At 32.6% G+C, this 139,455-nt stretch overlaps 14 protein-coding genes, 1 long non-coding RNA gene and 1 pseudogene across 67 annotated transcripts; 11 read left to right on the forward strand and 5 right to left on the reverse strand.

The window, feature by feature from the left end:
- Positions 1-1,233: 1,233 nt before the first annotated feature.
- LOC111297309 (aspartic proteinase 36-like) lies at positions 1,234-6,219 on the reverse strand. Of its 8 annotated transcripts, none has more exons than XM_089741360.1 (12): positions 5,837-6,219; positions 5,394-5,523; positions 5,046-5,293; positions 4,470-4,507; positions 4,280-4,361; positions 3,213-3,375; positions 2,967-3,040; positions 2,708-2,804; positions 2,522-2,585; positions 2,170-2,241; positions 1,995-2,059; positions 1,234-1,822 (listed from the first exon to the last, which is right to left on the reverse strand). In XM_089741360.1, exons 1-12 carry the CDS (start codon positions 6,055-6,057, stop codon positions 1,802-1,804), a joined length of 1,275 nt encoding a protein of 424 aa, XP_089597486.1. In that variant the 5' UTR covers positions 6,058-6,219; the 3' UTR covers positions 1,234-1,801. The 8 variants fall into 8 exon arrangements, 7 of the variants coding, with proteins under 7 accessions (XP_089597486.1, XP_022747740.1, XP_022747739.1 ...); XM_022892005.2 differs by having other exon boundaries at positions 1,902-2,059; XR_016326169.1 differs by having other exon boundaries at positions 1,902-2,025; positions 4,280-4,507.
- A 3,171-nt stretch (positions 6,220-9,390) lies between these two features.
- LOC111296563 (DEAD-box ATP-dependent RNA helicase 38-like) lies at positions 9,391-13,304 on the forward strand. Its single transcript, XM_022890934.2, has 8 exons — positions 9,391-9,708; positions 9,806-10,099; positions 10,193-10,420; positions 11,273-11,338; positions 11,880-12,284; positions 12,362-12,473; positions 12,857-12,942; positions 13,039-13,304. Exons 1-8 carry the CDS (start codon positions 9,460-9,462, stop codon positions 13,099-13,101), a joined length of 1,503 nt encoding a protein of 500 aa, XP_022746669.2. The 5' UTR covers positions 9,391-9,459; the 3' UTR covers positions 13,102-13,304.
- Positions 13,305-15,371: 2,067 nt separating this feature from the next.
- Positions 15,372-18,804, forward strand: LOC111296961 (vacuolar protein-sorting-associated protein 37 homolog 1-like). Its single transcript, XM_022891465.2, has 7 exons — positions 15,372-15,531; positions 16,504-16,728; positions 16,992-17,079; positions 17,965-18,004; positions 18,107-18,153; positions 18,255-18,375; positions 18,456-18,804. Exons 1-7 carry the CDS (start codon positions 15,518-15,520, stop codon positions 18,617-18,619), a joined length of 699 nt encoding a protein of 232 aa, XP_022747200.1. The 5' UTR covers positions 15,372-15,517; the 3' UTR covers positions 18,620-18,804.
- A 4,529-nt stretch (positions 18,805-23,333) lies between these two features.
- LOC111297815 (protein RGF1 INDUCIBLE TRANSCRIPTION FACTOR 1-like) lies at positions 23,334-27,613 on the forward strand. Of its 2 annotated transcripts, none has more exons than XM_089741362.1 (4): positions 23,334-23,670; positions 23,777-23,956; positions 24,040-24,255; positions 27,107-27,613. In XM_089741362.1, the coding sequence occupies exons 1-4, from the start codon at positions 23,668-23,670 to the stop codon at positions 27,209-27,211; spliced, it is 504 nt and encodes a 167-aa protein (XP_089597488.1). In that variant the 5' UTR covers positions 23,334-23,667; the 3' UTR covers positions 27,212-27,613. The 2 variants fall into 2 exon arrangements, with proteins under 2 accessions (XP_089597488.1, XP_089597487.1); XM_089741361.1 differs by lacking the exon at positions 27,107-27,613 and adding an exon at positions 24,623-25,147 and having other exon boundaries at positions 23,382-23,670.
- A 1,533-nt stretch (positions 27,614-29,146) lies between these two features.
- LOC111297252 (2-oxoglutarate (2OG) and Fe(II)-dependent oxygenase superfamily protein) lies at positions 29,147-31,550 on the forward strand. Its single transcript, XM_022891916.2, has 4 exons — positions 29,147-30,246; positions 30,345-30,592; positions 30,720-31,071; positions 31,185-31,550. The coding sequence occupies exons 1-4, from the start codon at positions 29,968-29,970 to the stop codon at positions 31,428-31,430; spliced, it is 1,125 nt and encodes a 374-aa protein (XP_022747651.2). The 5' UTR covers positions 29,147-29,967; the 3' UTR covers positions 31,431-31,550.
- Positions 31,551-34,321: 2,771 nt separating this feature from the next.
- Positions 34,322-38,970, reverse strand: LUT1 (Cytochrome P450 superfamily protein). Its single transcript, XM_022890763.2, has 9 exons — positions 38,342-38,970; positions 37,483-37,779; positions 37,201-37,398; positions 36,418-36,519; positions 35,860-36,000; positions 35,605-35,712; positions 34,956-35,038; positions 34,659-34,821; positions 34,322-34,575 (listed from the first exon to the last, which is right to left on the reverse strand). Exons 1-9 carry the CDS (start codon positions 38,831-38,833, stop codon positions 34,510-34,512), a joined length of 1,650 nt encoding a protein of 549 aa, XP_022746498.1. The 5' UTR covers positions 38,834-38,970; the 3' UTR covers positions 34,322-34,509.
- Positions 38,971-46,793: 7,823 nt separating this feature from the next.
- Positions 46,794-55,561, forward strand: LOC111295904 (uncharacterized). 10 transcript variants are annotated; one of them, XM_022889729.2, is made up of 24 exons: positions 46,794-46,993; positions 47,100-48,107; positions 48,236-48,307; positions 48,412-48,616; positions 48,724-48,832; positions 49,372-49,464; positions 49,575-49,667; positions 49,822-49,914; positions 50,112-50,204; positions 50,362-50,454; positions 50,547-50,628; positions 50,706-50,765; positions 50,849-50,901; positions 50,994-51,160; positions 52,025-52,235; positions 52,413-52,470; positions 52,595-52,651; positions 52,772-53,017; positions 53,949-54,013; positions 54,132-54,188; positions 54,272-54,365; positions 54,735-54,875; positions 54,985-55,137; positions 55,250-55,561. In XM_022889729.2, exons 2-23 carry the CDS (start codon positions 47,136-47,138, stop codon positions 55,114-55,116), a joined length of 3,246 nt encoding a protein of 1,081 aa, XP_022745464.2. In that variant the 5' UTR covers positions 46,794-46,993; positions 47,100-47,135; the 3' UTR covers positions 55,117-55,137; positions 55,250-55,561. The 10 variants fall into 10 exon arrangements, 9 of the variants coding, with proteins under 9 accessions (XP_022745464.2, XP_089597493.1, XP_022745463.2 ...); XM_089741367.1 differs by having other exon boundaries at positions 47,100-47,213; XM_022889728.2 differs by having other exon boundaries at positions 54,985-55,561.
- Positions 55,562-56,048: 487 nt separating this feature from the next.
- On the reverse strand, positions 56,049-57,842 carry LOC111295905 (UDP-glycosyltransferase 73C3 pseudogene; annotated as a pseudogene). The gene has a single exon (XR_016326171.1). The product of XR_016326171.1 is annotated as a UDP-glycosyltransferase 73C3 pseudogene (transcript).
- A 5,125-nt stretch (positions 57,843-62,967) lies between these two features.
- Positions 62,968-65,372, reverse strand: LOC111297031 (UDP-glycosyltransferase 73C3-like). Its single transcript, XM_022891610.2, has 2 exons — positions 63,908-65,372; positions 62,968-63,213 (listed from the first exon to the last, which is right to left on the reverse strand). The coding sequence occupies exons 1-2, from the start codon at positions 65,370-65,372 to the stop codon at positions 63,161-63,163; spliced, it is 1,518 nt and encodes a 505-aa protein (XP_022747345.2). The 3' UTR covers positions 62,968-63,160.
- A 1,499-nt stretch (positions 65,373-66,871) lies between these two features.
- LOC111298034 (thaumatin-like protein 1) lies at positions 66,872-68,777 on the forward strand. Its single transcript, XM_089741369.1, has 2 exons — positions 66,872-67,160; positions 67,951-68,777. Exons 1-2 carry the CDS (start codon positions 67,136-67,138, stop codon positions 68,634-68,636), a joined length of 711 nt encoding a protein of 236 aa, XP_089597495.1. The 5' UTR covers positions 66,872-67,135; the 3' UTR covers positions 68,637-68,777.
- Positions 68,778-68,857: 80 nt separating this feature from the next.
- Positions 68,858-72,773, forward strand: LOC111296534 (uncharacterized). 2 transcript variants are annotated; one of them, XM_022890900.2, is made up of 9 exons: positions 68,858-69,161; positions 69,697-69,925; positions 70,020-70,143; positions 70,876-70,964; positions 71,074-71,116; positions 71,535-71,591; positions 71,679-71,775; positions 72,341-72,435; positions 72,527-72,773. In XM_022890900.2, the coding sequence occupies exons 1-9, from the start codon at positions 69,005-69,007 to the stop codon at positions 72,620-72,622; spliced, it is 987 nt and encodes a 328-aa protein (XP_022746635.2). In that variant the 5' UTR covers positions 68,858-69,004; the 3' UTR covers positions 72,623-72,773. The 2 variants fall into 2 exon arrangements, with proteins under 2 accessions (XP_022746635.2, XP_089597494.1); XM_089741368.1 differs by having other exon boundaries at positions 72,341-72,373.
- A 650-nt stretch (positions 72,774-73,423) lies between these two features.
- LOC111297355 (protein SHOOT GRAVITROPISM 6-like) lies at positions 73,424-98,574 on the forward strand. Of its 24 annotated transcripts, XM_022892087.2 has the most exons (52): positions 73,424-73,572; positions 73,655-73,765; positions 73,851-73,941; positions 74,034-74,088; positions 74,177-74,308; positions 75,058-75,129; positions 75,357-75,447; positions 75,562-75,657; positions 76,187-76,265; positions 76,366-76,429; positions 76,786-76,889; positions 77,110-77,215; positions 78,388-78,477; positions 78,611-78,688; positions 78,917-78,984; positions 79,057-79,156; positions 79,258-79,380; positions 79,760-79,849; positions 79,959-80,024; positions 80,235-80,333; positions 80,425-80,499; positions 80,982-81,041; positions 85,749-85,838; positions 86,104-86,225; positions 87,446-87,575; positions 87,654-87,733; positions 88,095-88,230; positions 88,592-88,673; positions 89,009-89,154; positions 89,274-89,354; positions 89,437-89,537; positions 90,483-90,721; positions 90,802-90,911; positions 91,063-91,191; positions 91,320-91,394; positions 91,481-91,638; positions 91,731-91,803; positions 91,953-92,084; positions 92,692-92,873; positions 92,953-93,075; positions 93,206-93,266; positions 93,371-93,466; positions 93,585-93,685; positions 93,846-93,951; positions 94,125-94,238; positions 94,391-94,465; positions 96,537-96,635; positions 97,123-97,194; positions 97,305-97,390; positions 97,477-97,570; positions 97,818-97,925; positions 98,014-98,573. In XM_022892087.2, the coding sequence occupies exons 2-52, from the start codon at positions 73,723-73,725 to the stop codon at positions 98,212-98,214; spliced, it is 5,184 nt and encodes a 1,727-aa protein (XP_022747822.2). In that variant the 5' UTR covers positions 73,424-73,572; positions 73,655-73,722; the 3' UTR covers positions 98,215-98,573. The 24 variants fall into 24 exon arrangements, 18 of the variants coding, with proteins under 18 accessions (XP_022747822.2, XP_089597496.1, XP_022747823.2 ...); XM_022892088.2 differs by lacking the exon at positions 73,424-73,572 and having other exon boundaries at positions 73,579-73,765; positions 93,849-93,951; positions 98,014-98,574; XM_022892086.2 differs by lacking the exon at positions 73,424-73,572 and having other exon boundaries at positions 73,579-73,765.
- A 10,070-nt stretch (positions 98,575-108,644) lies between these two features.
- On the forward strand, positions 108,645-116,604 carry LOC111296020 (phosphatidylinositol 4-phosphate 5-kinase 9-like). 9 transcript variants are annotated; one of them, XM_089741376.1, is made up of 12 exons: positions 108,657-108,816; positions 108,927-109,140; positions 109,357-109,448; positions 109,779-109,825; positions 109,900-111,188; positions 111,668-111,835; positions 112,586-112,751; positions 113,036-113,146; positions 113,377-113,564; positions 113,860-114,008; positions 114,666-114,825; positions 116,036-116,604. In XM_089741376.1, exons 5-12 carry the CDS (start codon positions 109,927-109,929, stop codon positions 116,307-116,309), a joined length of 2,478 nt encoding a protein of 825 aa, XP_089597502.1. In that variant the 5' UTR covers positions 108,657-108,816; positions 108,927-109,140; positions 109,357-109,448; positions 109,779-109,825; positions 109,900-109,926; the 3' UTR covers positions 116,310-116,604. The 9 variants fall into 9 exon arrangements, with proteins under 9 accessions (XP_022745753.2, XP_089597502.1, XP_022745752.2 ...); XM_022890017.2 differs by lacking the exon at positions 108,657-108,816 and adding an exon at positions 109,587-109,683 and having other exon boundaries at positions 108,891-109,140; XM_022890018.2 differs by lacking the exon at positions 109,357-109,448 and having other exon boundaries at positions 108,645-108,816.
- Positions 116,605-116,815: 211 nt separating this feature from the next.
- On the reverse strand, positions 116,816-118,321 carry LOC111297816 (uncharacterized). The gene is made up of 2 exons (XR_016326176.1): positions 117,650-118,321; positions 116,816-117,412 (listed from the first exon to the last, which is right to left on the reverse strand). It is a non-coding gene; the product is annotated as an uncharacterized LOC111297816 (long non-coding RNA).
- A 233-nt stretch (positions 118,322-118,554) lies between these two features.
- LOC111296807 (ras-related protein RABC2a-like) lies at positions 118,555-122,793 on the forward strand. 2 transcript variants are annotated; one of them, XM_089741378.1, is made up of 6 exons: positions 118,555-119,328; positions 119,430-119,498; positions 120,186-120,251; positions 121,011-121,132; positions 121,933-122,061; positions 122,388-122,793. In XM_089741378.1, exons 1-6 carry the CDS (start codon positions 119,187-119,189, stop codon positions 122,541-122,543), a joined length of 684 nt encoding a protein of 227 aa, XP_089597504.1. In that variant the 5' UTR covers positions 118,555-119,186; the 3' UTR covers positions 122,544-122,793. The 2 variants fall into 2 exon arrangements, with proteins under 2 accessions (XP_089597504.1, XP_089597505.1); XM_089741379.1 differs by lacking the exon at positions 120,186-120,251 and having other exon boundaries at positions 118,786-119,328.
- Positions 122,794-128,753: 5,960 nt separating this feature from the next.
- Positions 128,754-132,768, forward strand: LOC111297007 (ras-related protein RABC2a-like). Of its 2 annotated transcripts, XM_022891528.2 has the most exons (6): positions 128,754-129,344; positions 129,446-129,514; positions 130,201-130,266; positions 131,025-131,146; positions 131,947-132,075; positions 132,402-132,768. In XM_022891528.2, exons 1-6 carry the CDS (start codon positions 129,203-129,205, stop codon positions 132,516-132,518), a joined length of 645 nt encoding a protein of 214 aa, XP_022747263.1. In that variant the 5' UTR covers positions 128,754-129,202; the 3' UTR covers positions 132,519-132,768. The 2 variants fall into 2 exon arrangements, with proteins under 2 accessions (XP_022747263.1, XP_022747264.1); XM_022891529.2 differs by lacking the exon at positions 130,201-130,266.
- The last annotated feature ends 6,687 nt before the right edge of the window (positions 132,769-139,455 follow it).

A 139,455-nucleotide genomic window follows, 5' to 3' on the forward strand; every position in this document is an offset into this window, starting at 1 on the left:
TTCTGAATTTTTGAGACCTAGATTGCTCTTGGCATAATCTGTCATTACCTTTTACAATTTTATTCACTGTTGAAGTTAAATATTACAATTTTTTCTAGCATAAATAAATGCATGATTTATTTATTTATCTCTTAATCTTTAATTATTTAGTGATAATGTGTATTTTGATATCAAGATAAAAAAATATTTGTATAATTTTAAATTAAGATATATATGAGTTTAAATTGAGATAAGATATTTTTTATTTTAAATCATAAAAAAAATAAGAAAGTTGGTAAGCCATAATTCTCAATCATAAATTCTAATTAATTTAAATTTATAAGACTATTTTTATATTAAATTTATAAAACTATTGATTTAGACCGTGTATGATTTTGATAGTATATAAGTTATATAATTTCTAAGATTTAGTGTGAGATGAAATTTTTTTTGTTTTGCTTAAATTTAGGATAACATTTATATATATTGAAAGATTGGGATAAATTTAATTTTGAAAATTTAAAATTTAAAAAATTAAATAATTTATTAAAATTATTTGATAAATAATTAAAATTTAAAAAAAAATCTTTTTTATCATTCAGATAGAATGTACATGTAAATTTTAAAAAATTTTATTTAATTGTATATTTAAAATTATCCTATGTGTCATTAAAATAAGTTGTATATATAAGATTACATGTAAGCAAATTTTATCAGATTTTTATGTATATTGTAATATAATATATTGTTTTTATAATTTCTTAATTTACTTTTTACATAAAAAAACAATATCAAAATTAAAGATTTTTACATAAAAAATTTTAGATTTCATTTATACTTAAAAGGTTTATTTACAAAGTCTATTGAAACATTATCACTTGGAGAATGCGTTTTATAATTAAAATATTAAAAATTCAATCATAAAACGTATTTGTCAATATGATAAGAAATTTCCAATCAAATTTTAAAATAAATATTAGATTTCACAACGTTTCACCGCTACGTCCATGGCTAATAAGTTTTTTTTTAATTTTTTTTTGGACAAATAATTTCTTGGATTTTTTATTATTTTCTAAAATTTTCTTGATTGTTTAAAGAATTCCTTTTGAATAGTTCTTTGAGCAAACATTTTCTTTAAAATTTGAGGTGTCTTCTAATGGAATAATAAGTCAAAAAGGTGAGAAACTCACTTCCATCAACATGCGTTGCAGAACAAAAATGGTTATTTCATTTGGCTTAAACCACAAGGAAAAGGAAAGAATGAAAAAGTATGAACATTTTCATATTACCAAACAAACAATGATGCTTACAAAATTGAATTTAAACACCAAATGTTATTTCTACATCTCTACCTAAACCAAACCTAAGTAGTGACTTGATAAAAGAAAATTGAGTACCTTCTTCTGCTTCCAATGGCGACAAATTGCATACCCAAACAACACCTAGAATCTGGCAGGAAGAGAATATACAATTCTAGCAATGCTGGACAGGGAGGGAGGATCCTTTACAATGAGAAGGCCAACTTCCACAAGAAGAGAAGATGTCTTGTCCCATACACAAGTAATCCGAACCAGAGAAGAATCTAAAGAAAAATTGAGTACCTCTTCTGCTTCCAATGGCAAAATATTACACACCTAAACAACACCTCGAATCTGGCAGATAGATAATATACATTTCTAGCAATGTTGGACGGTGGACATGGAGGATTCTTTACAAGGAGAAGGACAAGTTCCATAAGAAGAAGAGAAGATGTCGCGCCCCATTCACAAGCAATCCGAACCAGAGAAGAATTTCACATTGTTGAGATCCCTTTGCTATCTTACTAAAAGGCACAAATGCCTTGCTGATCACCATAAATAAAGATCGGTCAATCTACTATATACAAAGAATAAATTTTCAGACTGAGGTTTAAATTACAAAACCTGGAACTCCACAAAATCTAAGAGTTGCATTAGTAGGGTTATCAAACTCAAAGGTATAAGCTTGAATAGCATCTCTGTCGTTGAGCTACTCACACTCAGCTGTCCTTCATTTATGAAGTCCTTACTGGAAGCAATAGAGACATTTACAGATAATGAGCCTAACAAGTAGAAATTCAGAGACATGTAAGAGACACTGGGTCAAGTTGCTAAATGAAGCAAAAAAATCGGAGGGGAAAAACCCTATAATTTTATTATCAATTGAACTTACAATCATAGTTAGCCCATCCAATTCGTTGACGAGCAAGATCATAAACAAATATCTTATCTTTTAGGACAAGATCTGCAAAATCAATAAACCACAAAATGGTTAAATTCATCTTTAAGAAAGCAACAAAGAGGAGCAAATATTATAAATGAAGGACAAGATCTGCAAAATGGATAAACCACAAAATGGTTAAATTCATCTTTAAGAAAGTAACAAAGTGGAGCAAATATTATCAATGGTGTAGTGCAAAACGGCAGATGCAATTTGCTCAAACCCTCCATTCAATAACTGGGAGTGGAATCAAATTGTTTATTGCTCCAAACTTATATTCAATTCAAAGAAAACCATATCTAACCTCCTAAAATTGTTATTCCACCCGGAACCTTTTGGAAACCAATGCACCACATTGTAGCTCCATCCTGCAAAAACAAAATGATCCATTACACTTCATGCAACAGAATTTCCATTATCAGCAATCATTTCTACTTCATAACTTTGAGAGATGTTGAATTTAACAGAATAATTAGGTAGGACAACTTACGTAGAAACCAGAGAGTATAAGATAGTCTTCTGGTTTTAGCACCATTGATGCATCAGCGGCAAAATTTAGACTAACCGTAGGAAATATCTCATTTACACTGACCATAAAACAGATATCCATCTCATTTAAATAAATTGTAATTAGGTGTGGGGAAATGATAGGTAGGTGGAGAACAGAAAAGCACAGGAAAACAAAAAATTTCTCTGAAGAAAAACACTAGCATGAAATTGCTACAAAAAGATAAAGCTAGAGAATTAACCTGGTGGGGACTAGATAACACTGGTTTTCTTTAGAAATGATGGGAGTCACAGATGATGAAACAATAGCGGTTATCTGCAAATTCAACATGCAAGTCAACATCAGAACACATTAGTAGCAAAGTACTACAATATAACTAAATATCTTATGCTTTCAGGGTGGCAATCTCAAGAAGAGATGTTTGTATTCTATGCCACCATTAACTTTGCTTTACATTAAAGAAAATTGAAAGAATATTCTTACTTACAGCACTAACAAATGGATCATATGCCTCTTGCACAAGGTATGCCAAAGTTGTTCCGGAGTCAACAATAGTACCACGATTACTCGATGTCACAAAAACAGCTGGATCAATTTGCAGCAACTGTCCATTGACAGCGATGCTCTGTAGCATTAAATTATAATGGGGCCTGAAAATTTTAAATAAGGAAATGGTCAAACTTGCTGGAACTATGCCATATATTCCAAGTGAAACAGAAAGATCATATGTTTGCAAAAGAAATGTTTACACGGTAAAGACTGAGATGGTTCATGAAAACATCCATTCACCAACCAAAGAATAAATAAATAATAAGCATGTTGACAAAATCTACTTCACCCCTTCATAGACCTAAATTCCTTCCACTCCCACTATCAAAAAGAGTGGGAAAAATGATGTGGGATAGTAGACAAACCCAGCTTTTGCAAGATTAAGAGCAGCCTTGAATCCTGGAAAGTGTGGTAAGATAAGGAACATGCACAACAGTATCAGATACTGCCTTCCCCATAATAACATAAATTACAATCAGAGCATACTTTCAGACGTTAAAAACAACATATTAGAGCAAGAGCGATACAGAATTTCTAGAGGCGTAGTCAATGTGAATTGTTAGCAACACCAATCTTGCCTTTATGTTATGCCAACAAAGTCCAACCAGCAAACCACTAACTGCTGGGAGAATGAAGCATTAGCTCCTGATAAGGTTTAAGGTTTAAATAACAAAGAAATTCTTGATAGGGTTTAAGGTTTAAACAACAAAGAAACTTGCAGCAAAAGGTGAAAAGGCCTGAATGGCCAGCAAGGCACCAGTAAACTCCCTAGGTACCCAGCACTTGTTCTAATATGGAATAAAATTCAAAATAACCAACAGCATGTGACTCATTTAGACTGAAGGAATAAGAAAGATAAGATTATCTAATTGCAGCATGAACATATCTGACTTGCTTTACCAGCATTATTTACAATTTTTCCACTTAAAGAGAATAGAACTAAACCATCAGAGTGAAAGCAGCACCGACAAAGACAACAAAAGTTATGCAAGAAAGAGGGCATACTGTGATGGGACAAGCGGACTATAAACAATGCTGGGCTCCATAATCTCACCAAGAACCATTATACCCCCTCCACTGCCATCTCCTTTCAAACAATGTGAGAAAACTCTAGGTGTTATACCCCGTGATGACAATTGTGATATAACAGACAGATCACCTTGGCCAAAGCCAAATATTCCATCCACAGCTTTACCTGTCGTAGTTAAGTCACCAGACTGATATGTGCTGCACCTGTTTCCACACCATGTCCATAGGGGAATAAGTAAATAACATAGTAAATTCAGATTAACATAAGACAAACAGCTATTTAGAATTTAAGATAATTAAGATACTTATTTGATTAAAGACATAGTCAAATGAGGAAAAAAATACGCAAAATTGATTTGTTGCAGATGGAAGGTACCATGTGCAACTTACATGACCAAGTTTACTTTCCTTCCTCCATGGTCAAATCAAGTGCACTAATAGAACTCCACATTAACCTCATTCTAGGTGCTCAATCACTTATAATTGCCTGGTATCCAATCCATTTTCATGGCATTTAAGCATTTTAATTTTATCGTCCATTGTTGTATTTAAGGATCACACCAGACTTACACTGATTGATGACATATAAACTTTATCTCAAAAGAAGAATTTCATAATAGACTAAGATGGTTGGGCCCTTATTTTTATCATTTTTCTTCCTCGTCTTTCATTTATCTTAATGGTTCTTTCCAATCTTATATCAGTCGCAAGAGCAAATCCCCAATGAGTCATGGAAGCTCACCCAAACACAATGAGAGCCGAAGAGTTGGCAATCAAAGACTGTCCGAAAACAGCGTCAAAATACAACATATCAGATACATAATAACCTGATGTTCCACTTTCATCTCCATACTTGAAGGAGTAACTGCACTGATTAGTCTGAGAGCACTGAGTTGCAGTAGTTTGAAATTCTGAAAAACACAATGGATCTGAACAAGAAACCAGCCTAGCAGATGATGAACTTGCAGTGTCAAATAAACTGAGTTGAATCTGTACAATGCATGACATAACAAGTTAGCAATTACATTTTCGATCGTCGTTTTCATTGTAAAACTTATCAAATTATTGAAGTAAAGGAAAGGGACTTTACTCCGAGTTCACTGGATTGGGGACAATCAATGCAAGAACTGCAGGTGACCCATAATATGTCGCTCCCAGTGTCGATCTGCACATTGAATTCTCTAGGAGGAGATCCAAGTTTCACCTTTGTAAAATAAAGCCTAAACAAAAACAAAAACAAAGGATTGAAGAACAAAACCAATGTCGCTATCTACATTTCTATACGTTACCAATTCCATTTCCATATTAAAGGGAGGAAAAGCAAAAACAACTCAAGAGAACAAAGACAAAATTCAAAGAAAATTTTAAGCAAAAGGAAGACAAGATTTCATCTTCAGCGGTCAAAAGAAGCGTAAAGATGAAGCTGGAAACAAAGTAAATGATTAAATTCATAAAAAAAAAAAACTCATTAATGCAAAACCTTAGAAACTGAGAGCAAGAAATAAAGAAACAAAAAGGGTGAGCCAAAATTACCCGACGAGGAAGGGATCGGAGGAGCCTTGAACAGAGAAGTCGACGACACCAACAAGGAGACCCTGCAAGATTCGAGAGTGTCTGAGTTGGTCTCGAGCTACGAGTTGACTCAACTCAACTCGCTTGTTCAAAGGAAAAGCCCTCTCCAGTGGAATAACAGCACAGTAAACCACCGACAAGAGTGCTAAAAATCCCAAGATCAGCTGACTCAAAGCCCGCATTTTCCAAAGGTTTGGAGAAAATCCAAAAGATGGGTTTTCTTTCTTTTTACAAAGAGAGATCGAAATAAAAAGATCGATCTTGTTTGATTCTCTGCATTGAGATAAAAAGAGAGAGAAAAGAAAAAACCAGACTGTGAAGGCTTAAGAGAAAGGAGTTAGACTGATCAATTACGAGCTAAATTGGAGGTTAAGAGGAATTATGCGGAAAGACGAAAATATCCTTCAATTTGTAGGGGCTGGTAAATTCAGATGGCAATGGTTTTTTTTGGTCTTTTTCTTTGCCAGTTATTCAGTTGGCAATGATTTGGTGGTAAATTTCTCGGTAGTTATGGTATGCATACATCGATTGGTGGATTTTCTTTTTTTCACTTCAATTTTAGATGAAATTATACGTAATTACACTTTAAATTTATATATTATCCGGTATATATATTAATTAATTAATTAATTTATATTTATATTAAAAATAATATTTTATTAATTTTACATCGAATTATATTAAAATAAATTTGTACAATATTAAATCAAATTTTGAAATGAACAAAAATCTTCTCTTAACTTAATCGATTATCATCTTTGATTGCACCTTAATGTTTATGTCAACAGTATTTTAATTATCAAGTCATCAATATTCACTCATAATTTTGATATTTAGACTAATTAAATTTAATAAAAATAAAATAAAAAAAGAAAAAAATTGTTAAGAGTTCAAAACATTACATATCTAATTTATTTATTTTTTAATTTCATAAATGATGATCTAATTTGAAAGTAAAACTTTTAATTCAACTTACAACAAACTTTATTCTCATCAAACCAAAAATTATATCAATAATATAAAATTAATTAAATTAAAGAATGTGATGGTTTGGATGAAAGGAAAATGCTAAGAACAGGAGACATGTTATAAAGTTGGCCTAAATTCTTTGATGGGTACAATGAGTATTCATTGATCTATGATTGAGTCTGAGGTGACTTATGTGTTTTACGAAAATACCCTTAGGACAATGGCCGAGGTCTCCCAGACATTAGTGCAAAAATTGTCAAATTTTTTATTTAATATTAATAAGGAATATAAAATTTATTTTTTTCTTACATAATAGATATAACATATTTGATAAATCGGTTGATAAGATATTAAATTTTAATTTTAATGATTAAAATTTATTTTTTTAATAATTTTAGTATAAAAAATATGTTTAAAAAAATATATGCATATAATTGTAATTTAAATATATGTTTCATATATTTACAGAAGCTGGATATCCGATTGAGACTTGACATGGATTTTCTGTCATTATTAAAGGGCAGCCATGAATAAGCAAATTACTAACATCAAGCAGCCCCGCTCGGAATTCTAAGCTCACTGCTTTTAAGTGAAACCTACTACAAAATATGTTTTAATTAAAAATAATATCGATTCAAATCAAGTTTAATTTAATCTTTTTAAATGTTATATAATATTATAAAAATTTAAAATTTAATTTGAATTGATTTATCATTTGTTAATTTTTATATATTATTTTAATATAAAATTTTAATATATTTAAGTATATTTAATATAAAATTATTATTTTTATTTTATAAAAATTTAAAATATATATGAAAAATATTTAATTTGGTTTGATTTGAGTTTTTTAAAGTTTTTACTTTTCAATTCAATATAATATATATAATTAATATTTAAATTTAATTAGAATAAAATAAAAAAAATTTGAATCAAATTAAATATTATAATTTTAAATCAATTTTTAGATTTTTCAATTTTTTTTCTTACCCCTATCTTTAATAAAGGTGAAGATCAACCACGTTTTCCTTATGAAAAATAGTTTTGCTTTTATGGTTGAAAACCCTTTACTAAGGGCAACAAACTATTCTTTAATCTGGATTTTGATGCTTATCTGTTTTTTTTTTTTTTAAAGGTAACTCTTTGTTTATATAAAAAAAACTATGGAACGATGAATGAATTATTAGTTCAATGATATTAGAATCGCTCAATATTAAAAATTTTAAATTTTAATTTTAATTATAATAATGAAACAACTTAAACTCGAATTTGAGAAACAAGCTTTTTTTATTTATTTTAGAAGGATACACATTGGTTAATGATGATAATCACATCTTACTTGGTGCTAGATATATAAAAAATCTATCAATGCAAATTATAAAAAAAAAAATTTGAAAACTTCGGGTTGTTTGGCAATCCGAAGTTGAGATATTGACTAAAGAAAAAGATAATATTTTTTATTTTTGATAAGTGAAAGTGTTACGAATTAAAATAAATTTTAAATTTATACGATTTTAAGTTTTGAAAATAAATTTATCTGATTTCTTTGTCAAGGATTGTGATTAAAAAGCTTTGATATTAGGTTAGATATAAAGCTTGTGGGAGTGAAAATAGTCAGAAACGAAAAGAAGGAACAAAGGAAACAATTGTACATGTTCAATGGAAATATGTCCTAAAAAGATACTCGAAGACTAATGTTTTGAAACTTTGTTAGCTTTTCATTTTCAGTCGGGATATTGGGCAAAGGGGAAAAAGATTGCCGCGTTTGACAAAATTAAGGGGCATTGCTCACCTCACAGCCTTGTGTGCCATAATTTAGAAGGTTTGTTGTCTACCACTTATTTTTCCATTGGAAAATGGTTATAAACTAATTATTGCTCTATTTTGGATGGCTATGAAAATATATTTTATTATATCATCACACCGTTGTATTATTAAATTTTTAATATTTTATGTAATAGTATGAAAAGAAAAATATAAAGATAAAAATTTTAAAAAATAAATTGATGAAAAACATTTTTTTCTTTTTATAAGTGTACTTATTAGAAAGATAAAAAAATTAAAAGAAAATATAATTTTCTTTCATTCATTATTTGATAAAATTAAAAATGAAAAAAATTTAAAAATTACTTGATTTTATCATTATAATTTTTTTAAATTAATATAAAAAATCTAAATATAATAAATAATTTTGTAAATATGTAATACATTTAACACCTCTCTCAATTTTTTTTTAATTTTGAGTGATTTATTTTTATTAATGAATGTAAAAAATATAAACTTTCTTATTTTTTATCCAAAAATTTCCAATCATTTATTTTTTTAACTACATCAAGCATAATCTAATACTTCAATTTCAAAACGACGTTAACGACGTTAACGCCAATGTTTCTTTCTCATAAAATAGAAACATTAACGGTAAATTTCCCGTTTGAATATGACAGCGTCACTATTAAGGTGAAAAGCAAAATTACTGCGTCATTCTTAAGCTAAATCCAAGTCGGTTAAACAGTCCCCCGTACCGCTGCCACCATATAACCTTGTCCCCTAATCACAGAAAAAGGAAAGGAAACGGATTTGTGATTTCCCTTATATTCCATCTTTTCTAGAACTTCATGGCTGACACCGCCGCAGACTCCGCCACCACCTCCGCCGAGGTTCCAACGCCACAAGAAACCAAAAAGGCCACCGAGACGCGAACAAGCTGGGCTGATTTAGAAGACGAAGCTCCGGAGGAACCGAGCGCTTCCTCAACATCGGAAGAAAAAGGCGCGCCGGAACTCGAAGTTGAAAACCTCACAATCAACGAGAACAAAAAGATCAACAAGTTCCTCGACGAACCCGAAGATTCCAACATCAAAGCCGTATAAATCACTGAACCAAAAATTTTCAGCTTTCGCTTCATAGTTTGACTGAGATTTAGGGTTTTAACTTTTGTAAGTTTTTGTTTAATTTGCTTAGGTTACATCAAGGGATACACCTTACACGTCTGCATTGACATTTGAGGAATTGAATTTGTCACCAGAATTATTGAAGGGGTTATATGTTGAGATGAAATTTGAAAAGCCTAGTAAAATTCAAGCTATTAGTTTACCAATGATTTTGACTCCCCCTTACCTGGATTTAATTGCTCAAGCTCATAATGGTTCTGGAAAAACCACTTGCTTTACGGTTGGAATGCTGTCTCGTGTCGATCCCAATATAAAAGCTCCTCAAGCACTTTGCATTTGTCCCACAAGAGAATTGGCTATTCAGGTTAAGTTGTTGGAATTTTGAATTTTCGAGGTTTTAATGAAATTTGGATTTTGGTTTTGGTTTTGATGATAAAATTTGGGCTCATTTTTGCAGAATTTGGAAGTGCTTAGGAAGATGGGGAAGCATACTGGGATAACTTCAGAATGTGCTATTCCAATGGACAGTACTAATTATATTCCAATTAATAAACGGCCACCTGTTACAGCTCAAGTGGTTATTGGTACTCCTGGCACTATTAAGAAGTGGATGTCGGCGAAGAAATTGGGTGTGAGTTATGTGAAGATTCTTGTGTTTGACGAGGCTGATCATATGCTGGCTGAGGTAACCTTTGTTTTGCTGGTTTATTTGCTTGAGGTTGTGATGGAATTTAGAATTATAATTATCTTGTTTTTAGTATTAGGAAAGAAAAAAACACTTTATTTCTATTTAAAAATATAAGTAATGCTATTCTTTTGGAACAATTTGGCACTTTGCTTGTCTATATATGAACTTATGAGTATCTTAAGGTCAGCTGTATGGGTAGATATATAATGTATTACTTGTGTTTATTAGTGAAGCTTTTTATGTATGTGAGAAGGCATCTTGGGACTTATCTTTCTAGTGGTATCTAGTATTTATAGCTGCCTTAACAATTTGTTTGCATCGTCCAGAACTAACTTTGCAACATCCAGTGTGTAACTTTTTGGATTTTAGGTGATGTGTTCAGAATTTTTACCATATTGCTTTGACTTTTATTCAGCTTATTGGAATATTTTGGCCTTTGAGTATGGTTGTGGGAGTTGCTTGGGTAAGTTTTGAGGAACAGTAATACAGGATCCTTAAAGCATGATGACAAGACAAGTAAGAACAGGAAGGGGTGATAAAACCATTTAAATTAGGTGAATGGTAGGATTAATGTGCCATTAATTAATTTCGTTTCCTCTTTGCTATCAAGCATTCCAAAAGATCTTTGTTTATCGTATTCATTGTATTCTCTGTTTTGGGAATGTGTGTTTGCAAGGGAGCTTTGAGGAGGATTGGAATGGCTTTGTTTTTAGACAATTGATTTTGAAAGGATGGACATTATTTTAATTATGTAGTTCAATCATATAATCGAACCGGTTGAGAAAATTTCATGCTTAGAGGAATGTGCTATTGATCATTGATTTGCTCATTTACATTTATTTGCTGCAGGATGGATTTAAAGATGATTCCTTGAGAATAATGAGGGATATTGAAAGGATGAGTTCTCACTGCCAGGTTTGTATTAAAGATGTGTTGTAAATGTTATTTGGATCTAGGATGTGATATGTCAACCTTTTTCTACATACAGTCTTAACATTTCTTGACCTAGAGATTGTCAGAAAGATACTTAATCAATATTTTCTATATAGTATCTTAAGATTTCTTTATCTCGAGATTGTTGGAAAGATGCTCCTTCTACTATTCTTTATCAATACAGATGAATCACATGCCGAATAACATTGGAAATGACATAAAATTGGTGGTCTAAGGTATGGCGACAAAAAGCCTATACTTGGATACTGTTCAGAATGAAGCATGACATGAATTATAAACTAATTACTCTGCTTGTTGGGTAGATATCCAATTTTTTTGACGAATGCCCATTCACTGAAATTGTTTACATCTTGACACTATTTGACTCGAATATGTATTTTGTTGTGTATAAAGGGCTAGCCTATGTGGGTAAGAAAGCAGGGTTATCATCATGACTTAGTTGCATTCTTAGTATTTGGATAGAAATGACTGACTGAATGCTTGGTTTTGAATCAATTTCAAGGTTCTCCTGTTTTCTGCCACATTTAATGAGACTGTCAAGAATTTTGTATCAAAGATAGTAAAGAGAGATCACAATCAACTATTTGTCAAGAAGGAAGAACTATCATTGGAGTCAGTGAAGCAGTACAAGGTGAATGTTCCAGATGAACTTTCCAAGGTTATGGTGATTAAAGAGAGAATTTTTGAATTTGGAGAGCGCCTAGGGCAGACAATAATATTTGTACGCACAAGGAATAGTGCAAGCATGTTACATAAGTCACTTGTGGACCTTGGTTATGATGTTACCACAATTCAAGGTGCTCTCAAGCAAGAAGACCGAGACAAGATAGTCAAAGAGTTTAAAGATGGTTTGACTCAAGTCCTCATTTCAACTGACCTTCTTGCACGGGGTTTTGACCAGCAACAGGTACCTCTTCCCCTGATTCCCCTCAGTTGCCTGGCTGTGTACAAGGTTTGTCATCCTGATATTGTATCTTTCTGCAGGTTAATTTGGTCATCAATTATGATCTTCCTGTGAAACATGACAATCGTACGGAGCCTGATTGTGAGGTTTACTTGCATAGAATTGGCAGAGCAGGGCGTTTTGGCCGCAAGGGTAGGTTTTTGAATCAAAATGTGATTTTACTTTAAAGGTTAATACTTGAGTTGAACCGTCTTCATCCCTCGTTAGGAGTGTTAATCATTGCTTCCTGATACCTGATAAACCTGACTGGAGCTAGGTATATGGTTCTATTATGTTAAGCTTTTTAAATGATGTCCCTATGTTTTGATTTTTGGTAGACAACATGTTCATTTTGATGCCTTTCTACAGTTGTTTATTTCTTTTAACTTTTGTGTGTGATATTTACCTAGTGAGAACTGGACTTGTTTTCGGTTCAAGCAACAACCACTTGTTTGGGATGGGTTTTCACTTTATACTATTTAATGGACATTCGAGGTAGAGCACATTATTCAGAGCTATTTCTATCTGATTTACAGGAGCTGTGTTTAACTTGCTCTGTGGCGATATGGACGAAATGATAATGTCCAAAATCGAAAATCATTTTGGCACCAAAATAGCAGAGGTAAGCCCTCCCGTCTATGCTGGTGCATATCTTGTCCTTTTTCTTTTATGCTTTTCATTTCATCTGATTGCTTTTCAAATGTTATCTGGGATGCAGGTTCCTGACTGGAAGAATGAGGAAGACTTTAAAGCTGCTCTAAGATCAGCTGGCTTATTGTAAACAAATCAAAAGAAGATAAGATGAATATGTAATTCTGCATCCTTTTGTTACTCTTTCAAAGCTGATGGTCTACTGAAATATACATATATATATATATATATATTTGTATATATATTGAAAAAGAGAAGTAGGTGTTTGGATTTAAATGTTAAATTTCTTAAACGTTATTTTTTTGAGGATGATAATATAAATCAATTGAATTAGATTTTGGTATCAAGTAAAAAGGTTTTCCGATTTATCATTGCAAGTGGACTAACAAGATTTCAATAATGACATTAAAGAAATGGTTAAAAATAGTGAAGGAACTCTTTAATTATTTATTTTTTTAATTAAGTCTTTATATTCGGATTGTATCTAAATAAGTTTTTATTTAACAAATTTTTTTTATATGAAGGTTTATTTGGCTATAAATTAAAGATTAAGTGTTTTATTAGGTAAATAAATTATTAAAGAGTTATTTGAGTGTAAATTAAAAATTAAGAGTTTATTTGAATATGATAAAAATGTAAGAATTTATTTAAACCAAATAGTAAAGTTTATGAATTCTTTTTTTTTTTTATATATAATTTTAGCATTGAATTTAGGAATTTATGACGAAGCTAACAAGGTCACAGATAATCAAGGTTAATCTCAAGAAAAAGAGTTCATAATTTAGCATTCACATATACAAATAATTTGATTGGGAGCAAGGTATTGCAATTAATTCAGGGTCAAATTGACAAAATTAGTTTTCTAATCTCAATGTTCCTTAATGAAATAAAATAAGAAAAATATAGTAAATTAATGTCTGATCAAAGCACAAGCTCATCAAGATCAGACAATGGAAACCTCAGAATCGCAGCCAATTTCTATCCTGAAACATGCATAGACGAGAAAACAAAGGCTTTCCCGCCTGCTATCTTCAATGGTTTCACTATCTCCATATATTTTTGCCTCAATGCAATCTCTTTACTCATAAATAAATCATCCGTAATCAATCGATTGCCATCATCTCCTGTGCTGTCTCTACATTCCTTGGCCCATAACATGCACGATCCGAATCAATCCCATCACAGCTTTCGTATTTTTAATCAATCCCATCACTTCGTTATCATGTAAAATCTCTTTCAAATTATTCTTGTTCCCTATATTCACCATTACAAACCGTGACTGCTTGTCTTTTACCGATTTCATCTTCAATCTTTGTGCTTCCTGTAACAAATAACCCCGAAGCTCTTCTTTCATAGAGCCATGGCTTAATAAACCCTTGATAAAACTTGTTTGGGGCGGTTTTATGGATGGTATTTTGAAGCCTCGAGCTGTGCAGAAAGGGTTGTGATCCTTTGTCCAACCAAAAACACTTGAGCCGACCCTTGTTTGCAAGAGTATCACGGCTAGGTCGGCTCCTGGTTTTTCAAACATGCAAAATTTCAAAGGCATTGGAGTTCCAAAGTTCCTTCGTAAATTCAAACTCTTTGAACTCTCATTCTCTACGGTGTGATACGAACCGGAGGCCATGAATTCATTGACGACTAGGTTCCTACCTTGCACACGCAACGAGTCTTTCACATAATCAGCATCTGTGATTTTGATTCAAAGTTTAATTTTGACCCGAGATTTTGATTTTGATTTCAACATTGGCAGAGCTTTTGTTGTGAATAACTTGCCTGCTCGTGTCACTGACGATTGTGTCGCCCTTGGCGATGTAGACAAGCCATAGATCGTCTTGTTCTTGCAGGATGATCTTGACTGATCAAGGTTGTTTAAGAGCAAGATTCTGTTGAACAATCTTCATTTTTTTTTTCTTTTAATGATTTTCGTGAACCTAAGGGGAGGTTTCATGTCAGGCAATTAGAACTTAGAAGCCTCGTCCAAGGGGAAACAAGGGGAAAACTTTAGATGAAATTTTTTGGTATAGTTTATGAAATTTTTTATTAAAAATTATGAAATAAAATTAAAAATTAAAAGATTTTAGTGTATAAATTAAGTAAAATTTTTTTTAAAAAATTGATTTTCTTTACATAAATATTTTTAATAAAAATATTATTAAATTTTAATCTTTAAATATATAAAAATTAAATTTAAATTATAAATAATACTTTTAATAATTTTTCATTGATCTACCGATTTATTGTTTTAAAATTTTTATTAAATATTTTTATAAAAAAATTTCACAATTTTCATCTAAAAATTTGTATGTTTTGCGCCGTTCAGGGACGCATGTCCAAACCCAATAAAAATCACCCACGTGTAAACAGAATGGTTAAAATAAAAAAGAAAACAAATAATATTTCCTATGAAAGAAACAATTTACTTTTTCTTTTTCTTCGTGGAAGACTCAAATCAATCAAAGGTGGTTTTTTTTTTTTTTTTTTTGGTTTCGATTGATTGGGTTGATTGATCATCCAACGACCTATACGCCGCCCTCTTCCGAGCTATGTTCAAGTTCTGGTACTTTTCTTTGTTAACTCTTTTATCTCTTTTGATTAATTTTCTTGTGATTTTTTTGGATAATCGGTTTCGATTTATTCGCTTCTGTTTTTAATGTTTTGAATTTCGATATCCAGGGCCTAATTTTGGGGTTTTCTTTTTTTTCTTTTCTGTGATGCTGGTATTTTTCAATTGCCTGCAAATTTTGACTAATTTCACTTAGATTTGTGATTTTATTTGAACTTCGTTTAGAGTTTCTGTGAAATTCATATAATTGCGGATTTGTTTGATTTTTAGGGTTTATTATGTCATTTAATCCGCATTTCCTTGGAATTTTAAGGTATATTGTATATTTAGAATCACCAGTTACCATTTTTTTGGGTGTTGGGAGGCTGTTTGATCATCAAAGACTAAAATTTATGCTAAAGAACAATTGGGTCATTGTAATTTATAGTATAAAACATGTTTTAGTTGGATGAGAAATTGTAACTAAACCAAAAGTGCTCAAACTACTTCTTACTTTTGTTTGTTATTTAAAATAGAATAAAAGAGAGGTGCTCTGTACACATGAAGGAGATGAAGGTATAAAAACTAACAGTAGCAGTTTTGAATAAGCATAATGTGGGAATCATTATCACTTATAACGATATTTGTTTTCATGAAGTTAGATTTAGGGATGAGCATCTCTGAATTGCTAAACATGCTAGGGCAATTCACAGATGTGGACTTGTTTTAAGTATTTTGGTGTTATTACCTAGTCAATTTGGTATGCACCTTATGTTGGATTTCAATGGGGTAATACTGTCAAATGCTTGAGAAATTCCATTAATAAAAGTTGTGTGGGTATATAAAAGTTTTACCGTAGTTGTACTTGTGCAATAATGGTCAAAAGTTAATCACGATTGTGATCTTTTTAACTTCATTTACAGTTTTCACTCAAATACAATTTATGACATGCATATTGGTTTCACTAAAATTTTGATCATGTTGCAGGGGTTCACAGGAGCAACAAGCTCAGCCACACCCACAAGAGGTTTCTTCGCATTCTTGGTATCCTCCTTCTGTAGTTGGCTCCCCCAATGCTTCTCAATCTATGACACCAAGTAGCAGTGCATCTAACAGCTTCAACTTACAGAGGCCTGCAGATCGTCCACATTCTCCCTCACCTGTTTCACCTGCTGAAGCTGCAGGAATCATTGCTCTTCTAAAGGACAAAAGGTAAGGCGTCTGGTTCTTGCACTCGATCTTGCTATTGGTAAAGCAATCTTCATGTCCTCTTCTAACAAAAATTTAAAATTCTAATTCCTTATTATTTTTGTGCATTACTACAAATGAATTATGCTCTTTTATTTATTTTGTCATTTTTCTGTTTTGATTATTTGCATTTGTGGCTTCAGAAATGTTGGGAACTTATTGAAGGAAAAATGCGTGTTTTTCTTTAGAGCGTATCTCAATTCCTAATCACTTTCTTATTTTCTTAGTGTTGATGAATTACGGAAGCTTTTGTCTGACAAGGATTCGTACAATCAGTTCTTACTATCAGTTGACCAGGTTAAAATTCAAAACAATGTAAGTAGCAAAATTGGCCTGTTTTATTTGATTTTACCTTTTCAAAGTAAGAATTTTGCATGTTGTCTGTCCTTTTGCACTATGTACCATGTTCTTCGTTTGTAGTCCTCTCCTCTGGTCTCAAAAATTCTGATGGTTTGTTAGGCCATAGCGTAAACAAGGGTTGTGGTTAACCAGTGGGTTTGGTGAGATCGGTTGTCTATTGCTGACCTCAATATCAAGAGTATAAATAATGGCTATTCAGATTGTTGACTCATATTGCTAGTTTTTGTATGCTGGTGTTGCCATGTCATATGCCCAAAAGCTGATACTTTAGGGGCTATGAAGACAAGCCATTATTAGCCTAAAAGTGCATAGCACTAAGGAGCTAGGGTCTCATAAAGTTTTGATTTTTTAGGAAGTTAGTGGGACTATGTTCCTGTTTATAAGGGATTATTCGGCAGTGATTACTAGGACTATTTAAAAGACATGGAAAGGAAGACTTAACTCTAAATACTTAAGCAAAGATGATGTCAGGGTTATATTGGTATTGGAGATAATCTTCTGTTAAAATTTAATCAGGATTAAACTGGTAGTGGCTAGCCTGTCAAATTCTGTTAGCTGAATCTTTTTGGCTCACCCTTGTTTCGTTCATTTGGGTGTGCTTTTAAATAGGAGTACCATGCATCACCAATTAGGACCTTACTCTGTTCTATTTTAATGTAAACTGCACATACTGTTCCAGTTCCTTGTTGGTATCATGATGTGGTTTCTCTTTTGGCTATCTGATGTTGGAATACCATTTGATTGAACTACACATGCATGCAACAAGAAAACCATGTTTGTCGTTACTGTGTATTTCATCATTTTGTTTGCTTTTTACTCTTTCTTGATAACTTTTACCAGATAAGAGATGAACTTCGCAAGGAGACTTTGCAGCTTACTAGTAAGTTCTTATTCCACAATATTTATGATAATGCCATAAATTTCATACATAGAAATGTGCACAGGTAGACAATTGCCAATTTATATATTTTTTAATAAACAGGGAACAATTTGGATAAAGAACCACAAATAATGGAGCTAAGAAACCAGGTGAGGCATTCACAACATCTTGTATTAATATTTTTGTCATTGATTAATGTCAGTATATCAATTCCAAAACCTTTTTTTTTTTCTCTTTTACGTGTACACAGTGCAGAATTATCCGCACAACAGAATTGGCAGCTGCTCAGGAAAAACTAAATGAGCTTGAGAGACAGAAAGAAGAGACTTTGAAGTTCTACTCCCCTGCATCATTTACCGATAGGCTTCAAGGTACATATAGTTTACTCCTAAGGCTCAGGCTTGAGATCATTGATGCATAAGAAATAAAGGATGGTTTTTCCTCTTTGCAGATGCTATGAATAAGTCAGAAGAGGAATCAGAAATTGTGCACAGGCAGCTCCTTGACAGGGAGATAGATCTAGGGACTTTTGTGCAGAAGTACAAGAAGCTCCGGACTAGTTACCACCGGCGAGCTCTAATTCATCTTGCTGCTAAAACTTCTCAAATTGGATGATGAAAACTCCTGGAGATAGTTATTGATTGTATTTGTATACCTTTATATTGAGAGGCTGTTGCTTGTTCTTGCTTGGTGTATGAAATTCATATGTTCTCGCTTTCTTTGCCAAAAACCCAAATAAACCTTTGAACTTTTTCCAATCAATTGTGTTTAATACGATCTTTCCACTTTGTTTTTGTTCAGCTGGATTGAGAAGAGCCAATCGTTCCTCTTATGCTAAACTTGAAGCTATTAGAATCTAAACACGCAACAAGTTAAATACTGTGGAACCTGAATTGACAGTTCCATAGCAAACTTGTTGCCTTGAACCCGTTTATCCCAAATTCCAACGCGAAGCTTTTAAATGAAAAGCTTAACTGCTAACAGATGGGAAATCAGTTAAAACCCAAAAAGAGTCTGATTTTTCTTTTAGTTCCCATGACAAAGGAACAGCCGGGGAATGCTGAAAAGAAAGAGACTACAAATAGCGAAAAAGCTAGCTTATAGTCGAATGATGACATTGAAGCAGAAAAGAACCAACCATTGAAATCCAAAAGGAAAGAGGACATATTGCCATGGACAATCACAATATCTTACAAGATTATTATTATTTTTTACGTAGCTAATTGACAATAAGTTGAAAGGTTCCTTCAATTTGCCCTGTCTTAAGGAAGGGACAATGTCCCTTTTGAGAGGATCACATTTGGGTTTTCTTTTTCATTGCGAAACGGAGACATTGATACAAAGCTCAATGATCTTTTGAACTTGGAAATGGGCTATCTATCCAGGTTGGAAGAAATGAACATGGGACAACTTTTTTCCTTTAAAAATAGCTTTGTTTGTGACTGTTATACTTGTTGTAATTTGTAGGGGAAGAGAGAGCTTTCCTCTCAGTGAGTCTCTCAACTTCGTGATAGTAGGTATATGAAAACATCATTTATTCATCACATCTACATTCGAATTATTCTTCTTTCCTCAAAGTTGGAAAAGAAACTCAAATGATAGCCACTTGAATCTGCAATGAAAATGCTTGTATTAGAAATTTAAATGTCTAAGGATCCTTTGGACGTGTGATGGAAACATTCCCAACCATATTATGAGTATAATTGAATCTTTTAAATCATAAAATGGCATCATGGAATTGTGGAAATCCCTCCATCATGCATCCAAATGGGTCTTAATTCTTAAAAACATTATAAAATACCCTTTGATTACTCGACGTTCTTTTTAACAATTAAACGATAATATTTCACTTACAATTTTTTTATTATAATATTATAATTAGCCAATCATAATAAAAAATTATGTAAAGACCTATTATTATAAAAAATTTAATAGTTTCGAGAGTTTTTCTTTATCTTCGAAATAAAATTTCAAAATAAAATTTCATCAACCAAATTTATTTATTTTTTTTACCGAAACAATAATTCTATTCCATAAGCATCCAAAATTTGAGGAATATGTTTTACATAGTTCACTATATACCCAAATTAATTACTTTCTAATGGAATTCCACTTTCGTGGTGGTTCCAAGGTCATCCCAGCTTACATATTTTTGACATACATATATAAATCATTGTATTAATTTTTTATGTAACTCTAGATTTTATGATTGGATGATCATCAAATGTAATTAGGAAATTAAACAAAACGTGAAATTAGTAGTAACAAAATTATATGATGGTATTCAAAATTTCTGATTCGATTTATCATTTATGGATGTTGATAATTGATGACATAATGATATGACATAAGCATGACATAAAAAATAAATACTAAAGTGTCATGATTTAAAATTTTAATAATAATTATATATAAGTTTAACAAAATTAAAAAAATATTATTCATATTTTTGTGTCCATATGAATTATAATATGTAATTTTTATATAAAATATCATATAAATATATGAATTGTAATATTTTACATGATATAAATATACGAATTATCATATCTAGTTGATATTACAGTATTAATTATTACATATGATCTTACAACTAAAAACAGCTTACTATGATTCACAGTCACGTTCCCATATTGCCAGCACTGGTTCCTACACAAAGTTATCCCACCCCTTTATTTATTTATTTTTTATGAATTAAACCAATCACTTTCTGCCACCTCAAGGAAAAGTCGACCAAATGAAATGGCAAAGTTGCAGCATATAGAATTCACTATCATATGCATGAAATTAATGTTAATGATGCTATTATAACAATTGTTCTTTTGGCAAAAAAATTATTGGTCTTTTTTTTTTTTTTTTTTTTATAACAATGAAAAACCCTTGTAAGCCGTAAGTAAATTTCAAATATTGTAAAAACACACAAATCCTAGAAAATTTATCTTTAATTTAGATAACAGAAAAAATGATTATTATTTTATATTTATACTCCGAGTTTTTAAATTTTACGAATTGATTCAATAATTAACTTGTGTCAGCTTGAATTTTATCGATTTTTTTTTATCAAACTAAAAATTTGAAGTTGATTAATTTAGATATGAGCATTTATTTAGAAAAATTAACTTAATTATTCACATTGCATTCATGCTTTTTTCTATCCCACCTTCAAAACATGCTCATCAAAAGCATTTCTTAAACAAGTCCTTAAAATGTGTTGTTCCTGTATGGGAATTTTTTTTTCTCTTTTTTTTAATAAATTTGATAATTCGTATTTTTTATTGTATAAAATACTGATAATTCATATATTTATAACATATTTTATATCAAAATTACGTGTTACAATATATATCAATATAAAAATATGACATATATGTTTTTTTATTAAATTTATATATAATTTTTGTTAAAATTTTAAATTGTGTCATTTTTTTATATTTTATTCGTATAATTTTCGTTTTATATTAACATGTCATATCTTAGATTGCTTGACCTACTTTTTTAACTTGTTTGTTTAGGCATAAGATTTTGCATCGCATTTTACCGCATAATTCGCATCCATTTGATTCCCATCATAATCTATACCTACCTTTTCTCTCAACTTTTCTTTCTTTCACATGAGAAAATGCTTTTGTTTTTTGAAGTTCTACAAAGGACAAAACCCTAAGTCAAGTCCTTTTCTATTTCATTTGTGTGAAACCCCCTTTTCTCAGCTCTCAACATGTTCTTTTTTCACAAATTGTTAAAAAGCAAACCACTGTTTTAACAGAACTCCCACTCCTTAAGGTCCATGGTCACAAGAAAATTTAATTTTTAGAGAGTAAAAGGGTCAAAAAGATATCTTATTATAATTTCATAGTATAAATTAAATTTTCTTATATATATATATGAAACTGACGCATTAAGTTTCATAATTTCAATTGAAATAAAAGGTAGGAAATAGTTCTCATGCAAAACTTCTCCTCCACGGCAGCAAATGACCTCCAATGAAACCGGATGATGATAGCAACTTGGGTGACTTTGATAACCCAAATTTGAACATCCACCTACATTGAAATTACCTTTCATAATACGATTTAATGTTGTGTCGCTTTCAACGAGTTGTAGCGATATATGCTCCAAATATATAAGATTCTGATACCTATGGTGATCGGCATTACATTTAAATTATGAAGATCTTGAATCTCTTTGTAAGCCAGACCATGTCATTTTCCAATTTGTCATACTTTAATGGCGCATAAGATAATATGAATACATTTTCCTGATAGGCAAACCTGGAACCCACCAAAAACCACAGTGCTGCCGGCAACCCTACAACTATATTTTATTGTTTTCAACGGCTGGGTATTTTATTCTACTTAATACTATATAAATATAACACTAAAAGGAGATTATACATTAATTAGGTTTTTGTGGGTTTTTTTTACTCTTTAATTATATATTAATCTCATTTTAAGTAATTTTGGTTTTTAAATGGTTGATCAATTTGTGTTTTTGGAATAGGAAAAAAGATATATCTTCATTTTGTTCTTTGATTGATGTGCTCCTTATGTGATTCATGTCTCCTTTCCATTATGAGAGGTTGAACATGTGATTTTACAGTCAAATTAATCAGAAAAAAAATGGACTCTTGCTACACATTTTAATTTGGACAGCTTGATTTAATGAGGTTGTGACATGAAGTCATTTGTCAAAATCTAAACATTTCTATGATTTATAATTAGAACAAGTTTTATAAGGACTTGCAAATAAAATATTTTCTTGGGAAAAAAATAACGAAATGAATATTGCCCAATTATATATATATGCATTTTTATTATGCTATGAATTCAACATTTATAAAGACACCGGAACTTAAACAAAATTTTATTATTACAATTTAATTAATAAAATATTTTTTTATACAATGATTATAAAATATTTTTAATTTTATAAGTGAAATTAAAAAAGTGATACGTATTTTATTTTTTACTATATTTTAAAATATATGTGTCATCTTAAATTTAAGCTTCACTTACAAATTATAATTGATAATATTATTTTTGAATAAAATAAATAAAATAATAGTTAGTAAAAAGATTAACAAGGGTCAAGAAATAATGATATAAAATTCATTTAATTTGTAAATCCTTGCCCAATTTTAGGGAGCTTTATGAAAAGGACATCATCATTCATAGGGCATTATCTCTCAATTTATAAATTAAAAAAAAAAAAACTCAAACTTGAAAGAAACTATATAGCATTGGGACCCTTTATATAAAACCAACCATCCTGATTAAGCCACGTGGAGGCCTGCACATGTGGCACAAAGGTTGGTGGTGCTCATATTGTGCGAACAGCTTGAAGCGTCGTTGCATAGTTAAGGGGACCGACCTTGTGCCTAAGTAAACACGCAAAAGAGGAACCAAAAGTAGCGTAGGCGCCAAAGCCATCCTTGTCTATTCATCCAACGGCTGTGGATCAACTTCAGCCACCACCATCGATCTAATCCGTCGAAACCACCCCCTAGACTTTGCAGCATTTGTTTATGAGCCTTGTCCCTTAATTAGTCCAAGCGTTGTTTTGTTGGTTGAATTCTAAGCTGCAAATTCGTTTTAGCCCTCTCTTTCTCTCTTTGAGATCAAAAGCTAAACCCCCCCATTACTGCAAAAAGCTCTTTTTCATTAACAATGGTAATGCCATTGCCATTACTTCTTTCTTGTTCTACTTCTTGTTCTTAGTTCTTCCCTGGTTTGGTTTCTTTGTCTCATTATTCATTTTCTTGGTGTCCCGAGACAGGCTGCAATGCTGGTGCCGCCATGGCTAGAGTCATTGCTAAGTACAGCCTTTTTCACAGTTTGCAGAACACATGGAGATGCAGCTAGGGGTGAATGTAACATGTACTGTTTAGATTGTAGTGGAGATTCATTTTGCTTTTATTGCCGCTCTTCTAAACACAAAGATCATCAAGTAATTCAGGTAAACTCAACAATGGAGAAACATTGTTTTTTTTTTCTTTTCTGGTATTTGCAATAATGGGGGTGTGGTGTTTTGCTTTTTAGATAAGGAGATCTTCATATCATGATGTAGTGAGGGTTACAGAGATTCAAAAGGTATTGGATATAAGTGGGGTACAAACTTATGTGATAAACAGTGCCAGGGTTCTGTTTCTGAATCAGAGGCCTCAACCAAAATCTGGAAAAGGAGTAGCTCATATTTGTGAAACCTGTGGAAGAAGCCTCTTGGACCCTTTTCGTTTTTGTTCATTGGGATGTAAGGTTAGCATAATTTGCCTCCATTAATTTTCTCTATTTGCTTCACATTGTACATATTTCCTTCTCATCATCATTCACCATTGGATCACATTGTCATCAACATGCATAATAGTACATCATGATCATCATCCTTCATTTCATATATATGTATATATATATATATATATATATATATGAACATCACCATCCTACCACCACAATGATCATCATTATCAGTTCTATTATCAATTATTATATATGATCATATGCATAAAAGATATTTTTCAAGCTGTGTGTATAAATATATGTATGTATGTAAATTTGCTTGGGTTAAAATTTTAATTGATTAAAACTCATGTGAATCTTAATCTCATTTTTAATATTAACTTAGCTTGTAGGAATAAAGAGAAATGGGAATGCAAGTTTTACCTTAGAGACCAAGAATGAGATGTTGATGGATAGAAGAGAATTAGGCATATCAGGGGAAGTAGGAGAATTGCGTGAAGGCTCACAACAAGACATTAACCCGCCACCTCCTTCAAGTGCGAGGAGAAGAAAAGGAATTCCTCAACGCGCACCTTTTGGGTCTTAATATGTCAACATTCATGTGATCTATTTGTAAAATGTTAAATTCTTTGTCTCAATTATTTAAAAAAAAAAGTATTACTACATTCACAATTCACCATTTCTGTACCAAAAAAAAAAAAAGAGTACAATTGTTTGGGGTCTTTGTTCAATTGTCCTAAATAAAGGGAGATGTAGGGTACCATAATTTGGTTAGGGAGTCAAAAACAAAAGGGAGAGTGAGATTTGGCTTTTGGAATTGAGTCCCATTTACAACAAATTCTCTCTATATGTTGTGAAGAAACCAATAATGAAATAATTTACAAATGTTAATTATTGACAGTTGCAAGGTGCACATTGTAATTAAAAAAATTAAAAAGCAAGTCTCTGTGGAGTCCATTTTATAGTAGTTTTCAAATGGGTCCAGCAGCCACATGGGCTTTTCACATAAAGAACCAAATTTTCTTATTTGTTTAATTCTTAAAACAGAGGGCTATTCAACTTTTTCTCTTCGTCAAATCTTACCAAAAAATTTGAAGAGCTCTCCTTCAAATCAATTTGGATTTCATGACTTTTTCTTCTTTTCACTTCAAGTACTTTTTGTTACATAAAAAAAATTTTGTGTGACGTTCTGATCTTATATTAAAAAAATATGTAAATATTATATGATATATATGTAAAGATTTAAATTTAAATATATAAAATATTTTTTGTGAGATAAAATCATGAGATTTTTTTATCAAAGCAAATAATATCTTACAGGTTGAGTACAGATCTTCTCAAATGATATCAAAGCAATTACCAAGGAACTAAGTATTACATTGTGAGAGTTACTAAGTACAGTGGGACGCTGCAGAGTCACTTCTAAAATTCTAATATCTAGTGTGATCTTTTCTAAAATCTTAATGTCCAGTATAATCTTAATCATGTGATTAGATTTAGCTTAATAAAGACATTAAATTTTAAAAGTGGAGAGATTATGACACTCTAATCTTACATCGAAAGATTTTTTTTTTTTCATATAATTTACTTGATTTAATCTAAAATGATTTTAGTAGTTAGCAAAGTCTAAAATTGGTATTGATTAAACGATTTTTATCTCTCATCAGTATAAAAAAAAAACAAACGAACCATAAAAATGTCACATGAAAAAGAGTATAACAAAAATATATAAATAAATATCCGCATCTAACTTATAATATATTATCCGTTTTAATTTAAAAGTTTCATAATTTTATCTCACAAAAAGTATCATATAAATATGAGTTAAAGTTTCTATTTATATATTATAATAAATTCTGAAATTAAGGTATCACGAATAAATAGATAATTATATATTAGATAGACATTTGGGGGACTTTATCCATTGCATGCATCTTCCATCATTTTTTTATTGGGTACAATCTATTTATTTAGAATTATCTATAGATTATATAATATTATTTATTTTCTTAAATTTTCTAAGTGATCTTCTGGGATATGTATTAATTAGATATAATCCATTGTGCTTGGAGCATGGAAAAATGTGGAAGGAATGCAAGAGAAAAAAAACATAAATTAAGGCGGTGCTTCTCCTTATCACCACACAATCCATTTTTTGGTGAATGCAAACTTCTGGTGCAACAAATCAAAGGATTTTTACCGTCCAAACTCGATAAAACACGTTACAAACATTTAAATTAAATTACTATTATTCTTAATCAGACATTAAACTAATAAACACTTTAAATTATTACATAACGTAATAAAAAAAACTAAAATTTAATTCAATTGCTTCATATAATAACTCTTAAGAAATAGCATTTAATAGGTCTTAAATTTCAATATTTATAATTTTTTTCTCTATTTTTAAATTATGATTTTTTTGTAAAAAAAAAAAAAAAAAAACCTCTCGTACATGTAATTTTTTCAGCATTTTTCCTAATTAATACTATATATTAGAGGCCGAATTGTTTTGAGTATATTCTGACTCCGTGTATAAATATCTGCATGCTTTGAGTAAGGGGCTTGAATTTTCCTCTATGGTTGGAAGGGGAAAAGGCCAAATTAAGTATCTACTAGAAACTAGTGCAAAATTGCCTGCATTTCCTTTACAATTCACATATTTTTTTAGGCTTTTCCATTGACAAAATTAAAGTGGAAATTTTGCTAGGAATTAAGGAACATTAATTGCATTAAAACGTGCAAAAATACAATCGAGTTATTTTCAGCTGTATCTATACATAGAAATTCGGAAGCTCTACTCGTTAGAAAATCACCAGGATGAAGACATTTGATCCAACTGTCTCATGGATCCTCTTTGTTTCTCTAGGGAACACCAGGGACACGCAATGGCTTATTTCAAGAGCCAGACATCAAATTATTGGTCAGGCTGGCCTTCGAATCTTCATGGGGGGCAATTACATTTGGCATTTAATGAAGTAATCCAATTCAACTTCTCGGCCAAATTGGAGGATTCACAGCAATGATCCTAGCCACTATCAGAACCAAAATTGCAGCCAATGTTGTTGCCCCAGAAAATGCACTGGTCACTCTCAGGCATTCCAAGTTCAAGTTCAGAAATGGAGCTCTCCTGACTGCATTGCTTGGCATTGCTTTTCAACCTTGGAGGCTAGTAAAAACTAGTGACAGCCTTGCATAATCATGGCTAGTTGGTCACTCTGCAATGTTGGATCCAATTTGTGGTATAGTTCTGGCAGATTATCATCTTATTCACCAAAAGAATTTGGCAGCATTAATGGCAACTCTGGTAATTGGGATTTTTCCAGTGATCCCAGGTTTAATTTCAAATGATTTTGTAGTCATTTACAGTATTATTTCCTAATCCTTCATTATTTTCCTGCATTTTCAATTCCTAATAGAAATATTTAAGTTTGGATCAAGTTTTTCAGCCCAAATCCATCAAAACTGGACCAAAAAAGAAATATTCATTCCACCAGTTGGATGAGGCTTAGGCTAAAATAAACAACACTATCTTAAAAACCTTGTAGATAATTGCCGATTAAACAATGATCAAAATGGCCTTAAGAAAATTAATGCTTGAAAAATGTTAAAGCAATAGTATTTTTTTCAAGAATTTTAGTTCCTTTGACTGTGATTTTTTATTTATTTATAATAATTTCATCAATAATAATTTAGTACAAAAAAGTTGAGAAAATTATTTATACAATGGATTAATTTAGGAGACCAAATCCCACTTTTTTGATGGTAAAGATAATATATAAGCACACAATTCCATTTTACCCTTTTTAAGGACAAATACCCATGATCGATTTTTTTTTTTTTTTACGGAAAAAAATTTTAGTGAAGTGAGATTATCTCATTGCATAATCAAGGTACATAACAAATTTAAGGAAAATTTATATTAAATTTATAAATCACACACGATTGAAATTTAAATGTGAGGATAATGATCTCTGTACATATTGAGCAGCAAGGTGGAAACTATCCATGCAAAAACTTTAGAATAATTCATTGATAAATTTTTTTAATTAACTTGTTCAAATATAATTTAAAAAATTTGACACGTCAATGTTATGTGTATGTTCACTTTCTACTAACACGTGGATTAGCCTATTTGTGTAGAATATACACCTAGCTATGCAAGAGAAAGATGTATGATTAATTTGATACCAATCACATCAAAACTTCTCGAGGATTTAGGGAAATTAATTAATTAAGCAAGATCTTGATGGTTTAGCTAGGTTAAACCACTCTCTCTTAATTACAAATATATATATATATATATATATATAGCAAAACTCAGTATTAATGGGGTCTCTACCTTCCTAGTCACATGACATCTTTTATGCATTGTACATTTCCAATTTATCTATAAAGTTCACTAGAGAATGCATAAGCCTGCAGTCTTGGACAGTATAGTGACATCTTTTGTTAATTTAATTTATAAATAATAATATTTAACCAAATTAAGATTTGTCAAGAGTATATCTATGATGACAAGGAGATGAGCATTCATCAAAATGTTATCATCTTCTTACCATCAAACTTGGTAGCCTTAAACCCTAGTGGTTTAGGGTGTTGATTAATTATATATTATTTTTTAATAATACTTTGTTATTAATCTAAGTGTAAATGAGATGCTTATTGGTTGGTCGGTTGATCCTACGTATAGTCATGAGAATGAACCCTACTAAGCCTACCTAAATATATATGATAAAGATGCAAATTATATATATATATATATATATATAATTTAAAAAGAAGAACAGAAACCATTGTAATTTGACAGAGAAAAAGACCAGTTCAGGTTTCAAAGTTTTTGTAGTACGTCTTAAATTTCTTTCAAAGGCGGCTTAACATTTCAATTCATGTGCTTATATATAATTGGATTTTACAGATAGCATGAGACTAATTCTAGTATATACACCAGAAAACTAAGGTATTATTAGACATGTATTGAGCTTTTATGGTTGATCACAATCACAACTGGTGACTGTTGACGAACATGTTGTTTTTGACCAAGTAGAAGGAAGAATTATTACATGCTTCAATAAAAAAAAAAAAAAAAACCAAACTGATAGATCAAATTTCCTAAATGAAGAAATAAAATAAAAACTAAGAATCACAGTGACCAAGGATAGGAAAGGAACCCTACTGACGATGAGCTGCATGCAAAAAGCTATAGCCATCAGACAGGAAGAGAGAGAGAGAGAGGGGCAGCTTCTTGGTAAATCATCATATTGTAGGGCCAAATAGGAAAGAAGACGAAGTTAATACAATTGAAGAATTAGTAGTGGTAAATGGTGAGGAAATGAACGAGTCGGTGCTCTCTCTCTAGACCTTTTGACTGATTATTTGTCAACGGTTTTTGTTACATAATGAAGCCACTCATCAGTTTCTGGGATTCATAAATCTGAAACGGGTTTCTCCAAATGTTGGTCCTGTATCAATTCCCTTGATTCTCTCCTATAAATAGATTAGACACCCCAAGCCCTTCTTCATATCCCTTAATTACAAAATCTAACTGCCATTTCCTTTCTTTTCAGTTTTTTTTTTTTTTTTTTTGTCACCAAAAAGAGCTAGGTGGGTAGTCAGCTCTTCTCATTCAAGAGTCTCTCTTCATTTCTTTCATACACATGCAAACATTAACATTAAAAACTTTATGGTAATTGATTTTTCTTTTCTCTTAAATGTTTTCAACAGGAATTCATGTCTCCCCTAGCAATGGCAATGACCAACGATGATGCAACAGAAACTGAGTTCCAGAAAGGAGTGAAGCATCTTTCTGAAAATGGAGTTAGCAAACTTCCTAACAAGTATATATTGCCAACATCTGATCGACCCAATGTAGATCATAAAGAGCAGCTAAATATGGCTAACTCTAATGTTAAACTGCCCATAATCGACTTTGGTGAATTACAAGGCCCAAACCGGTCCCAAGTCCTCAAATCCCTCTCCTCTGCTTGCGAAGAATATGGGTTTTTTCAGGTAGCTAGGGCTCAAGATATAAATTATAAAAGAAGAAGAAATGAATTCATCAGAATTGAAATATGAAGAGTTTGTTCTTTTCCCATGCTTTAATGCAGGTGGTAAATCATGGCATTCCCATTGAAGTTCTAAGAAGCATGATTGACGTGAGCACCAGGTTCTTTGGGCTCCCATACGAGGAAAGAGCAAAATACATGTCCTCTGACATGGCCTCACCTGTTCGATACGGAACTAGCTTAAACCAGATCAAAGATTCTGTGTTCTGTTGGAGAGACTTCTTAAAGCTTGTCTGCCATCCATTATCAGATGTTCTCCCTCATTGGCCTTCCTCTCCCATGGACTTCAGGTAAAAAAGAAAAACCTCAACTTTCTTTACAGCAAGACCTGCTATTTCCATTAGTTGAACGAGAATATAGTAATCCATATGATTATAAAATCATTAAATTAATTGTTTTGTTTATATATTTCTACAGGGAATTGGCGGCTACCTACGCAAAAGAAACAAATTACTTGTTTCTTAGAATCACGGAGGCCATCCTGGAGAGCCTTGGCCTGTGGGGTGTGACCCAGGACGACAAGGCACCAGAAGATGATGAAATACTAAAGCAATTCCATGATGGAAGCCAGCTAATGGTGGTTAACTGTTTCCCTCCCTGCCCTGAACCTGACCTTACCTTAGGGATGCCACCTCACTCGGATTACGGATTCCTAACCCTTCTTCTCCAGGATGAAGTTGAAGGTTTGCAAATTCAACACAAAGGAAAATGGATAACTGTTGAACCAATGGCCAATTCATTTGTTGTTAACGTTGGTGACCACCTTGAGGTGAGCTGAAATTTTTCTGTAATTAGAGTTGAAAAAAGAGAAATACGCTAAATGAACCGAAAAGCTGAAAATGATTGTCGATTTTGACTGTCTACTTTTGTTGTTATTATTAGATATTTAGCAACGGACGATACAAAAGTGTGCTGCACAGAGTTTTTGTGAATCCAACTAAGCTTCGGCTATCAGTGGCCTCATTGCACAGTCTGCCTTTCAATTGCATGGTTGGACCGTCGCCGAAACTGATTGACGAAGCAAATCCAAGGCGCTATAAGGATACAGATTTTGCCACTTTTCTTGAATACATCTCATCTTGTGAGCCCCAGAAGAAGAATTTCTTAGAGTCCAGGAAATTGACCTGATAAAAGAATTGGAATTGGAAATCTTTGTGTTGACTTTTGTAGAACATCGATCTATTCTAATGGACACAGTATTACCTGAAGTACTTGCAATTGTTTTTTTTTTTTTTTTAATCTTTTTCCTTAGATCAACTATAAGAAAAAAAAAAACTCAAAAATCTTAGTCTACTTTTTTCTTACTAAATAAATATGATAATCCGTGTATTTTTATCATATTTTATATAAAAATTATTTGTTATAATTTATATTAATATAAAAATATAAAATATAAATTTTTATTTTGTTAAACTTATTTACATTTTTAAAAAAAATTTTAAATCATATTATTTTTATATCATATCATTATATTATATTTAAAATTTTCAGATTTAGTTATAAATGCCAAGTTCTGAAGACGAGCAAGACAATTAGACAAATGGGCAGTCGGCCTAAAGAATTAATGTCTATAAATACTATGCAAACGGTCATTATAAATAATATATTAGAGCATCAAATAGCATTAGTTAACTGAAAAGGAGGGATATAATGGTCTCAATCAAGATGATATGGGGTCCCAAAAAATAATTTTATAAACAAATTGTACAACTGTCTTTTTTTTTTTACTGAACACAAATAATTCGTTAATGATTTACAAAGAAGTTTTAGCCAAATGATGGAGCCATGACGTGCCAAAAAGGGTTACACAGAATAAGGAAGTGATTGAAAGAAATCTGCTAATAAAAGGGAGAAAGGGTCCCCTTCACCACCAACAAGATCCCCCGTTTCCACTCAGAAAAGAAGATTAATAATCACTGTCCAAAGACAAGCCATTGAAACCCTCTCGGCCAGTTTCGACCCAACTCAGCTTTTTATTTTAGACAAGTTAAAAATTAATAATTTGATTTGTTTTTAAATTAATTTTGACATTTAAAAAGTTTTCTCCAATTCAACTTAATTTGAAATTCATTTTAAAAAAATTCAACACTATAAAATCAGATTAAATCAGATCAAAATTTATCGATTTTGGATTGATTTATCATCTCTAACCCCTACCTCTTATCTTTTTTATCTTTCCATTTCAATAATTGCCCACAAAGTTTTTCCTCGTTGGCCAACTCTATCTTACGCCCATTTTGTAGACAACCCACGTGTGTTCAATCTGATTTAGCTCTTTGATGATCAAAGTCAAAAACTAAGAACAATAAAATTGTGGTAATACTCCAATGGCAGACCTCAATTTCCAAATTATTCAAAATGGCTCCCACTTGAGAAATAGATGGCCTGCCTTTTCTGTAATTACCAACACAAGCTGAAGCAACTTTAGCTAGTGCATAAGAAATTGGCAGAAGATTAGACTAAGTAACTTCATTTTTATTTTTCGGACTCCCTTCCTTATATATATATATATATATAAGAAATTATATTTGATAATTTAAAATATGATATGATAATATGATACAAAAACATATAAAAATATACAAAAATAATATAATAAAAATTGCACACAAATTTAATTAAAAAATATATTTTATATATGATGTGTTAATACGAATTATGATCTAATAATTTTTTTATTTTATATATGTTAAATATAAATTTAACAAATATGAATATACAAAACATGAGATTTAAAAAAATAATATTCAAAATTAAGACGATTGAAATATTTTTAAAAAAAGATGTTTTCTGCGAGTGGTGAAACTTATTTTATAAGAAATCCATGAATAAGGCCTGTAATAATCATTAGATTATATGTGCGAAGGTGAATACAATTGTTAATACATGCATGCCTAAAAAATATATGTAACTTAAAATTGTTTCCTTATCTTTACGGCAGAATAAATTTCATCCCTTTGAACTTTGAAATGGTGATTGAGATAAATCTTTTGTTTACCACACAATACACAAGAAAAAATATGTGTTTCATTTTTTATTTGTTTTTGTTTTCATGTGTTTGAAGACCAAAGACTAAGTTTGAAAGGGTGTGACAAATTATAGATATGCTTTGAATGTGAAATAAGTGGAAGAGGCACGATCAATTCAAGCCGCCATGCATCTGGTCCAACCATGTGCTTAAGTCGTGATGGCTTGGGGGTACCTGATGTGGGGAGAGACATGACTTTGCATAGCTTGGGATTACCGGCACGCTGGTCATGGCTGCCATTGACTTGGAAGTTGCCAGTTAGGTTCAGTGTAAGGTCTCTTCTCAACTGCTAAATCCAGTCGATTTCTATAGTCATTTTCGAAAAATAATATTTAATAAATTTAAAATTTAAATTATAATATTTATAATATCATTTTTTTATCGCCATGTTATGGTTTTTCTTTTTTTGTTAAAAAATAAAAAATAAATAACCATCTATCATGATTACGAATGTTTATAATTTGATTTTAATCAAATTAATTTATCGAACCGATTTAATTTAATTAATCGATTGATTATCAAATTAATTTTGATCAGTTAATGAAAATGATTTTTAAAAAATTTTAATTTTTTATTAATTCGATTCGAAAACTAAATTAACCGAAATTTTAATTGAAATACAACATAATCTAAATGTAAAACAAAAAATATATGAAATTAATCATTAAATTTCACAATTTATTAGAGTTTTTAACATAATATTTTGATATTTGAATATTTTATTAGATAATTTTATTTAATTTGTTTAAAATATGAAAAATTAAGAGCTTCAAATATAATTTAAATGTATTTATTATTCAGTTAACCAAAAAAAAATCGAATCGACCAAATTATATTCGATTGGTTAATTTTTTAAATTCATAAATTTAATTCGATTAACGAAAATAAAATAATGTAATTCAATTAATTCGATTTTGAATAATTTGATTCGAAATTAATTGAACTAACTGAATGAACACCCTTAACCACAATCTATAGCAAAGCAATTACAAATCTAAAAAAGGAGACGCAATTAAAATTAATGCTCACAATTTTCTTGCATTAATTGTAATTGCAACGAATATTAATAGGCAAATTAACATTTCATTTACAACCTGAATTTATTATAGTTCATTGATCCACGATGGTGCATTACTACTATAACATGAAATGATTCAATACTATAAATAAATCTGCTGCTCACTTAGAAGTTGTTGAACTAAAAGCAAAATTAGGCTTGCGTTCACAGAGTTTCATGTACAAGCCCTGCAACAAAAGCACCGCGTCAACAGTCTAACTGATGATTTCTAATGCTTAGCAAAAAGAGGTAATTTATGAGGAGAAATTACGTCTGTTGTATGGATTGTGGCTCCGGTGGTCATGCTAATGTTTTGATTCGGAACCAGCTCAAAATTAAAGCGTTGAAGAAAAATTGCAAGAGCAACAATAGCCTCCAGCAAAGCAAACTGATCACCAACGCATTTACGAGGCCCCCCGCTGAATGGAATGAACCTGAACATGTTTCAACATATTATCATCATATTGATACAATAGAGAGAACGAAAAGCAAGTGAGAAAAGGATATTGGGGAGTGAAGTAGTAAAATGCGGTAGTTTTCTTGTATTAGATTCAGAAATTTTTACTACCTGTAATCTGTATTTGTTTCATTAGGGACTGAGCTTTCCAAGTCAAACCTTCCAGGCACAAACTCTTCAGCTCTCTCCCAGACCTTGAAAGAAAAAAAGACAGAATTGACACAATAAGTATAGCGCAGCAATATTAGTTATTGCTGCCAAAGAAAATGGCTGATAGGAACGGTAAATTTTCCTAATTTACAGGTAAACAAATTGACAGGATTAGAAATTTTGAAACATAGAATGTAAAATTTGAAGGAAACAAAAGATTGATTGGTTATGTGCTCTACAAACTCAATAAAGAGATAAGGCAGGTACACTTTGATGCATAGGATGCTAACAAGCGAAAATGAGGAATTTCACACAGGACTTTTTTTTGGTTTTTTTTGTATTTGAGGTTGCCAGAGATTGAATCTGATATTAAGAGTCCAACACTTTACCAACAAACTATACAGCGATTGGCATTCATACAAGATTCATATCACGAAGCAACTGTATTACCGTCTAGCAAGTTGTGAAGGTGAAAATTTACTGAATTTTCATATTTAACTAAATTAATTGTTGAGTAAGTAACTTGCATCTTTTAGTTATCACAACTCCCGGAAATAAATAAAAAAAAAAAAATCTAACTAGGAAAAGTAATTGTAACTATGCTTAGCACCTGTGAAGAATGATGTATGTTATATACTGAAATCATTACGTCTTGACCAGCCTTAACTCTATAGTTTCCAGGAAGAATGTCATCAACTTGAGCTCTCCTTATCAAGACCTATAAGTACAGGGAAGAGGAAACCATAAAAAAAGGGTCAATTAGTTGAAAAGATATAGGAAAAGTTACTAGGTTTGTCTTTGTTGTCTACTTTGTATCATACATATGAATCTACTTTAAAAGGAAGCCAGACAGGTTGCAACTTACAGGAGGATGGGGGTATAGACGCAATGACTCAGTTATGCATCTAGTTAGAAACTTGAGATCCTTTATGTCTTCATAGGCAGGAGGCCTTCCCTCTAAGACTCTGTCAACTTCTTGTTGTGCTTTTAGCAATGATGAGGAATCCTGCATTTAGAAATAGAGGAACAAAGTATCATATTCTCCTTTTAAATTACATCCCTCATCACCTATATCTATGATTCCTAAATAAACAAAATGAGAAAACATGCATATTCACAGATTCATTAAATTTTAGAAGCTATAGGCTTTCCAGATTTTAGGCAGATTCCCGGGAAGGTAAAGCTTGAAAAGGTTACTAAGAAAGTTAGAACTGACTTTCTAGATATGATAAGACCTTGACCTTCATAAGCATTGTTGTGCGCTGCCAGAGACATGAACTACAACCTAGCCACCTCTTTTCAGTGTGACATAAACCAGGGAAAAGCAGGAAGTATTTTCACACTGCAACCGGCAGAGTTTTGATTTGCAGCTCAACTATTTGGTAGCAGATTAAACAACATACTTTGATGATAGTAGAAGTACCTTGCTTAGAAGATACAGTGTCCATGTCAATACTGAACCAGTAGTCTCATGACCTGCAACTAACATTGATAAAAGGTCATCTCGTAATTGCAAGCTTGAAACCTGTAACAAAAGGAGCCATAATCATAAAACCATGAAGCAAAGTGTTCACACTTTAGGAAAAGAGGGATTGTGAGGTTGGCGGGATGTAATATTAATCTATCACAAAACCAAAATTTGTAGTTAACAACTAAACCACAGACAAATCGTACACACATGAATTTATTGCCCAATTTAAAAAAGCCAGTGGCTAAATAATTGCTTAAGCAAGATGCTGTTTTAGTTTTTAAATTTTTTATTATTATAGTTTCATAACCAATTATTTGAAGAGTCCTGCACAAAATAGTCTGATCATTATGTACATGACTCAACAAACAAGTCAAACAAATATCAGTGAGGCACAATTCAAAACCTTATTTACAGAGATCCACTGAAACAGCAAGCTATCAATGATAACCATTAGACTAAGATATTTAGGTCACACATAGTGAGAATGATGGTCATTGTAAATGTCACTTGGTGTAATGTTAAATTGTAAATGCCTTACAAAGTAACTGATATGACATCCTTTAGGTATGACCAGAAGTAGCTTTTAAATGTATAACTGCAGAACTTATGGGCTAAAACTCCTGCTTAGTTAGGATCTCTGCAACATGTGGTATGGCTCAACATGGAAGCAAAAGCATGATTAATTATCAAAAGCAAAAGAAATCATAAAGAAAGAAGTAAAGGGCAGTTGCAGACCTCTTCCCTGCTTGCAAGCAAGAAGCGAAGGATACTTGGATCAGTGTCATTTACATATTCTTCCTCATCAATTCTTTCACCTTCATTTTCCACAATCTCTTTGCACTTTATTATAAGTTCTTCAACAGTTCTCCTAATGACTGTAACTGCTTTTTCAGCCTTTATTTGTCTTGGAACTATCTTGCACAAAGTTCTAATCTGCAACAAAAATAAATGACCAAATTTGTCATAAAAAAAAAAAAAAGCATGAAAAGCCAAATGAAGAAATGAGGAAGAACCTGCCTTCCAATAGGGTAAAATGTCTGTGGATCGTAGCTCTGCCTCTTTCAATGCAGTATAAATGGCATCAATGACAGGACTATCAGATGTCAGCGAATCAAAATTATAATTAAATATTGACAGACCAATGACATCAAGAGTCAATTGAGAAAACTTTTCTTCCATGTTTACAGCAGTGCCATCCAATGCAAAAGGTTGGAGCTTCTCTACCAATCTCTCAGCACATTTGCAAAACACCCGGTCAACCATAACAGACAAATACTTTTTGTGAAGAGATGGAACCACAGCCCTGCGCCTTACCTATTACAAATCAGATTTTCATGCTCAAAGTGAAATGAGAGATATAAAATTCAACTAGAGCACAAGAACATAACCAGTTTCTACTATTCACTGTCACAGATTGATTGTTTGTAGAAGTTAATCGTGTCATTGAGTCATCAATTTAACAAAAGAACAAGGGATTTCTCTCCTTTTCCTTAGTACTCAGCCTATAATAATATCAAGTACAAGATTTATATAACAAGCAAAAGAAAAACCATGTAACTGTTCTTATCCATTATCACTAATCCATACAGTCCATTTGCATATAATATTTCTACACCAATTTGCTAACAATGTAAAAATACCATTAACACATAACTATAAAAGCTTGCATCAAAGACTTCGGCATGATGAAGGAAAGATATTTAAGATATTGCAGCCTAGAAACATACCCATTTGAGCTGAGAAAAACTGAAAATTTTCTAAGGCAGGGAAATCGCACAGCAATGAATAAAGCAACCTAATTTTTGGTTAAAAGAACACAATTACACTCACTAAAGTAGCCAGTTCTTTACAATACAGTAAAGGAAACCGATATTACCGTCCAAAGAGAACCGTCAGCAATGGCAAAACCCGATCCAAAAAGAAATTCAGAGACCTCAGAGACAAGTCCTTTAGCATATTTGCCATAATTCCTTAGTACGTGCTTGGCAATGGCAGGGTCACTAACCACCACAAAATTCCTAGGACCAGCAGCGAGCCGATAGATACGTCCATACTCATTCATCCACTTAAACAATGGCAAAAACAAGGCACCGCCAAGAAGTTCAGAGACATCCTCCAATTGAGCACTTGCTATAGGTATCCCTGAATCATCGTTGAAGCCAATTGTTAAGGACTTGGTCAAAGAAGTAAGCCAAGTGGGGCTGACCCAGGAGTTGGGTTTCGAAGGAATTGTTGGTTTGCGTTTGGCGGTGGGAGTTTTTCCAATGTAGGATTTAACTGAGAAAGATTGAAGTGGAATATTATTGGGTGGTCTTTGAGAAGGAAGTGAAAGGAAAGACAAAGAACCAAGAGTAACACAAGATTGCATGGTTTCTTCGATGTGGTTTTAGAATGAACAACTGTCAAGTTCATCTGAGTTTAGTTGAGTTCAGTTCTGTTCTGACCCCTTTCACTCTCCACCATGGCCAACTAACAGAAACAGAAGATGTCTGGTTTGTGGCCAACGTTAGCAAAACAAAACAAGCATATCTATTAACAGCTAAGGCTTAAAGAAACACGAGACATTGTTGGATATTTAAGAGGCTTCGGCCTTGATGATGGCTTGGTAACCCAAGCTGCAGTATCTATATTTGGGCTTATAGCAGACTTGTGCGACATAAATTTCTTTTAAGAATGGCCCGTTGTGAAAACGAAAAGCCATTTATGGTCCAGCAAATTTTGCTAAAAATCAAAGTTTTTTTGAATTCAACAACTAGTATTTATGTTTATTTATTTTGTATTTAATATATAAAATATAAAAACTATTATGCTATCATTTGTGTTGATATATTTAATACAAAACATATCTATATACTATTTTTACTAAAATTTAAACCAATTTTCATTTTATCTATCATTTTTCCTATCGAATTTAAGATTTTTTAAGTATAATTTTTTTTTAATTGTCAGGTGTAATTTTAAGCCAGTTATAAATGGAAAGTTCAAGTATAATATAATTAATAAACTTTATATATATAAAAAATCCTATGTGGAGCAGATTTATAACATGAAAAAAGTAGCCTTAAGGAAAAACTTTGTGCAGATGGAGGGTGACCTCATGGAAAAAGAGGCATTATTAATGCAGGATGGATTCAGAGATTAAAAAAGGGCTTTACCAGATCAAGCAAAGAAACAGACAATTCCAGCAGCAGCAAATGGAATGGCTTCAAGAGGAGAAAGATGAGCTTCTGATAAAAGCTCAATTCCTTGAAGAAAAGTCGAAACTGAAAATGGAAGAGAAACAGAAGCAGCGGGAGTCTAATTCTCACAGAAACCAACAAAAAGGGAAGTAAAGGATTTACTTCCAGTATGAAATCGTATAGTTGGCTAGCCACTCTTGAAACATGATTCTCAACAGGATGAAAGGAGCTATCCGTATGTGATAAACAGGAAGGAGTAGCCATCGCAGTATAAAATCCTAGGACTAGGAGGGCTTCAAAAAAGAAATGAAAGAAAGAAAGAAAAGAGAGCTGTCATCATATGTAGGTGCAAATTAGGGGTGGTGGAAATGGCATATCCTTTGGCAGATGCTTAAACTGGCAACCTCCATGTCATGATCACTCCTCCCACTTCCTTTATTGGTTTCCTTTTACAAGAAGTGACAACACATTTATACTTAAGTCACCTCACCCTTTTATTGCCCTTATGACCAAGGAAAGCTAAAAAATTTAAAACCTATATCAACCCATACAATGCTTTAGTATCAATTATCAAACCCTCTTAATTCTGCACCATCACCTGCAGGCCACCCTGCCAATGGCTTCAAATGCTCAACCTGCCAGGCAGGGTTGGCTAAGGTTTCTTGTTTCTTGCTGATGCTGCTCTTTCCTTCATGGTTTTCATTATCAAGGAGATTGTTTGAAACTGAATCGCCTTCCTCAAGGGCGGTTTCTTTTATAGGGCAACTTCGATCCTTTGGCATTTTGGTTTCCTCGGCTGCACTCTCTTCACTTCATTATATAATTTGCTGGGCTTGAGGAAACTTTCACCCATGTCGAGTCAGATCATGCTACTTCCATTTTCTTGCATTTGTTTGGCACTTTGGTATCTTACCTAAAAATAGTACCTGTGGGCCAGTGGCCAAAGTTTTGCTGCTGTCTAGTTGTACCAGGTTGTCTTTGCAGAATAAATTTGCCTTGAATCACAAGAATGATGAGCTTGTAATAAGTGGCAAGGTCAATGGAATTTATTCTTTATGTGAAGAAACCAGACAGAAAGGCTCGCCATAACAGTAATATGTATATTTTTTAAGTGCTTTTATTCTTATCCAATTTTCCTTAATAGTTAGCATAAAATCATGGCCCCATATCCCCGCCCTTTAGACAGATAGGATCACTTCATTTTGGAGTTTTTGACATTTTCACAGAGGCTAAACCACGTGCTTAATATATGATTTGTTGGAATAATGTTATAAATATTATTTAGTTAAAAAATATAATAAATTATCATCAAATAGTTAGTTCAACTGATAAAGATAATGCATTTCTCTTTTTATGAGTTTGAATTCGTTGAAAAATTATGAGAAGATAATTTTATTTGAATTCAATAATTTCGACATAAATAAATTTATTAAGATCGGCTCAAATGTATTGAGCAAATTTCAAAAACCCTTTACCGTTAAATAAAAAATAAGAAAAACAATACGATTAATGCAGTTTTTGGCCCCGAAGATCTAGCAACACCTTAAGCATCACCTTGCCATGCCATGAGATCGATTCTATACATACATATATATATATATATATATATATATAGTCCTGTAAAAATTTCTGCCAAATGTGTTCTATTTTAGGCTACTTACCTAATAAAAGCTCAATGATAATCAGATCAATTAATTGATGAGATTTTTCATTGCGGATCATCATTGGCTCTAATTGCAGCAGATTTCCTATTTCATTGAAGTGTTGGATATATACCAGACATTAATGATCAGCTTTTTTTTTAATAAATTACAAATATTAAATTTTAAATTTTAAATTTACCCAATATCACATTTTAAAAATAATTATATGAAACAACATTCGTTCATATAAAATTTACTCATATTGTAATTATTCTGATCCTACCTCTTTAATTTTTGGGAGAGCTTCAAGTTGGTGAGTTGTATCTAGAGTAACTGGTAAGGGAGAAAACGCTATATATACTTACATAGTAAATACATTTCACACATTCATATAAAATATAAAATTTCAAAACTTTATTATATATAATCATAAAAATTTTAGTATTTATTACACTTAAATTCTTAAAATAAAAAATAGATATACGAGTGCATCATTTGAGTTATAATATTTTAGTAAATGAAATGCTGTCCTATTGTTTGTTAATAAATAAATGAACATGGTTAATACAATTACTCTCCAAGTTAAAAAAATAATAATAATGGTAGGTTAGAAGGGCAAAAGAAATGAGACATATTAGATCAAGATGCTCAATAGTTCAATTATACGTCTATTTCACAAAAAAAAAAAAAAAAGTTATTAATAAATTTATTTTTAATTACTTGATTGTTAATGAATATTTAAAGTTTTTTATAATACAATCAAGGGTATTTTAAAGTTTTGTCTGAGGTTAATTTTTTTTCTTACAATTTAAGGATATATATATATTTTTTATTAATTTAGGGTATTTAAAATTTTACTTTCGAAACGCTTCTCACAATATTGAATTCAGAAATACAAAGAAAGAGATTTTCTTCCTTTGCTAACTTAATCAATCTTTTGTGGCCTACGGGTATAGTTAAGATTATTCTATTGTTAGGTGAAAAAACATTTACAATTAACAATAAAAGCAATCCCCATTTGATAAGATAATCACAAATAATCAATGTTTAAAAAAAGATTCATAGGTAATTTTAGAATAAAATAATTTCTAGAAGCTTATGAATATTTAGGGTTTCATTGTTGAAAAAAAAAAAAAAAACAAAATTGAAGCTTTTGGACCCAAAAGCGTCTTAAGACAAACAATCGTGAAAAAAAAAATAAAAAGGGAAAGCAAAAGAGAAAAATGAGAAGGAAAGAAAGGCAACGTAAGAGGGATGGATGGAAGATAGGCGAGCTGGACTATAGAGATCAAGTATCTCCCTACTGATTGATGTTTAAAGGGAATTGAAAGAAAAGAACATGGAAGTGAAAAAGGTAAGAAAAATAATAATTTACTCTAATTTTGTTATATTTGGGTTCTAAAATTATTTCTAGCAGATGGTGGTGAATTGAAATAGTTGTTTGTTTTAAAAGATCGTGACTGCTTAGGTATTCTTATGGAGGGAGATTAAAAGATCAGTCTTGATGACTGGACTAGATGCAAGCATCTTAATCGACGTGGGTTTTGACGTTGGCTTACGGAAAGGGATGGTTGGGAAAAACAAAGAAACAAGGAAGAGAAAGGAGAAAGGAAATCAAATACCAACAATCGCTTGATTAGGTCAAAGATTAATCTCGATTTGGCAATTGGTGGCTAAACCCAATGCAAGAATCCTATGGTATGGGTTCCGATGCTAATCTACGAACCAACGAGGGAGGGAAAAGAATGATTGTCGGTGTTGGAAATTTGCAGTGATAAAAGAGAAAGAAAAACGAGACTAATTTTTTTATTACATTATTTTTAAAATTCCTTTTAATTTTTGTTTTTTATGCTTTTCTCTATTTTGATATAATTTAGTTCATGCATTTTTTGCTTTTCTTATGATAACAGGAACTGTTTACATAGAAATCAAATTAAAACTATATTATTTAATCAAGAATCAAGCGGTTTTGTTCTAAAGGCTGTGCTAAGGTTGAGATGCTTGTTACAAGCCCAGTACGAATGTCCAATTATTTGTAAGTATCATATTAAGTTAATTATAAGTCTTAGCTATTTAAAAGTTTGTTAATAACAAAGGAGCTTGGCTTATGATATTGCAATATCATAGGAGCTTGACATATGATATCAGCTTATAAGTTAATTATAAGTCTTTGAGCAATATCATGATTGATTTGTAAACAGTAATAAAGGAGTAATTAAGGTCTCGAAGATTGTTCTTTGATAAATTAACCAATTATGATTAGGGATGTAAATGATACATTAGTACTCGCAAGCTACTCGAGTTCGATTCGAAAAAAATTCGAATTCGATTCAATTATTTTCGAGTCGAGCTCGAGCTCAAGTAGCTCGACTTATCGATCGAGTCGAATTCGAGTATTCTTATATCTGATTCGAGTAGCTCGCGAACCTAATCGAGCATTTATATTTAAATATATTTTTATTATTTTAATCAATAAAATATTTCGAGTTCGAGCATGAATAATCGAACTCTTGTCGAGTATACGAATCGAGCTTATTTTTACATATTAATCGAGCGAGTTCGAGTAGCTCGAATTCGATCACGAATTGAGCTCGAGCTTGAAAAATAAAATTCGATCGAGTTTGAACCGAGTATCGAGCCCCGAATTGTGAGTCGAACTCGAGCTCCAGTTTCTCACTATTTGACTCGACTCGATTACACCCCTAATTATGATATTATACTAAAATACTATTCTTTCACTTTGAAGAGCTCGGCCTACAATGGATGAAGCCGGATTGAGTTAATTAACAAACAAAGGCTTTCAAATTAAAAGAAATTTTACATTTATTTTTGTAAGTTGAGTCATGAATAATTGACTAACTTTTACAATATGTTGCCCATGCAATGTTTTATAAAGGTAATCATGTTCATTAATATTTAACGTGAAGACTATACCATTAACAAAAATGTCAAGGTCTTGGAAGGTAAACATGAGGTTTGGTTGCAATCTCAAATTATTTTCTCACTTATATTTTTATTTTTGTTTAATTGAATAGATGTATATGTTAATATTTTATATGATGCAAAAAGATTGGAATGAGAATTTGTTTAATTAACTTGGTGAAATTGACGTTTCAATAATTTTCTTTTCTAAACTTTGGCTTGTTTGATAACTATATTTTTTCTACTACGCTTTAACTTTACTTTAAGGAGTTAGGTCTACAATCCATGAATCCCAATTAAGTTAATTAACAAAGAAAAGCTTTCAAATTAAAAGAAACTTTACTTTTATTTTTGCAAGTGGAATGGCGAATAATTGACTAATTTATACAACATTTTGCCCATGCACTGTTTTATAGAGGTAATGTTCATTAATATTGAATATGAAGACTATACAATTAATAAAATTATCCAAGTCTCGGAAGGTGAACATGAGGTTTGGTTGCAATCTCAAGTTACTTTCTCATTTATATCTTTATCTTTGTTTAATTGAATATGTCCATATATATATATATTAAATTTAATAATTTAAAACACGATATGATTATATAATATAAAAATTATACGAATAAAAAAACATGCAGATAACACGATTTAAGATTTTACAAAACTCATAAATATGTTTAATAAAATAAAAAATTATATTTTATATTTTTGTGTTGACATGAATTATAACACGCGATTTTCATATAAAATATAATACAAATATAATATTTTACATAACAAAGTGATACGAATTGTCAAGTCTAATATATATATATATATATTATATATATATATATAGATATATATTATATGATGCAAAAAGATTGCATTGAGGATTTGTTTGATTCTCTTGGTAAAATTGATGCTTCAATAATTTTCTTTTCGAATCTCTATAACTTCTTTAATAACTGCGTTCTTTCACAGTGTTTACTTTTCTCCTCTATTACGCTCACGTTTTACAATCTTTGTTATAGCAATCTTACTTGAGTTGTCTCTACAAAAGATAAATCATTAGAAGTTTTTGAATTTACATAAAATAGATATTTATTTTCTCTCTTCAACTCAAATAAATTTTTTAAGTATGTCGTTAATAATTATTTGAGATAATAAGATTTGAGTGATTATGTATGATAATAATCTCAAATACAATAAATTTTTTTTTACAATTACAGATGCAAGATTTGATTGCATTATACGGATAATCATTTGTTTTGTTTAAGGCTACATATTGTATATGCAAATATTTTTTTGCCTACATGCAGTTTATTTTTCTTAATAAATTACATAAAACATATATTATCAATGAAATTAAAAAATAACAATAGACTCAATGAATGTGTAATTATATGTATTTTACCATGATGTTGAGATTTATCTTTAGATAAGTTCAACCATGTGATATGTTGTTTTAGTTATTATTACGTATTATTTTAATTTTTTACTTTCGATTTAGTTTGTAGTTCTTTGTATTTACAAAGTTAATTATCTTCCTTTATTGCTTGATTTAGTTTTTTATACTTTTGATTCAAATAATATTCTTTCTTATTTATTACTTCCTTTTTTGTATTTTCAACCTCCCAACTATAGCCTGTGGTATTTATTTTTTTTTAAATGTGTTGAAAATATTACGTTTCTTGATTTTTTTTATTTTTTAAAAAGTATTTTCTTCATTTGCAGATTTATCTTTAATTTTGTATGAAAAAGGTACATTTGAACTTTATGATTTTGATAGTTTCAATTGAATTATAAAAATATACATTTTTTAATTTAGTTAATTGTGAATTGCCATCTTTTTATTATTAAGAGAACAGTCAGTTATTATTAAATGAAAATATCCTACGATATTAAAACCTTGCGCAAAATAATTTTCAAGCTTTTTAATGCAATACCCATTTTTAATAGCAAAATCTTAATCATAGGATTTCACTAACTTTGAGTTAATATTTTCCTACTTAAAATCATTAACAAAACTCTTGCAACGTAACGTAGGTTAAGCTCTAGTTACTAAAAAAGGAGCGATTAATTTGACTTAATTTGTACAATTTAAAGTACCCTACAATGGGCCTGGGATGGAATTTCCTTTTTTTTTTTTTATCAATAAATATTTATTTTGATATGAAAAATTTGAAAGTAAATATATTATTTAATTTTTTATATCAAAATAAAATATATTATATCTATTAATATAAAATAAATGATTATAAATTATATATTTGAGATAATTTTAACAAATAATCATCTGATCCCAAAATTTTTTTTGTTAAAGGAAAGTTTCATCAACAAACTCGAACATTTGATATATATTTTATTTAATTATACATAATTTCTCATATCTTAAAAAAAAATAAATTGACACCTTTTTATTCGGTAGCCCAAATAAAAAACCAGTACAGTGGGCCTAACAGGTCTCAGCAAACATAAACAAACAGGCCTGAATCACGCTCCTTTTGAATCAATTAGGGCTACTATCGTCAATTCATATAACCTTATACTTTGTGTTATTTATGGATCCTGCCATTTGCCCCTTCCCCTTAAAATCCTCGACGCTGGTAGTGGTCGGTTTCATCTCCCAGCGACAACCCCAAAATTTCAGATTCCTCTTTAAATCCAAAAGATTAAATAAAAAAACCCTAAATCTCCTCGAATCGGATCCCGAAATCCTCCGTTTTAGTTTCCCCCTGAAAGTTTTCGCTTTCCTCACTCAAAATCAAATCTGTCATGGCTCTTATCTGATCGTAATCGGTAAAATCATCACTCTATCGCCGCTAAGTTTCTAGAATTTTCTTTTTTTATTTGGTTAGTGATTTTTTTAAAAACTTTTTGTTTTTAATTTTTATATGTTTTGCAGAATTTTAGTGGATCTTGAGAGTGAAGTGAGTGAGGCATGAAGCGGGAGTTGGATTTCGGATTGGAGGGTTCACTCGATCCAACTCAGGAGTCAGGGGCTCTGTCTCAAAATCAGGCGAGTTATAGTACTAGTTGTAAAAGAGTTAAAGGTACTCAAGTGAATGGTTACATTGTTTACACTCGAGTCAAAAAGTCAAGAATTAATTGCCGTGATGAATTTTCGGAGAATTTAGAAAGCAAAAAGCTCGATGACTTTAATAAGCCAATAATTGGTGTTAAAGAGTCTTTAATTGGTGAGAATAAAAAGAACGAAGCTTTGATTGAAGCAAGTGATGTGAACAATGTAATTGAAGGTGTAATTGGATGTAGGCAAGGGAATAAAAATGTAGCGGCAGAAAATTTGGTAGTAGAAAATGTGGTTGATAAGAACTTAGTTGATCGAGATATTGGTGAAGGGGGTACACTTGTAGAGGCTTCAATTCAAGAGAGCCGTATTATTGGAGAAAATGCCATTGTAGGGAACCTGGTAGTTGAGGAAATTGGAATAGATGATAGTCCTGTTGTTCAAGCTAGGCTTGGTCAAGTGTCTAGTTATAATTTGGCAATGGTAATGTCTAAAGAGGGGTCGATGAATGAGCTGGAGTCGTGTTTGGTTAAGAAGGGAGGTTTTGAAGGATCTCCAATGCAGAATGTTGATGGTAGTGACAGAGAGAATGATTTACCCTTGAAGGCCCTGAGGCGGCCTAAACGATCATTATTGAGACCAAAGGTTGAAGCAGCGGACAGTTTGGAGTGCGAAAAACAGACTGCTGAAAATGTTTTAGTTTCAAATTTTGGTGTAGAGGAAGCAGCTGAAGGAAGTGGATTGATGACTCCAAGGAAGAATTTGGAGTTGAAAATGTCAAAAAAGATTGCCCTTAATAAGTGCCCAATGACAGTTAAAGAGCTCTTTGACACTGGTTTACTCGACGGGGTTCCAGTAGTTTACATGGGTACAATAAGTAGTAAGGTGGTTCATTGATGCCCCTATTTTTTTTATTTTTTTGAACATATGGTTCCTGTTTGTTGTTCTTTTACTTTGGAATTTATATGTAGTGCATAGCATAAGGCTTAATATGAGTGGTATATTAATTTCAGACATCTGGTCTTCGGGGCATCATTACAGATGGAGGAATTTTGTGTTCGTGTTCCTTGTGCAAGGGGCGCAGAGTAAGAATCTCTTTCCTAAGTTGTAGTTTGCAACTCTGTGTAACTCCATGAATTGATAATTGCTATTATTAAATTTTTTGCTGCCATTTTGTTTCCCTTTTTAGGTTGTTCCACCTTCCCAATTTGAGATACATGCTTGTAAACAATACAAACGTGCAGCACAGTATATCTGTTTTGAAAATGGGAAGAGCCTTCTTGAGGTGTTGAGAGCATGCAGGAGAAGACCTCTGCATACGTTGGAAGCAACAATTCAAAATATCCTTAGTGCTTTACCAGAGCAAAAATGTTTCACTTGTAGAAGATGCAAAGGTGACTCTTGTCTTATTAAATTCATTATTGCTGACAGAGGCAAGTAAGGAGAATGATTTTGATTGTATTGGAATCTTATTCTTTTTGTCATTCACTTAATTTTGTAGGTTCATTTCCTGTAATACATGTTGGCCAAATAGGGCCACTTTGCAATTCATGTGTGGAGTCCAAGAAATCTCAGTGCAGCACAGTGAGTGCACCCAGTGCGGGAGCTAGGTATGCATTATTTAAGTTTTTCTTTGTAAAAAATTAGTAATTGATGTCTCTTCTGCTAAAGAATTTGGTTGGTTAGGGACCTTAATGTTCATCACTACTTGAATTTTATATTTGTTTGACCATTGCACTGTTCAGGTTTTTGAATTTTGTATTTTATTGTTTGATGTGCTAAACTATTTTTAATCTGCACTATCTCTTGCTGATACCTCAGCATTTATTACAATTCATTTCCACGTAATGCCCTTTAAGGTGTTAGATTCAAATGTTTGTATGCTATTGATGGGTTGATTTTCCATTTGGCTATAATTTATTGATAAAAGTAGAAAATTAGGCATGTTAAGTTTATTTGACTGAATTATTTAATATGCATATATCTTCAGAGAAATGCAATTTATTCATTTTCCTTCGGAGGATATGAAACTGAATCACAGTATGAAATTAAACATAACTGAAGTTGTAATGAAATACTAGAATAATGTTTGTTTCCGGTATTAATGTCTAGATAAATTGTTTTATATGGTAGCATTGTGTTATTTCAGATTGCGAGAACCAGTATTGATTTCACATTTTTCTGGAACTGCTTCAATGGGTATCTTTCCACAATCCCCTAGTGAATGGAAGATAACGAGAAAGTAAATTTTAATGCGCTGTTGATGTAAATTTTCTTAACGTGTATTAGTTAGTTCCTGGTGTTAACATCGACATTCCTTATTTTATATGTTTTATTTTTGTGTTATTTCAGATCACAAGAACCTGTTTTGATGTCACAGTCCTTTGGAAGTGCATCATTGAGTATGTCTCCACAAAATAAAAGTCAAAGGAAGAAAGCAACCAAGTTAGTGCCTCCTTTTTGATTTTTTTTTATTTTTTTGTTCCATCTTTTGCATTCCTTTTTGGTTCATAAATAGGCCATCAATAAATTTTTTTTGAAATGAGATGCATTAATGCTATTTAATGCCTTTTTTCATGTGCCTCCTGCATTGTTTCAGGTCATTAGATCTCTATTTGACGTCAAATTCACCACAATATGCTTCATTATCTAGTTCTTTACAATATAGGAGTCCATGGAAGACAACAAGAAAGTTGGTGACAAATTATGCCTTACCATTGTCATTTCCTTTTTCATAATTCTGTCTTTAACCATTTTCTTTCCGTTCATGGAAGTAAATAGTTCTATTTGGAAATTCTATAGTGCTAGGTGGTAGTTTAAACTTTAAGTAATGTTCCTTTTTTATAGTTTTTAGTTGGTGCATCATGCTTCCATCTGTATTATTTCCAGGTTAACGAAACCAGGGTTATTCACAAAGTCTTTGAAGAGTTCTTCAGTGGATATTCCCTCACAAGATAAGGGCCAATGGAGAATAAAAAAGAAGTTAGTATAATTTTTTTATCCCCTTTTTGTTACTTTATGGTGTTGTGTTTCTGACTTCTGTTTTGAGACAAAAGGACCCGTTTTCAGTGAAGCTTCTTCTGGTACTTTCTTCATACTTAATTTATTCCCTTTTTGTGCTTTTATTGGAATTTCATAGGCCAGTGAAACCGGTTTTGATGTCAAAGACCTTGAAAGGTGTCTCATCACCAATGAATTCGGCCATTGGAAGTCAATGGAAGATGACAACGAAGTTGGTACCTTTTTAATATATTTCTAGGCTAAGCTCTTTCTTTCCTTTTCTGATGTAATCTTCTTCTCTTATTGGAATTGTTTTTTCCATAGAGATCAGCGTTTGCATAAGCTGGTATTTGAGGAAGATGGATTGCCTGATGGAACTGAAGTCGCATACTATGCTCGTGGACAGGTAAATGAGATAAAAATAATTTATTTTATGCCTTTGTATCTCAGTGGTGTGTAAATGTGATTAGTTTTAATGGGCAGAGATTGCTTGAGGGTTACAAAAAGGGCTTTGGGATAATTTGTCGTTGTTGCAATTGTGAGGTATTGTGCTTTTATTGTTTGAGCTTCAGAATTATGAAATTGCATTGTGTGTCTGTTTATGCTATTTCCTTTTTATTGTGCAGGTTAGCCCCTCACAGTTTGAAGCTCATGCTGGTTGGGCGTCTCGTAGAAAACCGTATGTTTTCATATTAGTTGCTTTATGGCTTCCTTCCTAAGTTACTTTATCTTTGTTAAGAATGTCTTGATTATATTTGTGTACTCTGGCAGCTATGCATACATTTTCACATCGAATGGGGTGTCTCTGCATGAACTGGCAATATCTCTCTCAAAAGGTCGTCGTTATTCTGCCAAGGATAATGATGATGCATGCATCATTTGTGCCGATGGCGGAGATCTTTTGCTTTGTGATGGATGCCCAAGGGCCTTCCATAAAGGTTCGACTGTACATTAAGACTTTCTTTTCATTTTAAATAGGAGATGCAGGGATGGGTGGTTTGATCTTGTTTTATTGGTTTCATAGCGGTACTCTGTGGTGGTTTTTGGACACTGTAAGGTTTTATTTATTTGTCTTTGGGTTTTAGGGATTGATATGAGCAGTTATGCTTTTCTGTATTATTAAGAATGATAATTAGGTCTGAGGTCTTTAGTTCCTGTGACTGATATCCATCTCTGAATATGCATGAGATTTACTGTACTAGACTCGTGGCATTGACTGTGTAGATGATAAAGAATTTATATATTTTACCAAGAGAAGATAATAAGGAGAAAAGAAAAAAAAATACAGTTTCTTAAATATGCAGTATGATTTTTTAATGGAATATTTTATTCAAAGAAAGGGAGGGAGAGAAGAAAATAAACAAGAGAGATGGAATTTGAGTTGGATGAAAGATAACTCTTTAAATTAGTAAACAGAGACTGAGGTGTTGGGATGCCAACTCAGTCAATGGCATTACATATTAACATAGCTGTATTCTCTCTTGGTCTCTCTGGTGCATGTGATTTGATGTTTTTATTGGCATTTTGCCTGGCACATTTACTTTAGCTAGACATTTTATTTTAAACTTTAAGAAAATTTGAAACATGGTTTCAGGTATATCTTTTCATTTTTCCACATATTGAGATTCAGTCTCTTGTTTCTTAATCTTGAACAAGATGGTTGTGCTTAGTGTTATTGTTTTGTTATTGTGGTTTAGTTTTCTGTGACATGTCAAAAACTATTATAGTTGCCTCTGAAGATTAATTTTATAGCTCTGATTTATCTGATTGATATTGAGTAGCAATTTTATTGATCTATGCAGAATGCGCATCTCTACCAATGATTCCCCATGGTCCCTGGTACTGCAAATATTGCCAGAACATGTTTATGAGAGAAAAGTTTGGGGAGCATAATGTTAATGCTGTTGCTGCTGGAAGGATTTTAGGAGTTGATGCTATAGAACAAATAAGCAGCAGATGTATACGTATTGTGAAAAACATTGAGGCAGAACTTAGTGGATGTGCATTATGCAGGTGATGAATACACACTCTGATGAATCCGATTGAAGCGTACAGTTCATGAAAACTGTTCTTATACAGCTTGTGTGGATATTTTTCATTGTGATATTTCCATAAATTGCTTTAGTTCTTCCTGCAATACCCTTTGATTTTGACTTGAAATTGTTGTTTCGTTGATTTTATTTTATTTAGGGCATGTGATTTTAGCAAATCAGGTTTTGGTCCTCGGACAATTATACTGTGTGATCAGGTATAATGTTAATTTTGCATTTCATCCTGTTTTATATATTGGCCGTCAAGTGTTCTAAACATTTGTCTTTTTAATTGTATTTCCACTGATTTGTGCGTCTTTTTTAAAAATAATTTTGGATTAGTGCGAGAAAGAATATCATATTGGCTGTTTGAGGACTCATAAAATGGCTGATCTAAGGGTATGTATTACTATTTACTGGTGTCGTTCCTTTATTATTTGACATGTAACTCTTCATTCCTTTCTGTTGGACGCATTATTCTGTTAATGGATGGAAATACTGATGCCACTTGTACAATAGGAAATACCAAGAGGGAAGTGGTTTTGCTGCTCAGATTGCAGTAGAATCCATTCTACGCTGCAGAAGTTGCTCATTCATGGAGCAGAAAAGCTTCCAGACTCCCTTTTGGATGTTATAAAGAAGAAGTATGTGGAAAAGGGTTTAGATGGTGATATCAATATTGACGTGAGGTGGAGGCTTCTTAGTGGCAAATTTGCTTCTCCTGAAACTAGATTATTGCTTTCCCAAGCTGTTGGCATTTTCCATGTAAGTCTTGTACATGTTGTTTTTAGATGTTTCATTCTATGATCAATGGTTGTTGCCACTGTTGATAAACGTTGGCCATGCAATGTTTTTCTGTAATTAGTGCAATTATTATATGTTTGTTTCCAAGTATATATTTGGAAAGTATGCTCTCCCGGTTGAATGTGTTGCATGAAAACATCAGTGGCACTGTAACTAAGTTTTATGCTTCTTGGCCTCACCTCATTCTTTCCTCTTTTTCTTTGTCTTTTAGTTTTCTTTTTACCTTCTGCTACAGTAGTAGGGAAGGGCAAAATACTGAGTTTATATAGTTAATGTATGTTTATCACTTATTTTCTTAGAATATACTTCTCCTTGTCGTTAGCTATTTATTTTTACTGTTCTATTATCACTAAAATTTGGAGGCATCTTAATATTACCTTGCTTGGACATTATTATTATCCTGGAGCGTGTTGCACATTGATACTATATACAAAAAGAGAAAATTATTGTACCAATTTAATTTCATAAGAGTATATATCCATCAAGCCAAAAGAATTGATAAACGGATGCATTTTTTTTCTCTGGCTAGAAAACAAAATGATGCTTGATAGCTGCTTTGATGCCTCTGCAGCGGAGGAGCTGCTTTAAAGGCTTTTGGGGGATATGGGATGGTAAATGTACATTTCCAACCAGATTTATTAAACAAGGATTTTATCCTGCCAATCTGAAACATTGCTTGGCAAAATGTAGCTGTGATTTGCATGTTTCGTTTCAAACTGGGATTTTCTAGTGTAAGATAATTTGGTCTTGTGGGACACTGATTGATATGCTACTCAAGTCATAGGCTATGTTTTATTTGTCTAAACGTAGAAGATGTCTGGAGCCATGGGTTGCCTTGTTTCACTGAAATTCGCTCATTTTTTTTTCTCTTTTTTCCTTTATTTTTGTCAAGGAATGTTTCAACCCTATAGTTGATGCAACAACTGGACGGGACCTTATCCCATGCATGGTTTATGGGTAAGCATGAGATCTCTTCTAGTGCTTGCTATAGCTGGTTGCATATTAACATGAGTTTGCTTTCCAATTTTTTTCTTTGACAAATTTTCATCTTTCTTTCTCGCCCTCTCTCTCACAGAAGGAATTTAAAGGGCCAAGAATATGGGGGAATGTACTGTGCAGTATTGACAGTCAAGTAAGACATTTGCATAACATTTGAAGCTTTAAATGCCTTTGCTATTAGAATGTTGACAATATTCTCTTTTGCTAATGCTGCAGCTCATTCGTTGTATCAGCTGGAATAATTCGAGTTTTTGGGCAAGAAATTGCAGAACTCCCTTTAGTTGCTACAAGCATTACTAACCATGGGAAGGTGAGGCTAATGGTCTCAAGTTTTGTTTTTATAACCTTTGCCTGCAATTCCCACCTCTTTTAGATGGCTCTAGTCAACTGGATTTCCAATTGTCTGCAATTTTCTGGCTTTGTAATTTTGATGACTCCAGTGACAAACTGGAAGTTTTTGGAATTGTTGCTAGCCTACTAAACGGTCTGAAGAATATCCTTCTTGCTGACTCCTTGGAGTTGCTTTTCCTATGCTTGCCATTTAATTCCATGTGGTTTAAGGAAATTATGATTTTTTTTTTAAGGAAATTATATACTTGAACAGTTTCTGTATCTTTTATTGCCTGTTTTAATATCATTCTCCTTGATCTTGATTTATTGGAGCTAAATTTCCTTACAGGGCTACTTCCAGTTGTTGTTCTCTTGTATTGAGAAGCTGTTAACAATCTTGAATGTCAAAAACCTTGTGCTTCCAGCTGCTGAAGAAGCAGAATCAATCTGGATAGATAAATTTGGTTTCAAGAAGTTAAGTCCAGACCAGGTCTGTCAATTCATCATAATTTACTCATATTCTGTTGTTCAACCTGCCTGCCAGTGTTACTGAAACTTTACATATGTTACTGAAACTTTACATATGCATCCTGCTGCAGCTTAGTGAGTATAAAAAATCCTGCAGCCAGATGGTGATTTTCAAAGGAACTTCGATGCTACAGAAAGAAGTTCCTCCCTGTCAGGTTGTTAATAGCACAGAACCTACAGAGTTATATAATTCAGTGGACTAAGGGTGAGCTATTTTTCTAACGGTAAGAAGGAAAAAGTGCATTTCTGTGTATTTTTTTTCTTTTTTATTTATTTAATTTGTGCATGAGCATAGATATTGAGGTACATAAATGTGTTATTCACTGTTACTTTAAGGTCAAGATAAAGTAGTGAGCTCAGTTGTGAACTGGAAGGAGCTCCAATGTGAAGTGCTGTTAAAATTTTCTGACCCTACTATAAGCGAAACAGCCAGGCACAGGACTTGAATTTGGCAGAATAGTGAATAGGTATTTCAAATTACTAGGGTTTATATTTGATTTCTTGGGTTTTATCTCTAAGTTGTTTAGGAATACAGTGGGATTTCTGTTCGAATTTTGTTTATTACCAACTAATACACAAAATCAGATCCTTTTTCTTCGAAGGAAATGGGAAGAAAACTGGACAGATGTCTATAGGTGTTGAAAGCTAGTTTTTCTACAAGTTTTCTTTTATTTTTTTTCGGTTTCACCACATTGTTGAATAAACGTCTGAAAGAGGATATAAACCAGAAAGAGAGTTATTGGCTTGAATCAGAAATTTTATTTGATCTTAAAAGTACAAAAAAGCTCAGTGTAGGTGGCCTTCCTTTCTGCTTCGACGTTTGGGATTTTAGAAACAATGATTTCCTTTTTAACAAAACCACTGACCATGAATACTCCTCGAGTACGGTCTTGGATGAATTAGAAGTAAAAACCCGATCACTACCGTTTTTAGCACAAAAAGTCAAGCGATTTTATCTCTAACACAATTATTACTATGTGTAGAAAAAAATAGATCTCTGGATGAAAAAGCATATTTTAAAGTTTAAATCTTCCTGCCTGTCTGTTAATCATAAACTCTGGAAAGTCGTAGGGTTGCTCAATATAGATATCGTAGGGTTGCTCAATATAGATATGCTAAACAAACATCCCATCACTTTTGAAAAAGACGCTTAAAATCAACAATAAACGGACAAACATCACATTATTGTGGCCCATACATATCTTACTCACGTCCATCATGTCTCACCCGTTCAGCCTTACCGCGTTTTGTGAGCCAATGCCACGATGATACCTAGGAATTGCAACGTGTAGTAATAGAATTGTGCTAGCTTTTGCGAGCAGCAATGTTTTAGCTTGGGCTGATCACCTCTGATACGACTTGCCCTGTTGATTTACATGTTCGATCAACAATGTTGTGTTCAAGTAAGAAGAACCTCCTTTTTCAACTGCCCTTTTCGCCATCTCTCCAAGTTTTTTGGCTCTTTTCCTTCTCTCTTCTGCATCATCTCCTCCATCAACCAGCTGCTTTATAGCCTTTTTTACGTCTTCCCTTTTCACCGTTAGCACCTTTGCATTCATGGGTACCTCAACCCCAATCTTGACACCAATCTTCAGTATTTGAACTACAAACTTCTCATTGTAAAATTGTTCAGCAAACATCGGCCAAGTTATCATTGGCAAACCTGCGCTTACTCCTTCAATCGTTGAATTCCAACCACAGTGTGTGAAGAAACCTCCTGTTGCTGGATGTGACAATATTTGAACTTGAGGAGCCCATCCTCGGATTATGAGACCTCTCCCTTTAATCCTCTCTTCAAATCTCTGCTCCTTGAACCATTTCTCTAGTTCTGGTGTATAATCTATCTTTTTTATGGTCCAAATGAATGGACAATTTGAGGCTTCTAATCCCAACCCAAGCTCTATTAATTGTGGAGGCAACATGTGAGACAGGCTACCAAAGCAAACATAAATTACAGATCTTGACTTGTGGGAATTAAGCCAGTTTAAGCTTTCATGCTCATCAATGGAAGTCTTGTTACCCGTCCGTAACTTGTTTGATGTCGTTTCATTGCACAAAGAAAGCGGCCCGATACACCAAAGGTTGTTTACAAATTTCTGATATGCTTTCACATACCCTGATTCCATCTCTTCAAAAGAATTCACCAGCACCGCACTTGCCGAAAGTTCTGCTTCTTTAAATTGGTTTACAAGGTTATTCAAATCATCCGAACTTTTTCTCTGGGATTCAGGCAATTGGGCCTTAGTGAATTCAATTCTGTCTGGTACGCCTGGTACCAAAACAGGCTCAGAATCAGATGTGATTCCGTCTTGAACCTCGTAGCGCTTAATATTGTGAGAGCAAAGGAGAGTAAAGCAAGAAACTGTATGGAACACAACCCTTGGAATTTTGAACTTGAGAGCGAGATCTGAAGTCCAAGGAAGACAAATGTCAGAAATTATGCAACTGGGAAGCGACTCTAAATCCTGAAGCCATTTCTCCAAAGGTTCATGTAGCATATTGCTAGCTTGGAAGAATTTTGCTGTTAGGTCTAGAGAAGGAAGCGAGTCCAAATTTTCGCATCCTTTAGGCAATCCAGCTTCTTGTCCAGGAAAAGACAATAGCAGAAACTGAATTTTGAGGTTGAAATTCATGGCATAGTCAATGATTGCATTATTGAACCGGGCTGCATTAAGGGGTGTCATGACAATGGTAACTTGCTGGCCATGATCTGCAAGTACTTTGGCCAAGTCTGTGAAGGGGATGAGATGGCTTTGGGACATTAGAGGGACAAGAAGGAAATGATGAACTGGCTGCTGGTTTGAGGAAGCCATGGAAGGATTGTTTGGTGTTGAACGTGAGAGGTCCTAGATTGCTCCTCCTTTATAACGAGAATTTGCTTGTCTCTACTCTATAAGTGATGATATGTATACCACGTCAAAAACCAAGAAAGTGATTTTTTTTTTTTTAAGAAAAGTTAATCTTTTGGAATTTTTATTTGATTAAATAATAATAATAATAATAATAATAATAATAATAATAATATTCATTTATTCACTCGACCCAATTTTAAATTTAATTAATTTTTTTATCCGGCACAAAAAATTCAAAGATGATTTTTTTTTGGATTGATTAAGAAAAATATGAATTCTTAGAATTCTTCATTGATACAACATATATTTTTTTTTTCATCCATTCCTTTTAGGATCGTCGTCTTACAAATTATCTATGATACGAATGAATCTCTTTCTTTGTATAAATGTGTAAAAGATGTTAATCACACATAAAAGCTGAGTACATTGACTTAGTAACCCAAAGAAAATCGGAATAAAAAAAATAGAATTGCACGAGGTAATCAAAACATGAAATTAACATATTATTATTATAATTATTATTATTAATTGCTATAAATACGTCAAATTTTTTTTTGATAGAATAAATTTGTCAAATTTGAAGTGATAATATCAAAACATATAGATAAATACTAAGTAAAGATAAATCGAATAAGTTATTAACTAATCCAACCTATTTACATATATTATGTTAGTGTAATATATGCATAAACGATTAGTAGAATGTTAACTCTCAATTTCAGTGACTAGAATTTAAACTTTAATAATTTTAAATAACAAAAAATTTAAATCATAAATTTATAATTACAAATTTAATAATAGATTTTGCTATAATCCAAATTTGAAAAAATTATACTATTTACTTCCCGACAACAATGAAAACATCTATCATTTTGTTTATCATAATCTTATAATTATTTAATTATAATAAAAATTTACGTAAACATCTACTATTTATAAATGTAAATTTTACATAATTAAATTATAGTTGGCTAATTATATATACAATAATTATATTTAAACTACGATCGTCATGTACCAGTCTCAGTGGCGGCGCCCCTAAGGACATAAACAGATCAATTCATAGGCCAAACATAAACGAAAATTAAATGTAAATTTTACATAATTTTAAATTATAATTGACTAATTATATACAATAATTATATTTAAAATACTCTCGTCATGAAACAGTCTCAATGGCAGCGCCCTTAAGGACACAAAACAGGTCAATTCATCGGCCAAACATAAACGAAAATCATTATCATCACTTTGGGAATGATCCACGAAAATCATTATCATCACTTTGGGAATGATTTTGAGCCACTGGTACAGTGTCGATAAGTTTGACCTACAATAGTTCTAGGCTTAAAAATCATTTGGGGTTCGTCCTACTCCTACATTTGGTTAAAATTAATTTTGAGAAGAAAGCATTTCAACTGCAGTTCTTTTTATTATAATTTTAAAATTAGTTAATCGTAAAGATTCGTCACTTAAAAATGTAAACTTTATATAATTCTTTTTATAATTAATTGTAAGTAATGCTCAATTAAAACAAAAGATAATTTTTATACATAATACTCAATTATAATTAATTGTAAGTAATATTCTCTCGATTGAGAATCGAAAAAAAATTTAAAGAAAAGAAAGAAAGAAATTTTGATTTTTAATTTTTTAATAATTTTAATAATTTTGAGTTTTATTGATTAATTTTCACAAAAACAAAAAAATTCAGCTGACATTGGTTTTAACAAAAAAATTAACCTTTTGCTTGAAATAAAAATTTATTTGAATATAAATTAAAAATTAAACATTGATTTAAATAAAAAAAAAAGTTACAAGCGAAGAAATTAAGGAAACTACTTTTGCTCAACATAATGATAAAGCACTTTGTTTATAAGATTCAGGTTCAAGTTTTTTTATAATATCTCGTGGATAAGTGATTTATAAGTCTAAAAAATTCACATGTAAAAGTTTAATGAATAATTGAGTTGATGATTTATCTTAATCTTAAAAATAAGATAAAATTTTTTACATGTCCAATTGGCAATCTTAAAGATGAGGTAAAATTTTTTACATGTCCAAGATTTAGTGAGACTATAAATGAATCTGAAGCACAAGAAAAGAACCAAGGTAATAATGCAGATAATAAGCTAGTCCAAGATAGATATGGTCAACAAGCACAGATTCTATCCAACATTTCTTGATTTATATGTATCTTCATATATGTGTACATAAATTACCTACTCATCAAGGAAAAGGATGGGCGAGTTTGGGATTCTTTCATTGCCAGCCTCCTAACATTTCCAAGCAGCTTGCGTGGTTAGTTTCAATTCTATTTTCAACCGTCATTTTGAAGAAAGAAAAAAAATCTTTATTTGAGGGAGACTTGTTTTGAATGAGCAGGCTCCATGATGATACGTTTATTAAAGGTACAATCACACGGGTACTGCATGACAGTAAGGGAAACATGTTGGATACCTTCTCATACATATCAGATGAGGCTGTAGGATTTTTTAAGCAGTTGATCTTAAAAATAAGGTAAAATCTTCTACATGTCCAATTCACGATCTTAAAGATGAGGTAAAATTTTTTACATGTCCAAGATTTAGTGAGACTATAAATAAATATGAAGCACAAGAAAAGAACCAAGGTAATAATGCAGATAATAAACTAGTCCAAGATAGATATGGTCAACAAGCATAGATTCTATCCAACATTTCTTGATTTATATATATCTTCATATACGTCTACATAAATACCTACTCATCAAGGAAAAGGATAGGCGAGTTTGGGATTCTTTCATTGCCAGCCTCCTAACATTTCCAAGCAGCTTGCATGGTTAGTTTCAATTCTATTTTCAATGGTCATTTTGAAGAAAGAAAAAAAATCTTTATTTGAGGGAGACTTGTTTTGAATGAGCAGGCTCCTTGCTGATACGTTTATTAAAGGTACAATCACACGGGTACTGCATGACAATAAGGGAAACATGTTGGATACCTTCTCATAGATATCAGATGAGGCGGTAGGATTTTTTAAGCAGTTGCTGGGCACAACTGATGCTAATGTTGAAGCCTACAAGAAAGAGTTGTTAACTGACTTACTCTGGGTATCCTTAACGGATGAGCAGCGAAATGCAATATCACAAAATGTTACAAGGGAAGAAATTAAGGAAGCTATTTTTGCTCAACATAGTGATAAAGCGCTGGGCCCTGATGGTTTCAATGCCCATTTCTCAAGCCTGCATGGAGTATAGTAGGGGAGGATGTCATTGCAGCTATATCATATTTCTTTCGAACTGAAGATATCCTACCTGCTTTCAACTCTACAATAATAACTTTGGTACCAAAAAACCCATCTCCAGCCAGCATCTCTGATTATAGACCAATATCCTGCTGTACTGTTATTTACACGAGTATAACAAGGATAATGGCTACCAGAATGCAACAGTTTCTGCTATCCCTAAACAGCAACAGTCAAAGCACCTTCATAAAAGGGTGAAGCATCACAGACAATGTATTTATGGCGCGGGAATTGGTGAGAGGTTATGGTAGAGCTACCATGTCCCCAAGGTGTGCTATTAAAATTGATTTAAAGAAAGCATTCGATTCTTTAAATTGAGAATTTTTAATCTCAGTTTTAGAGGCAATGGGATTTCTAAGAAGGTTAATTGGTTGGATAAAAAGTTGTCTCACTTCACCAATGTTCTCTTTATCAATCAATGGAGGCTTGGTGGGATATTTTAAGGGGCCAATAGGAGTAAGGTAGGGGGATCCTATGTCACCATACTTATTTGTTATTGCTATGAATGTTTTGGATAGGTTATTGGATAGTGCTGCATTCTATGGCATTTTTTCTTACCATCCCAAATGCAAGAAGGTAAACTTGCCACACTTATATTTTGCTGATAATCTCCTTATCTTCACAAAAGGGAAGTTCAATTCTGTTCAAGGAATTCAAGTCATATTAAAGTAGTTTTATACTTATTATGGACTACAACTAAATAGTGCCAAGAGTGAGATATATTATTCAAGGATTCCTGGAATTGAACTTGAAGAAATCCTGAAAGTCATGGGGATCAAGATGGGAAAACTTCCCGTTAGATATCTTGGGGTTCCACTAGTGCCGCGAAGGCTTACTATGATAGATTGTATACCACTAATTGAGAGGATCACAGCAAGAATTCATAGCTGGGCAGTTAGATATTTGTCCTATGCAGGTAGACTACAGTTGTTCCTATTTGTCCTTTTTAGTATTCATAACTACTGGTGCATCCATTTTGTTTTTCTAAAAAAAGTAATCAAGAGGATCAACCAGCTCTGTTCAGTATTTTTTTGGAAAGGCCAATCAAGCACAGCAAAGGGAGCTAGAGTAAGATGGCAGGCAATATGTGAGCCAAAGTTAGAAGGAGGGTTGAGATTAAGAGATGTTGGTGCGTGGAACAATGCCTATATGCTTAGGTTTCTATGGTCTATCTTTACACAAGCAGGCTTGTTATGGATTGCATGGATACGCATATTTGTGCTAAAAGAAAGAAGCATTTGGGAAATTTCAGAAACTTAAAGTCATAGGTGGTGTATGAGGAAGCTGCTTCAGATGAGAAGTCTTGCAAGCAAATTTCTGACACAAAAAGAAATTGGAATAGTTTGGAATAATAAAGGTTATAGCTACTCGACTGCAAGTGTGTGGGAAGAAATAAGAGAGAGGCAAATGAAAGTAAATTGGCATCGGCTTGTCTAGTGTAAATTTCACATACCAAAGTATGCTGTAATTACCTGGATGGCTATCCTTAATAGGCTCCCAGTGAAAGATCAACTGGTTTCCTAGGAAATTCACACTGCTGGGGGCTGTGTACTCTGCAAGCAAGAGAAGGAGAGGAGAGACTACATTTTTTTCAACTGTAGATACTCTAAGAGGGTATGGCAACAGGTACTGCACCTGTGTAATTTACAGACAGAAGCTGAGGGATGGGAAAATGAGCTTCAGTGGGCTGTTAGTAGGCTACGAGGGAAAGCTTTGGTTCAGTCATACTACGATTGGCGTGGGAGGCGTACGTATACTGGATTTAGGCAGAAAAGAATGCACGCATATACATGTCAGTGGAACTCACAAGGGAGCAAATATTGAGAAAAATCAAAGATGTAGTTAGATTACGATTGATTGGCCTAAAAAATATAGCTTATGATTATGTTAACCAAGAACTATGTGAGAGATGAGAGGTGAGTAGGGACTCATTTGTGGTGTAAAAAGTTCGACAGCATGTATTTGTTGGTTGGTAGCAATTCTATTGCTTATTGGATAATGAATAATAATTACTTATCCAAAAAGAAAAAGATTAAAGAGTACTGCTTTATAAAAGCACATTTTTTGATTGAAGGAAATTGATTTTTTTTTTCATCTTTTCTCTAAGAGAAAGAAACTAGGATTTCATTTGATAATTGTTTGTGCCCAGTTTCGAGTCTGAGGGTACACCTGAAATCACAAAGAAAAAAAGAAAACGGTGAGAAATAAAGGTAGGGAGTATTTTTTGTATTTATACTGTGACGCACAAATAAAAAATTAATATAAAAAAAAATTGAATGGAGAAAAAAAAAAGAAATATCGATAATAGCTGGATGTCCATATTTATAAGAAGGAAAAATGAGGACATTTAGTGGACAAAGTGACAATATCCCTAAACATGTCAAGTCAATCTAAATATCTAAAATATTTTTGATTGTTTATTGATAATCTCTAATAAAAGAAAAAGACTTTGTTTATCCATTTAACGACTAAATGTTTCTAATAGTAATATTGTTTGTCCAATATATATATTCAATTTCATCTAAATGTAATTGCATTTATGATCTTTCCCCTAAAGTTGTGGAATATGATAAATTCACAATGAAAGCAAAAGTGTACCAGTTTCAGATAAGTGTTCTCTTTTCATTGATATAATGAGAGAAATATGTTTAAACTCAAGCAATTAGATCTGAACCCAACCCGACTCAACGGATCTAGCCAGATTTACTATCAACTGACTATGTATGTTCTGTCACAAGATTTACTAGGTTTAGTTGTGAAAGTAGTAGTGAAGCTTTTCATTTGACTTCATTCAAGCGTTCTCTTCTTAAACAAGGAAAAGAAATGGTGTGTTTTGATCTTGCTCAAGAACTAGTTTGGGCACCTTTGGTTCGTTGAAGAACAAATTGAATTAGCATTTCCATGTTCTGATAAGAGGATCCACCTTCCTCAATAGCCTTATTTGCAATCTCCCCGAGCTTTTTTGCTCTTTTGCTTCTTTCCTCTCCTATGTTGCTTTTGTCCATTACTTTGTCTATGGCTTGCTTTACTTGTTCCCTTTTCATCAATAAACCAAAGTTCTCTTCCAGTCCCCATGTGACTGCAGCCTCAACTCCCACACTTGCGCCAATTCCCAGCACATCCACAACCAGCTTCTCGTTTAAAAATTGCTCGGCAAACAGTGGGCAGGCTATTATTGGCACACCAGCACAGATGCCTTCCAGGGTTGAATTCCACCCACAGTGTGTTAAGAACCCTCCAATTGCAGGATGAGACAAGATCCATAATTGCGGTGCCCAGCCACGGATTATAAGTCCTCTATCTTTAATCCTCTCTTCAAATTCTTCTTCTGAAATCCATTTCTCTAATCCTTCTGACCTTTTGCCTCCTCTTATAACCCAGATAAATGCCTGATTTGACGCTTCCAGTCCTAAACCAAGCTCCACAAGTTGCCAAGTTGTGAGGCCAGATATGCTACCAAGACAGGAATAAACTACTGAGCCAGGTTTTTTTGAGTCAAGCCAGGGCTTCAAACAATGGTTGTCATCTATTGAGGCCTTCTGACCTCTCTCAGCTTTGTCTGAATTCAACTTGTTGCAAGCTGAAAGCGGACCAATACACCAAACTTTGTCTCCTTTAACTCTTTTATATTCTTTGACATATTCAGTCTCTAGTTCTTCAAAAGTATTGACCACAATTCCATCAGATATTAATTCAACTGCTCTAATGTTATCACGAACATTTGTCAAATCGTTTGAGCCAGGATTCAGGTTTTCAGGCAACTGAGCTTTTGTTAATTCTATTCCATGAGGCAAGCCAGGTATCAGAAAGGACTCAAACTTAGAGACAGCTTCATGCACCTTGGAAACCTCTAGACTATGAGTACAGGAGAAAGAAAAGCAACCCATCCCATCAAAGAAAATCCTTGGAACATTAAACTTGATAGCAGTTTCAACAGTCCAAGGTAGATTCTTACCAGATATTATGCAGCTAGGCCGGGGTTGTAATTCACTAAAGAGTTGCTCAAATGGTTTTTGTAGCATGCTAGCAGCCTTGAAAAAGTTCTTGATCAAGTCTCGAGAAGGAAGCTGGTCCATGTTTTCACACCCCTCTGGCAAGCCAGCCTCATCTGATGGAAATTGGAGCAGGAGAAGTCGGATGTGGAGACCAGACTCCATAGCACGTTCAATGCTGGACTGTAATCTGATGCTGTTAAGGGGTGTGGTAACAATTGAAACAATCACCCTATGCTGTGCCAACAGTCTAGCCATGTCCATCATCGGTAAAAGGTGGCCGGGGGACATTAAGGGTATCAAAACAAAATGAAGCTGACCTAATTCTGAAGCCATGGAGAAATTTGGGTATTGGAGAAACTAATAATGTTAGTCTTCAGTCTCAAAATATGTACGGAAAAGATGATATTTGAAGAAAAATCTATAATTCATCCGTTATTTTATTATATTTGATACAAATAATATATTAAAAATAAAATTTTTTTCTAAAATTTTTTCTTTAATGGTGCCTATAAACACATGTCTACTGGATCCATACGCATAAATAATAGCTTTCTGACTTGATGATCGGCTTGGTCGGCTCTTCTTTCATTTTTTTAACGCTTCGTCTGCCACTGCATAGAAATAAATTATTTGTACAACTACCGACGTTTGAACTATATATATTTTTAATTGCAACCCTTTCAGCCGTAACTGCTTTGCTGCAGAAAGTATTCTATGTTTTTTAATAGCATATTTGATGTACAACGTTAAGAATAAGGTAAAATAAAATAATATTATAAATAAAATAAAATAAAATAAAATTTTATATTTGATTTGTATAAAGATTAAAATAAAATAATTTTATTTATTAGTTAAAATTATTTTTAAAAAAATTTATATAATTTTTAATATTATAATAAAATACAAAAATTTAATTTTTTTATTTTAAATTTTTTATATTAAAAAAATGATTAATTTTTTATAATTTTATTTTAAATACATATTAAATATGATATATAATACTTATCATTTAATTTTACGTGAAAAATAGATTGAAGGAGACATCAAGCTTGAAGGCTATGTTTCATGGGACATTGGGCATGGAAAATCGAAGGGGTAGACTATTTTCTTTTCCAATGGCAAGGCTACTTTCATATATAGATCCAAATCCTGCCTTACCATTTATCAATAACGGCAGATTTTCCACCGGCAAGCATGGCATTACTCTGTGGCAGGACAGTGGGCGGCAATGCATGTGCAAATGTTGCGTTAGTGCTGAAGTTTCTTAGCCTGTTGCAATTCCAAGATGGGACCGTGGTAGGCAAAGGCCACTGTTTAACCAGCAAACAAAACATGCACTAAAACCAAATTGGAGGCTGATGCTCTCATCGTGGGGTCACGCAACTCTAAATGACAAAGCATGTGCCTAACTGCCTATCTTCAATTAGCTAATAATTAATTAAAAATATGGGATATGTGTTGAAATTAAAAATTTACTCTAATAATATTACAAGAGGGAAGTGTGGTAAAAGCAACAAGGAAAAAATGTTCAGAGACAAGCGAGTGAGGCTTATTTGGGTTGTGTTATAAATGCTCTGGCTAAGGTGCTCATTGGCGGTCAGAGTGAAATTTCACTTTCTAAATCTCGCTTAATTGAATTTCCTACCTCAGGTATTATTTTGTGATGAGCCTCTTTAAATAAGGCTTATTGCTATTGATTCAATGATCCCTATAAGACGTGGTCAGCGGTAGCCACGGATACGATTCTCATTCAGCAAATACCAACTCTTTTACGTTAATGTATTATAATTATTTTTGTTGCTTAGTCCATTACAAAAATACATCTTTAAACATAAAACAAAACTGACATTGATCTTTTAAGAGAACCAAAGTGCTGGGCAGAGTGGGCAGAAGACATGCAAATGAATGTGTAATGAGATATATTCCTAATATTTTAAGGTTTATTTTATTGCTGGAAAATTTTTGTTCAATGAGAAATTCAAATACTGTGCCAAACCAAACGTAATATATGTTCAATCAGCCGATGTTTGTACTTCCCACAGGATTTTTAGGATTCTCTTTTGAACTTTGAAGGAATTATCCAGAAAAACATCTTAATGCAGACCAAAGGTATTTTCAAAGGTATGTGGCTACTGAAACATCTTCATTTTTATAAGCTCCCCCTAAATGAAAGTTTAGGTTTGATACATATTAAGAGGAGCAGTCCTAAACTTATGGTCAAATGTTCATTAATGCAAAAGTTATGATTCTTCCATTTATGGTACCCTTTTAATGGATTATCTTCCACATCTCTGAATCTTTGACTAAAATGATTTTCAATTTATTAACCAGAAAATTATGCCTTCTTTGTTCTTACCAAAGATAAAATGGCTTGCTGTATAATAATCCCATCCCAACCTACTAGTTCCATATGAAAATTTCCTTCTGAAACCTAAAGTTCAATGGATAGTAAAGCAGTTTTCAGTCTTTGCCTCTTATTGGTTATTTCAGGTTAATGTTGTGTCCTTTTGGTTTTCTGTTGATGGTGTCAAAGGCATATTGTCACAACGTTTAGGCTTAGCTCGCTTGATAAGAGAGAAAGTGTATAAAAAAAATATTATACTTGAGGGTTCTTCTCTTGTGCATTATAATGTAGAGCATGTAGTGATGTGAATATATAGGTCAAACACCTTAGCTTAATGATTTGGTGTTTTTTTTTATGTGGAAAAAAATTTTTACGTTTGAGCATTTGATTTAATGATTAATATATGAATTTTTTTACTCTTTGAGCTTATCAAATTTTTTTTTCGTAAAAAAAAAAATTATTTAAATTGTGAACATCTTGATATCTTAAAGAATTTTAAGATTATCTGCCTAAATAGCATTCTCCCTAAAGTAAGACTTACCCTTGATTGTTAATCTAAATTTTCAGGTATATTTGTGCAATCCGACATAACCATTAACTTCGACAATGAATGCTCATTCTCGGTATGGCTATCAGCCAGCCCCTCCATAGGCGACGCTGATCCTGAGAGGGCACCAGGCACATTGGAAATATTCTCCATGCCAGATACGTGGACTGGTAGCATTTGGGTACGGACCAAGTGCTCCTACGATGCTTCCATGACTAATTTTACTTGTGAGACCGGAGACTGTGGATCTGGCTCAATTGATTGCCAATCCCCACCACCAAAACCCCCTGTGACACTCCTCAATTTTGGTATCAACCAAAACGTGGTCTCTTATGAAGTGAACCTGAACCATGGGTTCAATGTGCCAGTCCGGATTAAGCCAGTAGGCGGCTCATTGGTTGGAGGTTCCGGATCATGCCCCGTGGTAGACTGCATCAAGGATTTGAAAGATGTATGCCCTTCGCCCTTGGTTGCTCAAAACCAAAATGGAGTTTATGTGGGATGCAATAGTCCATGCGATGCATTGAAAGATCCCAAATATTGTTGCACTGGAGCCTTTACAGGGCAGGCTTGTCAGCCTAATGATTATTCAAAAACATTCAAGCAAGTTTGTCAGTTGGCACACACCTTTCCTGGAGATAATAATCCTCCAATCTACAAATGTAGCGGGGCTACTTCTTACGATGTTACATTCTGTCCTTTATAAGCTTGTCGATTCAGCCATGCTAATCAAGCATTCTAAATTAGACATGTAATCAGTGGATGTCAAATGGACAGATGCATTTATGTGATTTTTGTGAGAATAAATCCTGCTTATACAGGAAGAGAAAAAGAACAGTTAATTTAACTTTGTTTTTAAAAAAAAGCATATTATGCAATAGAGCAACGAAGTACAAAAGAAAAGAAGAAAAAGACCGAAACGTGGACCATTTCAGCCGAAGTTATCACGTTGTAAAGGCCTAAGTCATCGATCTTGGATCAGCCAATATCCATTTTTTTTTTTCTCTAGGGTTCCTCTCCCTGGAAACCTTTACTAATTTCTGAACATACAAGCTCTGGCTCAGGTCACCATCAATGACAAAGAAGAAAGCACCAGGGAAAAAGAAGCAAAAGATAAAGGAATTAAACCAAATTGATAATGTTCCCAAGTTTACTAAGCTGCCAAGAAAAGCTGCATCTAAGGCTAAACGCTCTTCATCTTCTTCTTCCCCTGGTTCCCCATCTGCTCCAGGTCTTTCAATCTCTCTCTGTTTTCACGAATTCTATCAGCTTTCATTTTCCAGTTTTCTTTGGGTAGCTTTATATTTGCCGGAGTCACAAATTTTATGTTAGTGAAGAAGAAAAAACTACTCTTGCTTACTAAGAAAGGAATTTTTCCTTAAAGCTTGAAATTTCTTGTGTCATTTATTTGGTGGGTAATTATTAAATTGCGAAATGACCCCAAATGGATATCTTGGATACCATTTGAGGAGAAAGGTTGAAGGTCGTGGCCTGTGGGCGTTTTGTGCATCAATTATGAATAATTATGTCCATGGCTTTTGTTCTACTTGCAACATGTCACCAATTTACATGGATAATTATGTATAAGAACTTAATAAACATATATTTTATGAAATTATTACCTTCTGAAGTTCTTTAAATATGCTGCGTGATTATTCTCTTGTCACTTTCGTCTGAAGTTCTATTACTAAGATGAAGAGATCTTATATCAATAAAGTAAAACATTATGGAGAACTATATCTTTAATCTTGGCACTTTTGGCGCAGGTTCCTTACCAGCATGCTCCTATGACAGAGATGAAGCTTCTAGTGTAACCTTAACTAATTTTGATGACAAAAAGGATGGAAGGAAAAAAGTGCATGACTCGGTTTATTGCAGCAACTACGAGGATAAAAGACTAGGATTCGTGTTGAATTTCTATGAATTTCCAGCAGTAGAAGTCGAATCAGTTGCTCTAAATAAAGTTAATGACCCATGCAGTGGTAGAATTGTCCTGTATGTATAATGCTATGGGCAGTTTTCTGAAGTTTGCTGTCATGTTGTATTTTTTGTTTACTAAAGAATTTTCTGTCTTTTTCTTCTTGAGTAGAAAAGGTGTTGAACAAAAAAGTGATGCAAAGAAATTACAAGTTAGAGGAAGCAATGGTGTTTGCATAACTCCAGGAAATGTCGTTTGGGCCAAAACAGCTTGCCGAGTGTGGTGGCCTGCTGAAGTATGATTCTGTTACTTTCTTGTTGTTTCACGATATGAGATATAAGGGATCTTTTTGTTTTTTATATTATACAGTCACGTGCCGGAATTTATAGAATCCTATGACTACAATTTATTTATTAGAGGACTTGCCCTTTTTTCTATCTTTCATTTTTGTTGATATTTTTCTTTCTGGCTGTTGATCTGCTTTTCTTTCGCTCCTCTCTTGCTCCTACAGGCTATCTCATAGTTGCATAGCCTTAAGTAAGCTAAGTTCTCAAATGAAACAATGCTTTTGTTGGGAGCCCGTTGGCACTTTCTTTCAGAGATGAATTAATTACCTAATTTTGTGCAGAATAGTTTGAAATTCTTTTACCCAATGGCTTCCAATTTGGGAAATGAGGTTCTAATTTTTTCACTATGAGTTTCAAGATAGGCTTCTGATACATTTTCATGTTGATGTTTTCTGTTGGGGAAGAAACTTTGTATATGACAAAAGTAGAGCAGACATAAGCAGGTTTAGTGTTTTAAGGCTCCATTTCTATTGACTGATACCTGTAACTTTTCTAGTTATGAGAAGAAACTTTTAGTATCTTCTTTTGATAATTTCCCCTTTGACTTGAAACTTCTTGTTCTGTTAAGGTATGAGCTTATTTGAAGATGAGGAGGATTATTAAATCTTTTGCACATGAAGTAAATAGTTATTTTTTTGTTTTTAGAAATACTATTAAAAGATCTTATTTGACATTTACAGATCATTGGAAAAAAATCCAGTTTAGCTGATTCAAGAATGCAACGAACGGAGGAACTTGTTTTAGTTAAGTTTTATGGGAAACAGAACAGGTAGAGTTCCCCATTGTAAGTTAATGTGCAGCTATCTTAGAACAGTGAAAAATTTATTCTGGTTGATATTTCAGTTGTATGATCTTAAATATTAGCTAATTTTTTTCAGTGCTTGGGTTAATGCAGCAAGGGATCTTTCAATGCTCGAGGATGTAAGTATAGGCTTTGTCTAGCTATGCCAAAATTATCAGATATTGATATAAGCCTAATCAATGTTATTGCTTTCTTAAAACTTGCTTGGAAAGAGTTTTCTTCTCTTCTTTTTCTTTTTTCTTTTTCTTTCTTACCACCTTGTGATATTCATTTGAAGTATTTAAAGGCTTTGGAGGGGAATGATGATAGTTCCCTCCATTCCAAGATTTGTGATTGGAATTTGGTGGTGGTTTTGATAATCATATCAGAAAATGATTTCAAAAAAAATATATATATAGTTTTATAATATAAACCTAGATGAACTTAATGTTATCTTTAACTAAGTTTAGTTCAACCTATGAACAAGTAGCTTAAATGATGTCTCCTTTAAAAGTCTGTCTAATAATCTGCCCACTCTATCTTTTTTCTTTTTGCCAGTGCTTTGACGAAAGGAGCTGCAATCCAATGGAAAAATTTCAAGATGCTTTGAAACAAGTATTTGATGATTTCTGTGAAATATGCAATTCGTTTTCATTGTATCTTTTTTTCAACCACTGGAACTGAATTCTGGCCTAATTGCAGGCATTAGTACAGAGGAAGGAACATATAAAATCATGTATGCAGTTGCCTGGAAGCCCTGATTCTTCCACTCACTCTGAGCAGCAAGACCAAAAATCTGGTATTTGTTGCATTTGTCTCTAACTTAGGCTTTTAACCTTCAACCAAGCTTGAAAACTCAAGATTTCTTTGTCTTGTTGCCTTTTCTTTAAACACTTCCATGTGTCCAATTCCTTCACAATATCATGTTTTACCGGCAAACATTTTTTAAGGCTAATCAAACTTAATACCATTCCCAGAAAGGTACATATTCATTCTTATAGGTGTATCGTGTCTTTTATCCTAAAACTGCCATTCTTCAACTGTAGCTAGAGCCTTGATAGCTTACTGAACTGATAAACTAAGTTTGTGTAGTTTGACTAGCTGGCCTCATTAGTTTGATGGTAAGAGCATCAGGCTGTTAAGTGCTTGTGCGGTTCGAGTGAACCCCATTCTCACAGAATTGCTGGCTTCAATCTTCACCCTATTACATTCCTTCCTTCCCGGACAAGCAAACACTGATTACTTTTTCCTGCCTTCTTATCAATCTCCAAAGTCTGTTTAAGCCTTTAATGCCTTTTCTTTCCATTGGGTTTACTAGAGAAACTACCATTGTTGTTATCATGACCCTACTTAATATTGGACAGGCAAATGGACTTCATCTACCTCAAGCAAAACAGGTACTACTTTATTCAAACAAGGAGGTAGTAAGAAGGAACAAAAGCCTACAATTCACCTGGATGTGAGTTGCCACTCAAATTTTGGCAGGCTCGCCTTGAAACTACTTGCTAGTTGCTACCATTAATGGTTTTATTTATAACATTCTTTTGTAGGATGCTACATTTCCATTGACATCTGGTAAAGGAGCTCGCCGGCTAAAGATAATGCGGTACCTTGGTCTCACAGCTCCAAGGGGTTCTCCCTTCTAATTGATCACTCCTGTAACAATAGCCTACAAATTGTTGTAAAATTTTCCAATTTTGAGTTTATCTTCCTTCTAAGGCATATAAAATTATTGAATATTGATGTTTATTAAGCCCATTATTTGCTAATTTTATACGTAAAAATGCATTGCTTAAATGTGAAAACATATGTATAAACCCCATTAGGTCCATTACCATCATTATATTTCTTTCATTGCGCTTAAATTATTTATTATATTAAACAGGTAAAATAAGTCATACTTAACTCCATTTATGAAGTTATCTTTAAAAGATAATATTTAAATTCAAATTTTAATATTTATAATTTTTTTATTCTCAAATTGTAGTTCTCTTTAGTTTAAAACAGTTATCATAGCCTCTGCCAAACTTTTATTTTTTTTCTTTTTCTTTTAGTAATTATGCAAATAAAAAAATGTTGTGAATTGCAGGATAAATATATTGTTAATTTATATATATTATTAGATTTATATTTAATATTATATAGTATTAGCACAACATAAAATGTTACATTACTATTAATAAATTTTAAAAAATAAATATTTAATTACATTAAAATAAATCAATGATGTGATTGATGATTTGTGATGTATCAATAATGAATAATATCTATATATATATATTGACATTATATTATTTTCAGATTTATTTTATCAACGGTTAAAAACAACTCGGCCCTAAAAAGGAAAACGGTCAAATAAAGAGAGGCGATGTAGGGTTACCAATTTGGTCAAACTTGGTTTTGGAGAAAGCACATTTGGGTCTTTTCATTTATAAACGGTTTGGGAGAAAGCCCATTGGGTTCTCTCTGACCCAAAAACACGACCGTTTCTTTCGGATTAGATCTGATCCTGAATAACCAACAGAAAAAGCGGGAGAAATCAAATCGAGACGGAAACGGAACAAGCCACGAGCCACCTGGCCTTAACGAACAGCCTGTATGTCCCCTTCCTGTCATTTCCTCCTTCCTTTTTCGTCCATCACCATCTCCCTCAAACTCGATTACTTTCTCCTTTTTAGTGGGTTTCCTTTTCCTCTGTTTGGATGCCACATTTACTTTTCTCTTCAATTTTATAACGCACAATTCCATGGCTTCTTCGAGCTCCCGCGGGAGTTCAATTCCCGCTCCAGGTACATTCAATTCAACATTCCCCTTTAAATTACTGTTTATAAATTGTTTTAATTTTTTTAATTTTTATTTAAAAAAAAAAAGCAGAGGCTGTTCGATTTCTCATCTCCTCGCTTGCAGATGAATCTCCAATGGTCAAAGAAGCTTCCATGGCTTCTCTTAAAGACATTTCTGCACTGTATCTTCTTTTTCTTTTTTTTTTTTAACAATTTTATATAATTCAGTTTTTTTTTTTTTTTAAATTCTAATTTGAACTGGATTATATATTAGGAACCCTCTTCTTGTCCTCGACTGTTGCTCCGCCGTTTCTCGAGGTGGCCGTAGGGTAATAATTCTCTTCTTTTGTTTCTGTTGTTTCGATTTAGAAAATTGGAGTGCGATTAATATTTAAAATTATTGGATACTTATTGTAGAGATTTGGCAATATGGCTGGAGTTTTTCAAGTAATGACATTCGGAGTTCGAGCTTTAGATAAAAAGGACATTGATGCTTCTTATATTGGCAAGCTTGCGAAAATTGCCACCGCCGAGATCATCTCTTCCAAGGTAAATATATTTCTTGTTTCTCTTGTTGCATTAGAGTTAGTAACATAAAAGTTATAACTAGAAGGCGCGTTCTCGCTTATAGGCTCAGGAATTTGGCACGAATTAGGTTGCCTGCTTTTCGTATATTTTCTTATAATGGGTTGCAATTTTGGATTGGCTTGGTGGCTTTTAAATTTTTGTGGTACAATGAGAACAAGTAATCAAAATGTGGTCTTTTGCAATTGGCAACAGGAAATGTTGGGTTTACCTGTTCTGATTGTTGAGTTAATGTTTTGATTTGTGGATGATCTTTTTAAGGGATCATATATATATATATATATGTGTGTGTGTGTGTGTATGTATATATATATATATATATACATACACACACACACACATATATATATATATATAGATATAGATATACACACACATACATATATATTATATCTTCTTTTTATTTTATAAAAAATTTATAGCCCTTCCTACTGTTTTTGTGCTGCTTGCATCAATGATTCTCCTTTAGTAAGCTTCTAAATGACCACGTTCTCAGTGATTGAAACTTGAGTCCTCCGAGAAGTCTCAAGCTCTAACCATTGTGGTGTCTCCTTGGGCTCTTGGAAAATAAAATATTAGTTTGTATTGGCTGACACTATAGCTCACGTTGGTACTTGGCTTATTAATCCAATTCTGCACATGCTTCATTGTAGGCAATTAGTTGTTATTGGATTGGAATTCATAATTTGCTTGTTTTGCTCATGGTTATATAGGAACTCAAAGCAGATTGGCAAAGGGCAGCAGCAAGTCTACTTGTTTCAATAGGCTCACATCTGCCTGACCTTGTAAGTCTATTGCTTGCAGTTTGGTTTATAGTTTTTAAGTTTTGCTGTTACTTTACTTTTCTGAAACTGTGTCTCGTTTTATTATGTTTATATATTGCATAGGAAAAGTATTTCCTTATCTGCTCTCTGTCTCCTCTTCTTATTTTCTTGTTTTATTTTCCTTATCAAGTTCATTGCTTAAACTATATATATTTAGTCATTTATCATGGCCCATCCTGTTTTGGCAGATGATGGAAGAAATATTTCTTCATTTGTCAGGGCCAAGCTCAGCTTTGCCAGCTATAGTTCAAATACTTGCAGACTTCGCTTCTGCTGATGGTTAATCACTTGCCTATGTGGTTCTTTGTGCTTTTTTTAACTTTAATTATCTATGGGTTATTGCAATTTCTTTGTTTAATGAAAGATTTTTGTACTTTATTTTATTCAATCAAGCTTTGCAGTTCACTCCACGTTTGAAAGGTGTGCTTTTACAAGTTCTACCTATCCTTGGAAATGTAAGAGATGCCCACAGGCCACTATTTGCAAATGGTAATATATATGTTCCCTCACTATTTTTCTAAAAATTAAGTTATTGAATAATGTTAAGAGCACTGACTGGCCTTATTGATTTCTCTTGAAATCTTTTAATGTTTTTACATTTCAATCTTTGCTAGTATCTAGATTTGATGTTAGCATAGTTCCTTATGTCTTTCAATTCTGATTGAAGTTTCCTTCTATGGAGCTTGAACTTCATAACCTTCTTCAACACTTGAGATTTAATTAATTGTTTATCTTTATAAGATTCTCTGCTCTGATATGGGAGCATAGCTGGTGAAAAAAAGTTGGTTCTTTTGACCCATTTTTTCTTTAAACATAGCTTATTAATTTATGTTGCTTGCTTTATGTTGGTTTTCATCTTTCCATGTTTTCCCACATACAAAATTTCTCTGGGTTTGATGTTCACCCTTTTTTTATCCTTAGATGACTTTGTTGTAAATATATGTTTCACATGCATTATGCACTTCTTCTCTTGATAGCTGGCTAACCCATGATGATATGTTCTTTTTTACTCTCCTAGCTTTTAAGTGCTGGTGTGAAGCTGTCTGGCAATATAACATTGATTTCCCTTCTGATTCCCCTATTGATGGTGACGTCATGTGAGATACGGCAATACACATTTTATTGGTGTCATTTTGCTGATGCTTTATATCATATTCTGATAATGTAATGACTAAAAAAATGTTGTATTTATTACAGGTCATTTCTAAATTCTGTTTTTGAACTTTTATTGAGAGTTTGGGCTGTTTCACGAGATCCTAAGGTTTGCTAACTCAATATATTTGTTTATATATTTATATATTAGAAACCTAAAATTACAGATATTATTACTGTTTTATTATGTTATTATTGTTGTTTGATTCTGGAAAACCCCATGTACTCGATTTGTTTCTTAATTCCTCTGTGCTCATCCAAAAAGAAAAAGAAACACTTAGAATGTTAAGACTGCAAAATTCTTTAAGCAAAATGACAATAAACGAAAAAATATATCTGTCACTAATAAATACCTTTTAATTTTGTTTGTTAATAATGTCTAATTGTCCTGTTATGTTGTATCTTGTTTTTTGGATCTAAAGTAAATTTGTTGCTCATTGTTGACTATATTCTTATTTGAACTAGGTTCGAATATCTTCTGTGGAAGCATTAGGTCAGATGGTTGGTCTTATCACCCGTACTCAATTAAAGGCAGCTTTACCAAGACTTGTCCCTACTATATTGGAGTTGTAAGATTAAAATTTTAGTTCAAAGTACAAATTACATTGTTGTAGGCTGTATATTTGATGTATAGTAGTTTTATATAATGTAGTACTTTGGAGTTTCTATTAGGCATGTATATTTTGCACACATACACTAGCAGTTATTACTAGTAAACAGACCTAATATATTTTTAAACTTAAACTTCAACATGGACTATAATGGATATTTTCTTTTTCTTTTAATCAGGTATAAAAAGGATCAAGATAATGCACTTATTGCTACCTATAGTCTCTATAATCTCCTAAACGTTTCCTTACTTTCAGAAACAGGTCCTCCTTTGCTTGATTTTGAGGTAAAGCCCTTATCACTCTTCTGTTTTTGTTTTCTTGTATTTACTTACGTTAATAATTTTTCATTGCAATTTATATTTACTTAGTTTTTTCTTGTGCAAAAACTTCTAATGATTTCTAGTGTAACATCATAATTCTTCCTAGATATGGTGGAAGAACTTCAAGAATTCCTTATGTCTGTTAAATAGGTTATTAAGTCATTTCTCTGTTTTCTCTTACAAGCAATGGTTTTGTTTGGCACAACCAATGGAATGTCTTATCTTTATAATTTTTTTAACTATATTTTAAGCATTCATTCTTCTTTCTCAGTCATGAACATAGTTGCTAGCCAAACAGAGATCTGAAAGTGTCCAAGAGGAATGTTCAAAGATAATGAAATCTGGTTATTATATGAGAATTAGTCGGTGTTTTCTTCCATTCTTAGACCTTTTCTGGATGTTACTCACCCTTCTGCCTTTCTGATGTTATTAAATGCTTTTATTTAATAAATTTCTAAGGATGAAGTCTCTAATATTATTTTTAAACAAGAAGCAACTTTTGAAAGTGTTAGTTGGTCTTATCTGATGTTGATTTTGATTTAATTTGGGGTTTGGTGACTGATTACTTTTAGATTGGGTACTTTGACATTGTATGAGAGCCTACATCTTATATTGTTGCATTCATTATTTGTTTGCTCAGTTGTTGCCCCATTTATGTAGTCTGTATGATAGGTATGTGGGTTAATCACTGATTTGATTGTAGCATGGGAATATTGGCTTCGCTATAAATTAGAAATAGAATAGTTGTGGTTATTGAATTTCCTTTATACCAGCTAGTTTCTGTCCAGATCCTTCTGTATGGAGATAGGATGACTTTTAGGATCTATTTTTTCTGTACTTCTCCTTTACTGAATATGCTTATGAGTTAGTGCTTGTTCAGAATATTTATTACGTACAGAGAAAAGAAATGCTGCTTTGTACTTATTTACTCTTCTCCCAATTTTAGATTTTCCCCAATGCCTAAGGTGAAAAGAAAGGGAATAAATTGTTATTTGTTGTGTCCTTTCTATCATTTATTGGTTGCCACTCCACCCCTTCCTGTTTTATTTTCCCTTTTTCTGTTCAACTAATGTTTTTGTATGTACTAGTTGAGCAGCATTTTTTTTTTCTTGATGGATGTTTCATGTTGTATGCAGGAGCTCACAGTTATATTATCAACACTCCTCCCTGTCATCTGCATGAATAATGACAGTAAAGAGCATTCAGATTTCTCTGTGGGACTGAAGGTATAATTACACAGTGCAAGGCCATCTTTTGCTAATGATGTTTATTACTTGAACATGACAAGTTCTGTTTCTTCTACTTGTCATTAGGTTTCATTTCTTTTCCACATCATAATTTGTATGCTTTGTGTTGCAGACATACAATGAAGTACAGCGTTGCTTTTTGACGGTTGGTTCTGTATACCCTGAGGATTTATTTTCTTTTCTTCTGAATGTGAGTATACACATTTCAAGGCAAGGTGCTTCATTTTTGCTGTGGAAAGTTTGTATCATCTGGAAAGTGGCATTTCTTATTGATATGGCATCGATGATTGTACTGTTTATATTTCATTGTTGGATAAGTAAAAAGATGTAGTTTTGTTTTCTGAATAGTGGTGATAGATAATTAATTTCTTGGCATACATTTTGTCTTTCTGTTTTTTTTTTTTTTTTTGGCTACCAGAAATGTAGATTAAAGGAAGAGCGTTTAACTTTTGGTGCACTCTGTGTTTTGAAGCATCTTTTGCCCAGGTTTATTTCTTTCTTTTGTCTTTATTTCTGTTTATTAGTTATCTTACATGACTTCCTTGCATTTACTTTAAGGTCATCTGAAGCTTGGCACAATAAAAGGCGTTTGCTAGTGGATGTTGTGAAGTCCTTGCTAGATGAGCAAAATTTAGGCATCCGAAAGGCTCTCTCTGAGGTATGGTGTTATATAGTTTTATAGCTTACGGTTCAAAATGCTATTAATCAAATATACGTTCTTAATCTCACTGGTTTTTGATCCTGTTACCATCATGTTAGTTGATTGTGGTGATGGCTTCACATTGTTACTTGGTTGCGCCATCAGCAGAGCTGTTTGTTGAATATCTTGTACGGCATTGTACTTTATCAGAACATGATAGACTTGATCTTGAAACCTCCCAGGTAAGCTTTGGCTCCTGCTGTATCAATTACAGTAAAACAAATTGGATGTTTTACTTTACAATCTTAAAATTCGGTGTCAGATGTTGATTTAATTTGATTGTTGTTCACAAAAGTAGAAGAATTTAAATGATAAAATAAAATTGAAGAAAAAGACAATAAATTAATGATAATAAATTGCACTAATATCTTCTTGTGAAGTGCAGTTATTTCATGTCATGATAAGTCATATTTGTTGAACCATTGACAGCGCTTAAATGTCACTCAAACGGTAGAATTTGGGCCTTAATTTACATATTTTACTTTGAAACATCTTAGGATTATGTAAAGTGCTGTAATGTATAAGTCATGATAGTATTTACTGTCACTATTGTTTTCTCAGGTGAAGATAGGATCAATTCGTCCAACAGAATTAAGGGCAATATGTGAAAAAAGTCTTCTTCTTCTTACTATCACAATTCCTGAAATGGAGGTGTACTAGCTTCTCCCTTCTTCAACCATTAAATCTCTAATGAGGGTTCTTACGTTGACAAAGTGAAAATCAAAATGTTATCTTTAATTGATATCAAGGTTTTATGCAGCACATTCTTTGGCCTTTTCTGTTGAAGATGGTCGTTCCTCGGGCTTATACTGGTGCAGTTGCCATGGTAATATGCATCTTAAATAATTTTAAGTCCTCATAGAATTTTCATTTTCATGCAGTGCACACTTTTATGTTGTTTTGGCTTTACTTCCACCCTCTATTTTCCTGTTTCCTCTATTTTATTGTTTTGTGCATGTTATGCACACCTTTTAGGTTATAATGCACTGAATTTAATCATTTTTAATGACTAGTTTTCATTTATGCTGCTGCTTAGGTATGCAGATGCATTGCAGAATTATGCAGACATAGATCTTCTTATAACAATAATATGCTTGGTGACTGTAAAGCTCGTGGTGATATTCCAAATCCTGAGGTAATGTGTGCTTATCGTATGTATGTTATAAGTTTGCTTTTGTTCTTTAGTATATGAAAGTAAATCTCTTCCATTCTACATATATATTCAGGAGCTGTTTGCACGCTTGGTGGTTCTTTTACACAATCCTTTGGCGAGGCAGCAGCGGGCAAGTCAGATTCTGACAGTAAGCATATATTAGACTTGAATTAACTTATATCACTTACTGAACATTGACAAGTTAAAGCAGCTTTAAAATATGGCAGTAATTGTGCTTGTATTCAATTTGGAATATCAGACCAGTGGATTGGAAGAATTTCTACATACAATAGGATTATTTTAAAGTTTTATAAAATTGGGAAGAAAACATTCAGTTTCTCTCTTTTCATGCGACCACCAGTTTTATATCACTTCTATGCACTGTGCTTTAAGCAGTTTTTCTAGTCAAATATACATGAAAAGCTCAATGCATGTAAAGCTCAATGCATGGAAATTTACTTGGTGGTTTTTTTTTTTTTTTTGGTTGAAATTAAAAGCGTACGGCAGTTATTCAAGTCTACTAATTTGATTTTTTTAGAGGTACAACATGGTTGTTCCAATTGGAATAAATTCGCATTGTTAGATTGATAAATAGTCCTGTCTTCTTTTTACCATTTGAACTGTTTACAGGTCCTTTGTTATTTGGCACCTCTGTATCCAAGGAAGGCCAACTTGTTTTGGCAAGATGAGGTACACCCTCATTTATTAGAATTGAGTTAGAAGTGAAAGTTTATGTTTGAGTTGAAATTTTATTTTTTTAGGAACAAGAAATTTAATGGTGCATGAAGTTTTTTTGAGAAATTAGTAGAGATAAAAATGTAGATGTGTCAAAATTGTTTCATATATACTGAGTCATTAAATGTTAAATGTGTGACTGCAACAAAAATTAAAACACTTAAATAGGGTGACAATTCCATTTATTTGTTCCTGGCTACAATGATGTTAATTGTATTTGTTGAAAAGCTAAGAAATAAAACTGTGTGAAAAACTTAAGAATAAAACTGAATGTATATTGAAAAACTGCTTATAAAGAATTATACAACTATTTAGTGGGTAAACTAGGAAACTAAATCTTCCTAAAACTAATTCTATAATTGAGGGATTGTCTATCCTAATTTTCTGTCCTTAATTCTTAGGATACAAATACTTAATTCTAGAGATACAAATATAAATATACAGATTACAATATTATAATCAGCTGTAAATAAGTTTTTTCACACACTCCCCTTCAAGCTGGTGAATAGGTGTTTTCCATTCCCAGTTTGGAAATAATTTCTTGAAATGTTGCATTGCTGAGACCTTTAGTCAACACATCTGCAAGTTGACCCTTGGTTGATACATACAGTGTACAAATCAACTCACTGTCTAGTTTTTCCTTTATGAAATGCTGGTCTACTTCAATGTGTTTTGTTCTATCATGTTGCATAGGATTGTGTGCAATATTTATTGCAAACTTGTTATCATAGTAAAGTCTCATTAGTCCATCCCACTTGATCTTCAAGCCTTCTAGGATAATCTTTAACCATAGTAGTTCACAAATTCCTTGAGCCATTGCTTTGAACTCTACTTCAGCACTTGATCTTGCCACCACATTCTGTATTTTATTCCTCCAAGTCATTAGATTACCACCAAGAAAAATGTAGTAGCTTGAGATGGATCTTTTATCAGTTATTGAACCTGCATAATTCGTATCTGTATATGCCTCTAGAACTAGTCCCGAATTTCTTTTGAATAAGATACCTCTTCCAGGATTGGCCTTCAAATAGTGCAATGCATAGTAGACAGCTTGTAGGTGCACTTCTTTAAGACTATGCATAAATTGACTTATCACACTCACAATATATGCTCTATCAGGTCTAGTATGTGAGAGATAAATGAGTTGTCCAACTAATCTTTGGTTCATCTCTTTATCTATAGCAGCATCTTCATTAGCTTATCCAAGTTTATGATTAGGATCTATAGGGGTATTTGCAGGTTTACATACGAAGTTCCCAGTTTCTTTCAAAAGATTCATCACATATTTCTATTATGAGATGAAAAACTATGCCGTGAGTGAGCTACTTCAATTCCTATGAAGTACTTAAATCTCCCTAGCTCTTTTATCTTAAATTCTATAGCCAAACACTATTTTAGAGATTCTCTTTTCATCATCTCCGGTTACAATTATATCATCAACATATACTAATAAAACTGTGACTCTTCTTGAATCAGAGTGCTTGATAAACAATGTGTGATCTCCTTGACTCTGCTTATATTCCATCGCTAGCATCACTTTAGCAAATCTCCCAAACCAAACCCTAGGAGACTATTTAAGGCCATATAAAGCTTTTTTCAGCTTGCATACTTTGTTTGCTTCTAGATGACCTCCAAATCCAGGTGGAACCTTCATATATATTTTTTCTTCCAAATCATCATGTAGACAAGCATTCTTTACATCAAATTGTTGAAGCTGCCAATTGTAATTTGCAGCCAATTATAACAAAATCCTAACTGTTTTCATCTTGGCAATTGGAGCAAAAGTTTCTTGATAATCCACTCCATAAGTTTGAGTGTAGCCCTTAGCCACCAACCTAGCTTCATACCTTTCAACAGTACCATCCGTCTTGTATTTTATAATGAAAACCCATTTACACCTAATTGGATTTTTTCCTTTAGACAACTCTACCAGTTACCATGTCTTATTTTTCTCTAGGGCCTCCATTTCTCACTGGATAATGTCTCGGATAATGTAGTTGCAATAGAAATAGTGTTTTGGCTCATAAGAAAATTTTTGTGGGAAGGTGAGAATTTTTCGAATGACACAAAATTAGAGTATAGTGAATGCTTAGTACATTCTTTGGTTCCTTTCGTAATAGCAATAGGCTGATCATAATTCACTAATTATAGTTTTAGGAGATTCATGCTCATTTTGAGAAACAGAGTCAAAGATTGTAGTTATCTCATTTTCAGAGTTAGGATCAGGTTATTGGACTTGCATTGGTTCAGGATCTGGAACTTTCCTTCTTAAGTAAACCTGTAATTCGTTTATAGAATCAAGAATAATATTATCCTTTATCACATCTTCTATGTTTGGAATGGGTTCAGACTCAAATTCAGTGTTTAACTTGGACTTAGAAGAAATAGGTTTAGATTCAGAGGAATTAATGGGTGAAAATGTTGAAAAGGAGGACAAGTCAAGCAAAAGAAGTCTTTGTCTTTATCTTCCATGAATGAAGTCTCCATTTGAAGATAAGGTTGAGTAAAAAATGGTTTACTTTCTTCAAAAGTGACATCTGAGGACAAATAGAATTTTTTGGTAGGAGGATGATAGGACTTATACCCTTTCTGAGTTGATGAATACCCCACAAAAATGCACTCAATTGCTCTAGGATCCAACTTCCCCCTGTTATGACTGTGGACATGAACAAATGATGTACAACCAAATGTCCTAGGTGTGAGGTTGTTTGTGGTATTAAAGTTGGGATAAAATTGTGAGAGTAGTTCCATAGGAGTTTTAAATCCCAAAACTATTGAAGGTAACCTATTTATAATGTATGCGGCATCGAGAACAGCTTCCTCTCAATAGGATTTAGGTACGTTTGCTTGAAAAAGTAAAGCTCGGGTTGTGACTAGTAAATGACTGTTTTTCCTCTCTGCCACTCCATTTTGCTGTGGAGTATTAACACAAGATGACTCATTGATAGTCCCCTCCTTTCGGATATAGGTAGATAAACTCCGGTTGAAATAGTCTCTTGCATTATCAGACCTAAATCTCTTGATTCACTCAAAATTGATTTTGGATCATGTTTTGGAAGCTTAAAAACACACTATTCACATCTGATTTGGATTTAAGTTAAAACATCAAAGAGACCCTAGTACAATCCTCTATGAAAGAAACAAATCACTTTGCACCAGAAATTTTTGAGGGACCTCATATGTCACTATGAATCAAGTAAAAAGGAATAGAACTTCTTTTATTGCTAACTGGAAAAGACACGTCTATGCTTTGTAAGTTCACAAACACCATAATGAAAATTTTCGGCATTTAATCCTTTGAGCAAATAAAGAAACATGTTTTTCAAAGTTCCCAAAGAAGGATGTCCAAGACAAAAATGATAAAACTAGATTTTGGGAGATTTTTCAGAAAGAAATGACAAAGGTAAATTATTCTTGATATTACTTGTGTTGTTTGATGCCTCAAGATAGTATAGTTCATCATTCTCCTTAGCAAGTCCAATTCTCTTCCCTGAATTCTGGTCTTGAAATTCACAAAAGGAGGGATAAAAAAATCACTTTGCAGTTCTTGTCTCTAGTAAGTTTTTGTATAGATATCAGATTCGTAGACAATCCAAAAACATGAAGAACATTTTTAAGAACAAACGAAGGATTAATTTGAATATCTCCTAATCCTGCCACTGTATTAAGTGAACCATCTGCAACAACAATTTTATTATTGCTAGGACACAGGATATATGTACTAAACTTTTGTGAGGAATGTGTCATACAATCTACAGCTCTTGAATCAATGACCTAAGAACTCGTAATAGGCTTAACTAAGATGTTTAATCCTTGAGCACCAGAAGCTTTACTTGGACTAGAAACCTTACCCAAAGAACATACCCCAGTAGGCTTTTCAAGAGTTTTCGATAGGCTTCTTAGTTTCTCAATCTCTTCTCTATCCAACTCTCTTTATTCTCGAGACTTTTGTATTACTTCGGTGGTTTTACCAGTTGTCACTTTCTCAAATCGGGTAATAGTGGCAGATTCTGCTATCTCTGGAATGGTTATCTTTCTCATGACTAAAACAAGTCTTGATAGTAAAGGTTTAACCAGAAATGATTCTAGGCAATGAAGGCTAAAGAAGGAAAAAAATGAGACTAAAAGATTTAACAAGATTTGGCTAAAGGCCTGAAACTATGGAATTCAGCAATGAAGGCTAATTTTCTTCCCAAGAAGAGCCTAGTTTTCTTCAGCAGAAAATTAATATTTGTATCCTAATTTTCTGTCCTTAATTCTAGGAATACAAATACTTAATTCTAGAGATACAAATATAAATATACAGATTATAAGATTACTACCAACTGTAAATAAATGTTTTCCCACAGTATTTTATCATGAAATATTAGCTTCTAAAGGCTTTAAAATATATCAACATATCGTGCAGCATATTAAGGATAAAGATTAAAAAATAGTATATTTATGAGTAAAAAGCTCATTCTGTAGTTAGATCAATGCTTTATTGCTTCAAGTTCATTATGTAGAGTTCTATCCCTTGTGTACTTGTTGCCTAAAGCTTTAGTAGATATGCAAAATTCTTATTTCCTAATTAAACAAATTATTGGTCATGCATGAATCAAAAGTTAGCAAAAGCAAGCATGCTCTAGTATCTAATTGCGTATTATCTTTGGTAAGCTCTAGATTCCAAAAATGAAGGCGTATGTTAGTGACCCAGAAGATCTCAAGCTGGATCCTTCCTATCAAGAGACCTGGGATGACATGATAATCAATGTAAGGTTTTCTAACTAATAAATTATTCATGTAATTACTCTATATTGTTTGTTCACATGGTGGAAACATGTCCTCCAGAGAAAACTTTGTTTTGACATTGGACCTTGCAGAGTGGGGAATACATAATATACTTTTTCCTATGCAAATGAGAAATGGAATTTACTCTTGATTGCAATATAACAACAACAAAGGAGGGGAAAACACTATAAATTCCTCCTTATGTGCTAAGTACCATTAGAAATATCTCATTATTCTTTTTTTGCAGTTTCTTGCAGAATCTTTGGATGTGATTCAAGACACTGATTGGGTGATTTCTTTGGGAAATGCTTTTACCAAGCAATATGCACTTTATACGCCTGGTGATGAACATTCATCATTCCTTCACCGGTATTTGTTCTGAATTTTGCTTTCTTGAATTCACTAAAGAAAGGTATCGCCTATTTTTTTAGGTGGGCTGGAATGGGTTTAAAATATGGCGAAAAAGGGAAAGGTTCTTGTATTATTTTTGTCTATTAGGATTTAAGGACTAGAGGGGGAATGGAGGGAAGGAGAAGAGGAGGTATGGAGGAAAAGTGAAGAAGGAAAAAGGAGAGGGTACTGTTCTAGGGATGGATTGCTTAATAAAAAAAAAACGAATGAATGAAAGCAAAGGGTATATTGTAAACGTTGTTTGGTTAGAGGAAGGAAATGATGACTTTTTATACTTTGACAAGCATGCCAATTTAAGTTAAATTATGCATAATTTTTTCCACCTTTAAAAAAAATCTTTATTTTTTAAATTTTAACGTAGGACAATAGTACATTATTTCCTTTTAATCTTTTATTTACTATTGAATGACTGTGCTTAAGAATGGAGGCTATCCTAACATCTTAGCCTATAGTTATGCATTCAGAGTTACAATTTTCCTTATCCTAGCAGCTGCACGGAAAACCTTATGGAACTGACACAATTGCCAGGAAGTTGTCTGTTATATTGATCTAACATACATATGTATGAGATATTGACGTTAAATGTTTGATCTATTCAAAAAGTTTTTCAAATTATTCTAGAGGAATTGAAGTCTGGTTTGAATTGAGATCTGGCCACCCTGCTTCAGCCCGTTTTAGGAACAGTGCCAAGTGAAGGCAACATCCAACTGGAATATGCAACAGCTTGAGCCAGGGGGTTTTGCATGTAGTGGTTCCTTATTCAGGATTGAAATTTACCTTGGTTATTGACTCATTCTGCCTATCATTTTTATCTGTGAAAACTATTTGTAAGGCAATTTTATTGAATTATAAGTTTTCTTTATATTTCTAGAAGCATCCAGGAAATTTTCTTTTGAAGTTACTGATGTTTCTCTGGAATCAAGTCCAATATCGAATCACTGTACTGATTATGAGCTTTAGATTTCTCTCTCTTACTAACTTTCTGGCAATTTCTTTAACTAGCAATGACCTTCCACTTAAATATTGCTAGTATCTGATGTTAAGGTTCTGAGGTTATTCACTCTTGTATGGACTCCCTAAAGTTCACATCGTTCTGTTTTTTTGTAGAATCAAAGCTCAATGCAAAATCCTGAACTCTCTGAAATGTTTTCCCCCTCTGTTTGCAATCTGTGTTGCAGATGCCTGGGTATGCTTCTTCAGAAAGTTAATGATAGGGCTTATGTTTGTGGAAAGATTGACTGGATGTACAAGCAATCTAATATTGCTATTCCGACCAACAGACTTGGTTTAGCCAAAGCCATGGGATTGGTAGACTTGAAGCTTTTTTAATAATTTTTCTTTGTAGTCTTTTTTAATGTTTATCATTTATAATTTTCGTTCTTTCAGGTTGCAGGATCCCACTTGGATACTGTGTTGGATAAGCTGAAAGACATTCTAGATAATGTTGGTCAAAGCATATTTCAAAGGTGTGGCGCTTAGAACCACCTTCCATTGGCAAAACCATAAAACGTGAAGTTTGGTTTACGTGTGGATTTTAATAGTTCATGCACTTTCTCTTCAAAATTTGGAGAGAATAAAATCCTAAGCTGAATGGCTTTGCTTATTTTACTTGTTTACTATATATATAATCCTTATCATGTGCTAAAACTGAAAACTCAAAGCAACACTTCTTTAGAACTACTGTTATTTTCATTTAAGTCATTTTATAAATTGATTATTTTTGTCAACTTGTATAAGAATGTTATCAACTTCCATCAACTTTTAAGTTTCAAGGTTGTGCATATTCCAAAAAATTTTGATCTGAAGTTTGAGGCTTTCCTACTGCAGGTTTTTAGCATTCTTCTCTGCAAGTTACAGAACAGAAGAATCTGATGATGTACATGCTGCTTTGGCTCTGATGTATGGATATGCTGCGAGATATGCTCCATCAGTGGTTATTGAGGCTAGAATCGATGCGCTTGTTGTAAGGAATTTTATCCTTTGGGCTCCTTATAGCTCTATGAATTCTGTATTGATATATGTCACATCATTTTTACATGTTTAGCCTCTATCGCTAAAGCATTAACCCTTTTTTATTTAGATAGCTTTCAAGCTGCATGTTTTAAAACCATTAAGCTAGGGTAGGTACTGGTTCATCCCATCATACATGTTACTCACTGATACAAATCCACATCTTATGACTGAATTGTGATTTCATTGTGTTATGCCTATCTACATTATAGCTTGTTGAAGTTGTATTATGTTGCAGCTGTCTTCATTGTGTTACCTGTACTGCCGTCATTTTATATGCTATGTAAGGTGATTATTAGTTCTCATCCTTGCAGGGGACTAACATGCTTTCACGGCTTCTTCATGTACGTCACCATACAGCAAAGCAGGCTGTTATTACAGCTATTTCTTTACTAGGTTTGTTAAGATAGTACTTTACTAGCAAGTTATAAACCTGGATTGAATTAGTGTTCAAAAGGTTTTAGGTTAAGCAGGGCTTCAACAGTATATTAGGATTGCACTTTTATTAAGGATAGAAGGAAGTTCCTAAGAGCTAAGAGTGATTGTTTTCAATACTTAGGCTTGATTAAGGAGAGGTTGGGGAGGATGTCATGCATATTCCAGCTGGGTGAATGAAATGGAGAAATAAAACTGCTAGAATATGTATTCACGTCATACTTAATATGTTGATAAGAAATTAGCTGTTCTGGTATTCAAACTTATAATGGTGATATAATTCACTGTTCATGCAGGTCATGCTGTCATTAATGCTGCAGAAAATGGCGCACCATTCCCTCTGAAAAGAAGAGACCAGTTACTTGACTATATTTTGACTTTAATGGGTCGAGATGAATCCGATGATTTTGCTGATTCCAGTCTTGAACTTCTACGCACCCAGGTATTTTAATTGCTTCTAATAATTAAAGTATGATGTAGTGGTATATACTGTCTAGTAAGCATTACCTCAACTGATATTGTGATTTGTGACCTCTTTTCTGTTTATGGTTTCTTCTCTAGGCTCTTGCTTTGAACGCATGTACCACTTTGGTTTCTGTCGAGCCAAAGTTGACAATTGAAACAAGAAATCATGTTATGAAGGTACATGCTTTCAGTAACAATGTAAATGTTGTTCCAAAATTGCTTACTTGGAGCCATGAATACTTCTGAAAATATTTTACAGGCTACCTTGGGGTTCTTTGCATTGCCGAATGATCCAAAAGATGTTATCAATCCCCTTATTGATAACCTTATCACTCTGCTATGTGCTATTCTTCTTACAAGGTGTTGCCAAAATATGGTTTGAACTTTTTTCTTGTATTATTTGTAAGATTTATCACAAGTATATTTTTATGTATGTGGATATGCTTGCATGTATGTAGAGAACATTTCTTTGATTTATGAAATCCTACTTGACCGCTGTAACTTAATCAACTGATGTTGGTAGCATAGATGATATTTTGCTCCTAGACTACTTAAATAATGACACTTTATATTTAGGACACAGGAAATAAATACAATGAATGATTTATTGTTCTATATGGACCCTTTATGTTTCCATTGCAGTTTGATGATGGCCTGAAGGTCAGGGTATCATTGTGGTTTAATTGTGTATATCTGAAAAGTCAATCTCACTTTTTTGTTCACACTAGAATGGTATAATTATTGCAGCAGGTTATTCCATTTATATTCAAGTTTCCTTTCTTGAAGAAAAGGATAACAATTTTTCTGTTGGAAGATTGAAATTTCCTTTAGGCATCCAAGGCCTTTCAATGGATAAAAATCACCCAAATCCTATGATCATGTACTTTAAACACAAGTTTGTCTCCAGTTACGGAGATTAATCTTTTTAGGGGAATTTGTTTTATTCCTGTTCAAATAATGATGTAGGTGGACTCCCTCCCTTTTCTCTCTTTCAAAGCTAGATGGAGAATGAACCACGCATAGCAGAGACATGAAAAAAAAGCCTTGGAGCCCCTGGAAGAGCTTAGCTACCTTGCTAACTTGTTCCACTATTATAGAGCTATGTGTTGTTTAGTAAGCATTTATGTTATCCTGCTTCATTGATTGACTGCAATATCAAAAGCAATTTGGTTTTTGATGATGTTAGGAACAGAGTACATCTGCAAAACTCTTAATATATCTCCTTTTTTACAAATTTTCCATATCTTTGCATGTATTGACATATGATTCATGGTTGTTCTAACTGGAAACATGTGAAACAATTAGTGGAGAGGATGGAAGAAGCCGAGCTGAGCAGCTATTGCACATATTAAGACAAATTGATCAATATGTTTCTTCATCTGTGGATTATCAGAGAAGAAGAGGTTGTCTTGCAGTGTATGAAATGCTTGCCAAGTTCCGAATGCTCTGCGTTAGTGGCTATTGTGCATTAGGCTGTCATGGGAGTTGCACACACAGCAAGCAAATTGACCGTACTCTGCATGGAAATTTTTCCAACCTACCATGTAGGTGCACTCCTATGGCAGTTTTCAAATCTTTCATGCCTCTTGCTAATCTTGTTGAATTTCTTTTCTTCAACTGCCAGCGGCATTTGTATTGCCAAGTCGTGGAGCTCTGTCGTTGGGAGATAGAGTTATAATGTATCTTCCACGCTGTGCAGACACAGATTCTGAAGTTAGAAAATTTTCTGCTCAGGTATTAAAATTGGTCTAGGGAAAGATTTGGAATCATTTAAAGATGAAGCTTCCAATGCCTCTATAATTATTTAATTTGTATTAACCTATATATGGCATTTAATTTCTACTAAAATGAAAAGGAATTTAGTACTTTTTTTTTCTTTGACTAGATTCTTGATCAACTCTTCAGCATCTCTCTTTCACTTCCAAAGCCACTAGGTTCCAGTGTTAGTGGTGATATAGAGTTATGCTATTGCGCTTTATCCTCTCTTGAGGATGTTATAGCGATCTTGAGAAGTGTATGTTTATTTCTGAGCATCTACATCCCTCTTTAAAGTTACATCTCCCCACCTTCCCCTTTGAAGATACAGAGAGTGAACCTGTGACGCTTTATACCTGGTTAATTTTTAATTTTCTGTGTTTTCAGGATGCTTCAATTGATCCCTCAGAGGTTTTTAACAGAATTGTTACTTCTGTCTGTATTCTTTTGACAAAGGAAGAGGTAAGATTTACCTTTCCGTTTGCCCATCTCAAATTTAAATACTTTCAAACTAACCAGCAATAGTTATTATTGATGATTACTTGCAGCTTGTAGGCACCCTGCATGGTTGCATGCCAGCAATTTGCGACAGAATCAAGCAGTCTGCTGAAGGGGCTATCTTAGCTGTTATTGAGTTTGTAACAAAGAGAAGGACTGAGCTGAGTGAAACTGATGTTTCAAGGTTTTTTCCTTTAAATAAGAAAATGTACTTTTAGTTATCTCATTAATTGTACACTCTTATGATAATGGGATAAATTACACGTCCATGGAAATATGCTTGATCCAGTCTCTCTACAGGACCGCTCAATCTTTGCTCTCAGCTGCAGGGCATGTTACTGAGAAGCAATTACGTTTGGAAGTTCTAGGAGCTGTATCCTTTTTTTTTTTTTTCTGTTTAAGTTTACTAGCCTAACTGATGTTAACTTTTTCCTGTTTGGTCAGTGTTAACAGTCTGCAGAATCAACTGTGTGGTCTTATTTATTTTTTTCTGACACATTGTTTATCCTTGAGTACCTTCAGATATCCTCTCTAACTGAGAACACAAATGCAAAAATTGTTTTCAATGAAGTATTGGCAGCTGCTGGAAGGGATATTGTCACGAAAGACATTTCTAGGCTACGTGGTGGCTGGCCAATGCAAGATGCATTCCACGTGAGTCCCCTTTCGTATCACTTAGTTTATTATTCCTGTATTATCTGGATTTCTATCAGAAATGGATGACATATATTTGAGGTCTTATTCTGTTGTTGTGATGAGTTAAGTTGGCTAACTTGGTATATACAAGAACTTCTGAATGTGTTGGCAGTTCTTTGCAGGATCGACAACCACTAGATCTTCTAGTTTCTGTTTTCTCTTTAAATTTTGGATTTCTGGAGAAATTATGGTTGAATGTGGTTTTCATTTTGTTTCTGACTGGAAACGCACATAATTGACCCATTAACAAGATGGTCTCTCCTTTGTTGAAATCTTGCTTTCAAAGTTGTTATTAGTTGTATTTAAATTTTTAGAATATAGGGGTTCCTTTTTTGTGTGCTTTTCCTAGTGTTTAGTCTATGAAGAATTATGTTACTGGTCCATCACCAACATTTTCTTTTTTATCCCTTTCAATCCATTGGCTGAGTTATCATTTGTGCAAATCTATATTTCACTATTCTATATTTCATGATCTACTCTGTTTCTTTTTCTTTTTTAATTTTCTTATTTTTTGATGGCTATCAAATGATTGCTTCAGTTTTTGACTTTTTCTTAATTTGAATAGGCATTTTCCCAACATATAGTGCTATCAGTTTTGTTCTTGGAGCATCTGATCTCTGTCCTTAATCAGACTCATGTCACTAAAAGTGATCCAGGAAAAGGAGAAAATTCTAGTCTTCTTTCTGAAACTCAGTTAGAGGATGAGATTCTGCAAGCTGCTATTTTTTCCCTCACTGCCTTCTTCAGGTAAGTTGATCAATTGCTTTCTTCAAAATTTATCATTTTATGGTCTCCAGAGTTTTATGATGTTTCATCTTAATTGCAGAGGTGGTGGTAAAGTTGGAAAAAGAGCTGTTGAACAGAGCTACGCTTCAGTTCTTGCTGCTCTTATACTGCAATTTGGAAGTTGTCATGGTCTAGCTAGCTTTGGTCAGCATGAACTTCTACGGTAAGTGTCCTACTATATATATTTATATATATATATATATATATGTATATATTTATATTTGACAGAAGAATCTGTCAGTTGGAACCTGATGTTCAGTTAAAAATAAATAATTTTTTCTCCACTTCTGCAGTGCACTTTTAACTGCATTTCAGGCCTTTTGTGAATGTGTTGGAGACCTTGAAATGGGAAAGGTACATGAACTTTCTGACAATACTTACAGCTGCTACTGGTAGGACAATGAGAAAGACCTCCCAGAATAATACAAAGTTGAAACAAAATTAAATACTGTCTTCAGATTTTGGCTAGAGACAGTGAGCAGAATGAAAAGGAAAAGTGGATTAATCTTATTGGAGATTTAGCTGGCTGCATTTCTATAAAGAGACCAAAAGAGGTAATACTATCCATTTGGTATTTGCTTTCTGTATGACTTACCTTCTTTTAAAAAAATGACTGATGCTGATGGAATACTGAAAGGAAAATATTTGCTAACACTGTAACCAAGTCTACAGGTTCAGAATATCTGCAAGATTTTCACAAAATCATTGAACCGTCAAGAAAATTTTCAACGGGAGGCTGCAGCTGCTGCACTATCAGAGTTTGTTCGCTACAGGTATGAACATTGTGATCTATCTTTGAATTTCTTGCTATCTTCAACTTGTATCCCTTTTATTTCTTTTCTTGTTGTTATTGCTGTCCTAATCATTTCTGGCATCATTATTGTCATCACTTTTTCTTGATAAGAATGTTATGTGTTAATTTCAATTATGCAGCAGCGGGTTTAGCTCCTTATTGGAAGAGATGGTGGAAGTGTTGTGCCGACATGTCTCCGATGAATCTCCAACAGTTAGATGCCTTTGTCTAAAAGGACTAGTCAAGGTATATGATAGGGATATTCATGCAGATTTTAACTGTGCCATTTTTAATCATCAATTACAGTCACACACATCCACTTCTCTCATAATTTCTGTTTCAAGTTTAATGGTTTTAAGATTGTATTATTTCACTTTATCTATACCCTTTGAAAGTATGACTTTCTGTGTCTATGGCAGATACCATCTGTTCATATCTACCAGTATACAACTCAAGTTCTGGGTGTAATATTAGCATTGCTTGATGATTTGGATGAATCAGTGCAATTAACTGCAGTTTCATGCTTACTGATGGTACTTTATCCATTCTCTTTCTTCTTATAGTGTGTGAGTACCCTCACTTTTATGTGTATGTTTTTGCCCTGGGAAATATATAGTCTTTCAATATGCCTTGTATACTCTGTTTTTATACTAGTATTATTATTTGAACTTACAATTTTTTGTAGATTCTTGAGTCATCGCCCAATGATGCCGTTGAACCCATTTTGCTTAATTTGTCTGTTCGGCTTCGCAATCTACAGGTGCATTCCCTTGCTATTTACAATATTTGATTAGGGCCAAGTTTATCATAGACATTCAATTTTTAAATCACTTTCGGACATGCTACTCAATTTGCCTTCCTTAGTTATGTGTTAGTATGAGTTCAGGGTAATAGATATTAAAATGAACTGGTAATAGCCTCTCTTTTTATATAATTTATTGTGCTGTGTTATTTATTACAATTGTATGTTACAGTTATGATTTAACCTGAAATTAATGAATCTAACAACTCTTCAATATTTGAAGTTTGTGTCTTCTCCCTTTTCGTATGCTCCAAGCTGGGAACCTGGCATGTAGGATGGCAAGGAGGGTGATGTTGATGTTATTTATTGCAAAATCTTTCATGGACAATCTTATATTTCTAGGGTTTGATTTGATGAGCAAGTTTGTTGGCATCAATGATTGGTTTGATTTGATGGGCAATTTTAGTAGCATTAATGATTGATTTCGGATTTTAAAGATTCAAAAGTGATGACAAATGCAAAGAGGATGGCATTAATTCTTTTATTAGATCAAGACTCAAGAGTGCTAAAAGATGCATCTAGATTTCCTTGGATATCATACATTAGATATGAAAGGCATCATAGGTGGGTTTAATAATTAATATAGTATCACACAATCCTAAAATAGTTCTTCATTGATTAGGGAGAGATCAGGTATTCATGTCAATACCTACCGGTCTAGTTATTCTATGAATATTAAGGATGCAAATTCCAGAATAGACCTAATCAAGGCCAGGCAACCTGTCTGGACCCATAATCCTGGCCCCCTGTGCAAGGGCAGACAACTTATTAGGCCTGATCAAATTAGGGCTAGCTAATAGATGTTGAATTCGTGGCTAAGCCCAGTTTGTCCTGGTCGAGAAATATATTAGTATTTTAGATTATTTATTTTCTTCTTCGTTTGTTTTGGTTGTTTGTTTTTAATTTCGAAAGAGTAACAAATAATTTGAAAAAATGTTGAGTGGGCTTTTGAGTGGTTTTATAAAAACTTTGTTATTGAGGCTGATCTTGGACAAATTTTGTGCCCAATGGCTGGTCGGTACCAGCATGAACAATTGTCTCAGATTTAGGTCCTCAAAATATGGGAAATAACAGAAATTGATTACTAAAAATAACAATAATTTACACTACCATGGAAAGGTACATAATCAGGCTCAAACACCACTACCTAACCCAGAGTTACCAGAATTCACTTACCCCCGTTGGACCCTCCAACTTTTGAATTGGATCGTGGAACCCCAAATGCAGATTGTTTGTGACTCAATTGCCAAAACAAGCGGTCCATTGGTTAAAGTAGTAAAGAACTGAAACTAGAAGAAATTGGAAGATCTCAACCCCTGAAGTCTCATACGCCTATGAAAGATAGGGAGAAAGGAAGACGACAACTTCTTTCAGTTTTAACTTTGGGTTTATAACTTATTTTTAGTCTTTTTCATTATATGCCTAGCCTAGGGTATACAAAGTTGTGAAGTCCTAATTTGCAAACAATTTTTTATTTAATTGTATGTTAAATTCTTTTTAGAAACACCCGCTAGTTTTGGTTTTTGGTCAATCTTTATTTTAAAATTTAAATTAATTTCATTAATTTTAATTTCTTTTGTTAAATAAAAATTAACTTAAAGAAGAAAAAATTTTATCAAAGAAGACTATCCTTATTGAACCATATTTTAGGTAGCTAGTGTTCCGGTTCTGCGAAGCAAGTCAATCCGTGTTCCAGTTAACATAGAGCTAGCATATATCCAGTGAAACTAAATTTCCAAAGTCCCATTGGATAGACTGGTTACCTTCTTTGATAAAGAACTACAGGGTAAGACCTGATTGTTGTAACATGACTACTAAGGCTCTTGATAACCTAACATGAGATACCTTTCTTCTAGACTCTTTTTTTATGACTGTTTATGGTTTTTCCTGATATCTTTGTGTTTGCATCAATCTTAGTCTTCACTATCATCAAAAGCTGCATCCACAAGCATGCACCAGAATTCCAGTTGTTAATTTGCATTTGGTGTTAGGCTGCATTTGGTGATGGGCAAATGCTTTTCATCTACAGATATCCTTGAATGTAAAGATGCGGGCTGATGCCTTTGCAGCATTTGGAGCACTTAGCAACTATGGAGTTGGGGCGCATAAATATGCTTTTCTTGAGCAGGTAGCAAACTCAGTTTCACTTCAACTAAATAAATAGATTAAATTTGTGAGGATAAATGGTCTTTCTTCCTTTTATGTTGAATCTTCCTTCACAGTTGTATGGTCAAACTTATTGATTATGTCATAGAACCACATAATACCTTTTCTAAAAGAAAAGGTTGTGAAGTCATTCTAGTCTACTCTCAGTGTGCCACTATCATCAGAGATTCTATAACTGTTCCGATGTCAGCATAAGACTATGTTAGATAAAGTAACCTTGTCTTATCAGTGCAACCATCTGACTTAATAAGTGCTTGTTATATTTGTTAATACATGTCAAAAGGTTCCAAGTTCCAACCTTATTAGATTTTCATGTTATCCTTTTATTTTCATCACACTTCCATTCACCTACTTCATTTGTGGTACACTAAAGATAAAGTAGAAATGAACGAGCTTTTCCACCATTTAGCATCTCATCAAGTTAATCTAATGTTAATCACTAATTCCAGATACATGCTACACTCCCACGCTTGATCCTACACCTACATGATGATGACCTTGCAGTTAGACAAGCCTGCTGTGTGAGTGATTACCGCATTTTTCATGCCCCTTAATGCATGAAGCTTATTAAGCGTGCTTCTTCCAAATGATGCCATCTTTTTCTTTTTCTTTTTCTTTTTTAAATAAATAGAACACGCTCAAGCGGTTTGCACCTTTAATGGAGATAGAAGTGTTGCTGGCTTTATTCAATTCACATAGCATTAACTCTGACCATCGGTATGCAATAATGAATCTTGAAATACGGTAACATATGCTTGTCTTTTTTATTTCATTATTGTGAAATATATCTTGCCTACTTTCAGAGGTGATTATGAGGACTTTGTAAGAGATTTTACAAGGCAGTTTGTGCGGCATCTTTCCTCCAGAGTTGATACTTACATGGTGTCAACCATACAGGTTTGCATTTTCCTGATAAGGCTGCATATTTATTCTAAAGTATAATTCACTGGATTTTTTTGCTTAATGGCTACAAGGAAATTGATTTGTACTTTAAAAGTACCCATCCAAATAGGAGGTTATATTATTTTTCCTCAACAAAATTGCACAACTTTGGATGCCTGGCTTATTTGCTTGCTTTTAGCCTAAATGTGGGACGGACAGTCATGGAATCTGGAAAACACTAACGTAGCTCTTGACAATACAGGCTTTCGATGCACCTTGGCCAATAATCCAAGCAAATGCTATTTATGTTTCCAGCAGCATACTCTCTCTTTCTGATGATCAACACATTTTAGCTCTTTACTACTCACAGGTTACATTCTGAGATATTCATGCTATTCAATTGTTACTGTTCTTATAGTTCTAAGAAATATGCTTGAAAAATGTCCGCCATATTTTAGGTGTTTGGAATGTTGGTTGGCAAGATGAGTCGGTCAGCTGATGCAGCTGTTAGAGCTACAAGCTCTTCAGCCTTCGGCTTGTTACTTAAATCAACCAATTCAATTTCCTGGAGAGCAGCTCGACTTGAACCAGCAGACTCTGCCAGAAAGGATCATGATTCCGAGTCTGCAAAAAATAGCAAACGCGATTTGAAGGGATAAATATTTTGTCGATCATTATACTAAATGTAAATAAACTGAGCAAGCTCAATTCGGGTAGGTCAAAGTTTAAGAGTTCATAAAGGAATCACAGAACCACAAAGGTTAACTAATTTGCTGATATATGAGGAGATGAAATGAAGCCATTCCAAAATTCAGAGGGGATTCTGAAGCATCAACTCAATTGTTAATAATTTGTTTTGTTTACCGTTAAATGTAATTTAAGTCGGGTTCAAAGATTTGTCAATTTTTAACATAACACAATGATATAACATAGTAATATAATATGAAAAAAATTTATAAAAATGATATGATTTAAAATTTTAATGAAAATTATATATGGATTTAATTTAAAAAAAAGTTGGGTTATGATAATTTTTATATTTTATATATATTTGATTGACACTATAAATTCATGAATTGAATTTATTCCAAGTGTAATTGTATAACTGTAAATTTTGATGTAACAAGCCTAGAATTTGCATTTATAGGCCGGTTGTCAAAAGTTTCGTATAGGTGTACCAAGGCTATAAAGTATTAGCTGCAGTATTTCCTTTTTTTCTAAAAATTCACTTGAAAATAATATCGAATTAATTGTAATTTTTCCACACTTAAAAGGCTTATAATGATATATTTCATGAGGAAATGACAGTAAATTTTTATGCCCAATGTGTTGTTAGAGGAAATGGGGTGTGACAATCATGAGGAAATATCATGGTTAATAATATTGTGTCATTCTCAATTGATGTATTTAAATATAAGTTTTGTTACAACACAATAAAAACTAAATTTCTTCCTAAATTAGAGTTTTGTAACAGTTTAAAGTCTAAACTGCAATAGCAATTGATTAAATTGCATAAAAAAAAAAATTTCAAGCTTCATTTTTTTTGGGTCCATATACTGAACTACAAATTTTCATTTTTATATCCAATAAAATGGAAAAAAATTTTTTTTGCAAAATAGAAGAAACAGTGCAAAAAAAAAAAAAAAAACTCCCATTGTTTCTATTCAGGAAGTGGACTTCCTCTTCAAGCAACCTAACTTGTAATGCGAGGTTTTCATGCCAAAAGCAAGGAAGTATTCATTGCTTTTACTATTTTATTTTAATTGATAGATGGGCTGATTCGGAGCCCAACCTAATGAAAAATAACCCATTTAGTTTCGGGCTTTGGTTGAAGCCCAACTAATATCTTCCCTTTTCGGATTTCACAAATTTATTTTTTTCTTGCATATTAAGAGAGGCATTGAAGGTAAAGAATGGGAGTGACAATTTCTTTGTCAGACTAATTATCATTTTTTCCTATTTTCTTATAAAAATAAAATGTAAAAAAAAAAGTCTGAATAAAAATTAAAAGTAAATAACTTATCATGATTTTATTTCAAGCAAGATTGAGAGAAGAGAAAATGACAATTTTATCTGATTGCATTGCCAATTCATATATTTATTTTTATAAAAAGTTTTAAAATTAAAAAAAATAACAAAAATATTAAGGGTTAGTTTAACATTGAAATTAAAATGATTTTTGTGTTCAAAAATTAATTTTGATCCAAATTCAATACTAAATAACAAAAAAAAAATGATTTTTTGATTTAAAATTTTGATTCTCAAACCCAAACCAAAAAGTTAGTAAAGAGTTGTTTTTATGTTCAACCGCAATTTTGTAGGTTAAATGACTTTATTATTCTTATATCCTAAAACATTTCTTATTTTGTGTATTTTTCTTTAGACATTTCAATTTACCATAAAAACTTTTTTTAAATAATCTCAAACACTTAAAATTTTTAAATCTTTTTTTTTTTCATTGCACTTTTAAACATTTTTTTTCAACTTAAAACTTTTTCGACCATAGCTAATATACTAAACTAGGCTTAAGAAAATGTGGGGCTTATGTTTGGAATATTTAGACTAAAAAAAAGAAAAGAAAAGAAAAGAAGATAGAGGGGAAGATGAAGATTAAAGGTAGGAGAGATCTTTAAACCTTTTGATCTAGTGGTTAAGAAATTTTGAGAAAGATATATAGACATTGATTTTAATTACAAACCTATTAAAAAAAAAAAAAAAAGCAGGGCACTTCATAGTTTATGCCTTAATTTATTAGTTTAACTTTGATAATTTTCGTCCTCCACTTTTTAACAAGAGTAATTAATCTTATCAAGGTTATTGTCCTAATCCACATATGTATGTAGTAATTTTTTATTATAACTTTGTTTAATTTTTTTTTAAATGAGTGAACAAATGGAACATCCTGACCATGCAGCCTAGTCGAAGTTCCAAAACATAACATTGGGATCAAGATATCTTATATATATTATTCTTCTCCAACATGTACCAAACAATTAACAATGTTGCCACGCAACTCCACCATACCTGAAAGGAAATATATATATATATATATATTTATTTATGGGATTTATTTAGGTCATGGAAAATGACTAACCACTCTTTTAATCACGACTCCATAACTTAGCCATAGCCACAAAATTGGAGAGATTTTTTTCTTTTCTTCTTCTTTTATTTACTAATAAGGGAAACTCCATTGGAGAGAGCTTGAGTTCTTCCTTTAGGGGTAAAATTTTAAAAACAAAAGAAAGAGAAAGAGAACTGTTAATGATAAAGGTTGGTAGTGCTCTCAATATTTGTATTCCTAGACTCAGAAAATAAGAAAGAGATTATAGAAAAATATATATAAAAAAAAGATTAAATGATATTGGAAAGTGTTATTTATACTTGTAATATAAGGGGTTTTTGATAGGTTAAGCTATACGAGATTAGCCCTATGGTCAAGGATGATCTGGTAGGTCGAACTGATCAGAACATTAATTGTCCAGTTATGGAATAACAAATTATTTTCTAAGAGGCTTAATAGATAGATTGATGAGGTGATCAAGCTAACGTTGTTTCATGAATTTAGATCGATCTGACATGTCAACTTAATTTAAAAGTCAAATATGATTTTAGTTGTTTATTGACTGTCTCTAATGAGAAAAAAAATCATTTTATCTTTTGGACCTAAAAATACTCCTAATATCGATCATGATCAAATACATGCATATATCTTAATATTAATGTGATCGAAAACATGAATTTGAATATGACATGTATCTAAATATAATAGTTATTGAGTTGAAAGTTTTTTAAGGATCCGATAATATAAAATAACACGACGAGAGATGAAACTGGAAGAGACTCCCAACCTTTCATAGGAGGACTCTTATACTAGCAATCAGTAGTTTAGTACAAACAAAGCAAGCATGATCGAAAGCACTACAAAGAGTTGGCCATGTCGGACAATGTCATCAACAAAATATGACCTCTTGGGCTAGCTCTAATCCATTTTCAACACATGCTTTTCTGTCTTTTTAACACCTTTTTTGTGCTGTCCATATTCTTGTCGCTTTCAACATTTTGTTTGGTTTTGGAGTTGCAAACTACTCTCAAAGATCAAAGCTAGCAAAATAAGAAGCACAAATTTAGCAGCCAGGAAAAAACTTATTAGTTTTAGTAAACGGGATTGATTGATTTGGTAAAAATCAAATACGTCGTTTATAAAACTCAAACTCGATTTTCGCAGGCTTTAGATGCACTGAATTGTTATCAATGCATCATATCAGCTTTGAACTCAGTATGATACATCGAGTGATAGTTGGTAAGCACTGAGCCGTGCACTGAAGAGTGAGGCCTCGATCGGCAAAGTTAATGATTATTTATGTTCGGTGATGACAATCGTAAAGACTCCATTACCATTGGTAGGCCATATCAAATAAATGGCTTCATGATTTTCCTCTGTTCATTCAAGCAAAGCTACATGGAGATGGCGGTCGTCCACTTTCTTCCACTTTCTTTCCTACAACAAAATGTTTCTTACGCGACCATTTACGTCAAAAGTAACGTATATAAAAATATCTCTTAGTAAAGGATAAAACTTATATGAAATTTTTTACGTGAAATTTATGAAGGTTTTTTTTATAGATAATTTCATAAAAATTTTGATAAAAAATTTAAATCGATATATTGATAAAATTTAATGTGAAAATCAATAATATGTAAAAAAAAATTTATTAAAAATATTAATTATATTTTAAATTTAATCAATACTTATTTAATAGTAAAAATTTTGTTAATATTTATATTAAAAATATCTATCTAAAAATATATATCAAAATTTATTAAAATTTTACACATTTGATTTATATAATGAAAATTTTTAATCTATCGATTTTTATTTTTTATTTTAATTTTAATTTAATATTTTTTAATAAAAAAATCACAAATTTCACGTAAAAAGATTCATCTAAATCTTTTCCTTTAAAAAATGAGAATGAGATAGCTCGATTTACATTAACAGTAATTGTTTTGAATTTTTTAGATTTAGCAGTGATCTCTAATTAGCACTAATTAATCTCAAATGTGACCAAATTATAAGATATATAACATATCTTACCTTTAACTTAAGGCTAAAGATTTATTTTATCTCAAAATTTATGCATTAATCTATATTATCTTATGTATAAATTTTTTATTTTATTGCATACTATTTGAATCAAAAAATAAAGTCAAGGCTCTAGTTATAGCTTTTGGTCGGTCCTATAGTTAACATTTATAGCAGTAAACCAAAAATATTATAAAATTTATAATTTAATTCAATTATTTTTATAATTAAATTTAAAATATAATATTTAATAAACTTATAATTTAAATTTTAACATTTGTAAATTTTTTTTTACTCCAACTTATGAATTTCTCTTTGAAAAAATATTTAAAGGAAAATTTGGTCCGTTTATGTAGACCAATAACAAGGAAATGATGATACGATATTAAAAAAAAAAAAAAAAAACAGCTAATTATATCAACAATGAAAATGGTCGGTCGCCGGCATGGGTGACCAGGGTTGGCATCGGGTCGGGTTCGGGGCGGGTTTTGCTCGCCCCGAACCCGACCCCGACTTAATGCATAAAAAACCCGAACCCGACCCTACCCGAAATTTTTTTTTGTTTTTTCATACCCGAACCCGAACCCGACCCGACACTATATAAACCGTACCCGATCCGATCATACCCGAAATTAATAAAATATTATTTTTTAAATATAAATATTTAAAAATATCATTATATAAATATATATATAATTAAAAAATTAAAAAATTAATTTAAAAAATTATTTTTATATATATATCGGGTCGGGTAGGGTCGGGTTTGCCTAAAACCCGACCCCGACCCGACCCCGACTTTGTCTTCATGCTACCCGACCCGACCCCGACCCGACCCCCGATTTTCAAAAAAAAAAACCGACCCTAAAAAATCGGGTCGGACCGAAACCCGTCGGGTACGGATTTTTTTGCCTTCCCTATGGGTGACCCAAGTTGGATATGGAAAATTGAAATATTTTTCGAAAATGACAACGTATGCCCACGATTCACTTGCCGACCTTTTTATATCAAAATCATATTCATAACGAATCTAAAATTTAATTTAATTAATTTATATAATCATATAAAGATGATATTTAATAAATATAAATAAATTCAAAAGTATGCAAAGATTATGATTTTTAAATTTTTTTTTTATAAGAAAAAATTTATGGATAAATAAATTATTCAATCTTTTAAATTATGTTAAAATTTACTGTATCTGATAATTTAAAATAAATGATTGTAAATTATGCATTTGAAATAATTTCTCGAATTTAATATCTCTTTATTAAAAAGAACGAACTTTAATTGATTAAATCAATCATTTATTGGTGGCCTTCAGAAAATTTTAATAATATTAAATCTAACATTTTACTCTCCTAGACATAAAACTTGGTCCATTTTCCTACTTAATTCGTTATTTCGATTCTTTTACATGGTTTTGTTTGTTTAGTTTTTATAAAAAATTAAAAAATTTAAATATTAATATTTATAATTTGTTTATTATATTCAAATTATAATCTTTTATAAAAAAAATCAATTCATAATAATTACATTTTTTATCTCTTTATTTATTTATCTTTTTTCAAGATATCTCAAAATTATGTATTTTTTTAAATATCTAAAATTTTTATTTTTTATATTTTAAATTTATGTTTTAAATTTTTTTTATTCTTTATATTAAAAATAAAAAATTTAAATTTTAATATTAAATATATTAAAACTACAGTTTAATTTTTTTTTTAATTTCGTGAAAATTAAAGGAACTCAAGATGGAAAGGGTGTTGAGAAGATTTAAGCAGTGGAACGCTGGAAGTGGAGGGTGACATTTTGCATTATATGTCTCAATGTTATCGGCTGTCTTAATCATCAACAACCGACCCAATTTTTACGATCTCTCATATTCTTCCCACGTGCTTATGCCACATTATTTTTCAAAATTTAAAAGCAAAACACATCACATCAGAAAGCATTAATCCCTTTGTTAGGTACGCATCAATGATCTTCTTCAACCAAAGGCATCCTAGCTAGGAAAAAATAAGGTCGATTTAGTTCCACCCAACCTTCAAGGGTAGCCAATTAAGGGAAGTTGAAAAATAAAGGGCTCAGTCGCAACACCTTAATTAATATTTGATTTAATAATATTTTATATTTAAAAAGTTAATTTAAATTTAAATTTGAAAATTTAAAATAAAATATCAAGATTTGATATAAAAATAATATAAATATAATAAATAAAAAATTTTTAAAAATGAAATTCATCATATAAATTAGCAGTAAAATAATTTTTCGGTAAAATATTTAATTTTTAATAATTTTAAGTAGAAATGAAAGTCATCAAGCAATATATATGGTCAACACCTAAAATTTTGAATTTCTAGTAGATTTTTAAAATATTTAATTTAACTACTAATGCCGTTAAGCTGTTTAAGATACTTTTCAACCCCGATTTTGATTTTTTTTTTTAAATATATAACTTGTATTTATCTTGTGCGTCGCTGCAAGTTTTTCATATCATTTTTAATCATATTGTTTATTTTGTAGAAGATTTCTGTCAAACCGCATAATTTTAAAATTTTTTAATAAATTTTTATATATTTATTAAATAAATATTTTTAATAAAAATATTGATATAATTTTAATCGTTAAATAAATATCAATTAAATTTAAATTATAAATAATATATTTAATTATATTTTTATATATTATTAATTTTTATATTAAATTTTATCAATTTATTAATTCAAATTTTTTATTAATTTATTTTTAATAAAAACTTTTACAAACTTCATTTATAAAATTTCGTACAAATTTTATCTTCCATCCCTTACGCTTGCTTTTCATTCTCAAAAAGTCTCTCTATTTTACAAAGAAAAGAAAAGCAAAGCGTAAGGCGCTAGGGTGAAAAGGTGAAAGACAGCTCAATAAACACGCATGAACAATAGGTCTACTGAACTTATCAAGTAACATTATGTAATCTAATAGCATCTTGAAAGTTGAAACTTTAATATAAAGAAATTATTGTACAAAATAGAGGGTAATTAAAGCGGAAACATAGTCTGACCGACTCAAAATGCCAAAATTAAAAAAAAAATTAAATAATAAAAGACAGAAGGAAAGAAAGTTAGAACATCGTCAAACATAGATCTCATAATTTAAAATATAAATTAATAAAATAATTAGTTTAATCTGTTAAAATTATTTTTTTCGATAAAAAAATTTTGAAATCAAATATTATCGATGATTATTTATTGAGATTATCTCGAATATACAATATATTTTCCTTTGATTTGAAGATTGAATAATCTATCTATTCTAAAATTTTTTTTAAAAAATAATAATTTAAAATACATGATATAATATAAATATAATACAAATAAAAAATATAAAAATAATATAATTTAAAATTTTAATAATAATTATATATAAATTTAATAAAATAAAAAAAATACAATTCATAGTTTTATGATAATATAAATCATGATATATAATTTTTATATAAAATATAATATAAATATATAAATTTTAATATTTTATATAATATAAATTCATAAATCCTTAAATCTAATTAAAGTTATACTAATGTTTTTTCAACTTAAAAAAGAAAGGCATTATCTTATCAAAAAGATAATCTGAAATAGACGTAACATTATGATTTGATGGCGGAAAACATTTTTCTTCGGAAAATTCGTATTGAATGGATTGTATCGAGGAAATTTAAAAAAGAAGAATGTCACGTGCACCATATTTGTATGGTGATCTTTCACCTTTTATCATTTCCTGAATTCCTGTCCCAAACATCAACTTTTCTTTTCCCTCAATTTAATCCTTATTCACTACTTTTAGAATATGCCCAAAGATATCATCCCAAATTAAAAGAAACCTACATGTATCTTTCTTTTTTATTATATATAGAGAGAAATTCATTATATTCATAATTGAATTACAATGATTTTAATTTTGATTTTGATTTTGCTTTGCATCTAATAAAAGCAACTTGAGGTGTATGATTTGAATTTTTATTTTATTTTTTTAACTTCCACTAATGTATCAAAATAAAAAATCTTTCATTATTATTACACTTGACAATTTGAATATATCATATAAAATATTAAAAATTATATATTATAATTTATATCGATATAAAAATATAATAAATATTTTTATTTTTATTAAACTTATATATAATTATTATTAAATTTTTTAATCTTATCATTTTTATGTTTTTTTATATTATATTTATATCATATTATTATATTATATTTTAAATTATCACATCTAATTATAACTTATAAATATTATTTCCTTCCTTAAAATTTCATTTTGATATCTCTTTAAATTATAATTTTAGTCAAATTTTCTTGCAATTTACTCTTTTTCCTGAACACCCTAAAGTTCAAAGAGGGATAATATCATTCTTTAAAAAAAAACCTTTTTTAAGGTTAAAAATGGGATTTGATTTATGTATGGTGGGTTTTTCTTTTTTTTACTGTTTTTCAACAGTAACACCCACTGCATCAAAAGGCAAGTACCGAATCCACTAGAAAATTAACATTCTCTTCTAGTTGTCATAAAAATTTTTGAGTATGTACTTTGGCCAAACATTTTTTTAATATGTACTATAACTAATTATGATCAGTCAAGTTTTGTTCCATAAAGTATAAGATGGCTGTTGACCGACAAAATAATTTATCTGTTGAAATTTCTTCAGCCACACCTTTATATTACGGCCATTGATTATTATTAAATTTATACCAAAAATAAAAGTCTTGTCGGAAAATTATTTCATTTATTGTTAATGAAATTTTTAGATTTAATAAATAAAATTAAAATGAATTTGAATGCAAGTATATTTACAATGAGATGGAGTTAAGTTTTAAAAATCTAGCAATGAAATCCAAATGATAAATCGATGACATATAGTTGGTTCAACAGTACAAAATTTTCACTAAAACTTTTAGGTTTAATGTAAATTTTTACTATTATTTTTAATATTTTTAGAGTTAATTTTACCATCTATTTAAATAGATTCTTAAAAAAATAACACATATCTTTTAAGATTTATTAAAAAATTATTTAAAAATGAGACTTATATTAATATTTTAATTTTATTTGTGAAAATAAAAAAATTACTAATAATATATAAAAACAAACTCAATATAAAAAAATTAATTAAATAAGATACACAATAATAATAAATGATTAATTAAGCACCTTTGTATCGCTAGATTGTGTGGGAGAGGCAATCCCAAAAGCGCATCCCTAATTGGCTAATTTAGATATAACATGAACTTTCCAGCTAATAATCCAATGACAATTGTTCTTTTCCTATCTCTAATTATAATTAACAACAACCCCAACCTCCCTCTTTAATTTTTAAATTTTTTTTTTTTTTTTGGTGTAAGCCTCCCCGGTGTTAGATTTATCTAAAGAGAAAGATTAAGAATTATTATTTCGTTGACTAAAGGTGGATTTATGAATATAATAATATATGATATTATACATTTCTTATTTGTTTATTTTATTGCAAAAAATGTATTTTTAATTATTTAATAATTTTAAATTGAATATAAAAATAAAAAAATAATTTGTTAATGAATTACCAATTTAGTCAATCTCTCTTTCTAAAATACTAAAAAAAGAAAAGGGAACTGATAATCAAAGGCTAATCATACCCTAAAAAATACTAACGAATTAAAAACTTACCAAGTTTAATCCACATTTGTTTAATTAATTAATTAATTAAGAATTAAAAATTGACTTTGTCTTAATCTAATATAATAATTTCCCGCCATTGAAAAAAATCATTGGAAAACCGGGGGTTCCACCCCGGCCTTCCCAAAAATGCGAGAAAAGTTAGGATACAGTGAAGAGTAGGTTACAATCACCTCATCACACGTCAGCCAAAAAGATGAGTAGCTTTACGGAGTAAGATTTGTCGTATTTTAATTACAAAATCGTGGCCCCCACCACCGTGTCACCATCAACGGCAGCAACCCCAAGTCCGACCCCCGCAGTTGTGAACCTCAATATTCACACGCGAGTTACAGGCGACCTGCGAGCGGCGTTTTTACTTTGCATCGCCTTCCAGATTAAACTTTAACTAATCCTTATCTTAAGTCTTAATTAATTAAACAGATTAAAATTAATCATCCAATTATTATCGTTAACTGTAAAAAATCAAAGGGGGAGTTGGGTAAGATCGTCTTTTCAGTAACTGCCGCATGCTAAGATTTTATTTATTTATCTACTTAGTAATTTTTTGCATTTGGGTTTGCTTACTGAAATTTTGGTGCTTGTTTTTAGCTTCAAGGACTCGATCCAAAGTCGTCACCATCGAAAAGATTGATTCTCAAAAGCGAAACGCCAGAGAAAGAAAGCAAAGCGTTTCAGATTGTCAGCTTGTAAAAACAGCGACGAAACTTCTTCTTTTTCGTCTACAGTTTGTTTCTTTTTTCTCTTTGCTTTGTTGCAACTTTTTCTTTCGTCGTCGATTGTCTCTCTCTCTTTTCCTTTAAAGGTACTCTCTGTTTTCTCTTTCCTTACTTTCGTACGTATATACCTACAAATATACTGGTATACTTATACGTATACTGGTAATGATGCTTCAATGTTTGAGTTTCAGTTGAGTTGGTTTATGTGCCATAGAAAAACTGGTGGAATTTGTTTATTTGTTGATTCTTTTGTATTGTTGTTTAGATAGTTTTATTTTCTTTTAATTTTTTTTGTTTGTTAGGTGATAGATTTTGATGGAGCATTGGTAAGTGAACTTAGATGGATTTATGGTCGTTGTGAATGAGTAAAGAGCAAAATGAGCTAAAATACGAGGTAGAGATTTAAAAATTTTATACTATGAGTTGTTTTTTTATTGGATTTTTTTGGTATTTAATGAATCAAGAATTTATAAGCTTAAGTTTTGTGGAAATTTAATTAATTTGAATTTTTATGTGTTATATGATTTTATAGTTTAATTTCAATGAAGGGTGTTCTCTAGTGTGTTGGATGCTGCAATCAAGCACTGGGTTTGGTTTCTTTTGTTTTTAGAATGTGAAGTCATCATTAAGTAGGATTTCCTGTGCTTGAGAAATTCTTTTTACACTGTTCAAATAAGTTGTTCTGCTACTAATGAATAGCCTGGATTCCTGATTCTATATGTAGATCAAAGGAAGGAGAGTTTTCTAAGGTATTATCATCAGAATCTCATGGTAAGAATCTTTTTTTATGGTGTTTTATATTGTCGAATGAGAACCTTGGGATTGACTTAATTTTATCTTGTAAGAAACTGTAACCTGTCGGGGCATTATGCATGTCTGGCCCCATGGTCATTGTCGATAACGTGGAAGGAGCACTTTCTTGTCCGGAAAGAACAAAATCTCTTGATGCCATCGTTGACAAAGACAACGGTTCCATACTAACTAATGTTGTTGCTGTCCATAGTTCTGAAACTGCTGGATTTAGAGTTGGAGAACTCTTGCTTCCTAATGGGGACTCTTATTTTGGGTCATTGCTCGGCAACATGCCAGAGGGCCGAGGAAGGTATGTTTGGCGAGGTGGTTGTGTGTATGAAGGAGAGTGGAGACTTGGGATGACGCATGGGACTGGCAAAATACAATGGCCTTCTGGAACTGTTTATGATGGTGAATTCTCAGGTGGTTATATGCATGGCACTGGTACATATATTGGCTCCAACAAATTGACTTATAAGGGGGCATGGAAGTTGAATCTGAAACATGGTTTAGGATATCAAGTTTATCCTAATGGAGATGTGTTTGATGGCTATTGGATCAAGGGAACTCCAGAAGGTCCTGGAAAATATACTTGGGCCAATGGAAATGTTTATCTAGGGAATATGAAAGGTGGGAAAATGTCAGGCAAAGGAACTCTCACTTGGACAAATGGAGACTCCTTTGAAGGAAGGTGGTTAAATGGAATGATGCATGGATTTGGAGTTTATACCTGGAGTGATGGTGGTTGCTATATAGGAACTTGGACACGGGGTTTAAAGGATGGAAAAGGATCATTTTATTCAAAAGGCAGCCGACCTTCTGCTTTGCAAGAAGTTTACCTCAATGCTCTCAGAAAAAGAGGATTGTTACCAGATTTGAGAAAGCACAATCATTCACATATTCACCATGCTTCTTCTGTAGACATGGGAAGTGTCAAGATTGGAGGCAACAGGGTAACTCATCGTAATTCTGATAGGCTCTCAGAAGGAAACTTATTTAATCTACAGCAGTCTCGCAATAGAAATGTTTCCTTGGAAAGACGTTGGAGTCTAGAGGTATCTATTGAAAAAGTGATTGGACATGATTCGTCATTAGAGTTATCTGATTCTTTTATAGAATGGGGAGAAAAGAGGCATGAAGTAAATGCACCAATCTTAGAACGTGAATACATGCAAGGTGTCTTAATTAGTGAGCTTGTGTTGAATAATGGTTTTTCATCATCATCCAGAAGAGCAAAAAGGAGACAAAAGAAGTTAGCAAAAGAGGTTAAGAGGCCTGGTGAAACAATCATTAAAGGCCATAGGAGTTATGATTTAATGCTCAGTTTGCAGCTTGGAATCAGGTTTGTCATTCGTTTTTAACTTCTGTTCTTATTTACCCTTCTCCTTGTATTAGACAATTATGGCTCTTAATTTTCTCATTTGTTTACCCTTCTATATTTTATTATTGCTTTTGTTTATCATTTTATAGTTCATGCCAATTAGAGTTTGAACAACTATCGTTGTTTAATTTCCTTACAGATAATAATAGAAAACTGGAAGAGATGTATGAAATGATTGACTAAATGAGTATAAACTAGGAATCTTTATGGCCTTCTTTCTTCAGGATAATAGATTTACTATTTATGTTTGCTTGTGAACCTGTTGCAGCCACTACTTAAAAATGTTTCTTAATTGTAATTTAAATTTTATGGTATCTTTTGTAAAGAATGCATAGAAAGATACATTACATTTATCATGGCAAAGAATCCATAGCTGGTCCTCACTTTGCAGTCACATTGTTTTTGGAAAATTTAATGCTGAATACGTTAGATTTGGCTAGATACACCGTGGGGAAAATTACACCTGTACAGAGACGACAAGTTAGAGCATCAGACTTTGGCCCCCAGGCAAGCTTTTGGATGAATTTTCCTAAAGAGGGGTCTCAATTGACACCTCCCCATCAATCAGAAGATTTTAAGTGGAAAGATTACTGCCCAATGGTTTTCAGGTTAGAGATACCTCCGTTTTGTGACCATATGGAGAATTTCTGTATGCAATATATGTTTTCTGATATAGTCTCTGGGAATTTCTTAGACTTTCCCAATTTTAATTAGGTCCTATGGTTCAGTTTGATGGTTTGGTCAAGATTACATAACCTTTTAGAAATCTAATCTTTCTAGCTGCATATTTCTTCTAAAGCAGGAAAGTGTTTTAAAATTTAATTTTCCTTTTATTTTTTAAAAGAAGATATTTTGATAGACCATATGATTGATGCTAATTTTGGGGTAGATAACTTGCCTTTAGATCCCATTTGGTGATACTTATGTCCTGCCAATTGGGAGACATATTATGCGGATTGGCAAACTCTTGTAGAAAATTATTACTATTAAGTTTTTTCTTGCACCTTGATGTTTTTAAATATTAATAGTCTTAATTTCCAAGATATTTAGAGCTTCTAGGATTCAATGCTTGTGTCAGTCCATTACTTAAAAGCTGAACATGCTACATATGTCACAGGAGTACTTTGCATCTAGCTATGATTTTACAATTGTATCTTTTGGTACCATATACAAGCTGCATCTTTGGGGATTCTGTGATGCACCTGTATTCTTTAGAAATTTTCTATTAAATAAATATGTTTTCTGAAAAAGCAAAAGTTGCCTATAGCTTTGTTCATTTATTTTGTTTTTCTAATTTTTCTTGTGTGGATATTGTACTATGTTTGTTTTCCTGTTGACATAAGTAAAACTCATTGTAGGAATTTAAGGGAGATGTTCAAGATTGATGCTGCTGACTACATGATGTCCATTTGTGGAAATGATGCTCTCAGAGAACTTTCTTCTCCTGGGAAAATTGGTAGTATCTTCTTTCTGTCTCAAGATGATCGTTTCATGATTAAGACACTCCGGAAATCTGAAGTAAAGGTTTGCAATCTCCAGTTTTACCTTGTTTATTTATATTTTTTAGGGAACTAGCTTTAGTAAATATGATAATGCTTGCTGGTTTAAACTTGTAATTGTGCTTGTCGGTTCTGCAATAGACATTTGTCTAGTATGTAATTCTTTTACTTTTCAAACTCCTTAATTAAAAATCAGTACCATACCACAAAGCATTTGCAATTGCATTCTATCTCTGTTTCTATTTCTTCTTCTGTTCCTCGTTTTCCCCAGATGATTGCAGGTTTTATTGACTGAATTCTTGCATATAGGTTCTTCTAAGAATGCTTCCGAACTATCACCATCATGTGAGGTTATATGAGAACACACTCATAACAAAATTTTTTGGTCTTCACAGAATCAAACCATCAAGTGGTCAAAAGGTAATAAGTACAGTAGAGTTCTTTCCTATGCAATTGGGCTTTTTACCTCAATCCATACACTTTAATAAGGTGGTTTCACCGAATCCGCTTGAATAAAATAACTGTTATGTACTGTGACTGAGGACTATGTTTTCCCTTATTTCATGGTATGTAATGAAAGGTTCCTTAAAGTTTGTGGAATGCTTTTTGATGATTAGAAGCTAACAACCATAAACCATATCCTTTCGCAGTTTCGCTTTGTAGTCATGGGAAATATGTTCTGCACTGAGTTGCGGATTCATAGAAGATTTGACTTGAAAGGATCATCACTAGGTCGTTCCACAGACAATGTTGAAATTGATGAGAACACAACACTTAAAGATTTGGATCTCAACTACTGCTTTTATTTGGAACCTTCTTGGCGGGAGGCTTTATTAAGGTAACTGATGAGTTTGTAGCTTTTCTGTCTTACTATTGTCCTAAATTTTGAAGTTGACATATTATTGGTCTATTGGTGATGTGAACTGTTCATGGGTGTAATATTGCTATTGATCCCTTTTTTTTAGTATACTATTTTGCAGTAATATCTGAATTAGCCCAAGATTTTGAGAACATAACTGGACAGCTTTCAAGATATAAAATTGTTTCTTTTCTATCCTACTAAAAGAGCATTTTTATATAATTGGTTTACCTTCCTATGCATGGTTTTATTGCATTTATATATATTTTTGCAGGCAAATAGAGATTGACAGTAAATTTTTGGAAGCACAAAACATTATGGATTATAGCCTTTTGCTTGGTGTGCATTATCGAGCACCTCAGCATTTGAGGTCTCTCATGTCCTACAACAGAGCAGATGGATTAGGGAGTGTTGCTGAGGAAGGTGGGCATTATTAAAATTCGATCTGCTATTGGCAGTATCTTCTAGGTTCTTCAATCTGTTTGATGTAGCATACTGTGTTTTCCATTTATTTTTTTTCTTGAACAGGATTTTAAAGTTCAGTGTCTTTTAAGCATTTGGATTTGGTGACATAAGAGTAGCAGAATCTGTGGAAAGAGAAAATAATTACCACATTTCGACAAATAAAATTAGAATTTCTTTAAGATGTAATTTGTCACACTAAAAAAAAACACAAAAAACAAAAGAAAAAGATGAAATGAGATGGCAAATTCTCTCGAAATCATTTACATGCATGACAATGTGTATTCTTAGCTTACCTCTCACAGAACCCAGAATATAGAGGTTAGATAAATACACTACAAAGGACATATTTAAAACAACAAACTACTAAAACAACAAACTACCTCAACTCCTTACTGTTTTGACTTTAATAGTTTTTGGATTCTTTAAGATGGTATGTGGTTCCGTTGGTCAGTGATAGAACCATATATGTCGTGCATGGTACATAGTCCACACCCTATAATCTGGTCTTTGCCGTAATTATCTGATTCTGATCCAACTTCTTGCATGCCTACAACTTTTGCATCATCCTGAAGGACATTTGACTGACTTCAAAATCTCTTGGTGTTCATATTTCAGAGGAGGATGAAATCACCAACTACCCACAAGGCCTTGTATTGGTCCCTCATGGAACAGATGACAATAGTGTCGTTGTGGGTTCTCATATACGAGGTAGACGTTTGCGAGCATCAGCTGCAGGTGATGAGGAAGTGGATCTCCTTCTCCCTGGCACAGAAAGGTATGATATCTTAACATGACATGATGGTGTTGTTCCTTTCTTGCAAAGTTAGAAAGCCAAAAATAGATTTCTTGATAGTTGCCTTAGTGGATCTGGGTATTTGATTTGTACAAACCCTGCCAGAAGGGATCATAGAAACAGAACAAAGGTGAGATAACACAAATATGTTGTCACCTCTAAAGAGTTTGGCAAGCCGAAAATATGTGTTGTGTGTTACCATAGCTATGACAAAGTTCATTCTTGCTCAGCTTTTTTATAAATAGGCAAATAGCCATATTTTCTTAGTCTAAGGCTCTGTTTGGTTACCGAAAAACAACTTCCAGAAAATAAAAGATTTTATTTGAAAATATTTTCTGGAAAAAAAAAATTCCGGTTTTTGGATCATTTTAAAAGAAAATATTTTCCTTTGTTTCAACCGAAAATTCAAGAACATTCACTGTTCATCTTCTCTTTCCTTTCATCCTCTCTTCTAAACCTTTTTTAACTCAAAAACATACTAATTTTAAATTTATAAAAACCCATAAAATAAACACAATAAAAGAACCAAATAACAAAATTTTAGAAAAAAAGAAGGTTGATTTTTTTTTTCAAAATACTCGTGAGTATACAAGATTAGTTTGGATATTGAAGTTTAAAAAGGGAAATCATGAAGGAGAGAGAGAGCTTGTGAAGAAGAAAAAGGCTTTTATTAGATCTAGTGAGTTTTCTTCTTGGCTGCCTTGGGAATGTTAAGAGATTTCTTGGTAGCTTATTATATTTGAAGGAATGAAAGAAATCAAGGGAAAAAAAGAGTATATTCGGAGTAAGAGAAGGAAATTTTATTGCATCAATGAAGGATGTAGGCTAAGAAAAAAAAGATTTAAGATTTGAAGTTAAGAGAAGGAAAGTGACCTCTGAAGCTGGGGAAATTGTCTTCCTTCTCCAAAATAGGCACTGTTAAGCTTTGACTGGAAAATTAATTTCAGTTGATTTTTTTCGTTTTTTGCCATCCAAACATAGGAAAATGTGGAAAACCGTTTCTTGAAGTGATTTTCCATTGTACCAAACGGAGCCTAAATGAAAAGAAAATAAGGATAGAAGTGATATACTTGTATATATGTACAAATTGGCTATATATATTGAGGTTTCTTGCAGCATGTGAATTTTGATTCTTAACCTTCTATCTTTTGAGGGATAATTTTTAAGAAATTGTTTATCACTTCTTGAACAGACTCCAGATCCAGCTTGGTGTGAACATGCCAGCCAGGGCTGAGCAGATTCCAGGGAAAGAAGAAAACATGTTCCATGAAGCTTATGATGTTGTTCTGTATTTGGGTATCATCGACATTTTACAAGAATATAACATGACTAAGAAGATTGAACATGCCTATAAATCTCTTCAGTTTGATTCTGTGTCCATATCTGCTGTAGACCCTACATTCTACTCGCAACGGTTCTTGGAATTCATTCAGAAGGTATTTCCTCCAAACTCCATTATAAGTTGACAAAGTTTTGGGTCCATGTTGTGCGCCTCTCATGAGTTTCCTTAAGATGGGCAAATGTTCTGAGAAATTGAATGCCTGGTACCATTCCAATACACAGAGTGGCAATGCCGAAATCCTTGTTCAAGATGGTCATCTCCAGGTGATGTAAAGCATTTGTAAGGATCTGCTCTTAGAGCAGATTTTAATGATGATGTTTATAGTAATGATGATGTTTATAGTGAGGAATAGTTTCTTGCCATTGTTATGTTCTGTTTTATGACATTCTTGGAGCACATGCTCGATGATTCTTCTATTATTTGCACCTTGTTCTGATTCGTGCATTTCATCTCCTTTTTTCTTCTTTTTTTTTGTTTTGGTATGACATGCATTTTAGGTTAATTGCAGAAAAGATTAATATTACCAATAATTTTGAATTATAATAAAACATTTAATATTATATTTTAATTTAAAAAAAAAATTATTGTGATATTTAAATTATAAATTTATTCACTGATATGATATTTAAAAAAAATTATTTGTTCGTTATATTATTTAAAATTAATTATATTAAAAGTAAGTATCATATTAATTAATAAATTGATGATAAAAAATGTTTTTGCTCAGCTAATGGTAAATCCCATCACCAGTTTGATCTGCATATCTGACAAAAATGATTAAAAAATCTCGATAGAGAGATGCCTACACTGAAAGCCAGATAACCTACTGTCCCATGTTAGGAGGTGGTGGGGGTGGGTGCGATCCCTGGCCCTGCATCGGTTGACCAGGAAAACCTTGTGGAGGAGGGATTGTTGGAAGCCCAAGAGTGAAATTTGCCATTGCCCAACTACCCCCAGTAGGTGGGTATGGAGCAATAGGGGTTACCCATGGAGGCATAGGCCTAGGACCATAGGAGGTGGTGCTGGTGGTAATGAACCAGGCACTGGAGGTGGAGGGGCTCTAGGAGTGTTTGGCAGTTCTTGTGGTGGAGGGGGTGGTGGTGGCGGAGCATGACATGGTGGGGGCAAAGGCCTTGGAGGAACACCCGGCGCTGCAGTACCATTGGCTCCAGGGGGCGGTCGAGGTTTATTTGCTTCTAGTGGCTTGGTTTTGAAATGTACCTGCAGCTGCATTTTGATAAAGCCAAAAATCGTAAAGATACCATCCATTTTTTTTTTTGAAAAATTATTAGTTATTGTATGCAAAATTAGCAACTAAACCTGTCAAAGAGAAGGATTAAGCCTATAGACAGTCTCATCATTACAACGCCGACATGGTCAACAGGTGCAGGTGAAAGAAGGATAAGGGAGAATCGACAAGAGATAAACATACGAAGCAGTAAGGCTCATGTTAAACAAACTAACCGTGAACATTTTTGACTCAGGATCCCTGTGAGAAGAACTTGGGAGTGGATTTATCAATCCTTAGCCTCACGCGCCGCTCTCTTACCTAAATTGGTCTGGTGGCGCTGCCCTTACGTATGTGCCAAGTAGTTCCCTTCATTGTTGTGTAGCGCCAAGCAAAGCTTACACTCATAACTGGCCCAAAATATATAACATTTAATCTGAAAAAAAAAATATCGAACTTCCAAGGAAAAATGGGAGAATTTGGTAGATAATTATACACCTGCCGAGGTGGTTGCGCATGAAATAGGGATATTTGGTGAGCTCAATGCTTTCGACTCTCGAAGGCGAGTCGACGGAGGCGCTCACGACGGTCCATGGCTTCCGTCTGGAGCCCCATTCTCTGTCCATGATTCTCTTGATTCTTCCTTCGGCTTTTCACTTCTTCTTTGTCAGGGTTTCAATTAGGGGTTTTTCTGGCTTGAACTGCACACTGAACTGTTGATCTAAATGGCGATTAGGCGTTGCTAGGTTGTGGATGGCAATGGCGGTGGCAAATCCCCATTCTAAGTGTGCTTGGGCTCTATGTTTGGATATCCAGGCTAAGCCCATAAGATAATTTGGGCGGTTAGATGTAGGATTCCCAAAATTTCTAATTTGAATTTATCGAAAAAAAATTGAGCTCATCTTATCATCAATTAAATTTAAATATTAATTATAATAAAATTTATTTAATATATATTTTAATTACAATTAAAATAATTTATCTTAATTTAAACTTTGAATGCGTGTGATTTTTCTACGATCTTGATTAATATCTGATGGAGATCACTTTCTTGGATTATAAAGAAAGAAACTGACAACAAACTTGAACACAGACAGGTCAAGTGGTTTTATCCATTTTCCCTTTCACATTTCTTTATACTTTCCGTGAAAATATGCTGCTTGGAGCATGCAACCCTTTATTCCATTCCTTGTATACTTTTTTACCTTGGAAGCCAAATTATCAGCAAAAGTGGGATGGCAAATATTGGAGAATCTCCAAATTTTGTCATTACCAAGATTTCAGTGTATACATATTCCCTGAATATATGATATGTTCTTTATAGCGTGCGACCCTTAGCCTTATTCCATTCCTTGTATATCATTACTTAACCTTTATTCTCTCTCTAGAAAACTACGGCGCATCAATGTAAAAGAAAGACAAGAAAAAAAAAAAAAAAAGAAGAAAAAGGAAAGAACATGTTGATGTCAGATGTTCCAGTTAGCAGTTTTCCTTTAGCTTCTGTCTCAAGGAACGCGTTGATTCAGCTTCTGTCTCAAGGAACGCATTGATTCTTTCTTTCTCTATTAAAAAGATTTCCTTCTTTTTTTTCTTTATATATTACATTTCTTTTTCTCTGTACTTTTGAGAGAAAGAAGCCATTCATTTTCTCACCCAAGTTTGTTTTTCTAAGGGTGTGATCATCATTGGATACAACAGGGACTTTGAGGAAGAAGAAGAGAAAAAGGAGAGATTTAAAAGTTTGAGTTTTTGTTTTTGGATAGAAATATTGAAATGGGATCATCTTCAGGACAAAGTAGTGAAAGCTATGATCATTCATTTAAGATCGTGTTGATCGGAGGCTCGGGTGTCGGCAAGAGTAGTTTGGCTGTTAGCTTCATTTCAGATTCTGCAGCAGATCTAGCTACCACTATTGGTTCATTTTCTCTTCCTTTTTTCTTAACTTTACCAGTCCTGGATCTTTTATTAGTTTTATGGTAAAATTTGATTTGGGTTTTGTTTGAATCTATGTTGTAGGTGTGGATCTTAACATCAAGTTGTTAACTGTTGGTGGGAAGAGATTAAAGCTTACTATTTGGGATACTGGTATGTATGAAACTCAATCATTAGTCTTTCAGTTTCAAATTTGGTTTCTTTGTCAAAATCTGTCAGTCTAATTGAAGTCAATTGTCTATGCTTATAATTGACTTCTTTATTTCACATAGGAGACTGCTCATTTTTACTGACTTAATGTTCACTAATGCATTAGCATGACATTGGCATCATTTTTAACCGAGTTTTGTTCCTATTGTTCCACTTCTTGCCGCTTGGATGTTGACCTTTATTTAACTCTATCATTAAACTGTTACCACTGCAAATTTTGACAAAGTTTTCTCATAAAAACCATTCTACAGAATTATATAAAAATGTTTTTGTTAATGTTTTTTTATCTGCTATTTTTGTTATGGCACCAATTCTGCACTCTGCAGCATCAACTTTGAAATCAAATTTTCAGGAAATTTAGGTAAATCGTGTTTGGTTAAAAGACATACAATTGATGATGTATTAACCAGTTGAAATGAGTTCCCGGGTTTTTTAATTTTGTTGTTAGCTGTAGGTTGCTACTTTTCAAATGTGAGAAGAAAATGCTTTCTTGACCTGGTTAGCTTGATGTTGCTTCTTTGATCTTTTATTAGCTATTCAGTTTTTTTGTTTATAAAAATACATTAAAATAATTGTCAGGCAACATGGAGAAAACATGATTGATTTGTGGAACCATAATGCTTCTTGTAGCTGGACAGGAAAGGTTCAGAACATTAATAAGATCTTACTATAGAGGTGCCCATGGGATCATACTTGGTAGGTTCATCATTCTGGTGCATGTATGTGTTACTCTACTTTCATATTTTGTTTGACGGAGCCTGTCACTGGTTTCAAATTTCAAGTTCTTAGCAATCTGATATCACCGCGCTATGCTATCATAATTATTCGTGTGCCTGATAAAAAGACTAGGAACTGGTTCTTATGTCAGTATAGCAGACACAGTCATGAATATAGACTTGCATAATGTTAAAATGTTGATCAAGCTTATCTTCCTGGGCTGAGTAAGTAGGAGTTGGGTTATAGATGCTGAAAGATTATGACAAATATAGGTTAAATAGGTAATAAATTGTTTAAGAAAAATAAACGCAATCGTAGTTTAATTTAAAAAGATGGAAGCATACAGAAAGCAGTTTGGACATGTTTGGTTTCTTTCTCTCTCACACACATAAGTGCTGAAAATAAAAAGTCATTTCTTTGTATCCTTCATTCCATAATTTAGTTGTATTCTCAATGCCTTTGTCAATCCTTTCTGCGAACATCTGCTTTGCTGGCTTGAAGGAGCCCTATCATACAATTCGATGCATTTTTGTTTATGGTACAAGTATTTGCCACCTTGACCTTGGCTCATCATTTCACAATCATGATTGCTTGATCCTAGAAATAATATTCTTGTCCCAAATAAATTTTCAATCATGATTCTTGTCTATTCTGCTCAAGGTGTTGAATTACATATATTGTTTGCCCATGGTTTAAATTGCCAGAATTGTTTGAATTATTTCTTGGCTTTGGTTATAGTTTATGATGTAACACGGAGAGAAACCTTCACGAGTTTGTCTGATGTTTGGGCCAAAGAAGTGGAGCTCTATTCTACCAATAAGGACTGTGTCAAGATGCTTGTTGGAAATCAAGTTGATAGAGTAAGTCTAGTGTTCTCTTTTGGATCCTTAAAATTAATAATTGAAGATAAATTGACCCCCGGTCACAACTCACCTGTGGAAAGGTTAAGGATAGATTAATAAATTGTTAATGGGCAATTATGGGACAAAGCTCGTTTGCTCTCTTCATGTTGAAGAAACCTCATGGAACAAAGTTGTTAAGAAAAATTTTATAAGTTGTAAAGAGGCCATTGCACCCCATAAATGCTATAAGGATTTTGCCTTTCATGTCATCTTAATTCATCGGATAGCCAATAAGAAACTACTCTACTTATGTTCTTCCCCATATTTTGTTCTCAAGAGTAAAGTAGATACAAGATTTCATGAGAAAAAACCATAGGATTGTGGTGTAACCTTCAGATCTTGGAGGATAATAAATGAGTGTTTCATGCAGATTTTAAAACTACATGTCACTCACACTTTTGCATTGCCTACCTTAACTATTGCTTTCCTTTGCATATGAAAGTAGGCTCTAGATCCTCATAATTATTTCTCCGTGTATTCAGTTGTTCGTTCAACTGACTCCTGAACGTCCCTGGAAAATGGTTAGAAAACTAGAAGATAAAAAATTACTGATTTTGTCTTATTAATCCTTCTTTATCATAACTGCCTCTCAAACTGTGGAAACCTGGAAAAAATTGATTCCTTAGAGGAATACCAGCCTTCTTATATTTCCAGTCTGCTGATATTGCGTCTTTTGTTTTCTCTTTTGAGGACTTCTTTTTGAGTCATTTTCTCTTTATTCCTATTGCTTCATTATATCTGATATATTTACTTTTCAGGATCCTGAAAGGGCTGTAAGTAGAGAAGAAGGGACTGCACTTGCAAAAGAGCTTGGATGTATGTTTCTTGAATGCAGTACTAAAACAAGACAAAACGTGGAGAGATGCTTTGAGGAGCTTGCATTGAAGGTAGATTTTTGTTACCGCAAGTCTGCTCTTCACCTTTCCAGTAATATATACAACATAGTAGATATTATTGGCTGGTGGGTCAGTTCAAAATAATCTGTAACCTTGCAGTGCGGTTATGTTTTATATAAGTCAATCATTAAGATGGTTGTTTCCAAACTCTTAAACAAACACAATGATTCTTCATGAATGATGATGATAGCAACAATTTGGATGATTGATTGATAAAGGGTGGTACCATGAGCAAAGAAAGTTATGGCTTAGATTAAAAAAAAAATAATGGCATAATCTCTTCTCTTAGTTCTGACCGGCTATGGACTGTCTTATAGATGATGGAAGCTCCTAGTCTTTCGCAAGAAGGGTCTGCTGAAGGAAAGCAAAACATCATAGAGCCGAAACCAGCTGCTGAAGGAAAGCAAAACATCATAGAGCCGAAACCAGCGTACACGTCTCCTCCAAAAGGAGATTGTTGTAGTTGCCAGTAAATTGCAGCAATATGAAGGCCTCAACATGAAGGGCTGACTTACATGTATCAATTGAACGCTTCAATTGATAATTTCCACCTTAGCAGATTGTGAACAAATCATGTATATGATAATTTCTTTTGATATTCTATACTGCTGTTCTTCCCAGTGGAGTTGCCATGGCTAATGGTATCAACATCACTCAAAATTAACTTGTGTAAATTTGTTTGCCTTATGCGTTTGTCTTGGTTAATTTATAGCTTGTTACTCATGTCTTCCATTGATTATTGAGTGTAATTTTACTCAACCATTTAGGTAATCTCAAAGGTTATTTGGATGAAAGATTAAAAGGCAACCTTAGGCAAGCTGGAGATGACATATACGCAATGACAGTACAATACAATCAATCTGGTCTGAGGCTGAGCAAAATAAAGGTCAAAGTACTGGAACTTATTTTCTTTTGAAGGAAATGGAAGAATAATTCAGCATAGCTGACAACAACCATATATGATGAACATTTCTATCTCTGCAAATCTTTGCCTTGTATCTCTTGCAATAGAATTAGAAATGAAAACCTGCTCCACGTTGAAATATGTTTGGACACTCTGTTGAAAAGGGTTTCAACTTTCAACAATTTCGGCATGCTCAAAGATATGTAAGTCATGGGTGTATGTCATTCACCAGCCAATTCTTGCCCCATTTGATGTTGGAAGTCGGAACAGCCTTCAAACAAAGATCAAACACCAGTGATAAATGATAATTACATCATGGAAATTTGTACATTAGTTTTTAATGTTACCCTTTCAGTCTCATCCATGTCAGCTTTATTTGTTTCCGACCCATTGCTCACATAATTTATTGGATTAAAAGTTTTTAATCGAATCAAATTAACGAAAGTGAAATCAAATAATAAATTAAACACACAAAAGATAATAATTTAATGTGGTTCGGTCCAATTAACCTACATTCACGGATGAGAAACAAGATCCACTAATTGTAAAGAATTACAAACATACATTAAATCATCAACCTTACTCAACAATCAATACAAATAAGACACTCTCAATTTCCTCTAGTCCTATTAAATATTCTCAACCCAAAAAAACACAAACTCAAACCCTTTTGCACCCTTTCAACATAACCAAACACATACTTATATGCTTACATACATCATACCTTTGTAAACCCTCACAGTCTCCTCTAGTCCACTCACAAACATACACACTCATAAGACTTATAGTTTCAATACTACTATTAGATATCTATATCACAAAACCCTATAACTCTCTTACATATTTTTCTAATATCTAACCATGTATAGACTTTATCTATTTATAAAATTCAAACTTACTTATTAAGAATTTCTTTCCTCTTAAAATTCTTTTTTTATAAGTCAAACTTTTTTATTAAAACTCTTTTTTTTTAAAAAATTTTTTTTCTTAAAAGTCAAACTTATTTATTAAGAATCTTTTTCTCTTAAAATTTTTCTTTTACAAATATTTTTATCAATCAAATAATATTTGATAAATTTTAAACAAATCTCAACGTAATTAACGAATCAGAAGTCGAGTACTAATTCTTCTATGATAATCCTGATTATAAAAAAACCGATGGAACATCAAGCGAAAAGGAATGACATACTGTTCAACAGTGCCCCATGGCTAGCTTCCCTGTAATAGCCAGCATTGAAACAATAAGAAGTCAAAAACATTTTCAACCAAAGAAAAAATAGATAATTGATTAGTTAGCCATGCAGGTGAAACGTTCTTGACAAGATGTGTACACATTAATGGGCTTCCCATCAATCCTGGTAAAAACATTAAAACTTTTAGAAAGCCACTAAGAGAATCAAAGTAGCAAGTAACTTCTTCCTACACTCGGTGGATAAGAAGAAGGTTGATGATGAGATGATCATAATCATCAGCCCGAGCTCTATATATAGCCAGCGTAGCCGCCATTTTGAAGCTGTGTTTTAATAGGAAAGAGAGAAGAGAAACCCGGCTGTATGAACTGAACTAGTCACTAGTGTAATAAAGCTTACTCTCTTTCTCTCTATCTGCGCTTTTCAAAGCTGACTTATAGAATTTCAAGTGCAAGTGAATTTTATTGTTGTTCCTTTAATGCATTGCCTGGTAGGAATCTGCCGCTGAACAGTGTAAAAATGGCCTGGTTTTCAGTGACTGTTCATCCTTTATAGCGTGATTTATGCAATGATTGCAATTAGACACCGGATAAGTTCTGATTTGAACAAACACTTACCCGTGTCAGAAAGCAATAGGCCTTTAACTTGTCTGATTCTGTGAAGTGGGCAAACCAATGGATATCTTTCGTCTTTGAGTTTATGATAGAAAGGAAAGAAACAATTAAGTTTTACTAAAAAAGATAGGATACTCAAACAAATCTCTAAATTTTATTTAAAAATGAAATTCAATCCAATTTTTTATTGTAAGATGAAATAAAGATTATAAACTTTCATTCACTTTTAAGTTGTAATCATATCCGTAGAATTTGAAAATCCAATTAATAGAAGAAATAATTTATTGTTGTAACTTTTTTTTCTCAAATTATTAACATATTTAGCAATATGAACTCTGCGTACTCATATCAACACCAATTCAAAACAGAAAACATAAAAAAAAATCACAGGGGAAGTGTATATCGGTTTATGCATACAGATTTGCTTTTTCATTAGGGGAATAAAGGAGGTTTTGTGGGGTTTTCTGGAAAATGGAGGTGACAAAGCGACGGAAGGCCACATGCATTTTCAGTCAGGGTTTATCGGGTGATTGGAATTGTAAAACAAAAAAAGCTTACTAGTTAGCTAATGGAGTTGTTGTCTTGTCGTGAAAATCTCAGCCCAAAAGTAAGAGCATTTGAACCAACTCTTTCACCAACTCTTTCCGGGATGGGCTAGGCTTGACGTTAATGACTAACCAGACAAGGCTTTTAGGATGGGCTTGGCATTGCTTTTGGGTGTGGAATTTGAAGTTTTTTTTTTTTCTTCTTAATTTTGAGAAAAGAGTTGTCAGATTTTAATATTTTTTTAGAAAATTTTCAAGCCTATTTGAACCAACATGCCGACTGCCGAGTTGGACCCCGGATAAAAATTTTTAAACGTCAGTTTAGCCTAATCGGCTCATAGAAACTTCTAAATGTCACCTTGTTGTAAGAATTTTCAATTCTATAAAAATAAAAAATGTCGGAAGGACGTGTCCCCTACTTCCTTTGCTTGATCCATTCGTTCTAGAAAAGAAGGAAAAGCAAAATCCCATGCCGCCCCATTTTCCTTGCTATACAAATCCAAGAAATCTTATCTACCTTCCACCTTGCCGGTGCTGAATCTCTTCCGACCACCTATTCTAGCTAAAGGTGAATGCTTCACATGTGAGATGGCCTTGGGATTTTGAACCTCCCATTTAGCAAGTAACATGTCAGAAGTCTGTGACTGTAAGATTCTTAGAATAAATTGAGAGAAGAGTGAGTTTATTACAAACAAAAGTAATGCTAGTCCCATATAAACGGCAGAACGAATCAATTATCATTAAAAAAAAAAAGTTATACTCCTTTCTTCACATGATTTTCTGTCATTATTACTTGTTTGGAAGTTTTTCAGCATTTGTTTGGACAAATTACATTGGCATATGCGAGGAAAGGGACAAGTTGCTGGTATTGGTTTCGCTACAAGATGTGTGGATCACAAATTTAATGCTTTTTCAGTGCAGGGTTTGTTTGTTTTCAAGTTAATTAGATTATGTTTAGCAAGTGAACACCTTTTGCATTTTAACATATTGCTTTGCCCCAACAGAATCCAAAAAAGTTTTAGCCTTTTTATTAGTTTGGACAAAAATTGCTCATCTTTGCTCTTATCTCCTAATTCATTTCATCCATGCTCTCGATAGTCTTATCCATATTTAAACTATTCTCTGTCCTTTATCCTTTTGTCTTAGAATGAAAGATTATCTCAAATCTTTTTTTATAATAGTTGATTCATTTGATTTACAATTGAGACAACTTTAGACTAACAGCAGCAAACTGTTTTTCTCTCTCCAAGTTAACTGCTTTTTTTTACCATCAACTAATATAGTTAACCAATTTGTCCATGTAACGTTTGATCAATAGTCGCATGTCAAAGAAAAAATTTTAAACAATTTTTTAATTTTCGCATAAATGTCATGTGATAATACATGATTGGTGATTAAAATATGTAATTTTTTAATTAAAATTAAAAATATATTAATAAATTTTTTTTTATGATTTTTTTGAAAAATGAAAAAAAAAAAAATCGAGAACAAAAAACGGAGGAAGAGGAAATGCATTTCTCCATTCTCTTGTCTTTTTTCTTGATTTAAAAAAAATAAATAAATAAAAGAGTATTTTAATAATAATTTAAAGGTTGTCATTTGGCATTTATGTGAAAATTGAAAAATTATTGTAAATTTTTTATTTGGTGCGTGGTGTGCATATGATCTTATTTTATTGGTCACGAATCACATATATAAATTGATTGAAGGTGGTAATTAATGACTCAAAATATTACCCAATTTGAAAATTTACGTATCAATTTATACATTTTATATTTCTAAGTATTAATTTATACATTTTTTTCAAAGTTAAGATACAAAAACTAGCATTAACCCAATGGAGCATAAGCTATAAATAGATAGAGTTGATTTGAGACGTTGTTTCTGCCTGCCCAGCTGCTAATGGTAATCTACTATTTTCAGATATTGATTACAAAACCTCCTTATTGAAGAGGAGATAAGGGTACTCAAAACAGGTTGACAGTCTTCCATGCTTCGCCATGTTCGCAGGAAAACTAGTTGTACTGCTGACTGAGTTGCTAAGATGACTCGACAGAGGAAATATCCTGTTCATTGGGTTTTATGCATGTCCTCTAAACTTTTGGATTTGTTTTCTTTATAATGTTTCGATGAGTGGGTTGTAATTATGCAAGAACAAAAAAAAAATCTATACTATTTCAGGTAAACAATCAGGACAAAATTATGCTTATAGAAAAGCTACAAAATGTACCTCAAATACACATGGATCTGTTGGAGTCCTGCCGGCCCAACTCTTCTGTTTTATGACATTCTTGGAGCACATGCTCAATGATTATTCTGTTATTTGCACCTTGTTCTGATTCGTGCATTTCACTTTTTTTTTTTTTTGGGTATGACATGCATTTTAGGTTTATTGTAGAAAAAATTTTTGATTTATAATAAAATATTTAATATGATATTTTAATTTAAAAATTTTTTATTATGATATTTGAATTATAAATTTTTTAATTAATATTATACTTAAAAAAAATTATTTATTCGTCGTATTATTTAAAATTAATTATTTTAATCTGAAAAAAAAAATATCGAACTTCCAAGGAAAAATGGGAGAATTTGGTAGATAATTATACACCTGCCGAGGTGGTTGCGCATGAAATAGGGATATTTGGTGAGGTCAATGGTTTCGACTCTCGAAGGCGAGTCGACGGAGGCGCTCACGACGGTCCATGGCTTCCGTCTGGAGCCCCATTCTCTGTCCATGATTCTCTTGATTCTTCCTTCGGCTTTTCACTTCTTCTTTGTCAGGGTTTCAATTAGGGGTTTTTCTGGCTTGAACTGCACACTGAACTGTTGATCTAAATGGCGATTAGGCGTTGCTAGGTTGTGGATGGCAATGGCGGTGGCAAATCCCCATTCTAAGTGTGCTTGGGCTCTATGTTTGGATATCCAGGCTAAGCCCATAAGATAATTTGGGCGGTTAGATGTAGGATTCCCAAAATTTCTAATTTGAATTTATAAAAAAAAATTTCAACTCATCTTATCATCAATTAAATTTAAATATTAATTATAATAAAATTTATTTAATATATATTTTAATTACAATTAAAATAACTTATCTTAATTTAAACTTTGAATGCGTGTGATTTTTCTACGATCTTGATTAATATCTGATGGAGATCACTTTCTTGGATTATAAAGAAAGAAACTGACAACAAACTTGAACACAAACAGGTCAAGTGGTTTTATCCATTTTCCCTTTCACATTTCTTTATACTTTCCCTGAAAATATGCTGCTTGGAGCATGCAACCCTTTATTCCATTCCTTGTATACTTTTTTACCTTGGAAGCCAAATTATCAGCAAAAGTGGGATGGCAAATATTGGAGAATCTCCAAATTTTGTCATTACCAAGATTTCAGTGTATATATATTCCCTGAATATATGTTCTTTATAGCGTGCGACCCTTAGCCTTATTCCATTCCGTGTATATCATTACTTAACCTTTATTCTCTCTCTAGAAAACTACGGCGCATCAATGAAAAAGAAAGACAAGAAAAAAAAAAAAAGAAGAAAAAGGAAAGAACATGTTGATGTCAGATGTTCCAGTTAGCAGTTTTCCTTTAGCTTCTGTCTCAAGGAACGCATTGATTCAGCTTCTGTCTCAAGGAACGCATTGATTCTTTCTTTCTCTATTAAAAAGATTTCCTTCCTTTTTTTTCTTTATATATTACATTTCTTTTTCTCTGTACTTTTGAGAGAAAGAAGCCATTCATTTTCTCACCCAAGTTTGTTTTTCTAAGGGTGTGATCATCATTGGATACAACAGGGACTTTGCGGAAGAAGAAGAGAAAAAGGAGAGATTTAAAAGTTTGAGTTTTTGTTTTTGGATAGAAATATTGAAATGGGATCATCTTCAGGACAAAGTAGTGAAAGCTATGATCATTCATTTAAGATCGTGTTGATCGGCGACACGGCTGTCGGCAAGAGTAGTTTGGCCGCTAGCTTCATTTCAGATTCTGCAGCAGATCTAGATAAAACCATTGGTTCATTTTCTCTTCCTTTTTTCTTAACTTTACCAGTCCTGGATCTTTTATTAGTTTTATGGTAAAATTTGATTTGGGTTTTGTTTGAATCTATGTTGTAGGTGTGGATCTTAACATCAAGTTGTTAACTGTTGGTGGGAAGAGATTAAAGCTTACTATTTGGGATACTGGTATGGATGAAACTCAATCATTAGTCTTTCAGTTTCAAATTTGGTTTCTTTGTCAAAATCTGTCAGTCTAATTGAAGTCAATTGTCTATGCTTATAATTGACTTCTTTATTTCACATAGGAGACTGCTCATTTTTACTGACTTAATGTTCACTAATGCATTAGCATGACATTGGCATCATTTTTAACCGAGTTTTGTTCCTATTGTTCCACTTCTTGCCGCTTGGATGTTGACCTTTATTTAACTCTATCATTAAACTGTTACCACTGCAAATTTTGACAAAGTTTTCTCATAAAAACCATCCTACAGAATTATATAAAAATGTTTTTGTTATGTTTTTTTATCTGCTATTTTTGTTATGGCACCAATTCTGCACTCTGCAGCATCAACTTTGAAATCAAATTTTCAGGAAATTTAGGTAAATCGTGTTTGGTTAAAAGACATACAATTGATGATGTATTAACCAGTTGAAATGAGTTCCCGGGTTTTTTAATTTTGTTGTTAGCTGTAGGTTGCTACTTTTCAAATGTGAGAAGAAAATGCTTTCTTGACCTGGTTAGCTTGATGTTGCTTCTTTGATCTTTTATTAGCTATTCAGTTTTTTTGTTTATAAAAAAACATTAAAATAATTGTCTGGCAACATGGAGAAAACATGATTGATTTGTGGAACCATAATGCTTCTTGTAGCTGGACAGGAAAGGTACAGAACATTAACAAGCTCTTACTATAGAGGTGCCCATGGGATCATACTTGGTAGGTTCATCGTTCTGGTGCATGTATGTGTTACTCCACTTTCATATTTTGTTTGACGGAGCCTGTCACTGGTTTCAAATTTCAAGTTCTTAGCAATCTGATATCACTGCGCTATGCTATCATAAGCATTCGTGTGCCTGATAAAAAGACTAGGAACTGGTTCTTATGTCAGTATAGCAGACACAGTCAGAATATAGACTTGCATAATGTTAAAATGTTGATCAAGCTTATCTTCCTGGGCTGAGTAAGCAGGAGTTGGGTTATAGATGCTGAAAGATTATGACAAATATAGGTTAAATAGGTAATGAATTGTTTAAGAAAAATAAACGCAATCGTGGTTTAATTTAAAAAGATGGAAGCATACAGAAAGCAGTTTGGACATGTTTGGTTTCTTTCTCTCTCACACACATAAGTGCTGAAAATAGAAAGTCATTTCTTTGTACCCTTCATTCCATAATTTAGTTGTATTCTCAATGCCTTTGTCAATGCTTTCTGCAAACATCTGCTTTGCTGGCTTGAAGGAGCCCTATCATACAATTCGATGCATTTTTGTTTATGGCACAAGTATTTGCCACCTTTACGTTGGCTCATCATTCCACAATCATGATTGCTTGATCCTAGAAATAATATTCTTGTCCCAAATAAATTTTCAATCATGATTCTTATCTATGCTGCTCAAGGTGTTGAATTACATATATTGTTTGCCCATGGTTTAAATTGCCAGAATTGTTTGAATTATTTCTTGGCTTTGGTTATAGTTTATGACGTAACAGAGAGAGAAACCTTCACGAGTTTGTCTGATGTTTGGGCCAAAGAAGTGGAGCTCTATTCTACCAATAAGGACTGTGTCAAGATGCTTGTTGGAAATAAAGTTGATAGAGTAAGTCTAGTGTTCTCTTTTGGATCCTTAAAATTAATAATTGAAGATAAATTGACCCCCCGTCACAACTCACCTGTGGAAAGGTTAAGGATAGATTAATAAATTGTTAATGGGCAATTATGGGACAAAGCTCGTTTGCTCTCTTCATGTTGAAGAAACCTCATGGAACAAAGTTGTTAAGAAAAATTTTATAAGTTGTAAAGAGGCCATTGCACCCCATAAATGCTATAAGGATTTTGCCTTTCATGTCATCTTAATTCATCGGATAGCCAATAAGAAACTACTCTACTTATGTTCTTCCCCATATTTTGTTCTCAAGAGTAAAGTAGATACAAGATTTCATGAGAAAAAACCATAGGATTGTGGTGTAACCTTCAGATCTTGGAGGATAATAAATGAGTGTTTCATGCAGATTTTAAAACTACATGTCACTCACACTTTTGCATTGCCTACCTTAACTATTGCTTTCCTTTGCATATGAAAGTAGGCTCTAGATCCTCATAATTATTTCTCCGTGTATTCAGTTGTTCGTTCAACTGACTCCTGAACGTCCCTGGAAAATGGTTAGAAAACTAGAAGATAAAAAATTACTGATTTTGTCTTATTAATCCTTCTTTATCATAACTGCCTCTCAAACTGTGGAAACCTGGAAAAAATTGATTCCTTAGAGGAATACCAGCCTTCTTATATTTCCAGTCTGCTGATATTGCGTCTTTTGTTTTCTCTTTTGAGGACTTCTTTTTGAGTCATTTTCTCTTTATTCCTATTGCTTCATTATATCTGATATATTTACTTTTCAGGATCCTGAAAGGGCTGTAAGTAGAGAAGAAGGGACTGCACTTGCAAAAGAGCTTGGATGTATGTTTCTTGAATGCAGTACTAAAACAAGACAAAACGTGGAGAGATGCTTTGAGGAGCTTGCATTGAAGGTAGATTTTTGTTACCGCAAGTCTGCTCTTCACCTTTCCAGTAATATATACAACATAGTAGATATTATTGGCTGGTGGGTCAGTTCAAAATAATCTGTAACCTTGCAGTGCGGTTATGTTTTATATAAGTCAATCATTAAGATGGTTGTTTCCAAACTCTTAAACAAACACAATGATTCTTCATGAATGATGATGATAGCAACAATTTGGATGATTGATTGATAAAGGGTGGTACCATGAGCAAAGAAAGTTATGGCTTAGATTAAAAAAAAAATAATGGCATAATCTCTTCTCTTAGTTCTGACCGGCTATGGACTGTCTTATAGATGATGGAAGCTCCTAGTCTTTCGCAAGAAGGGTCTGCTGAAGGAAAGCAAAACATCATAGAGCCGAAACCAGCGTACACGTCTCCTCCAAAAGGAGATTGTTGTAGTTGCCAGTAAATTGCAGCAATATGAAGGCCTCAACATGAAGGGCTGACTTACATGTATCAATTGAACGCTTCAATTGATAATTTCCACCTTAGCAGATTGTGAACAAATCATGTATATGATAATTTCTTTTGATATTCTATACTGCTGTTCTTCCCAGTGGAGTTGCCATGGCTAATGGTATCAACATCACTCAAAATTAACTTGTGTAAATTTGTTTGCCTTATGCGTTTGTCTTGGTTAATTTATAGCTTGTTACTCATGTCTTCCATTGATTATTGAGTGTAATTTTACTCAACCATTTAGGTAATCTCAAAGGTTATTTGGATGAAAGATTAAAAGGCAACCTTAGGCAAGCTGGAGATGACATATACGCAATGACAGTACAATACAATCAATCTGGTCTGAGGCTGAGCAAAATAAAGGTCAAAGTACTGGAACTTATTTTCTTTTGAAGGAAATGGAAGAATAATTCAGCATAGCTGACAACAACCATATATGATGAACATTTCTATCTCTGCAAATCTTTGCCTTGTATCTCTTGCAATAGAATTAGAAATGAAAACCTGCTCCACGTTGAAATATGTTTGGACACTCTGTTGAAAAGGGTTTCAACTTTCAACAATTTCGGCATGCTCAAAGATATGTAAGTCATGGGTGTATGTCATTCACCAGCCAATTCTTGCCCCATTTGATGTTGGAAGTCGGAACAGCCTTCAAACAAAGATCAAACACCAGTGATAAATGATAATTACATTGTGGAAATTTGTACATTAGTTTTTAATGTTACCCTTTCCGTCTCATCCACGTCAGCTTTGTTTGTTTTCGACCCACTGCTCACATAATTTGTTGGACTAAAAGCTTTCAATTTAATCATATCAACGAAAGTAAAATCAAGTAATAAATTAAACACACAAGAGATAACAATTTAACGTGATTCGGTCCAACTAACCTACATTCACGGATGAAAAACAAGATCCACTAATTGTAGAGAATTACAAACATACATCAAATCATCAACCTTACTCAACAATCAATACACATAAGACACTCTCAATCTCATTTAGTCCTATGAAATATTTTCAACCCAAAAAAATACAAACTCAAACCCTTGTGCACTCTTTCAACATAACCAAATACATACTCATATGCTCACATACATCATACCTATGTAAACCCTCTCAGTCGCCTCTAGTCCACTCACAAACATACACACCCATAAGATGTAGAGTTCTAATACTATTATGAGATATCTATCTCACAAAACCTTATAACTCTCTTACATCTTTTTCTCATATCTAATTCTGTAGGAACTTTACCTATTTATAATCATTCAAACTTACCTATTAAAAATTTCTCTCCTCTTAAAATTCTTCTTCTATAAGTCAAATTTATCTATTAAAAATTTTTTTCCTTTTAAAATTTTTTTCTTACAAATCAAACTTATTTATTAAGAATATTTTTCTCTTAAAATTCTTCTTTTACCAATATTCTTATCCATAAAAAAATATTTGATAAATTTTAAAAAAATCTTAACACAATTAACGAATCAGAGGTCGAGTACTAATTCTTCTACGATAACCCTGATTATAAAGAAACCGATGGAACATCAAGCGAAAGGAATGACATACTGTTCAACAGTGCCCCCCAAGGCTAGCTTCCCTGTAATAGCCAGCATTGAAAACAGTAAGCAGTCAAAAACATTTTCAACCAAAGAGAAAATAGATAATTGATTAGTGAGCCGTGCAGGTGAAACGTTCTTGACAAGATGTGTACACATTAATGCGCTTCCCATCAATCCTGGTAGAAACATTAAAACTTTTAGAAAGCCACTAAGAGAATCAAAGTAGCAAGTAACTTCTTCCTACACTCGGTGGATAAGAAGAAGGTCGATGATGAGATGATCATAATCATCAGCCCGAGCTCTATATATAGCCAGCGTAGCCGCCATTTTGAAGCTGTGTTTTAATAGGAAAGAGAGAAGAGAAACCCGGCTGTATGGACTGAACTATTCACTAGTGTAATAAAGCTTACTCTCTTTCTCTCTATCTGCGCTTTTCAAAGCTGACTTATAGAATTTCAAGTGCAAGTGAATTTTAATGTTGTTCCTTTAATGCATTGCCTGGTAGGAATCTGCCGCTGAACAGTGTGAAAATGGCCTGGTTTTCAGTGACTGTTCATCCTTTATAGCGTGATTTATGCAATGATTGCAATTAGACACCGGATAAGTTCTGATTTGAACAAATACTTACCCGTGTCAGAAAGCAATAGGCCTTTAACTTGTCTGATTCTGTGAAGTGGGCAAACCAATGGATATCTTTCGTCGTTGAGTTTGTCGTAGAAAGGAAAGAAACAATTAAGTTTTACTAAAAAAGATATGATACTCAAAGATATGTAAGTCATGGGTGTATGTCATTCACCAGCCAATTCTTGCCCCATTCGATGTTGGAAGTCGGAACAGCCTTCAAACAAAGATCAAACACCAGTGATAAATGATGATTACATCATGGAAATTTGTACATTAATTTTTAATGTTACCCTTACATGTCAGCTTTGTTTGTTTTCGACCCACTGCTTACACAATTTGTTGGGCTAAAAGTCTCTAATCCAATCACATAAACAAAAGTAAAATCAAACAATAAATACATAAGAGACAACAATTTAACGTGGTTCGGTTCAACTAACTTACATCCACAGATGAGAAACAAAATCCACTAATTGTAGAGAATTACAAACATACATCAAATCATCAATTTTACTCAACAATCAATACACATAAGACACTCTCAATTTCTTCTAGTCCTATAAAATATTCTTAATCCAAAAAAACACAAACTCAAACTCTTGTGCACCCTTTCAACATAACCAAACATATACTCATATGCTCCCATACATCATACCTATGTAGACCCTCTCAGTCTCCTCTAGTCCACTCACAAACATATACACTCATAAGACGTAGAGTTCCAATACTACTATGAGGTATCTATTCTACAAAACCCTACAACTCTCTTATATCTTTTTCTCATATCTAACCCTGTAAAGACTTTAACTGTTTATAACAATTCAAACTTACTTATTAAGAATTCTTCTCCTCTTAAAATTTTTCTTCTATAAGTCAAACTTTTCTATTAAAATTCTTTTTCCTTTTAAAATTTTTTTCTTAAAAGTCAAACTTATTTATTAAAATCTTTTTCTCTTAAAATTCTTCTTTTACAAATATTATTGTCCATCAAAATAATATCTGATAAATTTCAAACAAATCTCAACACAATTAACGAATCAGAGATCGAATACTAATTCTTCTATGATAACCTGATTATAAAGAAACCGATGGAACATCAAGCGAAAAGGAATGACATACTGTTCAACAGTGCCCCCCATGGCTAGCTTCCCTGTAATAGCCAGCATTGAAAACAATAAGAAGTCAAAAACATTTTCAACCAAAGAGAAAATAGATAATTGGTTAGTTAGCCATGCAGGTGAAACGTTCTTGAGAAGATGTGTACACATTAATGCGCTTCCCATCAATCCTGGTAGAAACATTAAAACTTTTAGAAAGCCACTAAGAGAATCAAAGTAGCAAGTAACTTCTTCCTACACTCGTTGGATAAGAAGAAGATTGATGATGAGATGATCATAATCATCAGCCCGAGCTCTATATATAGCCAGTGTAGCCGCCATTTTGAAGCTGTGTTTTAATAGGAAAGAGAGAAGAGAAACCCGGCTGTATGAACTGAACTAGTCACTAGTGTAATAAAGCTTACTCTCTTTCTTTCTATCTGCGCTTTTCAAAGCTGACTTATAGAATTTCAAGTGCAAGTGAATTTTAATGTTGTTCCTTTAATGCATTGCCTGGTAGGAATCTGCCTCTGAACAGTGTAAAAATGGCCTGGTTTTCAGTGACTGTTCATCCTTTATAGCGTGATTTATGCAATGATTGCAATTAGACACCGGATAAGTTCTGATTTGAACAAACACTTACCCGTGTCAGAAAGCAATAGGCCTTTAACTTGTCTGATTCTGTGAAGTGGGCAAACCAATGGATATCTTTCGTCGTTGAGTTTATGATGGAAAGGAAAGAAACAATTAAGTTTTACTAAAAACGATATGATACTCAAAGAAATCTTTAAATTTTATTTAAAAATGAAATTCAATCCAATTTTTTATTGTAAGATGAAATAAAGATTATGAACTTTCATTCACCTTTAAGTTGTAATCATATCCGTAGAATTTGAAAATCCAATTAATAGAAGAAATAATTTTATTGTTGTAACTTTTTTTTCTCAAATTATTAACATATTTAGCAATATGAACTCTGCATTCTCATATCAACACCAATTCAAAACAGAAAACATCAAAAAAAATCACAGGGGAAGTGTATATCGGTATATGCATACAGATTTGCTTTTTCATTAGGGGAATAAAGGAGGTTTTGTGGGGTTTTCTGGAAAATGGAGGTGACAAAGCGACGGAAGGCCACAGGCATTTTCAGTCAGGGTTTATCGGGTGATTGGAATTGTAAAACAAAAAAAGCTTACTAGTTAGCTAATGGAGTTGTTGTTGACTTGTCGTGAAAATCTCAGCCCAAAAGTAAGAGCATTTGAACCAACTCTTTCACCAACTCTTTCCGGGATGGGCTAGGCTTGACGTTAATGACTAACCAGACAAGGCTTTTAGGATGGGCTTGGCATTACTTTTGGGTGTGGAATTTGAAGTTTTCTTTTTTTCTTCTTAATTTTGAGAAAAGAGTTGTCAGATTCTAATATTTTTTTAGAAAATTTTCAAGCCTATTTGAGCCAACATGCCGACTGCCGAGTTGGACCCCGGATAAAAATTTTTAAACGTCAGTTTAGCCTAATCGGCTCATAGAAACTTCTAAATGTCACCTTGTTGTAAGAATTTCCAATTCTATAAAAATAAAAAATATTGGAAGGACATGTCCCCTACTTCCTTTGCTTGATCCATTCGTTCTATAAAAGAAGGAAAAGCAAAATCCCATGCCGCCCCATTTTCCTTGCTATACAAATCCAAGAAACCTTATCTACCTTCCACCTTGCCGGTGCTGAATCTCTTCCGACCACCTATTCTAGCTAAAGGTGAATGCTTCGCATGTGAGATGGCCTTGGGATTTTGAACCTCCCATTTAGTAAGTAACGTGTCAGAAGTCTGTGACTGTAAGATTCTTAGAATAAATTGAGAGGAGTGAGTTTATTACAAACAAAAGTAATGCTAGTCCCATATAAACGGCAGAACGAATCAATTATCATTAAAAAAAAAAAGTTATACTCCTTTCTTCACATGATTTTCTGTCATTATTACTTGTTTGGAAGTTTTTCAGCATTTGTTTGGACAAATTACATTGGCATATGAGAGGAAAGGGACAAGTTGCTGGTATTGTTTTCGCTACAAGATGCGTGGATCACAAATTTAATGCTTTTTCAGTGCAGGGTTTGTTTGTTTTCAAGTTAATTAGATTATGTTTAGCAAGTGAACACCTTTTGCATTTTAACATATTGCTTTGCCCCAACAGAATCCAAAAAAGTTTTAGCCTTTTTATTAGTTTGGACAAAAATTGCTCATCTTTACTCTTATCTCCTAATTCATTTCATCCATGCTCTCGATAGTCTTATCCATATTTAAACTATTCTCTGTCCTTTATCCTTTTGTCTTAGAATGAAAGATTATCTCAAATCTTTTTTTATAATAGTTGATTCATTTGATTTACAATTGAGACAACTTTAGACTAACAGCAGCAAACTGTTTTTATCTCTCTCCAAGTTAACTGTTTTTTTTTACCATCAACTAATATAGTTAACCAATTTGTCCATGTAACGTTTGATCAATAGTAGCATGTCAAAGAAAAAATTTTAAACAATTTTTTAATTTTCGCATAAATGTCATGTGATAATACATGATTGGTGATTAAAATATGTAATTTTTTAATTAAAATTAAAAATATATTAATAAAATTTTTTTTTATGATTTTTTTGAAAAATGAAAAAAAAAATCGAGAACAAAAAACGGAGGAAGAGGAAATGCATTTCTCCATTCTCTTGTCTTTTTTCTTGATTTAAAAAAATAAATAAATAAAAGAGTATTTTAATAATAATTTAAAGGTTGTCATTTGGCATTTATGTGAAAATTGAAAAATTATTGAAAATTTTTTATTTGGTGCGTGGTGTACATATGATTTTATTTTATTGGTCACGAATTACATATATAAATTGATTGAAGTTGGTAATTAATGACTCAAAATATTATCCAATTTGAAAATTTACGTATCAATTTATACATTTTATATTTCTAAGTATTAATTTATACATTTTTTTCAAAGTTAAGATACAAAAACTAGCATTAACCCAATGGAGCATAAGCTATAAATAGATAGAGTTGATTTGAGACGTTGTTTCTGCCTGCCCAGCTGCTAATGGTAATCTACTATTTTCAGATATTGATTACAAAACCTCCTTATTGAAGAGGAGATAAGGGTACTCAAAACAGGTTGGCAGTCTTCCATGCTTCGCCATGTTCGCAGGAAAACTAGTTGTACTGCTGACTGAGTTGCTAAGATGACTCGACAGAGGAAATATCCTGTTCATTGGGTTTTATGCATGTCCTCTAAACTTTTGGATTTGTTTTCTTTATAATGTTTCGATGAGTGGGTTGTAATTATGCAAGAACAAAAAAAAAATCTATACTATTTCAGGTAAACAATCAGGACAAAATTATGCTTATAGAAAAGCTACAAAATGTACCTCAAATACACATGGATCTGTTGGAGTCCTGCCGGCCCAACTCTTCTGTTTTATGACATTCTTGGAGCACATGCTCGATGATTATTATGTTATTTGCACCTTGTTCTGATTCGTGCATTTCATTTCCTTTTTTTTTTTTTTTTTTGGTATGACATGCATTTTAGGTTAATTGTAGAAAAAAATTTTGAATT

Source organism: Durio zibethinus, chromosome 12 (genome assembly GCF_047325235.1).
Source record: "Durio zibethinus cultivar Kanyao isolate XHJ-2024 chromosome 12, ASM4732523v1, whole genome shotgun sequence".
Classification (NCBI taxonomy): Eukaryota; Viridiplantae; Streptophyta; class Magnoliopsida; order Malvales; family Malvaceae; genus Durio; species Durio zibethinus.

What these genes read in the sequence shown, in the direction of transcription:
- LOC111296563 (XM_022890934.2), top strand. Translation starts at nt 9,460, where the DNA reads ATGGCTGACACCGCCGCAGACTCCGCCACCACCTCCGCCGAGGTTCCA. An exon ending in GGGGTTTTGACCAGCAACAG is followed by an intron (nt 12,285 to 12,361) that starts GTACCTCTTCCC and finishes ATCTTTCTGCAG; the next exon opens with GTTAATTTGGTCATCAATTA. An exon ending in TTGGCACCAAAATAGCAGAG is followed by an intron (nt 12,943 to 13,038) that starts GTAAGCCCTCCC and finishes TCTGGGATGCAG; the next exon opens with GTTCCTGACTGGAAGAATGA.
- LUT1 (XM_022890763.2), bottom strand. Translation starts at nt 38,833, where the DNA reads ATGCAATCTTGTGTTACTCTTGGTTCTTTGTCTTTCCTTTCACTTCCT. An exon ending in ACATTTTACCCTATTGGAAG is followed by an intron (nt 37,399 to 37,482) that starts GCAGGTTCTTCC and finishes TTTTTGTTGCAG; the next exon opens with ATTAGAACTTTGTGCAAGAT. An exon ending in CCACAATCCATACAACAGAC is followed by an intron (nt 34,576 to 34,658) that starts GTAATTTCTCCT and finishes CTTTTGTTGCAG; the next exon opens with GGCTTGTACATGAAACTCTG.
- LOC111297355 (XM_089741370.1), top strand. Translation starts at nt 73,575, where the DNA reads ATGTCCCCTTCCTGTCATTTCCTCCTTCCTTTTTCGTCCATCACCATC. An exon ending in TCCCTCACTGCCTTCTTCAG is followed by an intron (nt 92,874 to 92,952) that starts GTAAGTTGATCA and finishes TCTTAATTGCAG; the next exon opens with AGGTGGTGGTAAAGTTGGAA. An exon ending in TTCGGCTTCGCAATCTACAG is followed by an intron (nt 94,466 to 96,536) that starts GTGCATTCCCTT and finishes TTTCATCTACAG; the next exon opens with ATATCCTTGAATGTAAAGAT.
- LOC111297309 (XM_022892003.2), bottom strand. Translation starts at nt 6,057, where the DNA reads ATGCGGGCTTTGAGTCAGCTGATCTTGGGATTTTTAGCACTCTTGTCG. An exon ending in AGTCCGCTTGTCCCATCACA is followed by an intron (nt 3,376 to 4,279) that starts GTATGCCCTCTT and finishes TAAAATTTTCAG; the next exon opens with GCCCCATTATAATTTAATGC. An exon ending in TGGAATAACAATTTTAGGAG is followed by an intron (nt 2,242 to 2,521) that starts GTTAGATATGGT and finishes TTGATTTTGCAG; the next exon opens with ATCTTGTCCTAAAAGATAAG.
- LOC111297815 (XM_089741361.1), top strand. An exon ending in AAGATCATCAAGTAATTCAG is followed by an intron (nt 23,957 to 24,039) that starts GTAAACTCAACA and finishes TTTGCTTTTTAG; the next exon opens with ATAAGGAGATCTTCATATCA. An exon ending in TTTGTTCATTGGGATGTAAG is followed by an intron (nt 24,256 to 24,622) that starts GTTAGCATAATT and finishes ATATTAACTTAG; the next exon opens with CTTGTAGGAATAAAGAGAAA.
- LOC111297252 (XM_022891916.2), top strand. Translation starts at nt 29,968, where the DNA reads ATGTCTCCCCTAGCAATGGCAATGACCAACGATGATGCAACAGAAACT. An exon ending in AAGAATATGGGTTTTTTCAG is followed by an intron (nt 30,247 to 30,344) that starts GTAGCTAGGGCT and finishes GCTTTAATGCAG; the next exon opens with GTGGTAAATCATGGCATTCC. An exon ending in ACGTTGGTGACCACCTTGAG is followed by an intron (nt 31,072 to 31,184) that starts GTGAGCTGAAAT and finishes TGTTATTATTAG; the next exon opens with ATATTTAGCAACGGACGATA.
- LOC111295904 (XM_022889728.2), top strand. Translation starts at nt 47,136, where the DNA reads ATGAAGCGGGAGTTGGATTTCGGATTGGAGGGTTCACTCGATCCAACT. An exon ending in GAATGGAAGATAACGAGAAA is followed by an intron (nt 49,465 to 49,574) that starts GTAAATTTTAAT and finishes GTGTTATTTCAG; the next exon opens with ATCACAAGAACCTGTTTTGA. An exon ending in GCATTACTAACCATGGGAAG is followed by an intron (nt 54,366 to 54,734) that starts GTGAGGCTAATG and finishes ATTTCCTTACAG; the next exon opens with GGCTACTTCCAGTTGTTGTT.
- LOC111296807 (XM_089741378.1), top strand. Translation starts at nt 119,187, where the DNA reads ATGGGATCATCTTCAGGACAAAGTAGTGAAAGCTATGATCATTCATTT. An exon ending in AGATCTAGCTACCACTATTG is followed by an intron (nt 119,329 to 119,429) that starts GTTCATTTTCTC and finishes TCTATGTTGTAG; the next exon opens with GTGTGGATCTTAACATCAAG. An exon ending in TTGAGGAGCTTGCATTGAAG is followed by an intron (nt 122,062 to 122,387) that starts GTAGATTTTTGT and finishes ACTGTCTTATAG; the next exon opens with ATGATGGAAGCTCCTAGTCT.
- LOC111297007 (XM_022891528.2), top strand. Translation starts at nt 129,203, where the DNA reads ATGGGATCATCTTCAGGACAAAGTAGTGAAAGCTATGATCATTCATTT. An exon ending in AGATCTAGATAAAACCATTG is followed by an intron (nt 129,345 to 129,445) that starts GTTCATTTTCTC and finishes TCTATGTTGTAG; the next exon opens with GTGTGGATCTTAACATCAAG. An exon ending in TTGAGGAGCTTGCATTGAAG is followed by an intron (nt 132,076 to 132,401) that starts GTAGATTTTTGT and finishes ACTGTCTTATAG; the next exon opens with ATGATGGAAGCTCCTAGTCT.
- LOC111296020 (XM_022890018.2), top strand. Translation starts at nt 109,927, where the DNA reads ATGTCTGGCCCCATGGTCATTGTCGATAACGTGGAAGGAGCACTTTCT. An exon ending in TACTGCCCAATGGTTTTCAG is followed by an intron (nt 111,836 to 112,585) that starts GTTAGAGATACC and finishes AACTCATTGTAG; the next exon opens with GAATTTAAGGGAGATGTTCA. An exon ending in TGGCGGGAGGCTTTATTAAG is followed by an intron (nt 113,565 to 113,859) that starts GTAACTGATGAG and finishes ATATTTTTGCAG; the next exon opens with GCAAATAGAGATTGACAGTA.
- LOC111296961 (XM_022891465.2), top strand. An exon ending in GCTCTTCTAAAGGACAAAAG is followed by an intron (nt 16,729 to 16,991) that starts GTAAGGCGTCTG and finishes TTATTTTCTTAG; the next exon opens with TGTTGATGAATTACGGAAGC. An exon ending in GGAGACTTTGCAGCTTACTA is followed by an intron (nt 18,005 to 18,106) that starts GTAAGTTCTTAT and finishes TTTAATAAACAG; the next exon opens with GGAACAATTTGGATAAAGAA.
- LOC111298034 (XM_089741369.1), top strand. Translation starts at nt 67,136, where the DNA reads ATGCAGACCAAAGGTATTTTCAAAG. An exon ending in GACCAAAGGTATTTTCAAAG is followed by an intron (nt 67,161 to 67,950) that starts GTATGTGGCTAC and finishes CTAAATTTTCAG; the next exon opens with GTATATTTGTGCAATCCGAC.
- LOC111297031 (XM_022891610.2), bottom strand. Translation starts at nt 65,372, where the DNA reads ATGGCTTCAGAATTAGGTCAGCTTCATTTTGTTTTGATACCCTTAATG. An exon ending in TGTTCTTCAACGAACCAAAG is followed by an intron (nt 63,214 to 63,907) that starts GTGCCCAAACTA and finishes TTGTGATTTCAG; the next exon opens with GTGTACCCTCAGACTCGAAA.
- LOC111296534 (XM_022890900.2), top strand. Translation starts at nt 69,005, where the DNA reads ATGACAAAGAAGAAAGCACCAGGGAAAAAGAAGCAAAAGATAAAGGAA. An exon ending in TTCAAGATGCTTTGAAACAA is followed by an intron (nt 71,592 to 71,678) that starts GTATTTGATGAT and finishes GCCTAATTGCAG; the next exon opens with GCATTAGTACAGAGGAAGGA. An exon ending in AGCCTACAATTCACCTGGAT is followed by an intron (nt 72,436 to 72,526) that starts GTGAGTTGCCAC and finishes ATTCTTTTGTAG; the next exon opens with GATGCTACATTTCCATTGAC.